Source organism: Paramormyrops kingsleyae, chromosome 4 (assembly GCF_048594095.1).
Source record: "Paramormyrops kingsleyae isolate MSU_618 chromosome 4, PKINGS_0.4, whole genome shotgun sequence".
Taxonomy (NCBI): Eukaryota; Metazoa; Chordata; class Actinopteri; order Osteoglossiformes; family Mormyridae; genus Paramormyrops; species Paramormyrops kingsleyae.
Genome location: NC_132800.1, coordinates 23589791 through 23733969, shown reverse-complemented (window position 1 = coordinate 23733969; position 144179 = coordinate 23589791). Strand labels below are relative to the sequence as shown.

Sequence of the window (144179 nt, the reverse complement as noted above, 5' to 3'; positions counted from 1 at the left end):
TATCTTGGACATGTTGTTTCAATATGAACCAATCAGCTCTGCCCTCAGTGGAATGTCCCCAGAGACTCAGCTGGGCTTCCCAAAAGGGCCATTCAGTTCGAGGACACGTTCAACATCTGGTTTTTATTAAAACCTCTGCAACAGCTCTGATCTGGACCGAGCCCCTCGTACTGACACAACGGACAAGAAAGCAAACATTCTTAGCAAGACCCTTTCTGTTTGCGAATCCTAGAAAAAAGAAATATGGGCACAAATATTGTCATTCCTATTGTTATTGTTACAGAAGGAGAGCTGGGGTAAACTTTTAGTCGACAGTGAAATCCTAGTTACTTAGTGTCGTCTCTGGCTCCGATAGCTGACAGCTGCAGAAAGATTAATTGAGTAGCATGTCATCAATCACAACTCCAGGTTTGCCTAAATTTAACAAGAGGCTTCTTGTCAACTTCCTGTGGATGGAGAATACACACATATAAACGTACCCAGTTCTTACTATAACTTCTGTTTTTTCCCCACTCAGAACTAGTTTCCACCTGGATTTTGTATCAGCATGAAACTAGGGAAGAAATCTGGTCATCACTGGAAGAATATAAGAGGTTGAGTACGAGCTGGTTAGAGTTGGCAGAGACTTTAGGTTCTTGAAAAAGTTTGGAAAATTAGGACCGCATACTGCATCAGAATGACCCTCTTGTGTTTCATTCTTGCAATTCTGCTATCGACCAAACTTCAGCATGTGCGAAACCTGTAATCCCACTGAGCGGGAAAAAAACCCGAAAAAAACCCCAAAAATCTTGAGATGTTGTTTTCAGGAGGGCGGTTTGAATGTACAGAAAACCTCGGAGCAAGGCTGACCACAAAATGATTCTTGCTTAGCTTCAGATGGAAGAGTGCACTGGTTTCAGTGTCTCTGTGGTCATGTCAGAAGGTACCATTAGGCGTATAAACACAGCAGTCAGATTATTGTGATTTGTTAATTGTGGAAGGACTCTCTTCTGAGAGGTTCATATTCATGTGTGGTGGAGGTTTGGAGCTGCAGCCTTGTTTTTAAAAGCCCATTTATGATTTTAAGAATTCCATTTATGCTCCCTTTTGAAATACATAATATATACTTTTTACAAGTGATTGATTTTTGCTGATCAGTCTTCCTTATTATTTTCATAATCTGCGAGCTATTAAAAAGCCTCACGCAGGTCTCATATAGCAGTGATTCTGGCAGACTGGGTGGTGCTGGTTGGTGAAGGAAGACCAGTAAGTGCAGTGATGATGCATAAGCTGGAGCTCACTGCTTCACAGTGACTACGGAAAAGAGCGAAACTCTCTGAGTGACCTGCGCCTACGTGATGACATCGCAGAAGCCATAATGGAAATACTAACAAAAGCGAGGCAATAGAATGAATAAAGTGCATGTGATTCACAGGGGAACTCTTAGTAGGGGTAAAGACCGCAGTGAATGAAGTAAACAGAATCATAGCAGATAGATCAAACAGGCTCATTATGATGTCATGCATAGAGTCAGTGGGAATCAGAGATTTAGACACAGAAGGATTTAAAACTGTGGTCATTTCACTGTCACATTTTATTCCGTGATATACAAGAACTATATTGTACATACAAAACAATGCAAGAAGTGTTTACCTAAGCAGCATAAAATGTGTCAAAAGCCACAAATCTATTAGGGTATAAATTAAAATTTTGGGAAGCGGTTCTGTAATTCTGAGTGGTAGAAACTGGCTTCACTAAAGAGGGACGAGGCCAGAAAACAGTGAAATGTATCATTTCTCAAACGGGCAAATACAACATGTGCAAAACAAACTTCTCAAAAGGGAAAAAATACATTTTTCTATTGGTTCCTGTTTCAGAAGTTCACTGTCTGCTTATTTGTGGCAGAGTAATTCAGAAAAAAAAGGAAGAAATTCAGCACAATTTCACCCTGTTCATACAATATCCTGCTAATTTTCTTGTGGCAGTAAACTACCCCCCCTTTGGGGTTTGTCTGCTCCATCATCTGAGGGGCACTGGGGGGGGGGGGGGCTAAATTACATAATTTTATTTTTGCTTGTTATGGCTATACTGTTTCAACAATACTTTTACTTAAGAATTTGGGAAAACAAAACTAAGTTAATAAGAATGATAACACTGGACACATCTGTGAATTCAGGAAAAGAAAGGGGTTTTTTTCGCTGGTCCTTAAACAATACAATGAAATAAAACCCTCACAGCATGCATGTAAAACTATATACAGATTAACATGTAAATGACAAGGCTGATGCTTCACTGGTTCTTCACTATGGAAAATGCCTGGTGTACAGTCTCACACAGGAATCTAGATTCACTCGACCACACTGAATCACCACAATTAGACTTCACCCACTGACTAGCAATATGTGATGCATAAATAAATAAACACAGCTTGATGTGAAGTAATTGACATTGATAAGGATATAATTGTGTAGTTTAACCCATGAAATATGTAAGCATAATACAAAAGTACTCATAAAGAAAGACACAAGCTAAAGCAGTGCTCGTTAATGTTTAAAGATCTTGTACTGAGAAATGAAAAAAGAAATCTGTTAATTTTAACAGAATCTACAAACCCCTGGGGGGAGAATAATCAACATTGGGTTCTTAAGTAAGGGCCTTAACCCCCAAACCTGCTCCAGGACTCTGGATAGATGGCAGACCCTGCACTCTGACCCCTAGCTTTGCTCTCACCTGTATATGCGCGTGTTAAGTTTCTCACAGTGGAGCAAGACGACTTTCATTGTGATTGTGACCTACACGACAACAATAAAAGGCATTCTGTTCTATCTGCATGCCTTTGGTCAAGTAAAGACAGGTTTAGTGTTGGAAGCGGTAGCTTGTTTATCAACAATCCGTAAGATGAATGTCGATCTTTGCCCACTTGCACGTTCCCTTGGCCTCGACAGGCTTCAGCTTTTGACTTATCGAGCATATTTGGATCCTGAGTAATATTGCCCCCATTTTTAAACACCGCCACTTAATGGCTTGGTGGGGGCTGGTGGAGTGACTCAGGGATGGGGTGGCCTTTGGAGATGACTAAAAAAGGACAGACAGCAGCCTTGCCCTCTCTCCCTGCTCCATCACGCCATTCGCAATTACTCCTAATTTCTGTGATTGCCTAATTTTATTTGCCGCCTCATTTGACCACCATTAGCCCGCCTGCTCTCATGCTTCTTTTCGAGTCTTTTATCTCTCATGCAGCGTGACAGGACTCCTCTTCGTGGTGGGAAGGAAGCTGGAGACTTGGCGACGTGCTGTTCCGCTGTAGTGTCATTCTTTAAGCGGGTGGAAAGCATCCTAACCCTCCACAACTGATGCAGGCCACACAGCTTTCAGTTTTATATCTGTCTACGTCCCATAACCACTAATCCAGTGCAGGTTCACAGTTGGCCAGCAGCCAACCCCAAGCAGCCCGTCACAGTACACAATGGGGAATTCAGAGACCTCACTTCACCTAAACCTCGATCCTCTGGGTTTTCGACACAGAGCCAAAGAAGGGAACCAAATCCTGCCCATGCGAGGTCATGGAGCTACTACACCGCTTGTTATAGTTGTATCAGCTTGTAATATGTAATGGATACCGGGAGCTTCTCAAAAATCCATCCAAGAGTTTTCAGTTGATGTGTTACGATTATTTGGTAGTTTTGGGCATAATACCATCTTCATATATTTCACTATTTTGGTAAGTTCTCATTTTGACCGCGAAAATCGAATGGTAACTATGAATGCCATGCGTATAAGAATCTGTGAACACATTCATAACACACTATAATGCATTATAAACACGGCTATAAATATTTTGAAATAGATACTTTGTAACCATGTTTATTATGCATTGTGAATGCTTTATCAAGCTTGAGTAGAGCTGCTAGGTCATTCTTCACCGTGGCACTTGGGAGTCCTCATTGACGCTGTGCATTTTGGCGGGCAGCATGGTGGCCATGACGTGCCGGGGTAGTGATGGGCGGGATCGGCGGCTGCTGACGGGGGTCACGCAGGGGCAAGCGGCGCCAAGACTGCTAGCTTCTCCAGGGCTCTGACAGATCCAGCACCTGCTCCAATGACCCAGGGCCAGCAGGTAGCATTTCTGCTTAAAAATCAGGCCTGAAAGCTACAGCACGCTAGATTTGCGATGGTGGTGCAGGAGGTAGTGCTACCGTTTGGCAACCGGAGGGTTGCAGGTTCGAGCCCCAGGTCCTCCTGACCCCATCGAAGTGTCCTTGAGCAAGACACTGAACCGCAAATTGTGCCCGGTGAGCTTGTTGGTGCCTTGCATGGCAGCCTTTGGCTCCAGTGGGTGAATGTGAGGCATATATTGTAAAGCATTTAGGAACTCGTTAGAGTAGTAAAAAGCGCTATATAAATGCAGTCCTTTTACCATTATAGCACGTTTGGTGTGGCTTATTCCGTTGTTTGGTTTAACCCTCTTTCGTCTGAACGTGATCAATTCCGGCCGCTCTATAGGCAACGCAGGGGCCATTTGATTAGGGGTCACAAGAGAGTGATTAAATATAATCAGAAGGGATGTGAGACATTACAGCTATTTACACTACCTTTAATATTTCACTATTTGCGAATGAGAATTAAGCTAGGCATTTAGCATCGAGATACCCAGTGCTAATGAAACGTTTTTAACATAAATGAACTGCTGCTTGGTGGCGGGAGGGGGGGGGGGTGGGTGGTGAGATTCTCCCATCTCTTGTTTGAATGTCTTCTAGTTGACTGGTCTGTTTTGATTGTAGATATACTGGTTTCTCAATATTTAAATAACACTCGTTAACTCACACTTCACTTCTACGATGTCCTGACATGAACGCTGACCCAACACTCATTACTCCAAAGGGTGCGCAAGATTTTGCCCAGTAATTCAATTTACAAATAAAGAGGACCACTACAATTGCACAGCCATAAAAGCATTACAACTACATTATTCTGTTTTTTTTTTCTTTTAAAATATCAATTTTACTGCATTTAGAAAAACCTTGAAACAGAGACCACATTATAATATTTTATGACAAATTGTGTCATTTGGGAAGTGGTCATTTACAGTTAAATGTCCTTGTATGCATACTTTCAACTCAATTGTGCAAAGTCAATAGTGCAAAGACTGTTTGAATGAGTCAAAGGCTGGTAAGTTGGGTTTTTCCTGGCGATTTCTGTTTGCCTGCTTTGATATGGTTTGTGTCTTGAATTTGCGTGCTACACTTCATAGCGAAAGGTATTAACTCACAGTACTGCTGTTTGTACAGTTACGGCTACTGAATAGCTTCAGTGTATATTAATAATGAATAGCCCACATGATGATTATTGCTGACTAAACTGAAGTGGCCAGAAAACTTGGTACCACTTTACTTAAAGCTGTGATTTCTAATGTGTTAAAGATACCTTCATACTGAATTATAATGGTAGGTATTAGAATTAATAAAGAATTTCAGCATCTTCAATTCACAGTCATAAGGCATTATAACATTGATTATAATACTTCATAAGCTCCAATGAAGCTCTCATCTGTAATGGACTATAGATAACTTCATAATGCATTATAATGGCCAGTATAAGAATTAAGGATGCTTTGTGTTATGAAAGTATTTATAGTAAATTATAGATTATAGGGCTTCATAAATCATAATGCATAATAGACATGGTTATAATGTGTTATGCCTTTTTATAAATATTGAGTTGAGCATAAAGAGTCACGGTCACAGAGTACTCGACTGGTTGGTAGAAACAAAATCTTAGTCTGGATTTGTAGCGTCTGGACCTGAAATGCCGAACACTGCTGTCCAAATGCATTTTCTGACACGTTGTATTAACTGCTTTCTTAAAATGTAAAAATGCCCCGGACTGACTCTCTTTGATCGTCCCGCTTATTATAGTTTCATTAAAGTTGCAAAGCGGAGTTTCTGTAGAGCAAAGGAACAGCCTTCAAATTCAGAGGGAACACAGTTCATTTGAAATTATGCTGGTTCCAAAGTTAACCGCTTAAATACTTTTAGTTAAAAAGTAGGGGGGTTGCGATGCGTCGTACCAGTGCATGCTCCCCAACCTGACCTGACTAAATGTTCCTTTTATTTATTAGTATAGCTAGGAAATAGTCTCACAAAACAGTAGTCTGGGGCTTAAACAAACCAGACCACTTTTCTTCCTGAGAGATAAGTTGTAGATGGTTCCCAGTTGGCACAATGACTGTTAGCTGATGTAATTATGGCAGATTCCCATTTTAGCACGGTGGAGCAGAAACAGCTGAATCAGACGACCTGCAATGGATGTCGAATGTAAGTCATGTGACTAGACACCATTGTCACGGGGAACATTTTTTCCTCCTATGTAGAACAATTGCGGCATGTCTCTGAAATTTCACAGGATATGGGTCTGATTTAGCTTTATGGAAAATGCAAGTGAGGGTGCCAAGTCGCACCGCTGGATGCCTTTACCACACACCGTGCCATGCCTCCTCTGTCACTGTGCCAGAAGACTGCCCCCTACAGCACTGGAGGGCATTGCAGCTGGGGCCAGATCCTCTTTGCTGTTAATTAGCTCACGCAAGTGCACAGGATGTTCCCAGCACGTCGTGGTAGTTTGTGGGCATTTTAAATTTATGCTGAAATTGGTCCAAAGAATAGAAACAGGGGAAAAAAAAATCCTTCAAACGCAACAATAACTGAATTTGAATATTCGTTTTTTTAATTTATCAGAAATGCATAATTAAAACACACACAGGCCTGTATTCATATCTTTGTGGGGACAGTCCATCCATTTCTATTGGTAAAACCCTAATCCCCACAATGACAACCTTAACCCCTACCCAGCCCTAACCTTAACCATATCCTTCGCCTTAACCAAACGCAACGCAAGTCTTTTGGCATTTTTAGTTTTTTGATTGCAGTGACAGATTTTTATAAAATTGAGTTTCCCCTTGTGGGGAAGGAAAACCTGGAAAAATGGTCCCCACAACATCAAAATAACAGGTTTTTATCAGGTTATTATTATGTAATGTATATCTAACCCACATGTGTGCACACACACACACACACACACACACACACACATGCACACACACACAAGTAATTAAACATCCACCAAAAAAAACAACCTTCTGTTTTTTTAAAGATTTCATTGACAGGAAGGGACAGTCACTCAGGTGACAGTTTTCAGTTAATCCCGAGTTTGCAAATAAACACGAAAAATTCTCCTGCTGTTGTAATTTCGCTGTATTATATTCCCTGATAAAGATCTCCATTTGTGTCAACACAGAGTTTCACACCAGCAGGCCCCTCCTAGCGCTGCATGGTCAGTCTCCAGCCCATAATGAGCGCTGGAGCCAGCAGCAGTCGCCCAGGCTGTGCCGTGACACGGTCTTCATCAACGCAAAGGTCAAAGGTCACATGGTGGGAAGCAGTCAGACCCAATCAAATAAATGAAAGGGTACTTTACATTTCACCTACGAGAAGCTTGGAACTTCCGCTCTGACTTTTGTTTTTTATTTCACAATCGAAAGTTGATAGGAAAGCTATAGTGATATATAAACTTTCGGTGCATTACATTTACATTACATACTTTTTCTTTTAATGGACACTTATGTCCAAAGAAATGCTTAAGTGCGACAAATAGCACGTTACAAACATACGGCTGTCAAGGAGTCGAGGTACAATTGCAGTATTCGAGCAGTAGCTACACACCATTGCCCAGCCGTGCAAGAACCAAGTAAAACAATTTAATGACCAGAAATGCATCATTAAAAACACTCAGGGAACATGAGAGACATCGGGCTAGTGGGGGAATTCCTGAATAGATGGGTCATGAGGCGTTTCTTGTAGTTGGGGAGGGAATCTGATGACCGGATGTGGTCAGGCGGCTGATGTGTCCTAAGGACTTTCACAAGTTTATCATCAGAATGGTTTAATGTATTCCTTGTTAAGTTTAATAGCTGCAAAATAAGTTAAATGAAAATAGTTTATATGCAGCTGAAAAACTTGAAAGGTTGGCATGTAAAATGAGGACACTCAACGGATGTACAGTTTATGTTCTGATTGGTGGGGATTCGTGATAGGGTTAGCAAAATCACATGTCACTGGTTAGCTTCAGTTGCAGAGCATGGGTTTTACTTTGGGGGGGGGGGGGGGGGGGGGGGGGGGTTGTTATCCAATATCCCATTGCTGTCAAGTTTGATCTGTTAATGCACTGATGAGGCTGTTATATTACCAAGATGTTAATGCTGTTATCCATACAGATTATAGCCTGAAGTAAATATGCAAACGTTTACTTTGCAGCTTGTTTACAATCAGTTATAGCGATTGGGATCATTCAGACAGTCAAGACATAAATGACATATTCATTCATGCATATTTTTTGAGCTGTCTTTAGTTTCCACAAAGTTTCAAGATTATGAAGGGGATTTTAAATAAGCTGTACAAATAAAGAAGCTTTATTGTAGTTTAACAATTAATTTACTAGTTAATCTTTACCTGATGCTTTAATCCAAAGGAACATACAGTAGAAGGAGAAATTGTGTGCACTCCCTGGGATTCGAACCCATGACATCGTTAACACAACGCTCTACTTGATGGGCTTAGTATCGTTATGTTGCATATTCTTATAATGTTTGAATTCTTAGTTCTACAGTAAAAAAGAAAAGTTGTAGAATAAACTGAATTTTCTTTATTAAAAAAATCTTTAGCGTGCTGGTACTGTGTTTCTGGATGCATTATTCATAACTTTTGATTAACATTCTTGCTTAACCACCAGTCACTGGGGATAATTTCAAGTGCACATAACACATATCGCTTCTCAATGTGTGGTGAGCTATCTTAAACAGAGCTCAGTATTCAACCATTTATGTTTATAATTCAAGACGTCGGAAATCAAATTGATTTTAATCTTTAGAACGTCAGAGAAATAAGCAGAACTTTTGCAGGTACAGTTTCTACGCTGTTCAGTTTGCGCCATGTGGTCCTTTGCTGTCCAATATTAGCCATGGTTTCCCCGGGAAACTTGGCGTCTACCATGTGTTTTTCAGTTTTCAATTTTATCTGTCATATGCAAGTTAGCACGGGGTCAACATTACAATGAAATGTGATTGATCAGCAGTATAGTATAGAGAGATAATAATATACAGTTAAAAATTGTATTAAAAAAATTTAACCGCTGGCAAGTACTGAGGTAGGGGGTGGGGGGGGGAGAGACAACGTTATTGCACATGAAATAAAGTGACAACAGTGAGCAGCAGTACAATTGTCAACGATTTAAGGTGCCAGTCAAGTAACAGTATTGCACAGAGTAAGAGTTTTTTACTTTTATTTTTTATAAAAATGTGTGCTTGCTATATGTACATTATATACAGTACAATATGTATACATGATGTTAGCGTGTCGAACAGGAACAAAGGGGGAAAGGGCGGGGTTGGGTAAGGCAGGGAAGGAGAGAGACGGGGGCAGAGCTTGCTGATTATTATCCCGCGTTCATATCAGAGCATGAGTTCATGACAGACATATCAGGTCAAACAATCTGCGGCTGTACATGGGCGCACCCTACAGCGCTGTCCTGCTCAGATGAAGGCCAGGTCGTATTCATGCTGGAAATCCAATGTTCATTGTCAAGTCCCATCATCGTTCGGGTGGGAAGCGTGAGCATCTGTTCCCTGTAAGGCGAAGACGGGGGGTTGGGGGGGCAATCCGCTTAAATTTAGTGGCAGAAATTTCCCATTCAGCACCTCATCCTTTCAAGCTGGTCTTAAAATACACTGATACATCACCTGTATATGCAGATATTTACATTCACACATATACAATCGATTACAGGCATTAAAGCTTACCCAGTATAATTCTTATTTGCAGAATATCTAAAAATATCAATTTTCTTTCTTTAAATATTTGTTCTATCCTTTATTCAGTACTGTACTCATGACTTAATCCTAGAGAAGTAATATAGTAAACATATTCTTCATTGGAGTCAAACTATATGCTGATATATACTGTTTACATATGTGATATAGTGTTTAAATATCTGAAGATATAAACACATTATTGCGCAAATCTGTAGGGGATGTTTTTTTTAACTATGAGTGAGATGCTGAAGCTGAGTTGCTTCAATAAGCTTCCTGATATACAAGGATGATGTGGCTAAATAATCAGAAGGAAATTCGTTCAAATGCTCCGCCTTTGTATCACACTGTGAATGCGTCCCTTTATGCCTGGCCGAACATCCCGATAACCGCGATCGGAACGCCAATGACGTCATCCGGCCCGCTTAAATCACCTCCGGCACCGCTTTGCGTTCCCGTCCTCAACAGCAGTGGCGTTAAGCTCCACAAGGCGGGCCTTGTCGCGCTGGGGACACTGCTCAGCATTAATGCTACGAAACGCACATATATCAGGGGTAGTGAAATCCCCCCCCAACGGGCTAACGTGTAAATCCCAGTCACCGCGTACACTGGGGAGCTGTTAGCGAAGGTCGCTCTGCATGGTTCGGATTATCGCCTGTTTTTGTGCTGCCCTACGAGGTCGAAGCACAGAAATTAGAAGGACACGGAAGCAGATAAAAAGGGCTTCGAAGTTTTTGACTGTCCACCTGAATGTGTAGTAGATTGGTAAATAATAATAATAATAATACATTTTATTTTAAAGGCGCCTTTCAGAGTACACAGGGATACCGTACAGAATTATACAACGAAGAACAATCAGAATAAAAAAAAAAACTAATTACAAAAACTAAAACAGTATAAAAAGCTAAAATAATTCACAGAGAGTAGGCACTTTTAAACAGATGTGTTTTGAGTTTGGATTTAAAAAGAGAAAAGGAATTTATATTTCTAATGTCTTTTGGTAAGGAGTTCCAGAGTCCAAGTTCCATAGTGACAAGGCGGGCAGAAGGGACAATGAGATGAATAGAGGAGGAAGACCTGAGGGAACGAGAGGGAGTAGCAATGTGAATAAGATCAGAGAGGTATGGAAGAGCGAGGTTGTGGATGGCCTTAAACGTATAGAGGAGGAAGACCTGAGGGAACGAGAGGGAGTAGCAATGTGAATAAGATCAGAGAGGTATGGAGGAGCGAGGTTGTGGATGGCCTTAAACGTATAGAGGAGGAAGACCTGAGGGAAGGAGTGGGAGTAGCAATGTGAATAAGATCAGAGAGGTATGGAGGAGCGAGGTTGTGGATGGCCTTAAACGTATAGAGGAGGAAGACCTGAGGGAACGAGAGGGAGTAGCAATGTGAATAAGATCAGACAGGTATGGAGGAGCGAGGTTGTGGATGGCCTTAAACGTATAGAGGAGGAAGACCTGAGAGAACGAGAGGGAGTAGCAATGTGAATAAGATCAGAGAGGTATGGAGGAGCGAGGTTGTGGATGGCCTTAAACGTATAGAGGAGGAAGACCTGAGAGAACGAGAGGGAGTAGCAATGTGAATAAGATCAGAGAGGTATGGAAGAGCGAGGTTGTGGATGGCCTTAAACGTATAGAGGAGGAAGACCTGAGGGAACGAGAGGGAGTAGCAATGTGAATAAGATCAGACAGGTATGGAGGAGCGAGGTTGTGGATGGCCTTAAACGTATAGAGGAGGAAGACCTGAGGGAACGAGAGGGAGTAGCAATGTGAATAAGATCAGACAGGTATGGAGGAGCGAGGTTGTGGATGGCCTTAAACGTATAGAGGAGGAAGACCTGAGAGAACGAGAGGGAGTAGCAATGTGAATAAGATCAGAGAGGTATGGAGGAGCGAGGTTGTGGATGGCCTTAAACGTATAGAGGAGGAAGACCTGAGAGAACGAGAGGGAGTAGCAATGTGAATAAGATCAGAGAGGTATGGAGGAGCGAGGTTGTGGATGGCCTTAAACGTATAGAGGAGGAAGACCTGAGGGAACGAGAGGGAGTAGCAATGTGAATAAGATCAGAGAGGTATGGAGGAGCGAGGTTGTGGATGGCCTTAAACGTATAGAGGAGGAAGACCTGAGGGAACGAGAGGGAGTAGCAATGTGAATAAGATCAGACAGGTATGGAGGAGCGAGGTTGTGGATGGCCTTAAACGTATAGAGGAGGAAGACCTGAGGGAACGAGAGGGAGTAGCAATGTGAATAAGATCAGACAGGTATGGAGGAGCGAGGTTGTGGATGGCCTTAAACGTATAGAGGAGGAAGACCTGAGGGAACGAGAGGGAGTAGCAATGTGAATAAGATCAGAGAGGTATGGAAGAGCGAGGTTGTGGATGGCCTTAAACGTATAGAGGAGGAAGACCTGAGGGAACGAGAGGGAGTAGCAATGTGAATAAGATCAGAGAGGTATGGAGGAGCGAGGTTGTGGATGGCCTTAAACGTATAGAGGAGGAAGACCTGAGGGAAGGAGAGGGAGTAGCAATGTGAATAAGATCAGAGAGGTATGGAAGAGCGAGGTTGTGGATGGCCTTAAACGTATAGAGGAGGATTTTGAAATGAATGCGTAGATGTACTGGGAGCCAGTGCAGCTGCGGCAGGACAGGGGTGATATGATGTATTGAGGGGGTTTTAGTAATAATACGAGCAGCAGAATTTTGAAGTAATTGAAGCTTATGTAGAGATTTGCTGGTCAGACCAAACAGAAGGGGATTGCAGAAGTCCAGTCGTGACGTGACTAAACTGTGAACAAGGACAGCGGTGGTATGGGGGGTGAGGGAAGGACGGAGACGATTAATATTACGGAGATGGAAGTATGCGGACCGAGTGATATTGTTAATGTGAGATTGAAAGGATAATGTGCTATCGAGGACGACACCCAGACTCTTAGCCTGAGGGGAGGGGGAGACACAAGAGTTATCGATTGTGATTGAAAAACTGTCAGCTTTAGAAATTGTTGATTTGGTGCCAATCAGAAGAAATTCTGTTTTTTCACTGTTAAGTTTGAGGAAATTAGAAGAAAACCAAGATTTTAACTCATCAATGCAATCAGTAAGGGAGGGGGGTGGGGGGGGGGGGGGAAATTGGGTTTACTAGATAGATAGAGCTGGGTATCATCTGCGTAGCAATGAAAATGTATGTTGTGTTTACGAAAAATATGTCCAATGGGGATGAGATAGATAATGAAAAGAAGGGGTCCCCAGGACAGAGACCTGGGGCACACCAGTGGTAACTGGAGAGGGTTGGGATGTAAATGATTTAAGTTGAACAAATCGAGTGCGACCTGAGAGATAAGATTTAAACCAGTTTAAAGGAGTGTGAGTTATACCAGTAGAAATTAATCTATTGAGAAGAACGGAATGAGATTTAGTGTCAAAGGCCGAACTCAGATCAAGTAGAATTAAAATGGTAAGTAAACCGGCGTGTTTTCTTCAAAACGGGCAAAGTTGAGCGTAGCTGGACTGAGATACTTTGTGACAAGATAAAACAGAACCTAAAGGACTCAATTTCGGTCATAACTCAAATCTCACAAAATGTGCAGTTACCGCGCTTCGCCTTTGTATCAAAGTGTGTCATTCAGGAGTTTGAGGAACCTTAAAAAGGACTGTAATCTCATCTAATATCATCCATTATATCTGAAAGGCCTTCTGCTCCAAATGACATTCAAAGTCAGTAAAGAGAGGAAAAGACGGCTATTAGGTAACATGAGAAAACCAGCGTGACTATAAACATTTAAACAGCGTAACCACTGGGGTCACACTGCTTGCTTTTTAAATGAACCTATAAGCCCTATTTTCTGTAAATTCAAGCCATCTTTTTTTTGACTTGTGTTATGTTTATGACAGATGTTCTGCAAAATGCAAATGGCTGATTTCCTCGAGCTCAGAACGCGGCCAGGAGACCGAGGGACGCAGGAGCCCATATGGATGGAATGTCTGAGTAGGTTTGTGTGCTGTGATGGGACACGGGGTGAGAAACTGGTGCTTAGCAGTCAATTAATTACTGCCTCCACAACCACACAAGCTGGTCCAGCTCATGTAAATAGGGGCAAATTTGATTTATTGTTTTATTAATAGGCCAACATGCTTGACATGGATAATGGATTCAGAAAAATGCCATTTGAACATTAAGTTGCAGATTTATGAAGTCTATATGGAATGTAAATTAGTATATATACTTCTGACCAAAGCACATTCTGTAATATAAATGCAGCTCTTGCATGTTATCAAGAGCATGAAGTCGTTCTGCAAAATAAACCAGTCTTGAAACAAAATCTGATTTTCAGAGTATCAAATCTTTCCACAATAAATGCAATTCCTTCTTTTCCACCGTGAAAGTAATCTCTCAAGACTTAATATAAAAACCTTAATGGAATAAGGTAGCTTTATTGCCAGGAATGAAAATATAATTCAGTCATGTTTGATTCAATATAGTGCTCTTTACACAAGCACTGACACAAAGAACTCTGTGTCTGGAGTAACAGAATCGTTTTTTTTTTATATATCTTACATGGGCTGGTAGTATCCTGCAGGATGGAATGAAAGGAATTCCAGAGAATTCACTGGAAAATGTACAATGGAAAAGTGAACAATAGCATCATGACATCGCTCACTATTTGCTTTTAAAATGATTGCTGCTGTTCCCAAACTGAACCTGCCTGTATGTTTAGGGAATAGCAATTCGATCACAAGGCAGGTTAGTGATTTAGCTAATATTGACTACAGGTTGACATTCAAATCCATAATACAGAGTTCCTGATCAACTGGGAGGAGTCGTTCCCAGTACCCTAGCGGAAGCAGAGCCCGGAGGATCACTTACTCACTCTTCCTTATACTTCCTAAGCTTGCCGTTCCCAGATCCCCTTCGCGTAGTTACTGTAAGAATCTCGACCCGCCCTATCGTCATAGCAACCGCCTCCCTTTCTTCAGTAGAAAGACGTTGCTGTTCCTGATCCACGTCCTTCTTGACTCCTTGCCATAGGATGTGCATGCCAACCTCCCTACACAAAGCCAGCCGCTCTCCTTAGTAACTCTGCTATTTTTGTCCCGCTGCTGATTATTTACTTAGACTAGGAAGGGTGCTAAAAAAATAGATTTTTGTACCCCTAATAATGATACGAAAACACGAAATGTTTGATAGACAGTGTTTGTGTTCTGTAGAGGTGCTATTAGGCAGGAAAACATAAGGCCTGGTTTTTATGAAGAAAGAATTTATAAATATTTATCTAATGCAACTGAGTTATAACTTATATATGGTGGTTTGAAGGACGCTCTGTTTTCTGCGATTCTTTTTGTTTGTACATAAAAGAAGTCATATTTTTTAGTAGTTTCAGATATGCCTGTTTTATTAATGATACAATGAACATAAAACACCTTACCTCAGAAGAATAAATCTGATATTTCGATCCAAAAAAATGCATAACGGCACAGTGTCTTATTTATGGACATTCTTGTTTCTGCGGTTGAGATAATACCGAGGGACGTACAGGAAATGAGAGTTTTGGTTCTATGTCGTTAGCGGGAATTGATCTTCAGAAAATCCGAGGTTGACAACGTCAGCCGGGCAGGTCTCACATCCCATTTGGCCAGAAATAAGTGAACCTTTTATCAGAGGAGGTTTTTCGTCTTTTCCAGGCAGATTATTGATAATGTAGAAACAGCAAAAAAAAAAAAAAAAAGAAATCCGCAATGTATCACACATAAAAATAAGACATTGCTTAAGATGACTTCCGTATCCATTCAAAAATATTTTTTGTTATGTGTCTCTAAATATAGGTAAGAACCTGCAACCAGCAACAGGTCCTGCTCATAGAAAAAATGTCTTCCCATTCATCTCTTTAAAATTCCAACCCATTCATCCTGTCCACCAACTCACATAATATGGAAATTAGAATATAAAGCTTGCAAACAGGGAACCTTCATCGAAACTATTCTGAAAGCTTGAAAGCTCTGCGAATATGTTTCTCATTGTGTGTTGAGCCTTACCTCACTCTATGCTAAACATAAAATCCCTTCAAACATTTTTTTTTCTGTTTACTGTTTTTCTCTGTTTACTTTTTTTTTTTTTTGCGTTGCCATAGCACAAGCCAATCAGTGAGCTGTAGTGGACTCCATGAGGAACTCCAGACAGTGAGTGATAACAATCTGCAGTAACAGTCAGACTGCCCTTCTGCCGCATCCTACAAACGGCTGCGAGTTTTATTCCCAGGGTTCACGTGTCTGGTCATCCTAAATGGCTGACACTCAGCCCAGGAACTTGTTTAACCTAAACCCTTGAGTTCTTAGTCACCCGGCTTTAGGAAATCAACAGTTGGTACGAGCTGTGGGTGTGTTTAGTCTTCCGCTGGAAATGTAATCAAGCATGCAGCCTCTCAGATTATACAGTACACCATCCATTTGACTGAGGTAATATTCTCAGCTGCGTTCCACAATTAAATCATTCATTAATTTGCCTGCCTTTCTTGGGGGTGCCATGCAGGTCTGTGTGAGCCAGGACCCAACTGGAATTCGACAAATAAATAGCACACCAGTCATTTCACATTTCGGTTCAGGCATGAAGGACCAAAGTCACACATAAAGGAAGTATAGAAGAATTAAGGTAAACTAGCCTAAATCATGTTCAATCTGAGCAATCCAAGAATTATAAGATAAGATAATAATTATTATTATTACTACCACTACTACAACTACTAGTAGGTTAGCATATATTATTATATTTATACAGTATATTCTCTGAATATGAAAAATCCATAGAAACCCATAAAAAACATCTAATGACCCAACTAAACAACTACATCACACATGCTTAGAAGAAAGAACTTAGATCTTTAGCTATAAAATTCTGCTTCTTTTCGATTGAGGTCCAGATAAATATGACACCATAAGATATAAGAAATATATTATTTTGTTGCAGTCTTTGCCAAGACTTGTATGTGTCAAATATTGCTTTATTCATAACATTTATAAAAAATATTCATCTCAATCCTGTTGGTAAAGAGCACTGTGGTGAGTATTAAAGGGATGTTTGTTTTTATCTGTGACAAAATAAAATACAAGTACTACGTTCCTGTATGTAATTAAAGATGCGGCGACATGTGGTTTGTGACAGCGGCCTGTCCTCCTGAAAGCTGACCTCACTCACCACTGCTGCTCCGGAGGCTCTAAAGTTATGAAGCCTGCATAAGTCAAACACTGTTTGTTTGTAGTAGTTATTTACTTTGTGCTGTTTTGCAGTTTATTTGCAGTTCCAATTGCACTATCATGACTGGGAACAAAAAAAGAAAAGCTGGAATGTGGTTGCAGTGAGAGTATCACTGAGTCCTGTGAAATAGTTTAACTCAAATAATTGACATTGGAAGTGCTTTACTAAAACAACATCTGAAACAGGATTGTGACAAATTGATCATTCTGGCTGCAAAGGTGAGAGAATATAATGTAATGTAATATCCATCCATCCCTCCATCCCTCCATCCATCCATCCATCAATTTTCTGTAACCAATTGTCCTATTCAGGGGGTCCAGAGCCTATTCTGCAGGCTATGAGTGTAAGTCAGGGAACAACCCATTGCAGGCAGAGGTGGCAATTTCAGGTCCAGAAAGTAAAAATCCAGACCATGATTTACTTTCAACCAACCAGTTGAGTGTTGAAAGTAAATCATGGTCTGGATTTTTACTTTCTGGACCTGAAATTGCCACCTCTGATTGCAGGGCACAATCACACACCATGCACTTAATATACTATAATTTCTCTAGTGACTAATAACAGCAAAACAGAAGAGCCAGTTTGAATTAGTCGACTGAAAGTGCAAATCTATCGCATGTGTAGGTCATTTCAACTTCAGTCTACCAAGAACTTTACAGATATATATTTTAATTCAGCTTTAGTGTGTGAAGCCTTTAATATAACTACAGGTGCACTATTGTGAAAACAGTGAAACACTAGGCAGAGGAAACAGTTCAATCACCAGTGAGAAAAGTCATGTGGTTAGATGATTCATTCTTAACCCTGTTCTCCACAAGCAGACACTGACGATGCATGCCAGAAGAAGCCCCATTTCCCACAGTGAGGAGATTTGGTGGCCCTGTTATGGCGTGAGTGTATTTTTCTGGTATGGTTTAGGTCAACGCAACCCCTTTGAAAACAGAGCAAACGCCAATAAATACAAAGTCATTGTGAGTAATCGCATTTGAACCATTTCTGTCGTAATGGGAGTTAGGATCTTCCATGGACAGAATGTTCCCATACGTAGGACATGAGTGGTCACTCAATGGTTTGATGAGCATGAGAATGACATAAAAATGTGCCAACAGCGTCTCGAGTTAACTGCACATGTGTGGGATATCCTGTATCTGAGTCTGAACCGTCGACAAAACACAGAGTAATAGGTTGAGGATGGAAGGTGTGAGGAACATTCCGGACACTTGTAAAATCTGTGTCAGCATTCAAGGAAACTGCGTTGGTGAATCAGGATGATCAAGAAGTCTGTTAAACTTATGTTATTGTTTATTGCAGTTGCTACTTGTGTGTTTCCACTTAGTCATTATGCTATATAACAGCCGACAAACCCATGGGTTGTACAAAGACATCTATTTAGTGTTTCCCTAAAATCTTTTCGAGGCACATTTTTCCTTGCCTCTAAGTCTGACGTAAAATGAGTCACTCAAAACGATGAGGCAAGTGTCCCATCTGGCACCATGATGGAAAGAGTCGTTATTGTGGGGAGAAAAAATGTATATGATTAAGTCACTTAGTAATGAATGAGTGGTTCAGTGATTGCCTCAGATTTGGTATTTATATGTAAAATAGTTGCAGGATCCACTTTCAGATGACAATGAGGTGACGAGGGAGAGAAAATGGCCAATCAGCTTATCAGCAGCACCGGGGAGTGGGGGGGGGGGGGGGGGGGTGAGATGTGAGAGCTTTCAGAAGGTAACCTGCGTGCCCCGCTGTGTGACCTCCATCATCTCCCTGTCAAAGTGCCATTAAATCCACCGCAGAGCCCAGCACTTTTCAAAGGGATCTTTGAAAAACACAAGTATGAAAAAGTATGAATACAATAGATACGGAAGTAAACAAAAAAAACAAAAAAAAACAGAAATCACATCATTGCTTAATGATGAGTAAGCAAAATTAAAGCAACATGACTGCCATTAAACAAGGGGTCTCAAAATTAAAAAAGGGATAAATTCTCCTTTAATAAAATAAGAGAAACTTCACTGAGAACATCTGAATTGCATTCTCATTAAAGTCATTATGTGGTACTGCCACCACACACTTAAAGATGCATTACACATCTTTAGCGCACTGTGGCTGGAAACAGAATAAAGGTATTCAGAAATGTTCCGGGGGGGGGGAACTTGTTTACTTGAAGCTAGGAGAGCGAATGTTACTTAGAGCCCTTCACAGAGTGAGTATGACTCCATAGTACCTCCGGGAAGATCGCGCTGGCCGTATTTCCTGCTTGTGACTGCACACTGCTCACGCTGCTGAATCACGTCAAGGTAGGGGGAAGGAAAGGCGACGTGCAAAATGGCCTAATAAGCGCTGATGTGTAATTAAACGTAATCTGGCAGCGTACCCACGACTCCTCAGCCCACCCTCATTAACGTAACGCTCCTTTGCATTTGTGACAACGTGGAAGGACACCCAGAGCATAATGGGGTACAAAAGAGAATTCGGGAAACAAGTGGGATCAGACACATGGAGAACAAGTCAAACGGGGTCGGGTTTGATTGCTTTTGTGGAGCATTAAATAACAAAAAAAATGCGTTTGTTTTTGTGGACTTTTGAGTTAAAAATGAGAAATGTATTTAAGTCGCGTGATTTGCGTCGAAATCCGGACACCTTCACTGTCAGACTGCGATGGAGGTCAGTGCCCTGTGGCAAGGCTGTGCAGGAGCGAGGCTTGGGGCTGCAAACCACCCCCCCCCCCCGGGGAGGAGTGCCACATCACGGTCGCGGTGGGGGGGCTGTAAGCCGAGCTTCCTGTGGGAGCCCCCACGCTCCCGGCGTCAGCACTGTGATTATTTGCACTGACCGGAGTGTGTCTCCTTGGGGCTCGCGCGTTTGGATCACGCTGACACGCTGGGGGGGGGGGGGTGGCGTGGCGGTGGGGGGGGGGGGGGGGGGGGGCTGGCTCCAGCCAGGCGGCTCCGCTCGGCAGGTTGATGAATGTTCAGGCCTCCAGGATCTTCGCCACCCAGGTCCACAGAGTCCAGCTACAATGAGTTACAGTCTGGAGGCCCCTGCCCTGCCTGGCCGGCCCCCTCTGCACAAACACTGCAAGTCTATGCTCTGGCCGGGCCTGCTGCCACCGCCCAGCCCACCGCCTGCCGGCCGGGCGCTTCCTCAATGACACTCTCTCACTCAGCGGCACCCAAGCTGCTCCCTTTCACTCAATCCAGTCCTTTTATGACATCTTTTCACTGGCGGTTGTTGCCCCCCCCCCCCCCCCCCGCCTTTCCTGACTCTGTGTGGATAAACTATCACCAGCAATCTGCTTTTACACTCACTCACTCTCTCTATCTCTCTCTCTCTCTATTTCTCTCTCTCTCTCTCCTACTCCCGGGGCTGCAGATAGACCTCAAAACAGCATCTTTAAAATAAAACAGAGTCTCCTCTGAGAAAATATCGGACAATAAAGTTCACAGCTCACTTCTGGAAAGTGTGACACGGTAATGACGGTTTTGTTGATTTATCTATAAAGAGGCAGAAAATCCCGAACTCTGTACAGTATAACGTGAAGAAAGCAGGCGGCCTCCCGCTTTCATGTCGCGCTGAGACGTAACAGCGTCTGTCAAACATTCTCGACAGCCCCTAAATGCAGGCTAAGAAGCCCAGAGTAGTGGTTCTTAGTGGGATCTCCAGGGGGGTCCGGCAGTGAGTGAAGTCCTTCATCAGCGGCTCTGTCCACCGCCTCCCACCCCCCCCCCCCCGGTTGGCCCCCCCACCAGGCAGGCGCCTGCCCAGGGCTGCACTGCCTACAGCCACTGACTGGAAAAACACTGGCCGCAGTTATGCCAGCATGTACACGGCGTAGACACGGCCTTCACGTGGATATGAAGTCAGCACGCTGGGGGCAGAGAGGAAATAGGCCAGGAGTAGCGGCAATGTAGTAACTACTGAGGTGAAAATGTCAGTAAAGCAGGTGTTTATATTAAACAATGTGTGTAAGGTGATGTTTCAGCATAAAGGCTTATGCTACTTAAAGTGGAACTATAAAAAATCTCATAAGAGATCAACTACTTCTATTTCCAGTTGATATAGGGGAATCACTTTAGCAGCTGAGGAATAGAGATGTGAATCAGGTTTGACTCCAGATTTCCCCTGCGCTCCGTGTGCAGGGTATGTTTGTGTCGTCGTGCATGTGCGGGATTTCCCATGCCACTCAGTAGACCTGTTCAGTTTAAGTGGTGACTCTGAATCACCTTTTACCGTGAAACTATGTGTGAATGAACAGTCTGCGATTAAACTACATGCATTCCTGCATGGACTGTGCCAGACTCCTCGTAAAGACGCGTTTCTGGATCACCTAAACCCAACCAAATCTGCGGCTGCCGAAAATCAATACTTCTTGAAGATGGACAATGATAAACTGTTCAACAAGAGTAGCTAAGTATTTTTTTTTTCCATTCCCTGCTACAGTGTGCTGACATACTGCAATACATCGGGCGATAGCTTGGAAATCACATGGTAACTTCATTGTGATGTTCTCAGCCAAATAAGTTAGAGTTTAGTCATTTATTTTTTTAAAGCAACTGTTATTCGTTGTTTTAGTTGTTTTATTAGTTGCTTTTCTGCTGCAAATGTATGACAAGCCAGCTTAAATTTTTTTATCTGAACTGCTGAGTAGGTATTTAAGTAGCTGGGCCCAGTCGTCTCCAGCCATGGAAACGCCTATGGAGTGTGATTCCTGGAGTGGATCCCTGTAGCATGACATCAGGAGGCAGATATACAGGTAGCTGGCAGTCATTGTGCGTGTACAGTTACGTATGATTGGATGACATAAGTGGCAACATGGCGCTGACATCACAGAGGCTGAGATTACGCCCAGTGGAAACTCACACCTCATCCGGCGGGCCGCTGCCTGCCCCGTCCAGCCTGGAATTCGGAATTCTGGGCTTTCTCCCGGAGCCCGAACTGCCCTCTCTGGTCGGGAATGACCCTGCAGTCAGGCTGCATGGAATCAACAAGGGCGTGGATCCCTGCGGACCTCGCTTCATCCCAAAAGTCACGGTGTCCTTCCCCATGGCCGGAGGAGCGGGATTACGGAAGCTGGCCGGGATGCCGATGAGAAGCATGAGCGGCCTGACGTTCCTCAGCACTGGCTCTCTGGGAGCTGAATGGATGTTTTCTAACGGAGGTCAGAGCTTGTCAGAGTGGCCCTGGAAATGCGGCAACCAGATGATGCTGCAATACAGATACGTCGTGTTGAAGATGTAACAGAGTGTATATTTTAGAGTGTATATTTTATATTACATAAGTTTTGCTTAGTCAAGTGACAAGTCATCAAATTTATGACTTGAGTCCGAGTTCAGTGATTTGAGTCCCCACCTCTGCTATCTATCTATCTATCTATCTATCTATCTATCTATCTATCTATCTATCTATCTATCTATCCATCCATCTATCTATCTATCTATCTTCCTGCCTGCTTGTCTGTCTATCTGTCTATCCATCTCTTTGAGGTACTTTATGCACAACGATCAATACAGTGATAATAATTATCAATATTCTTGTGAGAGTGACTGAAACTTTCGCCGTCTGGCTGGATTTGTCCGTCCACTGACACCGGGGGGGGGGTTCGCTTCTCCCTCTTTCCCTGGCTGACAGATTATCCAGCAACACCAGAACGGTCCCCATGACCGCTCTGCTACCCCCCCCGGGCCTCCTCCTTCACAGGCTTTAGGGATGACGAACTAACCTCCCTCTGGTACCTGTTTGGCTGTTAGCGTCGTAGCGAGAGGACAGTAGGAGTTCGGGTTTTTTTTTTTACAGCTTTGGCGCCCTGGCTGCCCCCCCCCCCCCAGCCCCCAGGATCTGCTGCTCCTGTTCTTTCCCATGCTGCCCTCAAACGAAAGGATTGTCAACTGGCGGAGAGGAGCAAGTGAGGAGACCATCTGAAACACATCCAGAGAGAACATGGGAACAAAAGTCCCAGAGAAGCCGCAGATCTGGAAACACTTCCTGTGAAAGCCTCCCCATTCCCTCCCGAGCCAAATATAATAACTACTTAAGGATTTTCTAATCACTCTTAAGGGCTCGGTCTGTCCTGTGCAGTCACAGGGACGGAGACGGAACGCAGGCAAAAACACACCAACAAACAGGATTTGTTTCACCCGTGTTGGTAATTATCATCAGCATCTACAGCTGCGAAGATATGGTTACTGGAACCTTATTCTGTTTTGGGTGACATTAAAGCGTTTAAAGAGGACACGCATTTAAAAGAGGATATCAAAAAATCCACGGAAGAAAGGACAAAATATTGGGGTTGGATGAAATGTTAAGCAGGGCAGTGTGACACGTTACTGTTAAATCACCTAAGAACAAATCGTCCTTATTAAAAGCCAGACAGCTCTGGTCTATAATAATGGCTCTTTAGCCTAAAACAAAAGTGTTAACCAGACCCAGTTCTACCCCATTAATGGGTATAAATCAGGATAGGAATTACTGCGGGAAAATAACGTGGTAGTAAACTTGGACACCCTGGTGTTCAGGCAAATTGGATACTATTCATACTCAGCACCTTTACGGCCAGATGCAAACAAAGCAGCCATTGTTAATACACGCACAAATCCTTATATGTGTGTGTGAAAAACACCCCCCCTCCCGAAGCTGGCGGATAGGGGGCAGTCTGCAGGTAACTTCAATATACTGTCCAAAGTAATTCCCCAAAGTAATCCGCCTCAAAATATTTGCGTATCTTTCATGTTAAAGTGATCCTGCGGATAACGCTGGCTGTCTCTATCCTACAGGGATCGTATGGCTTAGATCGATGCTAGTGATTCTTCGGAAATTAACAAAAGCCCCATATATCTTATGCTCAACCCTGTGGGCTGTGAGCCTCTGCCATCTCAGAAATCACGTCCAATTTCCTGATTCCTCACTATGAGGTTAACAGATGTCGAGCTGTCGGTTTAACCTAAAGTGGTGTGCAGATATCATCCTTCGGAAGCGCTTTCGCACAAGCATAAAGCATTAAACATTCTCAAACACTATAGGCCAACTGCCTTTTTCTTTTTGGATCGGCCTGTCGGTGTTTAATCTGTCATGCTCATTCCACCTGAAATATTTGTGTAGCATTTACATTGCTTCATGTTAATAAAAACATAATTCTATTTGTTAATAGCAATATATAATAAGGAAGCATTTGAGACCAGCACTGAAATTATGTCACTGTATTAAAGCAGGTAATTTATTGTTTGGTTATGTCTTATACTTTAATTTTCCTTGTAAGAACTGCATGTAGCTGGGACGCTGCTTTGAGTAAAGTATTACAGAAATGTTTGGGAAAAGAAGAAATTCGAATAAGCTCTTTACCACAGGCTTGTGTGACAGGACACTACGGCCTCCTGGATGTTCAACATCTTCCATTGGCATGTTGGCATTGCAGTTCATTTAGCAATGAATGAAAAAAAATAAACTTGTAGCATAGATATTAAGTTACTGGAAGCACAGGGTCAGTCACTGTGTTAGCCCTAACAGTGTGGTATTTGCAGTCTGCAAGCAGAGGGGCAGTCGTTGTCTTAGCTCTGGTGTTATGGCACTGGCAGTCTGGAAGCACAGGGTCAGTCGCTGTGTTAGCTCCGGTGGTGTGGCACTGGTGGTCAGGAAGCATGGAGTCAGTCGCTGTGTTGGCTCTGGCGCTGTGGAACTGGCGGTCTGCAAGCACAGGGTCAGTTGTTGAGTTTGTTCTGGCGCTGTGGCAGTGGCGGTCAGAAAACACGGGGTCAGATGCTGTGTTAGCCCTGGTAATGTGACACTGACAGTCTGCAAGCACAGGGTCAGTCGTTGTGTTGGCTCTGGCTCTGTGGAACCAGTGATCTGCAAGCACAGGGTCAGTCGTTGAGTTTTTTCTGGCGCTGTGGCACTGGCGGTCTGCAAACACAGGGTCAGTCGCTGTGTTGGCTCTGGTGCTGTGGCGCCGGCGGTCTGCAAGCGCAGGGTAAGTTTCTATGTTGCCTCTGGCGCTGTGGTGCCGACAGTCTGCAAACACAGGGTCAGTCACTGTGTTGGCTCTGGCGCTGGCGGTCTGCAAGCACAGGATCAGTCGCTGTGTTGGCTCTGGCGACCTGCAAGCGCAGGGTCAGTTGCTGTGTTGGCTCTGGTGTCGTGGCGCTGGAGGTCTCCAAGCGCAGGGTCAGTCGCTGTGTTGGCTCTGGTACTGTGGCGCTGGAGGTCTGCAAGTGCAGGGTCAGTCACTGTGTTGGCTCTTGCGCTGTGGCACTGGCGGTCTGCAAGCACAGGGTCAGTCGCTGTGTTGGCTCTGGCGGCCTGCAAGCGCAGGGTCAGTCGCTGTGTTGGCTCTGGGGCTGTGGCACTGGTGGTCTGCAAGCACAGGGTCAGTCGCTGTGTTGGCTCTGGTGGCCTGCAAGCACAGGGTCAGTCGCTGTGTTGGCTCTGGTGGCTTAGCTGACTAGTTTCTGCTGGCATTTATGTTGAAGGGACCTAAAGATGATGCCTTGAACAAGAACCCAGCAGGACCGGCAGTTTATGAAAAGCGTTAGAGTGATGGCTCCCCCCTTGGCAGCACATGTACTGTAGAAGGAGTCCGATTAGCAGCCTTCAGGGGACACAACAACAGAACAAAAATCCCCATAGCTGAGGATTTCAGAATGACCAGGGGCCATGTAGAAGGGCCAGGAGCATGCGTGACCACTTTGGGAGGATAACAGCACTGATCACACTCCCTCGTGATGCCTCAGGCCCCAGTCGGGGGGGCGGGGGGCCGGGGGGGGCTCTGCCCCCCCAGCATGGGGTTTCCCCGAATCAGCTCCCGCAAAAGCCACAGGAAGGGCGCTTTCAAAGCCGCCTCTGTCCCAGCTAGGTGCATCCTACTGTTCACTTTAAACCAGATCTGAGGTCCACCCCCCCGTCGCTGTCCAGCTGAATGGCTGCTCTGTTACAGGATGGGCCGCGGCAGAGGGCACCGGCCAGTCACAAGGCACCCTGCAGAGACAGACCGCGACCCGGCCTCAAGGCCCGCGTCCCAGGTGACAAATAAAAGTGTCATTTATGACTGCATGCGGTGACGGGCCGCAAAGCATGCCTAACTGGATCACAGGGCGCCTATCAGGGGTCTTTGTGTGTCTGCTCGCAATATAGTGTCTCCGCTTAGGGCAGTTAAATGAGAATTGCCCCTTTCTTTGTCAAAAGGAGAGTGAATTTGTGCAGTTATATATTACAGACTTTTAAGTATTTTGGACAATAAACCCAATCATTTACTGAATTATTTGTACTCCATATTTGCAAGTATCAAAAATGTGATTAAAATTATCAGTGAAGAGCAAAGATATTGTTGGCACATCTTTATATTAATGAAATTAAGAAAACTACATAGTATTAAACACTAGCAAAATATTTTTGTATAGTGAATGAAAGTCAGAAGTTTTCAGGTGAAAATTACTTCCCAGAGCATATAATATGTTATATTAATGTCAGGACCTGGCAATTTTCAGTGCTGGGGAGTTTTGTTGTAGCCGAACGAGAAGATGGCTTTTAGGCTTCAAATGGACTTTACTGCTTTCAGAGGAGTTGAGCCTGAAGAGACTACTGACTAGCAGTCTACTGACTGATGCATCTCCGTAGGGCCCCGGTCTGTCTCACAGGTCAGGACGGCTGGCTTTCTGACTCGCTATCAAAGTTGTTAACGCTCCGATTATAACGAATTACCCGGTAGGTCAGAGGTTTAATGGTCGGGGCTTCAGAGAGACGCCAGCGAAGAGTGCCACCGGGATTTACAATGGCGAACGGCAGGCACAGTTACTGCCCATAAATTAGTGACCCCACCGACCCAGGGTCCGGGGTCCGCATCGGCGTGTGATACTGGTGGACAACACGTGAACCCGGCTGGCCATAGATGGAGGCCAAGCCACATAGTACTGGGGGTTGGGGGGGAGGGGCAGTGATATTTAATATGAGGCGGCCTTGGAGTTTGCGACATGTGGAAACACCTGCCACTATACAGAACGTTCCAGAAGCACAGGTGAGCCTTCCGATTTTAAAGATGGCCGCTCACCAAGTGGCTGCTTCTGGATATTTTTAGTTAATTGTGAATTATAGTTGCAATAATTGCTTTATACATTTACGTTCTTGCCTCTGCACTGAAGGACAAATGTCACTGTGTCCCATGAGACAACATTGTAGTTCAAAGATGGGATATATGCTATTTAAGAAAGCAAGAGAGTTTTTGTCTATAAATATAATGGATGTTACTTTGTGATCTTAATGTAATTCGTCAAAGAAATGTTACCATAGCTTGTTATTTGTTGATTTATGTGATGTGGACACAATACCGATTGTATTTTATACCTCTTCATTCTGTCACGTACAGTTTTTATACTATCCAGGGAAATTTTGTGATCATTGTTTTGCTTTTCGTAAAAGACCATGATTTCAGATCTGTTCAGAACAGTCTAAAAATTAGTAGGTTAAAACAAAACCCTGAAACCAACAAGATAATAAAGCACAACAAACACACACAAACAAAGATGGAACTGAATTAAATGTGATTTCATGGAATTAAAAAACAAAAAACAAAAATCAAAAACTAAGAGACAATGCAAGAATGACTGCAACAGCAAATGAATAGTCTGCTCTCCCAGAATCAAACGCGATCATGGAGACCATAGAGAAGTGGAATCTCTGGGAACAATATGTTTATTTCTGTCAGCTGGAAGAGGAGAAAATAAATGATTCTGCCCGAGACTAGCGAGGCAAACCTGGAAGACGTGCCACGGCTGAGACCTGGACCGCCTGCAGCCGCCTGGGAATGGCAAAGCTGACTCTGCAAACCTGCTAGCCATCAGCGTGAGCTCCAGCTGACAGGAATCCCCTCTGTCTGACTGGCTGCAGCTCAGCGTGGGAGCAGCAACAGTCAGCGCTGACCTGTATGGAGGGCCCGGTCTGTGAAACAGAACTGGTGCTGTGATGTGGTTATTACTGGGGGCGGGGGGTGTTGAGGCAGAGCGACTGGTGGCTCATTCACACGATGAAGATGAGGTGGGCTGAGCAAACAACGTGTCATTACTGACTGCGTCACTTCATTGTCCGTTATTACAGAAGGCTGGCTTTTGGGATTCATCCACTTACGATTATTGGTTTTCGTGCATTTTTTTTTATGTCAACGCTGTGCAAATTTAATCAGACTTGTGTGGAAATTAATTTACTGTCCATTGCCAGGAAGTTGCAAAACAACTTAAAAGCCTTACACAACAAACTGTTGAATTATGAGTTTAAGAAGGGCCAGATTATGCCGCGATTCTGGAAGTTTCCTTATCTTGTAATAGCCTTCCTGTGAAATATCTGAAGTTATGAAGGAATGGGCCTGAACTGCCAGGGATGAACCGGGCTGGAGTTTGTCTCAGTGAGCTCAAGATGCGTGCTGAGACTGTGTCAGGGAACCAGTAGGGGGCACTATTTTCTGTGGGCCAGCTGGGAAAATCCCAGCACTGTGGCTATGACACATCTTTCAGATGCTAAATTAAGGTCCCTGTTGTTAAAGTTACCATGGCTAAATAAAACTGTTTCTCTTTTTGTCTGCGTTGAGTTTTCTTTGGTAAAACATGACCACACATATTGTGAATGCCTTCCTTTATGCTGCGTTTCACGCTTGTTACAAGTCACAAGGATTAGTAAATATGTAGACTTTCATCAGTAGCCGATAAACAAATTTGTTTTATTTAAACTTTTTTTTAAATAGGTCCTTCACAGAAAGTTGAAGTTCTTTTGATGACGCTGATCAATCAATCAGTCTGTTATGTTAGAATCTCTCAACATTGCTTTGTTGTTAATGAACTACTTGTGTCACATTATGTTTATGAAAATGCAAAAGTCACACATCTTAGTGTCTATGATGATTGTGCCATTTAATACTTACAAACAAACAAGCGTCGCATAGCTCTCAATTCCCAAAAACCAACGAAGAGTTTGTCAACATCACTTGTTATTATTACTCAAATGTTGCATTGAACATGCATCCAAAAACAGGAATATGGGCCTATTTTACAAGCCAGTTTCTACATCCTGCCTGTGTCATTCCTGCCCCTCCACTTGAGCGCCAGATTACCTGTAATTATATTCACAATATAAACGACTTAAACATACTAGTTGCAGAACTAAATTGTTTTGTTCAGTTGTATGTCATTATGTTGTGTCCTGACCTCCGACAGACAGAAACCCAGGTTTAAAGGTATTTGTGCCCCAGATAGTAATATGTTGGCAGTGCAGTATTGGGTGGCTTGGTTGTGGCCATGGAGATATTAGACTCAGCTCTTTATGGTAAATTCTCTTGTTAGCATTGCTCCAACGTTTTGTCTCTTGGGACAATGATTAAAAAGCCTACTGAAAGTTTGTAGTTGCAGTTAAAAAAAAAGTAATTACATTTTTAGAAGATGAAATGGCTAGCCCCACATCAAGCACGCAAAATGTTTCCCCATGATCGCCTGTAACAGTGTCATACAGTTCTACAACGTACGCAGCACAATGAGCGAACTTTCATATTTTATAAAAGCGGAGCATCATGCTTGATCTTTAAGGAGCGATTTTGTCTTTGTTTGTGTTGGGTGTCTGTGACTTTAAAAGTGCAGCTGGCACTGACATCGCAGAGCCAGAATTAATGCATTTCCAACCGCAGGCTCGCCGAAGGAACCAGAATGAAACGTTCAAGTTCGAAGCATATTCTCCCCTCCCTCTGCAGTGCATCACGCGCTGTATCAATAACGCAGAAAGAGGACCCTTATCGCTGGAAGTCGTAGCTCATTTTTATTTTGCTTAACGTTTCAGCGCCTCTCCGGACGGACCCCGTTTGGCAGAAACCGTTTCGTCTCCCCGCATTTTCACGCCCTTCCACGTTATTAATGCGACGCTTTTCTTCTTATCTCGCCTGAGAAGCCAGGCTTTGCCAGGGAGAGCACGCACACATCTTCGAACGTTTAGCAGCAGTTTTATAAATGTTTCTCCTCAGACTTATTTTGGCATTAGCCGTCCCCCCCCCACCCCCCCCCCCCAATGAAAGGTCCCTCCCCCTCTTCCTCCCCAGCCTCCGGGGGCCCGGCGGCGGCGTACATTTCCGCCGATGCCAGTGGCTGGGGCTGACGACAGCGTGGCTCTACCCCACAGATTGACGAGCCCTCCGCTGGAGCTTTACTGTACGGGGCAGCCACAGTGGAGCCGGGCTACATCTGGACTCGAGTAAACTTACTGGGAAACGGGGGCCGGCCTTGGCCCGCGACCGCCAAAGGGAGGGGAGGGGGGAGCAGCTGATGAAAGGAGCCCCCACACCCCCGCTCTCCCCACCACCCCCGTTACCAAAATCCCTGGGAGGATTTTATTCTGTAAACACTCCTAAGCTTGGAAGAAGTCAGCGGCTGCTATACGAGCTATACTGCATGCGAGCGACGCGGCGGAACCCAGAAGGCCGGATCGCATCTCCTGCGCCTCTTTCGAAGGGCAGTGATGCTTGTGCGTGTCGTGGCGCGCAAACGCTGACAGAATCGCCGTCGAAACCTCAGAAATCGATTACAGGGAGCGAGAGTCCAGGTTTTAATGCGCGGCCCGTAACACCGTGAACACGGCGCGCGGGGATGTGTATAAGACCGTGCCGTCCCTGATGAAATCCGAGGAATCCTTGGACCGAAGCAAGTGGCCGGAGGAGCAGAAATGTGAGGCATTTTTTTTTTTTTTGACAGGGGGTTAGAAAAACAAGGCTCCCGCCTCCCGTCTGCCTCTACGCGTCCGGCTCCTCCGCCCGGAGGATCCATAGTGGCCTTCACAGCTGCCAGTGGCTCCGGAGCCGATCCATTAGTCACACGGGGTCATGTGACAGTGCCAATGAGACCGGCAACCTCAGACTGGCCTGCTCAACCACCCCCCCCCCCCACCACCACACACAGATAATTAAAGAAAACGAGATTATAAAAAGGTAATGATGGAACAGCAATGATAAAGTGGCGAGCAACACACTCAGGTTTCAAATCTCACCTCAGCCACAGAGTGTCATTAAACATAATCTCTTCCTTATGGCACTTTAAACCCCAAGCAGCAAATACAACCCCCCCCCCCCCCCCCCACCACCACCTCCACCCCCCTGGTCACACTGACACAGCGGGGGATGATTTTTGACATCACTTAAAGCCGTCCCTTCCTCTGTCTGAGCATCAGGGTCAGTAAGAGCTCAAGTCTGACTGTATCCCCCACACAGTGTGATGAGAGCCTCCTGGCTTGATTGCTGAGCTGTCGGGGGCGGGGGGGGCAGGAGGATGGAAACACATAGAAGCCTATCTACAGTAGAAACTGCACCCTCTTCCTGCAGGGATGACATATAGCGCTCGCCTTTGAAGGAGGAATGAAAGGGAAACTCAATGCTGATTCTCTTTTCAGACATGCCTGTTTTATTATTGTCTCTTACCAGGAGACTCTTGTGACTTTTGGATCTATTTGGGCTGAGCGCCCAGCTAACAGACGTCTTTATTCCCCCGTGCGTGTAAATCATGCGATACCTCGCAGCATCTCTGCACTCTGGTTCCAATCAGTCCCGTTGGCTTTTGGGTCTTCTCTACTAGCACCCCTTAATTAATTTTCAAATCTATTTACTTAGTCGTTTTTTAAAGATTCTGTAAGAGGTTCCATCCATTCTAGCAAGCCTGTCTTTGTGCTGCTTTTTTTTTTTGCATATTAGGGGTGGAAATGTTCTCAGGAGAACTTGGCAATCACCGGTCCCCACATAGGAGAAGCCAAAATGGCTGTTCCAGGCTTATCTCAAGAGGGGCCTTTCCTGCCCCCTACACCAACCCCCCATGCTCGTAGGACCTGGCCAGCTCTCCTCTGTGAGGGATCTTTTTTCATCTTCACTCCTCCTTCTGTCCTAATCCCTCCATCTTCATCCTGCTCGCATTCCATTGAGATCTGTAGCTTTTACTGCCCTTTACGGTCTCTTATCCGCGAATGCAAATGCGACGGAGACAGCGGCTGGCCCCTTCGTTTACTCTTCAGGCCCTCATGACGTCAGCGGCGCTACGACATGACTGGGGCCAGATCCCCTGCGCATCATATAAACCCCCCCCCCCCCCCCCCCCCCCATCATTCGAGGCGCTTACTGGAGGCAAGCTTCTGCAGGAGTGAAATATATGCGCGTGCGAAAGCATCATGGAAAATCGACTCTTGTTAACTCTGCAGAACAAATGAGATTGGCTGGGGGGGTATCATAAAAAGCGCATTGGCGGGCTGAGAAAGGGCCGCGCTCCCTCCCGCCGTTCAGCTGGCTGCTCTAACTGTCTCCTAAATGAGCGTAATTGCCGCCATTACAGAACCCACTTAATATGTGGTGCGCTCAGAGGTGTCCGCTAATTCCCCCAACGACTCTGTGCTGTGAAACGTGCCTGTTCAGGGTTCAGGGAGGAAGCGTGAGACGGTATGGCCGGCTATTAAATACATAAAATTAACCCTGCTGGCAAGAATTTGCCTCTTATAGTAAAATTGCTACTTGATGACACCTTCCGTGACCAGATACATTGTGAATTATTACTCATGGGAGGGATGTATACTAAACTGTTGCATACTAGTGCACTGCTACTATACTACCATACTAAAAATACTACTGCTAACATACTAAAGTTAAAGCAGTGTACCAATAGCCTCATATTGTCAGACGTCCCATTTTCTGATCCCATTGTGCATGTGTTTTGGTCTTTATTACACAACATGTGCTGTCAGGATTGTACAGGTAAGAGATCTCCAGGATACTGTAACTACGAACTAATTCTATTTGGTAAAACGTTCTGAAAACGTTCCTCTCTTCCACAAAATTCCAGCAGGAGAACACGGCCTCAGAACTGAAAGCGAAGAGTGACGTTTATACAGCTATTAATTTTCTCCAGTAATCCGTCCTATTGGTCAGTTTATGTTATGTTCTAGATCTGGAATCTTGCCCAAATGCCTTAACGTTCTTGCTGATAATTTCCCCTTTGCACTATAAAAGCCTGGATCTGAAGGGTGAATTCAAATTGGATCTGGCAGATAAAGTCCTGAATAAGTTATGCTCAGACTGAGTGTCTCTGGGCCAAGAGGAATAAAGAACAAACACAAACAGATGGAATCGGGGGCTGTTTAGCTCATATGTGAGTGTGGAACCATCCTGTAACCACCTCATTCTCGCAATCACACTCATCCACTATTATGATAAGGTCTTGAGAAACCAGAGTTGCTCAATCGGGGAGTTTTGCTCAAAGTGACGCTTAACCCATAGACTCGACTTCCTCTCTACTTGTAAGCCCACTGCAGTGAAATGTGTACTTTTTCCCCAGGAAGGATAAACTCTGGAGCAGAGATTTTGGCAGCAGAAACAATGGTGCCCCCCCCACCCCCCACCCCAGGGGGAATGAGGTCCAGAGAGATATCATGCAAGGCCTCGATGGCGGCAGTCTTCAGCACCATAAATTATCTGAAAGTGGTCTAAACAGGCCCTGCATCCCAGCCAGATCCCAACCAGAACTTAATTGGGGGAATTCGCTGGTTCCAGACTGCAGCTCTGATATGAAAACAGAAACCATATGTAAGAAAAGAAGGTGAAACGAACAGCCATGTAAGACATAAGTTTTAAACTGCGCAAATGGCAGTAGACGGCATTCAGGGAAATTATAACGTCACGTACGTCTCACATGTTCACCGCCTCCTGCTGGGATTGGGGCCCAAGGGGGCCCCAAGGCTAAACGACTCATAGAAAGTGCATTATGTCCAATACAATAGCTTAACATTAAACTAAACATAATACACCACATAAAAAATACATTATGTATTTAAAAACAATTTTATGACATGATAGCTCTGTTGGTGCAGAGTTTATTTTTAATAAGAGAACTATATACTTAGGATGGACGAAATAATGGAGACACCATATTATTACCAAGGACGTCATAAGGAGCAAGACAATCCTTCACCTTGAGAATAGCTTTAATCCTTCTTGAAATGCTATCATACAAAATTTTATTGGACTATTCCTCAAGAAAAAATACTTTTCAAGATTCAAGATTCTTTATTTGTCACATGCACAGTTATACAAGTACAACGTGTCGTGAAATGTACCATGATTCAGTCTTATATATATCTGGATAACATTACAGTTATAGGCAATATCTGTACAATGAGCAGTATTATAGAAGAGACTATGTATATTTGTGTTGTGAAGTGCAATGCGCTAGTTGCTGTTGATGGACCTCATCAAGAACAGTTGAGAAGCTGTGGTGGCAGGTCCTGCTTCCGGAATCTCAAGGCCTGACGGTAGAAGCTCTCCCTGAGCTTCTCTGTTTTTGCCATAATACTCCTTCAGCGGAACAAACAGGCAGTTACTGGGGTAGGATGGGTCTTTGACGATCCTGCTTGCTCTGGTCCTGCGTCTCTTTTTGAGTGATGAGGTAGAAATCTACTTTGCACCCAGAAGTTCTCATAAAGGTTCAGTGACGTGCTGACTGGTGAGCCCACGGAAGGCGTCTGACTTAACGTTAGTGCTCAGGACAGCATTCTGTAGTTTTATCAGTCCGTGTGGGGGCATCATCATCTTGGAATATGTGAGCACCATTGGGGAATGGTGCTTACACCATGGGGTGCACCTGGTCCAGTAAGATGGTCTCATTTTTCATGACTGTTAAAAGACCACGTAGAGCAATTATCAGACCAAATGACTCCGGTGAGACACCATACCATCACAGATCCCCCACTGTGCTTCATGTTTGGCAACGCATTGTGGGTTAAAGGTATTCTCCAAATATGGGTTGAAGGCATCTTCCCATCTCCAGAAGCAAAGATCTTTGGATGTGGGTCAAAGCTGACACATCAGACTATTGTATTATTTTCCCAGTGGGGGTGTTAAGATATTCTTCTTACAGTATAGGTTATGCATCATGGTGCTTTGGTCTTGGACATAAGCAAATTCCAAGCAACAGTCCTACCACAAATTGCAGAATTGTGAAAATCTCCATGCACAGTTCTTTGTTAATAACCAGAGGCGCTCATTTCTGTGGCCGTTTTTGAGGCCTTACTGTTTCAGCGTTTAGCAACAGCGTTTGGCAAGCCACTGTCTTTCCACTGTAGGTAAACTTCAACTTGCGTCCAGTGCAGTTTGTCCCTGTTTGGCTGCCATTATCTTCAGGCCTATCATTGTAGACTCATTAAATAATTCGCAGTTTTCGTGAACCGATGACGCCTGTGATTCAGGGCTCTTTGGCCTCTTTAGAACTCTGACAGCTGTCACGTTTCTTTGGAAACTCACATATCAAAGCGTTGATTTTCAGAGCTTCTCCACACGTGTACTGGCAGACGTGTCCCCTCGAACATCTACGATGTGTTTGACATCAATCTGCACTTCTGCGGACGAACGCCCGCCGTAGTCCAAATGTGTGTGCGTGCAGCTGTGTATACGCAGCTCTGGAAACACTGCACCTGATCGATTCAGCAGCATCCACTTTAAATATCAGCATGGATGCTTTTCACGAGCGTTGGGGTAGTTTACAGACCCTACAGACTATGTACAAGGTAATAAAAATGTTACATACATGTAAATGTATGCGTATGTTAGCGCAGACTTGTCTCGAATTGAAAATCTCATGCCAGTCAGCTGGATGCATGAATTTGTAGAACATAGAGAAAAAAACATAAACCTCAATGCTGTCCTATGTGTGCAGGGAATATCAGAATAATAATTGATATCATTATTGTCATTAATAAAAGTATAAATACGACACGTTGTACGCATGTGCAAAGTATGACGCTTGACCGAAGAATTCTGAACGTTTACGTGTACGCTTACGCAGATTGGATACGCGAGTCTTGCACTTGTGCGATATGAACCAGCCTGACACAGTGTCAATTGGTATCCAGGGTAACATGAGTCACCTTTGTAGCTGAATTGTAATTGAGATTTTGTTACTTCAAAGTAGATGTTTTTATGTGGCGTTCCTGTTATTTTGTTTATCCTCTATGTATATCGATAACTATGCCTTTGAAATGTGAGTTAAATCTCTTGATTCTCTTATTACTGAGGGAAGAAAATTGTGTTTTATGCTACATCCTGTATTTCAAGATATGGCGAATCAGCACGATAAAGCGCCAGACTATTCAGTGAAGATGGGGGGTAAGGACCCACTAAAATTCATTTTGCTTGCCATCAGGACCATAAATATCACACGTTTCAGTAAAATCCACAAGTTTAAAAAATATGTTATGATGTCCGACTCTTTCAAATATCTGGCTTTGCTTTCAATCCGCGGCACGCTGGAAACATGAATGAAATCCAGTCCCTTAGAATAATATCCAATCACTTTTCAGCTACAGTCTGATGTTTTGACACCTCGGAGACTGCAGGGAATTAAACTGCATTTCACACATGCTCTGAAACCGCCGTCTTCACAGACCCGGCATCGGCACAGAGTAACGGCCCGGTGGTGTTTCATCACTGTCGCGGGACGTACAGTGGTTTCTTTTATGTCTCCCACTCAGGGACGTGACTGTGGCTGCTTTGGTGGGGGCTGGTGCCCCAGTGACATGCGGTTCAGTGACCCCCCCCCGCCTCTCCCACGCGTCCTCTTCAAACACAATGAAATAACAGCCATATCAATCTATCCTGGGTGACAGCAGGCATGTGGATCTGACAGTCACCAGAAACCAAGCTAAAGCAATATATGTAGGATGTCTGCACTGAGGTGCTGCAGAATTGTATCTGAGGTTCAGGATGATCATCAGAGGGTGCGATGAATTATGAGATGGTGAGGAATGGTATCTGAGGTCCATGGTGATTGCTGGAGGATGGGATGTCCACTGCAGAACTGTTGGTGAGGTTCAGGATGATCATCAGAGGGTAGGATGAAGTATGAGGTGGTCAGAATTAGATACGACTTGTGTAGGTTTCCATATTATCAGACAATTTTTTAATGATATTCTTCATTTTAAGACTCTCTCTGAACAAATATGAATCAATAAAGATTTTTTTTTTAATCATTTATAAGTCAACATGACTGGCATAAACGTTCGATGACTTGCTAGCAAACTTGGAGATGGGCCATCTACCCAGCAGGCTGTTGGGTTTCACATCAGTCTGGAACATTGCCCTGAGTAATCCCCATTCCTTCAGTTTAGGCAGAAAGGCATCATGCTTTTCAGAGACCAATAGCAGCGATACTGACAAGTCAAATTTTCAGTTGAGAGATTTTATTGGATATAGGGTGTATAGCTGCAGGTCTACTCGATTGCACCAAACCCTGTAGAATGCCACATAAACTGAATTTAGAGCAGGCGTCTCAAATAAACGCTCCTTATTAATGATGATTAATATTAATAATATGAATTCAATGTGATTGGCCTACGTCCCACACAGGCGGCTTCCGTCATGCTCTACGCTTCCTGGCGGAGGCCAAACTGGAAGATTGGTGAGTGGATAGATTGACAGATGATATACAGCCAGTTCTCGACTGACATAAGCAATCTGTCCCATAAACCATTAACATAAGTCAGATTTTACATATGCCAGATTTGCCTGCCCATACCGTTCAGGATACCTTATAGCAAAAAAAACACTTAAGCCAAAAACACACTAGCAATGCATAGTAAAGAATATATATAACTGAAAAGATAAAGTGTAAATTTACTCACAGGCATACGTTGCCTGTTTCCGTTTCCATAAACTATGTATCTCGTATTTTTTGCGCAAATTCTGACTTACTTTAGTCTGTTTCATGTATGCGGCGAGCTGCCTGTATAAATAAAATATCACGACAGACATTTCACATTTGTCCCACAATATTTACTTAAGAAAAAACAAAGATGGACACACGCCCAGTCTCCCACATTGCCCCCATAACCCGAACCCTATCTGCAGAGGAACCTGGCCAGTCGCATCCTTATCCTTGTAAAAAGCTCCACCTAACTTCAGTTTCCGGCTCCGTCGAGAAGTTATTCATACATCAGACCACATATCATAAAACTGCAGAGTCGTTCTAAAAACACGCACCCACTTTGACCGTGGCAGGTTGAAAGCTAAGCCTGTAAACAGACTTTCCACAGTCCACAAAAGCAGGGAATATTGCTCTTTCTAGGACTCACTCTTTCAAGTAACACCTTTCTACAGTGTCCCTCCGCGGCCAAAGCTTCAGCTCTCCATAGAAGGAGGAACAGGCTGTGTAACTGCTTACACAGTCCTGGGAAATGCTATTTGCCCTTTTGTTCTGGATAAAAGTACAGCATTTCACCACTGGTGTTAGCGGTATCTGTGGTTTAGGAGAATACGGCAGTGTGTCGGTGTGCTCTGCGCGTGTGTTGGTGTGCACGAGCGCGTGTGTGTGTCAGCGAGTGTGCGCGCACAAGGGAGGTGAAAAAGTGTCAAGGAATCCATTGTCTGCTCTCCACCTGTTATTATTCTGGCCCCAATCAACCTGCTAGCCAGGCTGGAGCCAGTGGCCATCTGGAAACACTGCTCTGTTTATAAACTTGGCATGGAGCAGCACTCCGGGGCCTGACCTCCCACACAAATCTGGAAACAATTAGAGCAAGACAGGCAGGCTGATTGCTGAGCGAGAGAGAGAGAGAGAGAGAGAGAGAGAGAGAGTCTGGTGCGGGTCCCGCTGATGGCTGTGGGGACACCAGGGCCTCGTTAGACCCGGCCGGCCCGGCCATGCCCCGCCCCCACGCGCCCCACGCTGACTCTGCTCTTAAAGCTGCAGTTTTCCATCCTCCTCGAGAGCGACGCCAAAACCCGCGAGAGACGCCTTTGGTCTCAACTAAAAGGGAGGGGAGGGGGGATTGGCGGTGTGGGAGGGCTGTTTCTCGTTGCGTTTCGGGACGCGTTACCGCTGAGTCGCCCGACGGCTCTGGAACCTCGATGCCTCGCGTGATGTGGATGGAATATAGATGAAGGATATTCATCATCTCACACATGAAACATCTCGCAGCCTGAGAGGATACCATGGAGAATCTCCATCAGCCTCTTCATCTTGTCTCCAGTAAGCCGGTCACTCTGAATTCTTCAGGTGGTCCAAAATGCCCCGGTTGGCTTGTGCCCACCTCCCGGCCCGGCGTCTGGTCCGGCAGCCCGGCTGAGTGAATGCACAGATGTGCAGGGAACTGCCACAGACATACCCCCCCCCCCCCACACCCCCGCCCGCCACCCCCCACTGACCCTGCAGGGAATTTATGGCCCCCAGCGTAAAGGAGGTTTGGCACCAGCCAGGCATGGCTGAGCAAACCCCAATGCCACACAGGGGGCGCCGTGTGTGTGTGTGTGTGTGTGTGTGCGGGGGGGTGGGGGGACCGGAGATACAGAGGGGGGGGAACATAGGAAACTTACTGTGAAACCAAATATTTCAAAAATGTACCTTTACGCTCATGTTTGACCTCTTGGGACCCCTGATTCATTCTTTCAGGCTTCGCTCTGAAGGGCAAAGGGCAGAATGTTTTGAAACATCTCATTTGGGTCCTGCCTGTAAACACTAATGAATGCAGCTGTATGAATTTCAGGGGAGCACATTTGTACGTGTTACACACATCCATCGAAAGCTTTACAGCTGGGCTTTTAACTGGGGCAAACGTAATTCGCCGAGATCCGTCTGAAGTCCGTATACGTCAGTGGCCTCAAAGCCAAAATGTCTAAATCACCTCTGACGTCACTTGCTGGTGCGGGGGGAAAAAAAAACCATAGCGAAGTGGAATGCATTAGGTAGCGCAAGGGGTTTCACCAGAGCCATACTTAAGTTCATTATTCCTGGGAACCTTGAAGTAGCCTAACAGACAGTTTGACAATGTATTCCCCAAATAATTTTAATACTGAACAGACGTGGATCTTTGGTGACGTCAATGCGTGATGAAGAGTTTTCGAAGCCATTCTTCCATGATTAAGAGCAGAACCTATGTTCGCGCCGTGAACACACCAGCCCTGAGAATGGAGTTACTGGCGGGGGTCTCACACCGTCATGCTGAGAAGCCTGGCCCGCATTCCTCCATCCGGGACTGGGAACCGGCAAGGATTCTGCCTGACTGGTTAAGAAATCGGGCCAGTAGATGAGTTCCTGAGGAAGCATTGTCTCAAGTTACATTTGCGTTACATTTTTACTCATTAATGCCTTTGTGCAGTGCACCGAAAGCTTTCAAAATATAAGCTAGAAGTACCATGTCAGCAACAATAATATTAAAATAAAAATATAATTACGTTACGAATGTCAAGAAAAGTAACACAAACTTTTCTAGGCTTCATATAATGGGCTACACTGACTGAATCTTATACTCAAAGAGTCTGTGGTTGGTGCCTACTGCATAGTGTGTAAATGCACATTAAAAATTAATGTTAAACGGTATCTTGTTACATTACATTATCATTGCCCCAGAGTAAGGGAATATATTCTCATTAATGGCAAGCCAAGAGTAATTGAATGGGCTAAAGGCATAAGGTAAATTAAAGATGATCCAGAAGAAACTATTACTCTGTAGCCCAGTAGGGGGTACTGAGCATCCATAGATAGCTGGGTGATACCACTCTGGGGAGAAGGGGGGGAGTATTCCTCAGGGAGTATTAAACATGGCTGACGGGGGTGACACTGCGGAGCAGTGCGGGGGTGGGTTAGGACACTGGCATCCTCTTCCTGTATTACCTCATTCAGTGCTGGTTCACCTTCCAGATTTCCAGTGGGAGGAACAGTTTACCGTAAAACAAAAAAAAAAGAAAAAAAGCAAGCAAACTGCATTTATCCACTGCACACGTGTGGCGGCCTGATTAAGCATTACATACAGCTCCTCTCTAAGTCATACATCCTTTCTGCTTACACAATCACACACAAACACAGACCTTCTCGCACACTTTCTCACTGGAATGTAAAGTCCTCCCCGGGCATGGATCAGTCATACATCCTCTTGGTCAACCGCCAGCTAGCTATTTTGTTCTATCTGTTTGCACTGGAAATACCACAATCAGTGCACAATGCTAATATATCTTATTTGACTATGTGATATGTTACTAGGTACGAATATTTACACAATAACGATATAATTTCTATTTGTCTCATTACAACTTTCACCTCTACTGACAACTTGCATACGATAGACACACAGAGATAATGTTTTTTAGCGAATATCACTCTATTTCCATGTCATCGCATCAACGGTGCCTTCGGACGAATAATGACAAAATGTCCCCTTGCAAGTGGTACAGAATCGATTTTGCTGCTTTCGCACGGATCATTTCTTTCATTACGCTTCCTTACGATCATCGTATCCCAATGTCTGCCCTCCCAGTCTCGCCAGGGCTGTCCAGCCGCCGTTATTATCTCGGCGTGAGGCTGCATGAGAGTTGAGTTAGCGCCCTGATGATCTGATCTATAAAGGGCACACGCTGTACTATGTGTTCCATTTCGGCTTGCACAATGGAAGGCCGGGGCAGTGGAAAACAGGATCTGTGCCGTGTCGTCCGAAGGAGCCAGGCAGAGGGGCCGGTCAGCGGAAGACCTAGGGCAGTGTCCTTCCTGGCTTGCCACGGCTTCCTGTCCGCCGCCTCCCACGCCATTGTCCGCCGGGCAGCCGTTTGATCTGTGGGACTGCTCTTTCTTCCTCTCCGCCACCAGTCCCAAACAGTCCTCCCCACCTCCTGGCATGATCTTGAGTTCACCGGTGCCAGAGGAAGCCTCCGCAACAAAAAATCATAAAAGCATCAGGTGACTCACGGAGCCGGCGTTCGCCGGCCTTGACCGTCGCCCATCCCGCCGTGCCTCACCACACCTGCCTCTCAGGCGCCGGGTTCGACTCAAGCATTGTGATTAAGTCCCCCACCCACCCCCACAAACAAACATCCTGTACCGCTCAGCGCAATGCCAAGCCTCCGTCGTCGCCAGGGACACAGCGCAGCCGCTAGCTCAGAGATGACGGTCTACATGGTACCTATCAGATAAATCCAAACATTCAATCTGAACCACGCATGAGAAGCAGCTCTTAGAGCTCCTTGACGTCATTGACTGCAAGTTAAATTATTAGTTTGTACTGTGAAGGCATCTGTGGACATGTACTAGAAAAGCCTATGATGAAATACTTTCTCAAGGGGTGATAAATGTGCACGTCCACCAGAGAAACGTATAGCTACTGTCAACAGCTAACCTAATTCCTCTTCGCATTCTGCACGTTGAATTGGTTTGCATGTACTGCAGCATTTTAAAGGTTGTTCAGTGGGTTGGATTAAGTAAATCAAAGGTTACTTGTAAGCAGCCAGTTCCCAAGCAGTTGTCACGCTGTGGTGGCTGGTGCGTCACCTGCCGTGACGCCCGGACCCTGAGCTTACGCCATGCTAGCTGCACTTGCTCCCTGCTAGCTATAAATATTGACGAGGACAGATGCTTCCCCTCCTCGTGTCCGTGTCTTCCTCGGAGCACATGTCAACAGAAAACGAGTGTGTGAGCTAAAGTCCCCGAGCAGGTGGCTCGTGGGCGGGTCCGTGAAATGCGGACGGGTGAACGGAGCGAGGAGGAATGCCTAATTGCTGAACAAATGATCGGACATTCACGCCTGCTCCTCGCACGCCAGTGCCGTTCACATACAGGAAAATGAACCTGTAGCAGAGAATAGAATTCAGTTTAGCGGACAACAGGAAGTTCTTAATCTCATAGCTGGATGGGGGGTTACGACATGGCCTCATGACTTAGATTGGAAGAGTTGGTCCGACTAAGGTTTGTACTCGATAACATGTCATGAACCTCATCAGCAAACATGCTCTAGCCTCTGCAGAGCCTAGTCATCAATGACATCAATGCTAACACCCTCAAGAAAACATTTTTGTGGCTAAAGGAACTACTTTCCACTGGAGAACTGACTTTGGAGAAAAGGATTCATTCAAAGCCTCTTTGTGCGGATAGGTGTGGTCTCTGTGGAGATGCAGACGTTGTAAGGGCTTTGAAAAGTTTCTTCCACTTGCAGATTATGTGGAATGATTATGAGGAAAGGTACGGCAGGGGTAAGGAATGGAAAACTGAAAGATGAGCAATATTTTAAAAACTACTGATAAATATGACAAGGTTACGCTGACCAGCTGAGTACAGCGCTGGTCAGGAGTCTCAGAAATTATGATGAAAAATACTTTACGTGAGACAGAAAATGACTAAAACTAAACATTACTAACACTGTTTAAAGGTGGCAATACATTAAATCAATATTCCCATTCTTGCCAAGGTGAATGTGTCACTAACTTACCAATGTATGGTTTTTGATGGGAATTAGGGCATTTGTCAGCATCAGCTCAGCTAATTCAGTCATGTGCACCTTATGGCCAGTCAATAATGCCTCTCTGTCTCCTTTATTTATAACATTAAATCTCTCATTAGTACTTTTACCATTATCTGCAGCAGAGTATATATTGTTTTTGTAATATACACCATATCTATTAAATACTAGAACTCGTGGCCATAAGTGTAAATTAGCAGGAGAACATTTTAAAATGAATTTGAGAAAACACTTCTTTACACAGGGTGTAGTTAAGAGTATGGAATAGTCTTCCTGCTCCTGTAGCGGAAGCTAATACCCTGGGTTCCTTTAAATCAGAGCTAGATAAGATTTTAACAACTCTGAGCTATTAGTTAAGTTCTCCCCAAACGAGCTTGATGGGCCGAATGGCCTCCTCTCGTTTGTAAATTTCTTATGTTCTTATATCTTAGCGTCAAGCCTCCCAGGTAACAGTGCAGAATTCCATGCCACAGGCCACGGTTACGTCCGATTCATGTCATCTGCTGCTGAAGCCAGGAGCTGTATATTAAATTAACGGGATGTTTTGACCCTTTGACATTTACAGTGAACTGGCAAATTAATACATAAATAGTATCACATTGGGTCTGGCAATCCCGGCTCAGCTAATTTGATAAAGCATCATGCTAAATTAAAACAGGCTTCAAGAGCTTCATGACGTAAATCTGCAGGATCGTACGTACCACTCCAGCTCGGTCTGATTTACAGCCTCGACACTCCTGCCGTATCCAATTCAGCTGGCCATGAATTTGCCGATTTCCTAAAAACAAGAGTCAAGACACAGATATCCATCAGTTCAATAAATGAACAAAAATCCATCCGTCCATCATTACTGTTTATCCAGTGCACGGTCATCGGCAAAAATATTAATTTTAAACAATGACTGCTGCATCTCATTTTTAGCACAGTATTGCTTAATTAATTATGCTTCATTTAAACCAATTCTAAGCATCCAATTAAAGACCCTTAATTATTATTAGACTATGCTAAATAAAAACATGCAGAAACTTAACTGTATTAGTACCATGCTCCTGGGTACAGATAGCCCACCATTTCTCTAATTCGCATAATTTGTAGTAGCACTCCCCTCCCTGAGATTAGCCCTATCAGATACACCACTAACCTGCACAGACCTGCCAGCATATATATGTCAGCTCTGAGAGCCACTGGGAATAAGTAAACCTGATTTTGAGGAATAGAAGACCACTGCTCTATATACATTGATTAATTGCAGTCGTATCTCTTTGGTGATTAAAACTGATTACGTTTTAAAACTGACTTTAATGTGGCTTCACTCTGGGCATGCTTTCAGTATATTAAAGAAAAAGAGAAAAAACATTCCACACACTATTAAGCTGTAGGCATTAGTCATTCAATTTAAGTTTGAAAACAGGTCCTAGAGCTTTCCCATGAAGATAAAATACCCTCTTTGCTCTCATAACATTAAGTCGGACAAATTCTCGCCAGCGAGCGCTGGAATCGCTCTGACGTCACGGCCGTAAAAACAAACCTCGCTGAAACGCTTTTAAATTGGTGCTTAAAAGGCGGAGGATGAAGGGGTGGGGGTGAGTTTGGCTTCATGGTGGGTGCTACCGTGGAGCCAGCAGTAATTTGAATAAATTGGCACCGCATCCCGGAGCTCTTTCTGTGGGCGACTGGAGACCTCAGACGTGCCGTACCAACTGGACGCCGGCGTAGCCGAATGGGAAACCAAATCACATTTTCCATAATTGCTTCATTTAAATCTTGAAATAGTAACTCTGTATGACACGCGGCGGGACGTGCATGCTTTATGTCGCAGCTCGCTTTAAACACGCAGCCTCTGCATCTCCTGCAGCATCGGCGTGTAAATATGCTTCGGCTGTCGCTGGGCAGCTGCCAAAGCTATGGGTTTTAAAGGGGGATTCCTGTATTTGATCCGCTGTATGATTTGCGTATTTATGCGTGGCCACAGATCTGCAGAGTCTGCTCCTTTCTGGAGAACGCTGTCCTCGATCCGAGTCCTTTGCTTAGGGTATGTCGGACATCGCCAGGTCTGTGGGACATCTGATCATTTTCATATAAGCAAAACCTGCAAACTGCAAAACAGTTTAATATATGCAAAAGTACAATTACGCATGCAGAATATTTCCAGTGCCGCATGACTCCTCCGGATATAAAAAAAAGGAAAAACCTAAGAGTCATGTTGCAGAACCTTTTTTTTTCTTTAAGACGTGACGACTTCATCTGTTTGCAGGCTATCTTTTAAATTCAGATGCCAGCTTTTGGCAACTCAGACTGGTATTTAAGGCAAGTGCCAGCAGGTATTATAGTTAAATAAATTTTCTCTGGGACTCTCAAGAAGATGATCGAATAGTAGCAGCTTGTACAGCTGAACAGCGAGTCACCTGTGTCTCTGAAATGAATGTACTTTTGCTTAAAGGGTCTTCATACTCAATTAATAACAAATGCATAGCTATTTAATTGTTTGACTGTCTGTCAAATGGGCAGTTTTCACCTATGAAATAGTCTGCAGAAATTTGCCAAAAATGTGCCAAATGTAGCCCAGAAAAAAAAATAAATTAAGCATCCCGTCTGGGACTCATTGGTACAGCTTCCAAAAACAAGCACAGAATTTAAGATACAATCTCAAAGCTGTTCTGCTTGTCCGCTATTCTTTAAGTACCCGCACGGATGCAGATAACGTTGCAAACACAAATTATTAACAGTGACTCAAGTGTCCTTATCTGAACATATTATTATAAAGCTTTACACTTTGTACATTTCCAAAAGAAAACAAATCAACAACACTAACGGCATATTAACGTAGGAGCACAGCACTAACAATACACACACTTCATTACTCTGAGCAGTTTCAGTGTCTTTTTGGGATTTGAACTAGTGTCCTCAGGTGAAGTAAGGTGAAGGATCTGTTTGTTTTCTTAATATGTAGAAGTGAGCTTGTGAAGAGACTTAGCCGTTGGGGTGAGGGACTTTGATTTAAAGGATACTTCTTTGCGCACATAGGCCCATTAAAGAGGTGTGAACGCTAACTGGCACTGCCAAAGATTCTTACCCCAGGGCAAAGGCACTGCATAAAACTATACAGTGTCTTGTGGAAGAATATCTGGGCAGTGTATTGCAGTGTGTGCCTCTCGAGTGTTATTAGGGCAGTATGATGGCCTGATACCTAAGGGGCTATGGAATGACTTCCTGCTCCCAGTTCCTTGTATGTTTACATTTGCCTGCTCTCCCTGTGCTCATGCTCCTCCCACTGTCCAAAATCACTGGCAGTGGTTAGATATCTCTGACTCACCAGTAGTGTATGATTGTGTGACTTTCTCCAATTATTTCCCCCCCCACTAATCTTCCATCCATCTGTCCAGTCATCTTCCAACTGCTTATCTCGGTGGGGGGGGGGGGGGGGAGAATAAAACGCCAAAACAAAACATAAATATTCAATAAAACAGAAATGTCTGTTTGAAATAGAAACGCATTGGGTACATAGGGATACATAAAATATGCTATTCCTGTAAGGGTATTGTATTAAGCACAAACTCTGTGGGGACGGTTAGGGTCTTTTGAAGGGATCTATCCGAAGCAGAATATGTAGCGTATGATTTTATACTTTACAGCTGGATATTTTATTGAAGCGGTTTATGGTAAGTACTAAGAGTCTGTTAAGGGAAATAACGGCCAGCTGGACTAAAGACAGGAAGATGACAGGAACAAGCCTCTTACGGGCTTCAGAGGTAGTGCTGGGCCAAACTCTCTCCTCATTTTGTGTTGTTCACCCCCTTATAAATTCCCACCAGAAAGTTTCCCTCTTTGAAGGAAGATTGACATCGGGGCTAATCTTCCATAGTGATCGGACCTAACGACGTCCACGTTAACAACGTAACATTGGGTTGATGATCTGTGAATAATAGTGCATAACTGTGTCTCTTACATACCTACTGTGACACATGCAACACGGTGACATTAATTGTAGAGAGAAACAGACACTGATACTTGTACTGGCTATTGTGTTACTTCGAAGTTCCGCAATAGCCTCCTTTTCAGGCTTTATTAAAAAATCCCATCCAAGCCCGAACAGTCTCCTTTTTTCATTATAATTACATAGCAGGGATAAAGATAAATAAAACCATGTGGAAAGTTTTTTTTTCTTTACATTTTTATGTTAATTTGAGCACATAAATAGAATCTTTAGAGTCACTTCCTGTTTAAGTAACCGGGTGAAAGGACCTAAGTTTAAAATGATGTCATTCTCCTCCCAGTAGTGTGAATGTGGCTTGAACCGGACAGGGGACCAATCAGTGTTTCGGACTTGCCTACATTTCACTTTTAGCCAATCACGGAGCTAAGATTAGTGACGAACATGTTCAACATTATGCATTGCTTTTCAAACTGGCAACATTCAAGACCTTATCTTAAAAGCAATATTTTGTTTTAATCAGATAAATCTAAAAATGTGTGTATTTAACCCAAAGACAAATGACACAATTCTGTTTAAGATACATTTTTATCATGGTATATTATCTTTAATTTGATGATGGCGTCGGTTTTGCTGAAACCCTAGTGACTAAATTAACTACATATTTGAAGCTCATCGCTTTTGTTACGTCACTGTTTCGGCACCCTATTAATTTGGCCTTGCATACTTTTCATGTAATGTCATTTCATTTCATTTCATTTATACACCATAAGCGCCTTTACTTACAAGTATCTCACTTTCAAAGCTCATCCACCACGCAATCATAAGTAAACATTCACAGAGTTCAAACCGCCCAGTCCAATGTGGTCCGAATCAGCCGGCACCAGAGCAGAAATGTCTGCTAGGACATCCGCGGGCTGCCTGCGATTCTGCGGAGCCTGGCCAGTGTTCACAGCCACTTATAACAGGGTAAATAATTATGCTATCAGGTGGTCTTCTCCCTGCAGCCCCCCTGCAAATGCATCCTCTGTCCAATAGCTGAGAGCTGGGTTGAATTAAACTTCTTTTTTTTTAAAAACAAGAGATGAAGCGTTTTGTTTTTCTTTTTTTTCTTTTCTTTTCTTTTCCCCCCATCCAGCTGGCTCCCACCCCCCTTGAGGAGACAGGTGGTTTCGATTCTCCTGACAGGTGCTATCTTCTTCCTCCGTCAGCCTTGTATGCTTACCATTTCATCCAACACTCCATCTGAAAAAGTAAGCCTTGCTTATTTCAGTCTAAAAGGAAATGTTACGAGCCAAATTCTATTTTTTTCCCCCTCGTTTATGTTGTGGTGAATGAGAATAGTTCCCAATTACATGGTCTAACTGAGGTTTTGGACCACGGACCAGCACTAGGGAGACTTCTACCTTGAACTTATTGTAAAATAACTGAATTACTCTGGCTGCATCCTGCTTGCAAGTTAAAGGCATGTTTCTGTAAGATGAAAGCGACCTGGATGCTGAAAGCTTCAGTGCTTGACCTTGTTCTTTATTCTGAATAGCAAGCAGTTAAATCAAGAAGCGATTAAAAATATATATACTCGTACATTGATACATAGCTACATGAATAGATAGATAATTACTTCATATAGCCTTATTATATTTATATAGGTGGTTGATTATATTACTTGAGCAGGGCTATTCAACTCTGGACCTCAGTTGCAAATCCAGGCCTTGTTTTCAGTTCTCCCAGGTAGTTAATATAATAATTACTGATTCTGATTGGCCACAAGGGATTCACACTTGGCCAATAGGTGAAGGAAGGCTGGACAATCAGCAGGGCTCGGACCTTGAGGACCGGAGTAAAGTTGGAGTCCAGCAGCGGATGTAGCTGGTTGACAGTCGTCTTCATCCTTAGTTATAATGACCGGCACAGACTGCTGAGCTTCAGTTAGCAGGTCTGTCGTGCAGGACCGTCGAGCTGTTGGAACTGACTGACCCATTGTGTGATCATGAGTTTATATATATATTTAAATTTGACCTGTAATATCCTGATGCTGCTGTCTATAAATCACCCATGATGTGTGACTATGTGTGTGTGATTGCGAGATGTCCCCTGTGCGTCTTAGGATTGGTTCCAGGCTCCCTGCATGCTGATTGGTGGACGTATTGTATTGTGCTATCATATGATTTCTTTTTTCGTCATGTGATGTTCATCACATGACGGAAAGCGGCGTGTCCGAGTTACCCCCAGGGGATCATTTCGGTCCTGCTGATTCCGAATGAGATAAACGTCAACTGCGCTGAGAGAGCGTGTGGGGACAGATAATGAGAGATCAGAGCGGGGAACTCAGACGGGGGGGGGGGGGGGTTGGGTTTGGTGGAGGCCTCTGCAGGTGTACAGCCCATTCGTTCACTTCACCTGTGCCTTATTGCCAGTGACACCAGGCTGGGTTCCGTGTTGTTCTATTACCCAGAACACAGGGCAGGCCTGTAGTAGCAGATAGAGTGCATGCTTGGGCAGGTTCTAGGTGCTTTCAACCGAAGTTTCATTATCTATATCAAGGTTATTCAGCTCACGGTCCTCGAGGTCCGAGCACTGCTGGTTTTCCAGCCTTCCTTTACCTGTCAGTCAGGTGCGAAGCCTCTGACCAATCAGAATCAGTAATTATTAAACAACTACCTGGGAGAACTGAAAACACGGCCTGGATTTGGAATCGAGGGCCTGAGTTGAAGAACCCTGATCTATATGATCTATCTGATTAATTCAGGTTCCCCCCCCCCCCCCCCAAGTCTTGACAAGCTTCTCTGCCTCTATTTCAGGGGGCAGCACCATCACAACCACCATTTATGCTCCATAGCTCCAGATTTTACAGTATGTGTAGGTGCTTGCAAAGTTGGGCTTATAGAGGCTGAGAAATTCTTGACTGATTATTTCCATCTATCTGTTGCTGTTGCCTGTTTCGCTTCCTGTCTTTCCCAGTTTGACGGTAAATGCCGCCGTAACTGATGACTGATTGTCTTTTTTCCAAAACCCAAACTGATTAAACTTCCCTCTCCTCACTTTGGAGGGACATTTATGTCTTGCCAGCTTTGTTCATCCGAATTAATTAAAATATTTCATAGCGTAGTTGATTATTTGCTGAAATCATTATCTGTCTCTTTTTGGCGTAAGTCATTTATTAAAATGGATTCCTTCTGAACACATCCGCTAAGAAAAACCAGTTTAATTTTTAAGCGAATCATTTATCTTTGCTCCGGAGCGATCAAATAAAAACTTGTTCTGACTGGGGAATAACCTTCTTAGGCAGTATATATTTTCCTTATTCCTACGTATTTTTTCTATGTTTATTTAATGAAAGTCGGACCTTTAGGCAAGATCATTTGGGCATTCAGTCTTTGGGAAGAAAGCAGCTTTTGAAAGCTTACCCAACGTTACAACACATTAAACCTCAACTAAACTTAAAGAAATTTACTGTGTGCATTATGCGGGATACACAGTATATAGAAATATTGTGACATTAGAAGATACAAATATCAAATATTGTTCAATAACAAAGTATGTCTGTGATGCATCAATAAGTACAATCACATTTGTAATTTTGTGCTTATTCAGATATTACAGTTCATTATATGTGGATGCTGGCTAGGAATTACGGCTCTCAATAATGTTTTGGATTTTAGTGTGATAATCAATGCAAGCTGCAGTTGTTTAAGCAGAAACACTAAACTGCTTTAAAATATAATGATACAAAAGCCAGTCCAAGAACCTATAAATGTGTTTAGATGAATACATAAAATTTAGCTTTGTAGTTCAGGCTTTTCGGTATTTGTGGTCTTTATTAAGATATATAGTGCAGAATGTTTGTGAGTAAATGTGAATAAATGCTTGTGAAGCAGTAGACGGGGGTGGCAAATTCTCAGTGAGCCCCCCCCCCTGCACGCTGTGGTGGCTCAGTCCGGGGGTATGTGCATGCAAGATGTAAACAGGTGTACTGTTTGTCTGACTTTTCTTTTCCTCGCGTCGGCTGAACCTGCGCGAACACGTTAGCTGGGGCTGGTGCAGTTGGGTCCGGGCTGCCTGGCAGCGATGTCGTCAGTAGTGGGAGCCTGGCCCGGCCTCTGCACAAGCCCCAGACCCAACCCAAGAGCCCGCTGGAGCTATGTACTGCGGCCTACCGCGCGTGACGGCAGGTCGTCACTTGCTCTCGGGGCTGCAGCCATTTTCAGCTCAAAGCTCAGGAATGCAGACCCTTTCTTTGGCTGGAGGGCGTGGCTGGTGCCCCTCATGGAAGTCAGTGATTAGACATGTGCGCTCAGAGATGCATGCAGGCGAAGACGCGGAAAAATCTGCTTCCCACATTCATTCCAGAATTCAATCTCATAAATGTGCTGTTTTCAAGACCTTATGCGCTGCTTTTGCCAGACTTCTGTTTTTTTCTTTACAGGAAAACAAATAGCATTCTGTGGTGTATGTGCAAAATCTAGCAACCAAATAAATTGAATTAATTGCCACGCATTCGTATGAAGAACGGGCATTTCCGTTGAGAATATATCAGTAGAAGAATCACTCTCTGACACTTAAATGGAGATGCTTATAATGGTATAAATATATATTGGATTGGCTTGATGGTCGGGTTGTTAAGGACTGACCACATCAAGCTGACCAGCCAGCTGGAGTGTTCATGTATAACGCTGGGCTTGTCTTAAAGATCTCACCACCGTGTCCTACCTGTAGTCAGGAGTGCCATGTGCATCTTGATGGAAATGTGGCCAACCTCACATGAGTCAGGACATCCTAGTCATTCTCAGTGATCACGCTGTCATGGCCGCAGAGCTCGAAGGTCCCACCTCCAAACCTCTTCTTCCCTTGTTGGCGAATGCTGGACGCCTGGGTTATTTTTCACTCTCGTGTGTGTACGTTTGGGAATATTTACTGAGTTACCTGAGCCATGGGGAGTTTATTATTCATTACTAAGGATGCAGATCAAGGTACGCATGTTAGATGTAACACAGGGTCTGCATATGTACCTTAGGTATCATGACTTTGCTGTCTGATGAAAAACATGAATCTCCAAAAATCCATTATTTCAGCAAGGCGAAAAAACACATTTGCTTAGAAACTGCTTACAAAACAAACCTTAATGTGATGAGACACCTTTATCCTCGCAAATAGTATCTTACGCAGCCATCATTTAAATTTATAAATGGACTTACATGGATTGTTGTCAGCAAGGAAATCATGTTAATGTCAAGAAGATCTTGCGTTATATTCACAGTTAGCGGTGATGTTAGTTTGTTAGTTAACTAGCTATCAAGCTATCAGCGTTAAGTTGTTAAAGTTAGCGATATAAGTTAATCCATACAAATGACTGTCAAGAATACAAATGTTAACTAGTACAAACATAAATATCGGTTAACTATGGCTTCATAAAACATCGTTTCTTGCGTCTCCTGGATCACAAACATCATCAGCAGACGGAGGAGAAAGGCTGTATTCCATCTATAGTTAAAAGCAACGATCATCAAAAAGTAGATACATGCAGTTTTTATTGGACAGCAACAATATATAACTTCACTGATAGCTTATTATTGTGACTGTAACTCACATGAAAATATCAGGTTTCTCGATAAATGCCTGTAATTGCATGAAAGGGATGAAAGTTGATGCATAAGAGCAAGTATATTGGCAATAAGTATGCAGCAATTCCGATTATAAAAGCTTCAACAAGTCGACTTTTATATGACTTACAAACTTGCCATCAGAAAGCACAGAGGACCATTCCAGTCCACGCTCACCTAGTATATGCCATCATCACCCACATAAGAATATGCGCAAGGAAGGGCCTCATATCTCTAAACATCATGTATCTGCCTGTACATGAAGACAGAAAACAGCGCTGTGCTGGAAGGTTAGAGCACATGTGGCTCCAGTGGAATTAAATATTAACAAGCTTTGAAGGCTTCGGACATTACAGAGAAATCTCCCTAGGTACATACAGGTCAATGTACCATTTAAATGATTCCTCAATGATTAGGCCTTAATCCATTTTAATCCAAGAGTCTGGAAATTGTCTAACAATCCTAGTAGTTCTAGCAAACGAATTTGCTTGATATTTGATCTGTTTCATTTTTCAGTTATTTCATTTTATGTTACTATTTGCTGTACACTAAAATTTCAGAACGATTCCCTGCACAATGCAGTCCACACTGTAACAAAACCTATAAATATAATGGAAAAGTTTTTACATTTCTTTTATAACTTTTTTTTTAAATTCTCATTCACAATAAAATAAAGTTTAAAAGGCATTCTATTATACAGATTCTGCTGTAATACTGGCTTCAGATTAGCTAGAAAACTGACTATATTATATGATTGTGTATCATTAAAAAAAGCAGTTATATATTGAAATTAAAACACCATTAACATGATATCACTAAATGTTTTGCAGTTTTACTAGAGGTGCGTTACGTACTTTGTTTTTTTGTGGTTTATAGATGCCTAAAATGGAGGTAACAAGCATGAGTAGATTTCCTCACAATTCCACATCAGTCAGGTGTTACTAACTCATTCTCTGGTGTGTGCAAAACCTCTCACCACTAGGTCCCATTTTCCTACAGGGCAAGAACTCGCTTCTTTTTGTAAAAAATAATCCATGCCTTCTCTGTAGCCTCAGGCTATCATTCTGAAACAATAGTTTGCTGCAGGCTATGTTCAAAAGCCAGCAAGATAAGGACCAGTCAAACCTGTCCTTTTTAAAGCCCTACTATACGACTACTTTACAGTACGTTTGGCATGCATGTGCTGTTAAAACATGGGCCTCATTGTCGTTTTTTCCTGATTCTCTAAGTTTAAAATGAATCATGAATACAAGCATTTGCCGGGAATTTCACACTGTGACAAAAATAAGTGTGTGAAATTGAAAGTGAAGTTCAGTCATCCTTTAAAACCCTCTTCAGTTTTAGGTTTTTGGTTATTTTTTTTCCCTTATACGTCTTTAATCCTTCTAGTTATTACCATCACTTTAGCTATTCTACTCTCCGATCTTATCTACAGACTAATAAGATTTTATCTTATATAATTGGCATAATTGCTATTGTTCTATCGTTATCTATGTTGCCTTTTGGAAATTGTTCGGCTTATTTCCCATCTAAAAGGATATTTCTGTAAACAAATACTTTATTTATTGGTAAGTTATCCATGCATTGACCGAAAATGTTTTAAAAAAAACAACAAAACAAAACAAAAAAAACAACGTGCTATTGTCAAAGCTAATTCTCTCAAAATGAAGAAATACAACAGCGGCGGCTGATCGTACTCGTCAGAGATAAGAAGCTGTAAAAACACCCTTTCGCTGCTTATTCTGTTTCAGTTCAAACACTGTGTGTTTGTATAAGCACACTCCAGCTGCCAGAAGCTTAAATCCACAGTGCAGGTACCAGTCCTGAGTCTCTGCGATGGCCTTCCCCTGCGGCGCGGCCTTATTCATGGAACGGGAGGCCGAGCAGACTGCTGATGCAGCCAGGTGGGGGCCTGAGACGTCCTGGGGAAGGCAAACAGAGCGAGGAAGCCCTGGCGAGGTGGGCCGTCGGTCGGGCGGGTCACATCCGCGCAAAGGCCCGCTCCTCGGTCGGCTTTCATCGCCCGCTGCCCTGTGGAGAGCAGGAACTGCCGGGGTTCTGCTCAAAGCATCATTGTAGGCCACAAGAAAACAAATACTGTCAAGTGTCACACGACCTTTGACCCAAAATAAGATCAAGATGTATGCAACATCCAGAGAAATAGCTATTGTTTAGCTCAGGGGTGTCAAACCCTGCATATGAGCCCTGCACTACTTTGGGTCTCCCCTCATTTAACACTCCTGATTCATCTGTTTGTGCTAATTACCACACAGCACATGAGCTGAATCATTTATGGTGGAACAGGGAAATAACTAAGCTACACTGGGCTCCGGCCCCCCAGAACTGGAGTTTGACACCAGTGGATTAGGTAGTTAGAATTGTTACCTAGGTTACTAACTAATAATTCCTCAGCCTCAAATTATCAGCATTATTCATCGATCAATTGCTTGTGTTATTCATGGATTTTGTCTGACCCTTCTGGGTGTTTTACTTCATGACCGGTCACTGCCTTAGGAAGCAATCCATTCTCTGCTGTGAAATGTTACCACAGCAACAAGTGCATGAGGTAAAAAAGTCCGGACAGTTTCCTTTGTCTCCGAGTTTTAGAACATGAGGCTCAGGAATCCAGGCGCTCATCTGCTATGAAATGCAGCCTCTGAAACAACTTACTGCAGGTTGGAGCAAGTTCTTTACATCTGATTGTCGATGGCTGCATTTCAGTTGTTGCTGGCGACAGACAGCATATAGTGGTTAAGAGATGATCAAAAATAACTGGAACATTACTGCTATTGTATTATTTACTTATGACATAAATAGCCTGTCAAATAAAGAAGAAATCTAATCAGTACTGTCTACTCCTACCAATCTGCTGTTTGAGTTTTTTGCAAACCAATCAAATTCCTATAGGGTCTGACTGGGAACAATTTGAGTTCATGAACAGAAGCAGTTTTCTGGTGGTTGTTCCACAAAGCAGGATTTTTTGCTTAGCTGGATTTAAGGTAGTCTGGGTTAAATTGACTTTACCTTTGTCCACTTACATATAGCTCCGACTACCTTAAATCCGACAAGTTATCCAGCTAAGCAAGAAATCCCGCTTCGTGGAACACCCCCAGGTAACCATCTCTAAAAACGTAGCAGCATTCAGAATGCTGGCATGAAAATGTACATTTTATCTAGTCACAAATAATTATTTGGACTGAATTTCACAAGACTGAACCTTGGTTTTCCCTCCAAGTCTATAAAACCTGAAAAAGTCCCTCACATCTGTGTTTGTTTACTGGGAAAACTGCACTTAACAAGGGTGCCAATAGTTCTTTTCTAGGAGGAAGTTAAGGTTAAGGAATCTCTGCATTTTTTGAATTCGTCTAGGTTAGCGACTGAAACATATAGTAAAAACGAGATTAACTGCTGTGACATATATTTATAATGTGCTCAAAGGAAATTATCACTGAAACGCTCAAAAAGGGCTCAGTCGAATCTAAAAATTTGTCCTTCCCAGGGTCTAGTAGACGTCTGGCCCAAGTAGGCCGAACCCGATAGGATTTATTGGCATTAGACAATGATCTTAACCTCAAAGTGATGATGTAAATCGGTTGCTCACAAAGCTGCCCCAATTAAATGCCCTAACTCTGATATAAAGGATTGCATTCTATTATTTAATTTCTACAATATTTATAGAAAACCAGCATTGCAAAATGACAGCCTGAATGAGATTTTTCTATAAGATGCTTGTTGATGACAACAGAGCATTTAACGAATCTTGGAAGTCGCCATCTTGTCTGCACCCAGTAAGAATAGCTGATATGGTGCAGACTTAAAACTTTATGGACTGTCATCGATTGACATGATTTGGTAATTGAAAAATGAGCCTTCATGTTTGACAATGGAAGTAACTAATCATTGCAACTGCTTTATCTGCCGACCTCCATTACCCAACGATTCTAGAAGAATAAAATGTTCATTTTGATGGGTAAACATGCACTTACATAAAGTGCTCACACAGAGTCTTTGAACGCTTGCTTAATTCAGTAAAAATATTGCAAATTTATTGGTTTTATAACAATAATCATTATTTTATTCATTTGTTTTCAAAAATATATATCACATTAGACACAACCAGCAGTATTAAATAAAAATTCATTTCAAGTACTGGAATTTAAATAAATTGAAACCCAAATGAAAGTTCTAAAAGAGCTGTTCGGACTTTAAAAGTTCATCAACAAAGCAGTCTCACTTAATTACGAATGCCTTTGCAATAACATAAAACACCAAATATTTGTGTTTAGTATCCCTTTGATAGCCAATGAGTACGAATGCAATTAATAGCAAAATGGCAAGAATAGAACTGAACGAGTCAGTCAAAAAAAATCATGCCACTTATTAAAAAGGAAAATATCTGTGTGGAAGATGTGCAGATTTGTTAAACATTGCTTGGACTTTTGTTATGAAACTGATAAATTTGCAACATTCTTATAGAATTAAGAAAGTGTCTGAAGACTTCCTTTGAGTGATGTATATACCGACATTCCCAGTAACATTTACTGGGTAAGCGGATGGAGGCTTGAGGCGCAGTTAGATCCAGCCCTTTGCACTGTTTACTTTCAATTATTTATTTGCTTTCTTAATTTGCAGGCACTTACAATATCGCTATATTTATATTCTACTGGACAGTTTTACTGAAATATTTATGCTGAGGTACCTTGTCTGAACAGTAGATCTTTCATTAGACTTTGGAACAGGATGGAACTCTTATAGGACCCCTTTGGGTCACATGTCTGGGTGTTCATGTGGTCACGGAGTCAATTTAAATATGTGACACTGTTTGACATGCCGTGATCTTTACAGTTTATTTATCACAAATCTATATAGATACAGGTACAGATATTTCATGGTTAAAGCGAGATCCTGTGGACTGAAATCTGTTCCTGGTGGAACCTTCCTAAGAAGTCGTGTTTCCTGAGGCTGTACCTGTCCCTGATCCCACAGATGAATATGTCTGGTTACTGACATATTCAGCGCAGGATGGAACTTTTTCCATGATGACACTGCAGTTAAGCTCATCGGCTGTCAAAGAATCCAGAGCATAATGAAGTCGAAATTAATTAAACCAAATGTGCATATTTTTTGTGGACGTTCATAAAAGCTACATTTTACATTAAGCAGGTACTCTTACCCCGAGCGACTTCCATTTTTCTGAATTCAGGGACAGTCCCCCGGGAGTAATTTGGGGTTAAGGAGCTTGTTCAGGGACCCAATGATGGCTGCGCCAAAAGTGGGACTTGAACCCATGAACTCCTGGTGCAGACGCAAGCACCCTATCCACCAGACCACCAACATCACTAGGGTCTGCCTTGACAGCTCATAAATGTGAGAATATTTTGATACGGACTGCACTAGTGCACTAGTGTGCAACAGCAGCGTCAAGATCCAGTTCAGACTGCTCTCTCGTCTCCTCATTTCCTGGACTTCAACAGGCGCCTCTTTTTCAAATAGTGCATGACAACATGGCGCTATGGTTAACCGCGAATCTTCCATTTCAAATGCAGCTTCTTTTTCCTTTTTGAGTGTTTTACCAATCAGTTAATCAGTTATTGTCAAGAGCAATTCACCATATTCATATAATGCAAGATCATAGTGTATGAATAAAAAGAAAAATGAAATGGTCACATTAAAAAATTAAACATCATTATAGCACATAGTGACTGGTGTGTGTGCCCTGTGATGGGCTGGCCCCCGTCCTGGGTTATTCCCTGCCTCGTACCCGTTGGAAAATGGATGGATGGATTATAGCACATCCCATTAGTGGTATTGTTCTCTGTTGGTCTGTTTTAATCCCCATTTTCAATTTTGCATGTAGCAAATATCTACACAACAATAAAACCATCCATTCTCTATGACAAACAAGAGTTATGGTGTAAAACTTTAGGTTTACCGTAAATGGCCTATGCCCAATTAAGATGAAAATGTCACAAGGGATGAAAAATGATCTTTCTGTACAATTAGATATTATTCTCAATCAGCAGCAGTATCATCCGTTAAATTTTCACTCAATGCAAAAGGCAGGGATAGAAATAAAAACTAGTGATTTGATTTTTAAGCCATTCTTGTATAGGCTTGTTATATGGCAGTATTAAATGTGCCCAATCACTAAGGTCATCCTCAGACCAGCATGCTAATCAACTTTTGTCAGATATTATTTGCAAAGCAAAAAATATATATTTATATAAATCGTTTCAAACAATGATCTTTAGAATATTGATAAATTCTGTGGATTTTAAAAATGGGCGAACTGGAGGAAATCCAGTAAAAGCTGGAAATTCTGAGCCAATGATTTATGCTCCGCTAACCCGCATTTATGATCTGGAAAATGCTTAGTGTGCCAACATCAACCCTGAGCCACACTGAAATACTTATGACATTGTTTATGAATGACTACCATTCTGTCCAATGAAATAAATCAGGGGAAAAAACAGAGGTGTGTGATAGTCAGCCATTGTGTATTTTATAGGATAACATAATACATCAGGCTTTTCAGTATAAAATATCTGTGATGCAGCCGGCACGGCCAAACTGACATTTACATATAAAACAATTTACAACCCATCCAACTTTTTCACCAAGAGATTTTAAAGATCTATCTTGTTTACATACGAGTAAAAAGATACTTAGAACATGTAATTAATGGATGAATTAAAGTGCAATTGACCTTCATAATATTTAGTTGTTTTAAGATAAAATACATGATAAAATACAAACTGACATTTACATATAAAACAATTTACAACCCATCCAACTTTTTCACCAAGAGATTTTAAAGATCTATCTTGTTTACATACGAGTAAAAAGATACTTAGAACATGTAATTAATGGATGAATTAAAGTGCAATTGACCTTCATAATATTTAGTTGTTTTAAGATAAAATACATATTTTTACCTTCTATGTGTAAGTGAAATAAATAATGGATTATAGTCACCAGTCTATGTATATCAAACAAGACCTGTCTTAGATGTTCTTCATAAATTATTCATGGAATTTCTCAGTCTGGCCCCATGGATCCTGCAGAACATTCTTTTTGTGGAGCATTTTGAGCATTTCCTTCTCACAGTCCTCTACGCAGATCCTCACGGCCGGGCTGCGATTACAGGAATCCTCTCGACACGACTCGACACGCTTGTTTACATAGCTTTTGGCTGGCGGCCATGCGTCAGCACTTACAGGTGCCACTTTCATGGCTCTCCGTATCAGGTCATATTACCCTTGGACCCTAGTTATAGCGGTAGAGGCGGTAAGAAAACATTCGAATAAAGTTATACCTGGTATATTCGAAAAAGAACAAAGTTATGTAAGTTTCATGGGTTTGCAACTAAGGATCAACCCATAGAAGAAGCTGCAGAGAATTCTCTCCCAGTCTCCAAGGAGGATAATTACACAAAAGCTGATCATTACGGTATTATCATCCAGAGTCTCCAGACAGGTGATTGTCTCCTGACTGCTCCGGAGAAGCAATGTTCGCCTCTATAGTTGCTTCTTAAATTCTGGCAGCCGGTGAGACCCAACTGATTAGTTTCTCTGCCTCTGGACACATTTTTTTACCGCTTTCGTGTTGAGGGGGGTCTTTGATTTACTCATGTCGAATATGTGCTGCAGTCTATTTACGCAGCTTTTTCTAGCGAAAGTAGCTGAAAACAAAGGTCGTCAGCTGATGGCCTTTTGATATGCAATTTTCATGCCGGTTTCACCATGGTAACATCAAGGCCCAAAGGTAGCACAACAGCTGCGTAGGCAGCGATTTAAGCCGACGTACAACTTATGACACACTCTGCTATTTACATCTCTTCAAGATAAAAAAAAAAGAAAAGTTAATTTGTCAAGAAATGCCATAGACTTTATAAGATATATAATATATACAAATTGGCTTTATATAACACCAGCAGGTATGCGATTTCTAATGGAGGGGTAACAAGCATTTAATTTCCTGAAATGCTGCCTAGATGTGTGGATTTTAGCGTATAGGAGAAGTTTCTGGGGGTATTGTTTCTGCTGATCTGCCAGCCAGCCTGACCAGGCTTGCCGTGGTATAGTCTTACGGCGTACAATGAAGTACAGCTAAAGTATTTTTTGAATCGAGCGGTTACCGAATCTCCGACTTGTCTTGACAGCGCTGCAGGTTGGGCATCGCGGCTCGGAGCTGCCCCGCCGTCGTCCTGCACCTGCCACAGGCAAGTGCTTCCCGTCCTGGGATCACGGGGCAGGTCCCGGCCTGCGCAGCGTGCTGACCTCCCCCGCGCTCCCTCCGGGGGCCCTCCTACTCGCACGCCCTTCAGGGTCCCGTAGTCGATGGCTCAGATGCGGAGGCGACACGCGATCCTTCCTTGGCACCTCGGTGGCGATGATTCTGAGTCAGTACCCCTGGGGGGAAACCTGGTTCCGAGTCACAGAAGCTCCTGTCATTTTTTTTAATTTCTTTCTTTGGTTCGGCAGAGTTTTGCAGGGAGTCATACACTAGGTGGTCAGGCTTGCTGATGAGCTCATAGCATCAAGCCACTCGCTTGAAAAGAAACCTCTGTTTTCAGTTTTGCTCTTCCGTGTGTCCCTGGTTCGAGGACTCGTACTCTCTTTCGTTTGACAAAAAAAAACCATCGTGTTTTCATACTCGGAACACAGTTACATGGGCAATCAGAAATGTCTGTTTGAAATTTTACGTTACGTTATTACTTGTTCGAAACACAACTGATTTCCAAACGTAGGTTATGCAGATTATTTGAAAGCGATAAACCCAGGGTTAGAGTTTAATTGGCCCGCTAGGACCCTGGCTGCTGGTGAATGCTGCTTGGAGTGGGCGGGCATAGCTGGCAGCTGCACTAACCTGGGGAGGTATGCACTGCCTGAGTGGCACCGCCCAGCAGCTACACCTGTGGCTACAGAACAAGTGTATCAGTGTCTGGGAGCGCTGCCCTGACCTGCCGCCGCTGCCGGTGGAATGTGCCGGAAAGCCCATCAGGTGCACGGGCGCGTGGCGGCTTGCTGGGGGGGGGGGGGGCTCCCTGGAGACAGGGAGTGGGGCTGACTCACAGCCCCATGTGCCAAATCCATACCTGCCCTCCCCTCGTTTTAATGCACCGTGGAACAAAACAAAGAATAGGGGCGATTATGCGTGTTTGTGTTTTTCATTCGGTACTTTCCTCACACGCCTGTTCTCTTCCTCCCTCCGCCGCCTGTTTAGAGGCCGAGCCTCCGTGACTCAACTCTCCCGGAGTGCAGGTTCAGGTTTTTTCGTAGCTCCAGGGGTTGAAAATTTCCCCTTCCTGTTGAGGGATGACACCGACCTGGTTTGACAGGCCACGGCATCCCCATAATAGGCTAAGGCGGCCTCTGCCTGTTTGGGCTTCTGCTTTTCTTTTAAGGAATAAAAGAATTAAAAGCCAATGTGAACTTACAGGCTTACTGTGCGCCGATTATTAACTTAACCAGTGCGGCGCCTGGTTTGAAACGACAAAAAAGTATAAATGACCCACTGTAACCAGGGGTTTTTGCCTTGTCTTACTTATGGCTTATGTCTTGAATTCTTTCTTATGTTTAGATTATACTGTCGTTTAAGTATGTCGTGTGTTTTATATGTCTACCATATTTCTATTTTATTTTATTATTTTTTTTGCACTATGACCAAGCGAAAGGAAATATCATCTCACTGTATGACCCATGCATCACAGAGCTGAGACAACAATACAGATACTTTGACTTGACTTGACAGTGTGCCCATCTTCCTGTTACCCATCTTCCTTCCTGTAACAAGAGCGACCCGGACTGGAACACCCAGACTGCCTCTGTTAGGAGTTTCATAATCCGCGTCTTAAAATGCAGACCTTCCCCAGAAACGTGGCCCCCATTTCTTGGTCGTTCATCCGATAATGAAAACCGGTGTTTGCCAAACTGTGTCCTCTCTGCCAGTTTAATCCTGGAAGAATGTCTCTGTGTCATACCTGAAGTCAACACCCCTGCAAACATATATTAAAATGATTACTGCAGTGTCTGGTTGGGACTTGCCGCTTTGCTCTGAGAGACACATATTTACTAGGATATGATATGTGTGGTCCTGGGACAATGATACTGGCAATGGTTTTTTCCTTTATTAGGTTAGATGTAACAAATTTATAAAATAACCTGTGTCTGTAAATGCAAAGTGTCCTTCTCAGCTCCATTCTAGCAAGTACAAGGTTTTCCTATGGCCACTTATTTAAAGAAAGAAATGCCATTTAAAGCCTTCCGATGGAAAATAGAGGAAAGTAGGAAGGGGAATGTATGGAGCGCAGAGAATATCAGGACACAAGGGAGGCCAAGGACATAATTGACACCCTCATCTACAAACCATATGACTAGGAATGCAGGTGGAATCTTTTTCCATTTAATGTATTCAGTATAATAAATGCTTTAATCATTGTTACAGTAATATGAACCTAACAATACATTTATTCCTCGATTTTTTTGACCCAATCAGAAGCGTCCCACTTAACCATCCCTGTAGTATGTCGTCACGTCTCACCATACATTGGGAATGTAGCAATGCGAACAGGAACGCAAGGGCTTTCTCTGCTCCGGCATCACTTTTCATTTTTTTGTGTCCTGCAGTTATAATATCGCTGTGATTTGTAGAAACTTGCTTACTCTGTTTCTTCCCCAGTGGCAGAAACATCGCCACACCTTGTTCCTGCAAGACGGCCACTCAGCTATCAGGACCAGCCAGCATATGAACAGAATATCGTCATCTGACACCTTCCACTACAGCAAGCAGTAAAGGACAAACTTAACAGATGTGGGGGGAAATGCACTATTCTATGACCGAATTTGACATGTTTTTCAAAAGAGTTCAAAGTGATCATGCTTTTGACATCATACCCGATAGCACAAACTATGTCTATCTTGTATATGAAAAACACAAAAAGAGTTTGGGGTACCTCTTCTGATCGGTCAGAAACACCTCTGTCTCATTTGTGGAACAGCAGAGTGAGTCCACAGGGACAAACTCTCTCGCAACAGCAGCGTTGTTGGAACTCTACCGTCTGTATCTGGGTGAATGAATTTATTCTATGTGGGGTGTGGCTTGTGCTCGTGCGTTTCAGAGAATGTGTTTATCTGTTGGGGGGGTTGGGGTGCGCATACCAGTTGCATTATGTATTTACTGTTTTGGGAGGTGTTTCTTTTGTTTGACAGCAAATAGATCAGATCACTGCATTACATTTATAACTACATGCACAGAGACAAGGTCCAAATTTCAGATAAAAGCACTAATGAATGATACTATTTCAATTCATCTGTGGTTTGTAGGACGAGAAAGTGCCCTGAAAATGAGGAACATCTCACATAAAAGTCTCCCAAAAAGTTCGGGGCTGACCTTGGTCAAACTAAACTTCCCTCCCCGACAAAACGACTAAACAAATGTTCTCTTTCAGCATAACATTCCATCCCCAGCAACACCCATAAAATAGTGCTTCCTCCCTGACTGAATAATGACACTTGTGTTCCCCTGCCTTGGAACTCCTAGTGACAAAATGACCTACTTCTGACCTAACTGTAGTCTGACCTATAGGGATTGATATCTGAAATAAAGGATGCTGTGTTATTGTTGTTATATTGGCGAAGATGTCAAAAGCTGAAACACCTCACCATTGAAAGAACGCACCCACATTGCTATCTTAAGTGTGCAAAGCACGCTGTACTGTGCATGGTTAGAGACGTGTATTACTGCTCTACCTTGGGACAGGGCTCGGCCGCCTAGGAAATGCAGTGGCTGTGGCCTTGGGCTAACAGAGCTGAATGTGGGAGTTAGCTATCAGTGTAACCCTAACCACAGTGACGTGGAAGATCCCCAAGCCTTTCGAGAGATGGCGAGACAACGACACCATGTACCTGGGCGGCAAGGTCTTCCGAACTGATCGCCAGCAGGCCGACCTTCATCAGGAGTACGAGGGTGAGCTGCTTTGCTTTTAAAGCCCCTTCTGCCTTTCTGAACGTTAGCCACCGACAGCCGCGTTGTAGTAGCGTCCGCTTCCAGCAGGTCCACGTGAACCTTATTCACCGAGGAGCGACGTGTAGCCTCAGTGACCACAGAGGAGCCGAGTGTTTTCACCCAGGGACCACTTAGAGCAGCCTGGGCGTGAACGTACAGCCTTTCAGTGAGCGTGCTGTTTTGTAAACCCTACCACACACTCGTGGCTGCATAATGAGCTGCACAAGAGCAGCCCTTGAGTTCTGCCCCCAGGTACTGATCGCTCATGGAGGCCAGGGGAGAGATACTCTGCACTGCTTCCCTGCTGTATCACCATCCCAGCGGAGACTTCATGTTGTTTACAGGGACATCCATTTTGGGCGGCTAACACTCGCGCCATTCAGGCTGCCGCTTGTCACTCTCCATGAAATCCTTCTCAGACAGTAAATTTTTCAGTGTCCCGACAGCTTGATTTACAGTGAGTATGTAATTGCCCACTTCTCCGTGCAGGTACCGTTCAAAAGAGAAAAAAAAATGTCTGCACCCGATGTCACGGGTCACACTGAGGTTGACGAAAACTAAATCTTTTGTGACTTTTGCGTTGACCCTTGCAAAACTCGTGCAACATAATGACCCTGCTTAGCTAACATAAAAATTTACAAAAAAAAATGTCAATGCAAACAAGTCAAGCAGGGCTTTATTTTCACATGAGACATTTTCAGTACATTACATACAGAGACACAAAATATTATTATATAAAACAAAGCAAAATAAATAAACTGAAAAAAAGCAAAAGATATAAAGAGAAAACGGATATTACTGGCTGTGACCCATGCACAAATACCCAAAAAATAGAGCAGCATTTTATGCAAAGCACTAAATAAAATGCTATCCTCTTCTCCATGTTTGCTGTTTTTTGTGTTTTAGCTGAGATTTTATTAAATACTACTGCTAACTTCCATTGCAAAACTATTAAGTTACTGCATTTAAAACTCATTACCAAATATAACATATTTAACCATATATCTAATTTATTCTGTGGAAAGTTCAAATAAAATGCAGGTAACACTATATTTATTTATGGAATACTGGGGTTAGACACTAGGATTAGAGCTAATGTATTTAGCAATTGGACAGTTTGTGGAAGGAAAATTAACAAAAAAAAAAGTCCTGATTTTAGGACTCGTCAGCAAAGCAACACGAGTGTGCCAGACCTATGGGCTGATAACGATCTTTAAAGATGAGTTTGTTAGGACAGAAGAGCTTATTAATCTTCAGTGAAGACGCGGGAGGCAGAAAAGTCCAACCACAAAAAGCTCAGAAGTTGGCAGCTGAGCTACATTTCAGCCAGAAAAGGTTTTCATCAGACTGAACCAGCTTCTAGTCAATCCCTGCCCGCAGTATGAATGCTGGCTGGGGAGGAGGGGGGGAAGTCTGATGAGTCTTCTTATGTGTACCTGAAGGTAATAAAAACTGCAAGGGGGGTGAGAGGTAAACAATGTGGCCTGTGAGAGATTAGTGTGGCTGACGGAGGGGAGTTGACCTGCTGAGAGCTCATCGGCACCCTCAGAGGAAGGATGATTTTCAGTCTTTGTAGGTGAAACAAAGCCAATCACCTGCCAAGTTACCTCCATCTGAGGGAAAACTAGCCAATCAGCTGGCAAGTTACCTCCATCTGAGGAGAAACTAGCCAATCACATGATACTTGATCCCCTTGGGGGAAATTGAGGCAGCCAGTGTACGCATCACCCCCCATCTGGTCACCAGAAGCTGTGCTCACTGTACCCACCCCTGGCTTTTAGTTGTGGCTCTCATGATATGTGTCATGCTGACATCCTCTGGGAGGGCCGGGGGGGGGGGGGGCATATCACTCAAAGCCTTTCTGTTTTCATCCCAATGGGGATTCATCCCCCCCCCCCTCTGATGCGTGCTTTCTAGGTGCATCTTGGGTTGCAGGGGAAAAAAACAAATAAACTTTAATTCTCAATCTGATTGGGTCACCCCCCCCCCCCCCCCCCGAGAAAACACATCACCATCCTAAGCAGAATTCATTGGGATTTAGCAGCATTCCTGATTCACCAAAACGGTTACCGGCTGACTCTTAGAAACATTTCTCGACTTGTTCAAAGGTAGACTTGCGACTCCTGAAGAAAATTGAATTGGCCTGAATCTCGACTATCTTCGGGTTTTGAAGGAGCGCTCTGTGAATGTCAGCCTTTCATCGTTCACCGCGCCTTTCAAATCCCCCACATTGTACCCACTCCCTCCTTAAATGCGGCCAAGCGAAATGAATGTACAGTATAATATTGCAAAACCTTCAAGGAATTTTTAAATATTTATTTTTAATAGTATAAAACCGTTCCACAAGCATTTTAACGTTTCTCTGGTGGTAGGAAGCAGCTACACAATGTCGTTGATACTTTCAATGAGCTGGGAGTTCTAGAATCTTGGAAGATCCAGAGGAATGGATTGCCCAATGGGGCGCGGTCTGAGGGGGACTGCTTCTTCGCGGTCTCTGGTTGGCCACTGAGTGTGGCTACGCATTGCAGAGCAGAGCTAAAAGGTTTCTCTACTCAACACAGCAAGCGCTTCCAGACAGAGATTACAGACTCCAAGTCGGAGGTTAACATGTCACCTGTTTGATATGAGACAGAAACCCCAGCTGACATGGAAATAAATCACCTGGTGTGTTTGCTACATGACGGTGTATAGCCCACTCTCTCTAGAAAAATAATTAAGATTAGGAAGCTAAATGGAATCTAGATAATGGGTCATATATTAAACTATAAACATAAAAATATTCATCCTCATGTTGTAAGAGGTCTTTCATATTTTTAGAAAATATATGATCCAAGTCCATTCTGGTTATTGCGACTACATTCAGATACATTTTTTTGGAGATGATCAAAACAATTCTGCGTAGCATTTAACTTATATCGAGGATTACTCTCCTATCTATATATTGCTTCATCTCTCTTAAGCTCTCAGAAAATCTCTCGGAAATAAATTCCTCCCTGCCATTCCAAAGGTTTACTTTTTCTTTCTTTTTTCCGATATGTCTGTTGTTTTTCTTTTTTCTTTTATTCGAAAGGCTGACATTACAAAAGATAAGTAGCTTGGGGAGCACTGACTCATGACTCAGAGCCAATAGGCAATATGTTATCTTCAGGCTTTGTGCTCCTTGAAATCTAGTTAATATTTCTCCCTCGGAAGGAAATACTATATTATTTACCACTGAAATCCAAGCATGTTTTTTGGGGGGTGGGTGGGGGGTGCACCTCTCAAATGTTCATTTTTCCAGTGTGCATGTTTTTGTTGTCCAGGTTTTCCTTGGTGGTAGTGAACAAAGTGTTCTACTGTGCAGTGGGCTCTGCTCTCGCAGACACAGTGTCTGTACTGGGAGTTCCTGTCCCAGACCCAAAACCCACAGCCCCACAGCGGCGAAGGACAAGGTCAGGCCTTAGTTCTGTGCTTGCCTTTACGCGGCTGGAGGAATGGGGAAACGGAGCAGGGGGACGAGCCGCTACACTTACGGAAAAGGGCGCCGCGGAGCCCAGTCATACATTTTACCGAGATGCAATTCCAGTGAAATATTTCCAGGCAAGAACTCAATCAGTCAACACGAATGTGACCGGAGGATTCATATTTCACGCCCAAATGCCAAATTGCATCTCATTTTATACAAGTATTGTTGATCAATGGAGTAATCGTTTGGAAGATGGATGGTTGGATAGATGAAAGGATGGATGCATGGATGGATGGAAGATGGATGGATGGTTATGTGAAAATATTTACTTTCAAGAGTTAAATTACACAATAATTCTAATATTTTAGTCTGGTACAGGTAAAGCCATATAGATGTATTTAACAGCACTTAACTAATAGGTGAAATTAGCTAAAAGTGATTATTATTACATAATACTCTGTTATTAAACTATAATAACATTTAATTATAATATATCATTATGGACAGTTCTTGTTGTTCTAGGCTTATTCTTACACTAAGAAAAAAAAACTAAAAATGAGGTCCCTGTTAAAAAAATAATAATTAAAACATCATCCACTGAAAATCGGCAAAGTTGTCATCTGGGTTCAGTTCTCCTGTAAAAACCACTGCATTGGCTATTTACACTGGGGTACAATGCGAAACCAGAAAATTCCACTGTACTTATAGGATGTTTGAAGCTGGCTCTTCTCAGAAACCCTTCACATTGAGTGAAAACACACAAAACATGAATTATTCAACGGTAATTTTGGTAATTCGACGATAAGAGACACTCATGTGCTCGACTCTATCCAAACTTCCCAGCCCATACTGGTGAAACGTTATCCTTATTGCAGTGTTTCCCAATCCGGACCTTGGGGAGCCACAGATGGTCCATGTTTTTGCTCCCTCCCAGCTCCCTGTAGGGAAGCAAAAATGTGGACTGTCTGGCAGGGAGCTGGGAGGGAGCAAAGACATGGACCATCTGTGGGTCCCAGAGGACTGGATTGGGGAACACTGCCTTATTGCACTGGGCTCTCACCACACTTGGCTTTTGGGGGGGGGGGTTAAGTGGGTGGTGTACTGGGTTGATGCCAGAACTAATGCTTTTTTTAAACCTTACCTCAAAACCACTGGTTACATGTTTGCCGGATCATTGAAATGCCCTGGTTTCTTATTTCTTGCACAAATTCTGACATCATTCATCAATTTGAGCAAATTCATAAACCCAAGCTATACATTTGCCATAGTGAAGGTTGGAATTATATAATCGTATATCATTAAACGACCATAATAACCTGACGATTGTTTGGAGTAGTTTCACTATTCCCACACTGATTTAACAGGTGTGCTTATATATACTACTGAATGTGTTTCACGGGTATTCTGTATGTACAATGTGAAATATGTTTAGCAGGTAATGTATAAAGTATATATACAGTACTGTGCAAAAGTCTTAGGCTGCCAAGGAAAATGTTTAAAGCCATATATCTATTTGCTCAAAATAAAGCCCACTTCATCTTTAGAACATATTGAAATTAACAGTAACAGAGGAAAAACACTGTAACTCCAAAAGGAAACTGATATCTAGCTGGATTTCACCAGGCTTCATCAAGGACACCTCAGCTATTCTGTGTATTTGTCACATTTCCCCACCAGCTTGCCTACTTAATTAACTTAATTAGTTAAATATTTGGATGAGGTATTGATTAGCCAAATATAGTATGTTAGTGGCTGGGTGAGTAAATCCATAAGTATATTGCATGTTTACTACAAAGTACATTGGTAAACAGTGTCATCTTGCCATTCAAGTATATTGTAACTGCAGATCCATCCATCCATCCATCCATCCATCCATCCATCCATCCCCTGTCCGTCACTTATCTGGATCCAGACTTTAGCAGTTGCTAACAATGGGACACTCGCTACCCAAAGAAAAGGTGGCATCAGAAATGCCCAACAACAAAATCGACATTAAATTACACAGTTGGTGTAATTTCCAGTGTAACATCCAGTTGGATGGTGTCCCACGCCTGGGTCTTGTATTTCCCAGGATCGCCTCCGTTACTGTAAGCCTATACTCAATAAGCAGCTATAGAAGATGGATGGATGGATGGATAGGTGGGAAGAATCAGGCAGCAGAGCTTCTACAAATCAGTTCAGAAACATAGAAATGACTCAAATAAATCACTGTTAAATATTTAGTTACCCACAAATCTTTTGGTCCAAGTATTAGCCAGAGAACGAAATTTGTGACTCAGGTCCAGCAGCACACATATTAACAGTAATTCAAAAATAAAAAACTCAATAGCTTAATAAAATAATAATAAGGGCAGAATAGTCAAGGCTGCAGGGCCCATTTTTTGTAACGGAAGCGTGGCAGGTATCACCACAGTGGACGTGGCAGCCAATCGGTGACGTGGCAGCCAATCGGTGACGTGGCAGCCAATCGGTGAACCCAAAGCAGCTCACACAGCTCATCTGTCTTTATGCTTTACCATCTCATACAGCTTCACACTCTAATTAAGGTTCCCAAGTCACCGTGGCAGGAACCTGCAGCTCTGCAGCCCCAATGTCCCACCTTAACTAATATGCCACCTACTGTCTGAATTAAGGATATGCGATTCTCTTCCCGAATAGCACTAGTGAAAATACCATAAGTAATGCATATTAGGAACATTTTAGGCATTTCATGGGTGACCTGTGGACTTCAGGAGTTGATACGATCAGCAGATGTTTTAGTGGTTCCTGGATTTGTAATGTTTCCTGGAGTACTGGTGTCTCAACTAGTGCTGCCCTCCCACTAACTCTACCTTTAATAAAATAACCGGCTGCGCACATGGCATGTCAGACTATACCAAGTGTTAGCGTTAGAAATTGCTTTCGTTAAAACGCCTTTTCAAGCAAAGGAGCAACATAAACGAGAGCTGCACAGGACACGGCAGAGTCATGTGACCTGTGGCGTGGCCCTTCTCTCTCACCGTAGACATGCAAATATATTAACCTCCGCAAGAAACAATAAGGAATAAGTTTTAAGCAGGATTTTAGAACATAACTGCGATTTACATTCCTCTTTTGATAAATGAGGCAACTGCTAAATACTACTATATTCACCCTATTTAGGCCAAAAAATATATCTATATCTAATGCAGTGTATGAGTTTATATGTACTGTAAGGCTGAGGTTATTCACTGAGCACTTGATTATAGTACAGAACAGTATCTGATTTCCCATCTAATTTCCCATAACTTCTGCAGTTTCTCTGTCCTTAGGCAGTAGTAGAATGTAGGAAAATAAAGGAAGTCTCAGCTTCCTGCTGTGCCTTTGATTAGGATTTGAGGTCCCGATGCTCTGGTGTGCCTCATGTATAGTTTATAAATTAAAAAAAAACCCAAATTACATTATAGTTTAATAATCGTGCCTTTTTTTTCGCTCGCTGGATCTGATCCTTAAGCATATCACCTCAGGTTGCTGCATGCAACACACACGCTGTGATTTATTTAATAACCCACATTGCAGCTTCCCCCAGAATATCATGCAACATACCTCTGCATGCCCAGATAAAGGAATGTGGCATGACAACATTTAAAAGTCCTTCAAGCCTTTGAAGCTTGCTGTTCAGCCATCACCAGCCGAGGCAGCTGCTTGTGATGTTGGGGCGAGTGTTTTCTGTCTTTGTCACTCGTCAGTGTAGCATTAACGCAGATGTCTGTGCACGTCTGCTTCTGGGTGTGCAGCGCATGCGACAGGCCTGCACTCCTCCACGTTCACCCACCCTTTTCGGGAGTCGGTTCCCTTTACCGCCGCATCTTCTGACCTCACTGGAGGTCAGCGCCTCCGTAAACTGTAAAATCAACAGGTCATAGCGGATTTCAGCCTAGAACGGCAGCACCCGGAGGAGCACGAGAAACTCTCTTTCCCGCTAATGTCCTTTGACAACAGTGTGTGAAAAAAAACCTTGACTTTCTGTTGGAGGTATGGAGCTGACTCGGAGTGCAGAGCCGGCAAAAGCCGAGCTTGAGCGCGGCAGAGGGCAGGTGAGGGGTCTGCGCACGGCGAAGGCCGTCTGCGCCACATCCTCGTGAGTAAGCCGCTCCCCAGACGCCACGTGCCACCCCCCCACCCACGCGGCCTCGCTTCGATGACCTCATTCTCCGCGCCCAGAGTTGGCTTTGAGTCATGGCTTCCCTCAGACTCCCGGGGCTCACTTCAAAGGCCCTGCCAGCTGATAGTGAAGTCCCCACATCTGGGGGGGGGGGCGGGGGGGGGGGCGCTTAAGGCCAGAGGCGCAAATGGTCATTTGACAGCAGGGCACCTGCTGCTTACCAGGCGGCCTGACCATTTGTCCTGGCCCACTGTTGGAGATAGCAGGGTTCAGGGATTAGACCGAGGTTCATCATCTCCGGGGGTGGGGGTCGGGGGAGTGGGGGGTGGGGGAACAAAGGCGGCCTCTGCTTTCCGTCACATTGGTGTCACATTCCGGCTCTCCCAGGCAGGTAGCGGGACAAAGCTCAGACGTAACTACAAGGGAGGCCGTCCAGTCTTCTGCGTAGGACCGCAAATCCGCTATTTCACATGGAGCCATAAGCTACTAAAGAACATTCATTTAAAAGAAAGTTTTTACCGAAAAAGTAATGGCTTTGATTTTGCTTTTATTTGATGTTTTTTAACGCTTTCACACTGTATTTCTCTTAAAACGGCCTAACTGTATTTATATTATACTGTAACCTAATAATGGATAAGTACTTCTCCAGTACATCCATCCATCCATCATTATTCCATCCATCCATCTATCCATGCATCAATACATCCATCCATCCATCCATGCATCAATCCATCAATCCATCCATCCATCCATCTTCAAACCACTTATCCTGCCTTGAGTCACAGGGGGTCTGAAACTCATCCAGAGCAGCGCAGGGCATAAGGCAGGGGTACGCCCTGGACAGGATGATCCATCGCGGGGCACATACATGCACACACTACAAGCAATTTAGAGACGATTTCGAGAACCTGGAAGAACCTGTATGAAATGGGGAGAACATGCAAACTGCAGATACCTGGAGGCAGGTGGAACATGCCTGGACAACAATGTTCTACCATGAGCCCCAGAGCCACCCCACGATGAGACAGCATGCGCTTAATATCCAATATCAGTATTAATATCAATACCATCATGATCCAGCCAATAAGATCCCTGGGGTGATGTAATGCCTCTTTGATCCACCACAGATTTAATCTTGACAAGAAAGGTGAATGAATTCAACTACATGGAAGAACCAGTAATAGCCTCAATGGTCCCATTGAATGTGAGAAATCAACATGGCTGCGACTTTGCCCTGAGAGAACGACCGCGAATAGACTAATGTGGCTGCAGAACAACAATGGTATTATTAAGATGTGGTGTTGGGAGTCATTCCTGTCATGTGACATGTCATGTGATTAACGACTGGCGATGCGAGGAATCCAGAGGAGTCCCAGACAGACTCGGCCCCTCGAGTAGGTTCCTCAGCTGAATCACACTCGCACAGATTCCAACAGGCTGAAATTCTAATAGCTGTGGAAAAGCAAAGGCCTCACTGGACTTTCATCACGTTTGGTTACATTGCTAAACTGCTTATAGTTTACTACATAAATTCAACCGGGTGCTTGAGTAGCAAATTTATTACATGCAAAAATTAAAGGTTTTTCATCATTTTCTTTTCTAACAAAACAAATTTGACCCAATAAAGCATTTAAAATATCGTTTCCTTATCAATAATGTGACGGTGAAAGTAACGCAACACATCACAACCGACTAAATAAACAAATAAATAAATACATAAAATACTAACAGAACATTTCGGGATATATATTTTTTGCCCATCGCTGTCATGGAGTCGGGAAATTTAATTGTTCTTTGTAATACCAGATATTTTCCAGTTATTCAAGCGCCAGTGAGAATGTAACTGCAGTGAACAGTGCCGCACCTCGAGCTGACTTCTAAGTCGGTGACCCCAGACACTGCGAGTCTGCATGTGGCATCTGCAGCCCAGGCTACCTCCCTCCCGCAGCATGCTGTTATCTCTTCATTACCCCAAAACGACCCCACCCCCCCACGGCATAAGCCAGCAGACTCCGTTACTGATCCCACATCACTCAGTGTCTTACCTCCGAGCCCCGCGGAGACTGCTCACGTCGGCCGTGATAGAGACTATCTGGCGTTTCCTCTGATCCTGCCTGAGGAATGAGCGCGGCGCAGGCAAATAAAGCGGCCAGCTGTGCCTGCGACCCATCACGCCGTGCCGCAGATACCGCGATAAAAGCCGCAGTTTATGGCGCGGCTGACTCACTGCAGATATGACAGAGGACAGCAGCCTCATAAAACGCATTTTTCTAAACTGCCTGCAGTGGGGATTCCCTGTTTGTGCTGATGCAGGCAGCCCGGCGACAGTGTGATGCAAGAAGTGATCAGACCGTTGCCATGGCGAAAATGGCTTATGTCAGGCGATTATCAGCTTTTTCCACATAGATACAGTTTCTTTTATTGGAGCAATTTTGGTTACATGAAAGATGCTACTGTAAGTCTTCCAAACACGTACATTTTGGGTTACAATTCCTTTTACAAGTCTTTAATAGCTACCCGAACCTTTTTACAAGTTTGCAGTTTGTATGGCTTAATGCAATTTTATTACTGGATTTATTTTTACATATTTTAGGGAAGGTTTTTTTTTTGTACAGTGTCTGTTTACTGTGTTGTGCAGCATTTTGGATAAGAAATGTTTTTAAATGTGCTTTATAAATAAATGACGTGACTTCACTTATTGTAGCTGTGCAACTGTAAAGTCGCAATTTTTTTTACTTCTTCCTGCGCCCAGCAAAGCAAAAAGGCCTCGGCCTAACCCCAGAAATAGAGGAATTTGTGTTTTACGCCATGCCCTCCTGTCCGTCCTTTTAGTTTTCAGAAGAAAAAGGTAGATAACGATACGGAAGGACATGCTTGTGTCCTGAACCTGACATCAGCCCAGCAGGAATGTTAAAGTGAATGGTGAGGAAAGTCGCCCATCTGGGAGGACTGGGAGAGCACGGCACCGGGTAGGCGATGCTGCTGGACTGTTTTCAGGTTTACATTTGGTGGTGGTGGGGGGGGGGGTGGTATTGTGAGAACAATGACATTAAAGGACGGGCTTAAAGGTGTTAAAGACTGATCCCTCCTGCTATACACATATACTGTACACTTCCTCCGTCTGTTTCTCATTCGACACCTCGATTAGCAGTTTGCTTCCAGGTGTCTCTGGATTTGGGGAGGCATCGAAATCGAAGCTTGATGAAGGACGAGAAACGTTGAAACTGCTTTCTAATCCCTCTCCGGCTGCTCTGCATACCGGAAGGCACACGGGGCAATCGTGTGAATATCCTTTGTGATGATTAAGGTGGAGTTTACATGTAGGGAGTCATTGCTAAGATACCGTCCTCATACACAAACATCCCGAATTGTGTGACAGCAGCTATTTGAGACTTGGGTCTCAGTAATGCAATCCAGTAATTGCAGGCTACAGTGGGAAAAAGACCACTTGGAAACATAACAAGATGTTACATATCTTTGGTGAGGTATGTGATTAGACAAGTGGCAACATTGATACTCTAGTATAGTTTCCTTTGAAAGTGACACACAATCACTTGAAGGACCCTTACAAACAGCAACATAACCTACATAAAGTTAGCAGATGACAAAGAACTCAACGCTGGAATGTTTTAATGTTGCGTTAATGTTTTATCTTTTATAAATATAATGAAAATATCTAGCCGTTAGAGCAAAGGAAAGCAACTTCATTGGTTCAGTGATATGTATCTATTTGTCTATCTGTGTTTGTTACATTGTATTGCCAAAATAAATAAAAGCTGAATAATATTAATGTGGCTAAATGTATCATGGGGTAGCGGCTCTGTGGGTTAGGAGGCGCGTCCATGATGAGAAGGTCGAGTCCTGTGATCCACAGAGTGATACTGGGCCCCTGAGCAAGGTCCTTAAGACCAGCTGCTCCAAGTTGGTCTTAGTTGGTCCTAGTCGATCCTGCTTTCTCAGTTGCACGTTGCTTTGGATAAAAGTGTCTGCTATGTTAATCTGTCATGAAAGGTAACATTTGCCGTCCTAAAATAAAGTCAGATATGCAGGCTGCAGCCCTGATTGGGGCAGGACACTGAGCCAGTATGGAGTTACACGCTTTTCAGAATGGTGAGCACATATGTATAAAACCAGCGAGCATCATGGGTGGGTGGGGCAGGGTGGGGGGCATGTGGGTAATGCCAGTTATGTTTAAAAAATATAGAAAAAAAAGACTTATTTGGTAAAGTGATTAAAATGCATTAGAATATGTGCCAAGCTATTGCAAAATTGGGTTAATATTCCCAATGTTGCCTAAAATGAATCCATAATTTTCATTTTGAATGTGGTTTTGTTTCACTGGGATTTACACGAACACAGCGCAGTACCTCTCAGTAAACGTAGACAACGTTTGTTAAAAATGGGGATTACTATGACACACCAAAATTATTTTTTTTAATACATCAGTATATCTTGCATAAAATCTATAAATTTTAAGTGTGCTATTGTGGCACGGTGATTTATACACGCATAGCTTGATAAATGCACGGAGGATATGTTAAAAATGAGCCTGACTGTCGGTGAATAAGATCCAATCTTCCCAAGAGCCGCTGCACTGTTTGTCCCATATCCGGATGTTCATGAGACTAGCGGGTTGTGAGGACTGGTTCATCTGCAGGTCTCTGCTCTGTCGAGGCTTGTCAGCTGAGTCCGGGAGCGCGGAGCCCGAGCGCGTCGCTGGAACAGGGCCTGGAGCGCTGCGCTTAGAGAGTGCCTCACTGTCCCCCGGCCACATCCAGTCAGGTCACGGAGAGCAGATGAGCTACATAGTGTACCGGCTGACTAAGGAAATAACAGGTTGGAATCTTCTCCCACACAAAGTGTGCCACAATTGTGTAGTCACCATCTGAACACCTTCTTCTCTTCAAGCCAGACAAAGGAGCATTTATTACTGACTGTGTTTCCAGCCGAGTGTTTAAAAAAAGACATCCTTGAATCACTTGATTTCCACACAATGGATTGGAAAACCATATAGTAATTTTGAATTACCAATGGAGTTGTGTTGCCAACATTGATGCTCAATGTACTGACACTCAACAGACATTCCTAACTCTGATAGTGTTTACGGGCACTTATCTGATGTCTGAATGCATTTCTGCAGTTCAGGTTTTATTGCCGTCGATAAGACAATCTGGACTGATCCCTGTCTTTTGTTTTTATCCAGCCTGTAGGCTTGTAAGCCTTCCTGTTCCATTACTGCATCTAGACGGCAAACTGAGACATAGATCACTCTGATGCAGTCAATGGACAATCGAGAGGGTTACCGGACTGACTAATGGTGTAGGAGAGAGTTTGACATTGGAGAGACACAACTTAATAATATGAAAGTAAAGGTGTATTTTTTAGGGGTGGGGTGAATGAAGGTAGGAGGTATATGTCCCACCATCCTACAGCTTCTAGACCTCTGGGACTGACAGTTCACCCAGGAAGAGTTTGATCTCAAAGATAATCCAGAGCGAGAGCGTGTTTTAACGCCGAATCACTGGGCTCACCTCCTGCCCTCATGTGTTTAATCCCTTCGGTCGGGGATGGAGGGCAGAGCCACATGACACGGGCAGCTGAAAGGAAGTCAGAGTTTATTAGGTTTTTTCCTTTTCAGGAGATTCTGGGTGGGGCAGGGAACAGGGGGTGACTTTCTCACATAAGCAAATTTGAAAATAAAAACGCAGTTTTGTTACGTGAGCGAGCAAACGGGAAGCACACGCCGAAATTCGGCGACAGCGCACCGGAAGGTCAGGAACTGACATCAGGGTTAGTTAAGCCGAGACAGAACAAAACACGGATTTATACCTTTTTCCGGAACAAGTGGAACTAATTAACATGAACACCCAGGTCACCTGACTGCCCCTACTGTGAAATCCACCCCCACCCATTCTCACAATGAAAGTGGCACATCATTGATGAAGTTTTCAACACTTTTAACTACTGAGTTTATGCCATTTTTCCACACTAGCAGCAAACAAAAAGTAGGCCAGACAAGGTCTGTCTGAATTTTCCCCCATGTATAATCACAAACCTACAAGGGCTCAAATATGACTCAAAATAATGACGTTGCAAGCATCTTTGCTTTCTTTTGTAATATTATGCACGTTTAGATAGATCATTATGGTGGATCTGTGTCCTTGCTTTTCAATGCACAGTTTTGCTGTGATTTTGTTGCTCCATCAGATTTTTTGTTTTGTTTTTGGCGGCCGTCCGGTAAATCATCAAGTTTCTTGAGAAAAACCCTGTACGATATGCTGACTGAAAAATAGGTTAAAGAAGCGTTTTGTAGTTGAGCGGGGTTAAGTGCTGGACCACAGACCTGGTGCTGTCCCAAAGTGGAAAAGGAGCTAAAGTGGAAAGAGATCAGGGCGATAAGCTAGGAAACTGTCCGTTGTGTCAAGAAGATGTATGGAAGGATTCTTCTGTGTGAGAGGCATTCCAGCGCAGTTCGGGAAATATGGGCAGCTTGGGACACACAATCAGCAGCGATTCTATTGGGAGACGACCGGCTATAACTTCAAGCATCTCTTATTTGAAAATGAGAACTTTTTTTTCCTGAGAAAAGTGGGAAGAGACATGTCTGGCGGCCAAAGGTGTGAAAGCACTGAACGCAGCAGAGACCATCTGGCAACTGGAAGAGCAGGGAAGACTCCAGAAGTAGACCCACACAGCTGTAAATGTATCTGCTCTGGGACTAACACTGAGATATGAGTACTGTATACACTTTACAGTGCGATATGCAATTTCCTCTTGCAGCTTCCACAAACACTGAGACCATCAGGAAGGATGCTCTCAGGATTACCTTTCTATGTTACACATAGATGATCTTTTAACTAGGATTGTAAACTTAGTGTTGCAATAAGGTCACGTTATAGATAATTCATAATAATAATATAGGTAATAAAACACTTCTATAGTGCCAATGAACATTATATAACATTTTTGCTATGATTTATATCCTTCTAAAGTTGACTTGAATTTGACTCCTTTAATTATGTAAGATATAAGATTTTCATTTGACCACCATGATCTTAGTCTGTTTGTAAGCTAACATAAAGAAGGTTTAAGAATGCATCTGCGCAAACCTATTGAGGAAAACATATTTAACCAAAAGGCTCTTGTTTTTTTTCCCGCTATGAAGTATAAATAATATAAATAAATTCAAAATATCAAAACAAGGTATCAGGCATGTGGAAATGAATGCCTGTTACAATAAAACTCTTAAAACGAAGTGTGTGTATTTTTAATTTTGGGTAAAATGACTTTTTTTTATATGGATGCTCTTATTTTGCAAAAAAGTGCCGTCTGAAGGAGTTTCATATTGTAGTGAGAAAACGTAAACAGGCTTCCTGCCACGTTCCTTAGCCTCTGCCGTTGGAAGTAAACAAGCAGACGGAGATTAAACAAAGCATGAGAACACTCCCCAGCTGCAGACGAATGTCTGATCGCAGCCTGAGACGTGGCCCATACCCTCACTGGTGGAGAATACTTACGACTTCGGGGGAACGCACAACAACATATGATTCTGATGCTATTAATTCTAATTGGTTAAGTGGCATGTGATCGCATTTGTTACATCCGCATGATGGATCACACCATTTCGGTTAGGAGAGAACTGTATGTGGATATGCCACGGGCTGGGGACTGAGGAAAAACTCTAATATTTCACCATATAATAGCAAATGTGAATTTAAATTGAATTTTAGGTCGAGAGTGCAGTGAAGGATAATAGGCGCCTGCAAATTGCACTAATCGTGCATGCGGATGTGCTTAGGTGACAGGTCCCTGAAAACGGGCGTGATATTGCACAGAAACCAGTGTCCACAGTTCCTATCAAATCACAAAAACAGTAGTCAGTCATCGGTAATATATTAACAGAATTTGAAAACCAATAATGTCATCAGATACTCAATTCATAAAATGTTATCTGTATAACAATAATACGAATAATAATAATAATAATTATTGTTGTTGTTGTTATTATTAGTCATTTAACACAATACTAAGTATTTTTTACAATAAATAATATTAATATATGTTAGAGGATATTGAGTGATCACATTTGTGTTATTAATTGCATGTGGTTTTGTACATACATTGGTCATTAAATCGAGGTGAAATGCATTTCAACACTGTGACAACAATAGCAAGTGAGTATGAAAGCACACTCGTAAATGGCATCAAAATTTATCCATAACTTAATGCACTACTGACAGGTTCTACGTATTAATGTGTACTATGTGGTCATGATATCTATTACCATGCAATGCATGAGATGTTTGAGGGTGTCAATGCTATACAAATATGTCTGCTTCCTGGAATACGGGAGCAGCAGTGATACAAACCAGAAGGATAGACGGACGAACGGAAGATGCACAAATACGAAGGTGTTTACTGGTAGCTGGTGGCCGGGAACAAGTGGACGGCGCACAAGTGGTCCTGAGGTTGTCTGAAGATACAAAGGGACAGTGTGCTTCTAGGCCGTGGATGGGAGCTGGTTGGGATCATGTGTCTTTGGGACGTGTGACACTTAAAGAAAAGCAGAGACAGACCCTCCATTATTGGCTGGCACAACTAAAGTCTAAATGAGTCCATTGACTATTGATCTGCTACTTTAATAATAATATGAGAGTGTTGCTGAAGGGGGATGAGTTCCATAAAGTATTCATCTGTACGATGTGACTTATTTATTCTTCAGACATGATTGGGAAACAGCCTGATGTGCTGAAGTGCTGGCAACCTTCTGAGCTCCAAGCCACAGACTTCCTGTGACCTAAAGCGGGTAAAAAATGGATGATCAAGTTAGCAAAGTGGGGGAGCCACAGCATTCAGCTGGACAGACAAAGATGACAACGGTCAAAGAAAATAACTCAGATGGAACAGTGGGATTTAACGGGGATGTGATTTGGCATTATATCCGGTTAAATCCGTGGGAGCGGACCTGTGAGACTGACGTAACGTGACGCTGTCGAGCTGGCTGGCTTCAGAGGGACTCAGACTGAACACTGTATCACCATATCAGCTGTGGCCTCTTTAAGTTACGAGAAAACAACAGTGAATTCATGTTATCTGTGCAAGCTTAATAGGGCCATATGGGATACTGTAGGGCATCTCAAAAGATTGGTGCAATAAGTGAGCGTGTTTCCAATCTTTCCTGCAGAGAAGCCCGGCTCTTTAAACAAGGACTGCCCCCCCAGGCACTGTCTGCCTTGAGGAGCCCTACAATCAGCTCATTCTCCCAGGTTAGCACGGGGAGGGGGGCCCGCATCACGCTCGGGCCGGGACAATCGGCCCTCAGAGGAGACACTTAATTTTATTTGTTCCACTTGATAGTCATGGTGGGATCACGCTGCTCACTCTCCGCCCTGCGGGATTTTGAGTGCCTTTGGTTGCCCATCATTAACCCAGAGCTGTGGATCTGTGAGCGCAGGTCTACACCCTCCCTGCCATTAGCCCAGAGCCGTGGATCTGTGAGCCCAGGTCTACACCCTCCCTGCCATTAACCCAGAGCCGTGGATCTGTGAGCCCAGGTCTACACCCTCCCTGCCATTAGCCCAGAGCCGTGGATCTGTGAGCCCAGGTCTACACCCTCCCTGCCATTAACCCAGAGCTGTGGATCTGTGAGCCCAGGTCTACACCCTCCCTGCCATTAACCCAGAGCTGTGGATCTGTGAGCCCAGGTCTACACCCTCCCTGCCATTAGCCCAGAGCTGTGGATCTGTGAGCCCAGGTCTACACCCTCCATGCCATTAGCCCAGAGTTGTGGATCTGTGAGCCCAGGTCTACACCCTCCCTGCCATTAACCCAGAGCTGTGGATCTGTGAGCCCAGGTCTACACCCTCCATGCCATTAACCCAGAGCTGTGGATCTGTGAGCCCAGGTCTACACCCTCCCTGCCATTAACCCAGAGCTGTGGATCTGTGAGCGCAGGTCTACACCCTCCATGCCATTAACCCAGAGTTGTGGATCTGTGAGCGCAGGTCTACACCCTCCCTGCCATTAACCCAGAGCTGTGGATCTGTGAGCCCCGGTCTACACCCTCCCTGCCATTAGCCCAGAGCTGTGAGTGCAGGTCTCCACGCTCCTTTGCAATTAGCCCAGAACTGTGAACATGCAAACCCTTACTGCCGTCTATCTCTTTAACTTGTGTAATCCACTTCATTTAAATACATCTGTTTAACAGCTTTATTAAACCAGGGAAAATATTGTCTACCGGTGCCTAGATCATCATACTAAAACTGCAGGGCATTTTAAGTGCCCTAAGTAAAGACACATTGATGAAGTGACAGCGCCACTGAATATTTGCGAAATTATCAGTCAGGAACAAGTGTTCTTCTCCTTAGGCTTCTCACAAAAACTGCTGGCAGCGGAACGAACAGCACCATGCCTGCAAGACATAAATCAGAATACCGTGCACTGATTCCAAATTACACGGCTGAAGTTTAAGAAGCTCTGGGAATTAGCAACCCTGAAGGTGACTCGGCCATTTAGCTAAAACCAGGCCTGTTTTCAGGAAGACCACCCATGCCCTCCAGCCCTGCATACCCCACCCTGCATCAATGACAGAGACCTGTTGGGACACCTGGAGGTTGTGGATGCTGATGATTCATAAGAGTAGCATACCCACAATTCCATGTGGCATGCGAGGTAGACCCCACGGAACATGAAAGCGGACAAGACAATAGTGCTTACTTGTTCATTCCTATCTCAGCGCCAGCTGTATTTGACTTTCAGGCAAACATGTGATTTTCCTCATTAATCCCAGAAGCACTGGAACATCTGGGAATTCGCATCAAACCGATTTATTTTCCCTCTTCATGGAATCCTTCCTCAATCCCAATAATAGTATTCATCTTGAATATGTCTAAAATATTGAACAAAAAAAAACAACATGTTGGAATCAATGTCCACTCAAGACAATATATATATCTATTACATATTTGTTAAGGGTAATTAATCTATATATTACATATTTGTTTAGGGGAATTAATCAGAAAGGTGACATATTTAACTGAACCAACTGATTTATACCACTTGGAAATCTGATGCAGGTTAAGTGTTAAAGAGCAAATTTCCGAAACACAAAGAAAATTTCTGTGGACTCTTTTGCGTTTCTCAAAATTGAATGGAAGCTCTAGGTTGGATTACAGGAGGGATGATAGAGTTTGGGTCTGATACTGTAACGTATGATGAGGAAGCTAGACTTTAGGTCACTGTCTCATCTAATAATAAATGACAAAAAATGGACTGAATGAGTTTTGTAAATTTGTTCTATTTTATGTTGTGGACCTTAAACGAGCTGGACCTTAAATATCCACCACCTGTATGGCGCTGAGATCAATGGGAACAAATGTTCCCCGCTCAGCTCCTGGCTTTCTCTCACACATGGAAGGAGATCCAGTGAAGGTAACAAGCTGAGAACGGAGCAGGAGTGGAGTGGATGGCTTTTCACAGGTGCAAAATCAGCTTTTACTCTTTAAAGTTAACACCCACCCAGCCAGCAACCCTGGCAAATGAAAGGCCGGCGACACTCAAGCCCTTCAAAGCAACTGGCGTGTCACTGCAGATCAATATAGTACCCATGTGTTACATTTGGTGTTTGTTTGAAGTCCGAAGCAGGTTCACGGGACAGCAGGTTCACCCCTCAGGACACACTGCATAGTCGTTATATGTAATCAAGAAAAGATATGGAACTGCAGCTCTGGCTCTAATTAAAGAAGGAAGAATTATGCATATCTGTACAGTAAAATGTCAATGTTTTAGTTACATATTTCTGGACATTACGCAACATATTATAGCGACGACTGAAATAATGAAATGGAGTAATAACTCAGCTATTTTAGTCTCAGCTCCTTACCGAAAAATCAAAACGAGAAAGAAGGAAAATTCACACGACACGACACGACACGACATTTCGGACACATCGGTCGGAATTTGCCCGAGTGATTCTGACATCACAGGGAAGGGGAAACCAAGAACGACAATCAGTCGATAATTAGACGCCGTGTAACGTTAGGACGGCCTCCTGCTCCTGGCCGGCAAAGGGCGGTCCGAGGGCAGGGGACAAGTTAGTTCATTAACTGCTCTAATCACTTACACTCTGCATCGCCTTACTGCAGTTATTAAAAGCACTTGAGAACCAGTGGAGGTCAATAACATATCCTGTTGGCCTTCTTTCCTTGACCCTTCCAGCCAAGCCGGGAAACACACACTGTTATTAGTATTAGAATCTCTCTCCTTTCCTCCGTTATACACTCGCAGACACAGACACACAGGGCTGCAGCCATTTGTAAGGGGTCTCACTTTTCACTGAAATACCACAGCATTTGAACTGCAAATAATACTGCCAGAATGCAGTGGGCTTTCCCCAATGACTGCAGGCTGTTGTCATGTGCATAACACTCTCCAGTCCTATATAAATGCAAATGCCTGGTGATTCATCCGTCATCCGAAAGACAAAGAACAGGTACCGACGCTAGTGGTAGACCTGTAGCGCTAATTAACAGAGCCAGACTAATGAGCGAGTCCTGTCACACCCCAGCCTCTGCGTAAACACGTAGCAAGAAAACTCAAAACATTTTAAATACACTTCCTGCATTTTTATTTAAATTGTGTAAAAACAGATACTGCTAGGCCATCCAATAATTCATTCAAGTCTGTCTCTCACGTATCTCACACAGTGAAAATACACACCTCTCAATCACACAATACATTCAAATATATAAAAATATAAATGGGGGAAAAAATATTTCGGAACAATACATAGTTGCCAAATCTAGGTAAGGCACTTGATGAAGTATTGCTTTTTGGAGTGCTCTTAAACAGTCGTCGCATTATGGCTGAGCAACAAGTTTAAATACTTTCACTCTTTAAAAAATAGAGGAAAAAAAACATCACTTCTTGCACACGTCCCCTATACAGCAATGGCTTCAGATACTCCTTAAGGTCGACATCCGGTGGCGCCTCTGTGGACCGTGCAGGGCATCTACTGTGCAATGGTTGCAAGGTGCTGATGGAGATTTGGTATCGGCGGGCTTCCCGGAGGTCCTGTCGGCAGGCGGAACGCGACCCTTACCGCGAGAAGCCCATTTGTACACTTACAGTATGACCAATGTAGGCACTTGGCATTATTCAAAAAACACTGATTGCTTCACAACGTAAAAAAAGAACAACACTGTTTAAATGAAATGAAGGAGACAGCTGATATTTGCAAAAAAAAAATTAAAAAATTATTAAAATACCATTGAAATATATAGATTTGGCTTTTCAGTCACAGAGAGTCTGCATTTAGTAGCACGGCTCCGCTCTGGCCCGTCTCAGTGTGCTACACAACAGCCAGATTCCTCATGTTTGTGCAGGAGAGACATTCTGGAGAAGGTTTTGGAACAGTTCTTGCACTGGTACTTTTTCACGTCGGAATGAGTCTGTAGGTGCGCCCTGAGGTTGGACCTGTCGGCGAAAGCTCGGCTGCAGTGCGGACAGGAGAAGGGCTTCTCTCCTGTGGGATAAATCGAGCAGGAACAGCGCATTAACGACGGAACCCCATCGAGCCACATAGCGTCCTGACTCAACTAGCAGTTAACATGCCCTCAGGCTCCTGAAATCAGATCTCTTCAGTACTCCATACAATAACTGAACTGCTAAAATAACTGAAACTTGCACCCAATCCTACCATTATGTACTTATTATACAGTGTCACCAATCAGTCCACCCAATTTCCGTTCCACTTAACTAACTTTTGGATCACTTTAAGAAATCAAACCAGATTCTCGATCCATTCCTCAAAACCTGCTGATAGGTGTAAGAGGTGGTTGCATAAAGCCATAGAGTAGCTAAAACAGAGCTGTCTTGGATTTTGTTGACCTGATTTTAATAAGCCCTTACCCGTATGCGTCCGGATGTGTCCTTGCAGCAGCCAGGGTCTGGAGAAGGCTTTGCCGCAGATCTTGCATACACAGGGCAGCGTGTGCGTCCTGATGTGCATCTTCAGGGCCCCCAGACTCACGTACTCCTTTTCACAGTATTTGCAGCTGAAGGACTTCCTGGCCTGCGCGTCGCAGTGCAGCTGCTTGTGCTTGAGCAACCCGGAGTACGTGGAGTAGGACTTGCTGCACAGCGCGCACTGGAACTTCTCGGCTTCGGCGGCGTGCGGCTCGGACAGCTTCGGGTGCAGCCGCTCATCTTCGTCGCTGCCCGGGCTCTCGGAGCCGCTCTGGGCTTTGGAGGACGTGTCGGACAGCGGAGGGGGGCTCAGGCGGCCGAGGGACGACGGGTATGCGGAGATCGGAGACAGATCGCTAGGCAGCGGGGACAGGGGCAGGCTGCTGGTAGTCCATACCGTGATGGGATTGTACGCTACCGAGCTCAGGATCTCTGGCTGGGGGATGGCGGGTGCCGGGAACGACTTGTACAGATATGGCGAAATAAACACTAAACACAAAAAGAAAACACACAGTGAGCAACATAGCATTAACATGTAACATTGTTTAAAACCGTAAACAGGTTTCGAGGGCTGTAACTTTTTGAAGTTGATTTTAACATGAAGTTAAAACACGTTGTCAAAGATCAGAAAAATATACTACACAATATTCCGATAAAGAAAATTTAAATCGTCTTCAAAGACACTAACAACATTTTAACAGTCGGAAATGAACAAAAAGGAAACTACATTGTTACTTAGGATGATTAATAACAAAGTGCGCTTAAGTTATATTAAACTAAGGAAACTTGCGCCTCTGGTTTAACTTCTTAAAACAAGAAAAAAAAAAAACTTTGCTTTTACCTGTTGTACTGTCGAGTTCACTGTAATTTGGTTTCTTAGCTGAGTTAAAATGTTTCTTAACAAGAAAAGAGCGCGGCATCTTGAGGGAAAAAATACACACACACACAGACACACGCAGGGCAGCGATTGAGGGAAAACTGGTTTATAAATATAACGGTCCCAGCCCAGTGTGCGAGAGCGACAAATCACTGCAAGCGCGCCGCTTCCTATTGCATAGTCCGGGGGAGGAAGGCAGACAAGTGCAGCGCTGCAGCGGCGGGACGGCCGAGTGCAGTTTAGTGCGGTAAATAGTCTTAGTCAGGTGCAGGGGCGGGGCCACGGCCGCCTCATTTACATATCACTCCGGCCCCGATCCAATTAAAACGATGCGTTTCTGACGTCGGGCGTCGGTGGGCGGGGCTTAGGGTCCACCTTCTGGCGAGACAGGTGTTTGTCAAAGAAGCAGGCAAGCGGCCGGGAGGGACTTTGGGGCGGATGGCGGTGTTGGGACTTGTTGGGAGGGAAGCGCGCTTATCATCGGGGAGGCAATGCCGGGGGGGGGAGGTGGGGGATCGGGCACCCTGTGGAATAATAGGACCGTGCGAGAGAAGTGATTGGCAAAAAAGGACGTGTGACATCTCGCGAGTCAGCGCTGTCGTCGCCACGTGGGACGCTGCAGTAACTTGTGACACGGGTTGTCTGCAAAGCAAAAAATATGTAGTTGAAAAGTGTTACACTTGCAGATTTTTCTCAGATGCCACGATTAACAAGATTAATTAACGTTTTAATAATGTAAAGTAATACCGTATAGACATAGGAAAAGATGCAAGTTATATATTCAGCATGCACCAGTCTTCGTAAAATTCCCGATTAATTAGTTACTGACGTGGTATTTTCTCCAGTTTTACAACTGCGATACTTTTAATATATCTCCTGCCATGCATGCCCACTTGCATATTCAGAGTTATTTGCAATGGGGAACATTTCGTTTACAATGAAAAGTGCACAAGAATAACATCAACAGGTATGCGTGCAAGAAAAAAATCAGTAACTCTAAAACTATCAGCAACATTTAGACGGTCACATCATCTATATAAAATAATCATTCATTAGGTGACAACTGGGGGAAATAAAATACGTTATGTACCTTTATTCTATTTCGGCGTCCCCCTGCTTACAGGTGGCGCGTGGGTTTCATCATCACGTGGTCGTAATTCCCCCGGTTCTCCCCGGCTGGGAAGGAGTGCTCTCTGCCGCCCCCCAGTGTACAGCCTGCAGAACGGCCCAGTGCATGATCTGTACACTTACTTGTTTAGCAATTTACACGAATAGAAGACAGCGACGCCTATGGGTGTGCGATGAAAAACGTCATGGAGACGTTACTTCGTTTTTATTTCATGAATATCCTTGTCATTACTTTGCATTATGTACAACAGAATAGCATTATAGCATTCATAATTACACTGTAATATTTATTATACCCATTTTTATTATGCAAAATTACCTAAGAGATACCAAGTTTTGAAAAGTATGGCCAACGTAATTTATTCTTGTGTTATGGCGCCACCTGTCTGGATAAGTATTTTTTTAGAGGTTGTATAGCTTTTGCAGCTTTTGAGTAAGTTTGCTAAAAGATACTTAGAATTAATAGTTTTTCGAAGTTTGGGTTTAACGTAAATTGCAGCCAGGTATATTAAATAATGTTGCAGTCCAATTAGATGGAAGCTCATGCTTGTGATCCCAAATAGGCATATTTTATTTCCAGGGTGAGTTACTTTTTGCGTCATTCAGCAAGTAACTTAATCTGAAATCGATCCAATTTTAATTCAACTACACGAATAGACAATAATAAGCAAAATATACGATAAGCTTTGTGAGTCCCTTTACGAAACGTATTCCGTAACTAATAATGCTAAAGCTTTTAAGCTATATGCAGGATTATGCTAATAAGATATAATAGGAAAAAAACTTTTTCAGCTTTATTAATATATTAACATAACAGATAATACAATGTCGTCGGAAATTCAAAAAGAATTCTAATACGTTCTGGTATCAAAAAATAGCTTAACAGCTTTTAAGTTAGAGCTCTGTACATTTTTTTACTTTCCATAAATGTCCTGCTGAAAGGTGGCTTTTCCTTCAAGTGTTAGTTTAAACAATTTAACAGCTTGTCCCGTGATATTTTCTTATATCCCGCACAATCCATTCATTACTTCCCCCCTTCGAACATCTTGCTGTTGACAAGATGCCGATAAGAAGAATCCCCTCCGTCGCCGGGCTCCACCGTAATGATTTGTGTTTCGGGAGCCAGTGACTGTTTGTAGTGTGCCACAGTCAGAGCTTTGAATCGTGGCCACAGATCTCCATTTCCAGAGAACCTTTCCCCCACATTGTAACTGGGTCACTCTCATTCCTCCTGCAGACTCCAGCTGTGCTTTCACATGGTTATTTTCGAGCAATAGCTCATTCCTTGCCATCCTGTTCTACCAGCTAGTCTTATGCTGAGCTCCCAATAATTTCAGCTGGTTTATATTTCATCCACCCTCAGTCCCTGCACCCTTTACGTCGTCCGACGTGATTCCTGGCTTCTTCTTGGCATCCGTCACACGTATACTTCTTCAGACACCGGCAGGGTCTGGATGGTGCAATGCAGCTTCCACTTTTCAATCCTCAGTCATTAATCATTAGGCATCAGTCACGCCGACTGTGATGCCCGCATAAGCTCATTTTGTTTAGCAAGCTTTCCTTACTGTGTGCATTTTGTCTGCTCTTTAGTCTTCACTTTCCAACAACTTACAATTCCAGTTTAGTGCCCAGCTCTGGTCTCCAAACAAACCGTGTTTTTTATTTAGAAGACGTGACACTCCGTTTTATGAAGCACAGCTGGTGATTTTTATGAAACGACATATTTCTGAGAAGAAGCTTGTGTGTGTGGCGCAGTCGGTGTGGTTAGGGCACCCCGGGTTTTATGAGGAAGGCTCAGCCTGTCACTACTAAGCAACCTTTTTTCACTTGTAGTGGAATTTTGATGTCCTTTCAGCTAAATTCTCAGCACCAGCTCCAAATGCATTTTAAAACAATTGTTTTTTAAGCTTGTGGCAGTGTGAGCAGCTTTTTCCAGAAAAAAAAGCTTGCAACAATCTTTAATATTTAAATACTAGTACTTGAATTATAATGTCTGTAATTTCATTACTCATTTTCATAAATAAGTAATTTCCTGTTTTAAATATTTACTTTTATGTATTTTACAAATGCATGCAAGTGTTATGTATTATAAATCTTCATAGTTTAGTAAATATAAAATGGAAAAGTAATGGCACATTGTTTTTATAATGAAAGATGGAACAACAGTTTTGAAATAAAGTGATCAACCGGTTTCGGTCAGATAAAGTTACTTCAGTTACTAATGGCCAGAAACACAAAGCACACATTTTAGAGCATTAAACGCATGGGCAGTATTTTGTAAAAATCATAGCCAAAGCCAACATTTTAACCTCATAAAATCTGCGGCATGACCCGAATATTGCTGTCCATCAACTCTCTCTGCTTAATTAATGACAGAGTTGGAGCAGAAATGCAGAAATTACAGACCTACCGACAAAGACAGAACACGGTATTTGCTTCCAAAATTCTACAGTACCTACATAGGCTTTGTTAAATGTTAAATATTTTTCCATGATTAAGATGTTGAATTTATTGTGTTATTTCCATTCATTAAAATTCAGCTGTGACGGGTGGGGTTGTGGTAGGGGGTAAATACTTTCTAAATTATCCAGAACAGAAAATCGAGAAAGTTTACTTACCTCCAAAAGCACATTTCCGAAAAGGACAAAATATTGCAAGACTCTCAAAGCCTTAAGTGAAAGCCTCATAATCAACCAAATCGCTTAATTCCTAATCCTTTTGGTAGGATCTTCTTGTATCGATCATTATCTAATGCCTAAACATACACATGCTATATAACCACCAATACACCATATCATCTTGTCGGTGCAGAACATACTGTATGTTCATGTTTACAATACTTGTGTAATGCTTGTAATGTACCTTGCTTGTACTTTGCTTTGGATAAAAGTTTCTGCTAAATAAATTAAATTTTGTGTAAATAGACTGTGGCGTTCTCTGCAGGATTTGCTGGACAACCTGCATACATTCCATCAAGAACAGACATTATGCAGTGTGGCAGATAGTCATAAATCTTCCGGTGCCATTTTGAAAAGAATTCTTCAACATATGACAGGATGACAGGGAGAATAGCACATACAGTATATCCAGTGTAAAAATCTTAGACTGTCAAAGAAATTGTTTCAGGCTATTTATCTGTGTAGTACATGTATATTTGCTCAAAAATAAAAAAAAATTAAGTGAATTAACAGCAACGTAATAAAAAAGTAGCAATAATTTCTGATGTTTTGGAAAAAAAGTTGCCAATATCTTGGTGGATGGCTAGAAGATGATCGTTGTACCACTTTCTATGAATACCATTTGTATAAGAATCTATGAACACATTCATTACACATTATAATGCATTCATAAAGCATTATAAACCCGGCTATGAATATTTATAAAAAGGCATAACAGATTATAGCCATGTTTATTATGCATTATGAATGCTTTATGAAGCTCTCATCTATAATGTACTATAGATACAGTACCTTCACAATGCAGTACAAAGCATCCTTAATAATTATACTGACCTTAATAATGCATTATGAAGGTATCTACAATGCATTAAAGATGAGAGCTTCATTGGAGCTTATGAAGTATTATAATCAACGCAGTAATGCCTGATATGTCATATGGTGCAGCTGTGAGACATCCATCTCTTGTATTTTCATCTCTTTGACCTCGAACACTGACTATGCCTCAGTGACTAATGGTGTTGCTCTCATCTGTTTCCAGAAACCTTATTTTAACAACATATCTTATTTTTCAGCACGAAAGACACTGTCAATATTCCAGCTACATTTTACCCAACCTGTAAGTATTAGAATCTATAGGCTCCCCGTCCATGACCACTGATCCAGAAAAGACGCCTTCCATAGCTGCTTCATATGCAGTTCATTTTTGTTTTGAAACTTTGTCAATACTCGGCAAACTTACACTGTTTACATTTCCAAAAGTATTCCGGTTGCTAGTGATTACGTTCTGAATGGCTTTCAGTCATATTGCATTGTTGGCAGTGACCATACTCACAATGGCAGCCTCTCGCTCAGCTGTGAACGTTTTCTCCCTGCAACCAGAGCATGGTTAGTTTTATTTGTATAAACACTACATTTTAATCTGGATTTTTTAAATTTGAAGTACACTGACAATCTATAATGCAGAGCTGAACTGAAAAGCTCATTTAGACCTACGTACAGTGCAGTACATGCTAAGATAATATATTACCTGTTATCACATTTCGATGTTATTATTATTGAGGTCATGGCTGACCCATTGGAATTTGCCTAGACTCCCTGGTCAGCTTCTCTCATTGGAAAACCATGATTATAGCCTGGGTTTGATTGGGAAGGTCTATGATTGCTGGCTGAAGCCACATCTCACCAGAACAAATCCATACACCCATCCATCATCCATCATCCAAAGGCTTATCCCGAACGTGGTGATTGGGGGGGGGGACGACGACACAAGGTGGGGTACACACTGGATGGGATGCTATTACTAGAACAAAACAAAACAAAAAGATTTCTGTTTACAATAATGTGTCTATTCAATGATATTTGATGGGCGAAATACTGTAACAATGAAGATTGAAGATATATAGATAGATCATGGCCTAAAGAGGAGTGAAAGAAAGAAAAAAAGATTTAACAGGTGAAGCAAATGAGATCAGTATGTGGGTGTTGTATAATTCAGTAAGGGTCTCTTTATATGTATGAACTGTGCACACAATAAGCTACCCTATATACACACAGTGAAATATCTGGCAACCATGCAGCACCTTTGGATAGGGACACGTGTACTGGTTCTGCCTTAGTGCATTTTACCATATTTATTCTAATATAGCGTATGGCCATTCTAGGCCACTCTAAACAACATTATACGTTATACTGATGAGTCAGGTATCGGTTTGACCAAAACCAGTCATGATGCCATAATTCCTGCATGTTCCAGGGTGGCAGAAGGATACTGATAGTCTGCACTTTAAATAGACAAAGACAGATAGATAGATAGATAGATAGATAGATAGATAGATAGATGGATAACAAAGGACAGTAAAAAAACAGAAACAAATAAACATCAATACACAGTAACAGTATAAAGAATGTAATGGAAAGTATTGCACGGAATTCTGTGGTAAACAAAATATAAAGAAACAGACGTGCTCAGTGGGTTGTTCAGCGAATGAATGAATGTTCTGTGAACATGAAATCATGCAGGAGTTTCCACTCCGGGTGACCAATTAGCATGAAACCCTGATATAATGAGCGCTTGCTGATCTTATTACAGCAAGGGAGCTTAGAGACGGACGGCAGTGAGTTTCTGCGTCTCGGTGGACGGTCACGGCGCGTGACGCAGAGGCGGCGTGTGACGCTGATGCGACGTGGCCAGGTAGGAGTGAAAGCTGAGGTGCGGTGTCATGCTGCCTTGTTCGCTTTGCAGGCACCGCGACGTCTCATGCTTATGTAGCTCGCCGCACTTTTTACACTGATTTACTGTAGCTCAGAATGTATTATGCTGGGCACTGTTGCTTTTCATGAAACCTGAAAGTAAATGCTATCGATCTTTAGCAGAACTGAATTACATTCTGACGGCAGTGTTTTGTATTCATTCACAGTCTGAAATGAATGTTATCTTAAATCTACTAAAATGTACAAGGTGACCGCTCCTGTGATTATATATGAGTCTGATACGCTACATTTTAAGGAATGGGAGTACAGTTTTGGGGCTCAGTGTTTGGTTAGGACTTCTTACTGTTTACACAGTATGAGTATTAGCAGTTTCAGTAATTGTGCTAATACTGGCGTGTATCAGAAATGTATAAAATCAGGCAATAAATAATGTAATGGATAAATGAAGGCCTTGAAGAGATCAAGGTTACAGGGAATGAATAAAACATTGATAGATCGATAGAGAGATAGATAGATAGATAGATCATACATTGATAGATTGGTCATAGATAGATAGATAGATCATACATTGATAGATTGGTCATAGATAGATAGATAGATAGATCATACATTGATAGATTGGTCATAGATAGATCATACATTGATAGATTGGTCATAGATAGATAGATAGATCATACGTTGATAGATTGGTCATAGATAGATAGATAGATAGATCATACGTTGATAGATTGGTCATAGATAGAGAGATAGATAGATAGATAGATCATACATTGATAGATTGGTAATAGATAGATAGATCATACATTGATAGATTGGTCATAGATAGATAGATAGATAGATAGATAGATCTTACATTGATAGATTGGTCATAGATAGATAGATAGATCATACGTTGATAGATTGGTCATAGATAGATAGATAGATAGATAGATAGATCATACATTGATAGATTGGTCATAGATAGATAGATAGATCATACGTTGATAGATTGGTCATAGATAGATAGATAGATAGATAGATCATACATTGATAGATTGGTAATAGATAGATAGATAGATCATACATTGATAGATTGGTCATAGATAGATAGATAGATAGATCATACATTGATAGATTGGTCATAGATAGATAGATAGATAGATCATACATTGATAGATTGGTCATAGATAGATAGATAGATAGATAGATAGATAGATAGATCATACATTGATAGACTGGTCATAGATAGATAGATAGATAGATCATACATTGATAGATTGGTCATAGATAGATAGATAGATAGATCATACATTGATAGATTGGTCATAGATAGATAGATAGATAGATCATACATTGATAGATTGGTCATAGATAGATAGATAGATAGATAGATAGATAGATAGATCATACATTGATAGATTGGTCATAGATAGATAGATAGATAGATCATACATTGATAGATTGGTCATAGATAGATAGATAGATAGATAGATAGATAGATAGATCATACATTGATAGACTGGTCATAGATAACCAAACTGTAAAATCACATAGCCAGCCTAATGAAATGCTTAGTAAAACTATATTGATATACTACAGATGCAGGGGGTGAACAAATAATGAACAAATTATAGACTCATAAAATGTATAGACTGAACAGCAACGTTACAAGTTGTGTTTGTTTTTTATACAGTTTAAAATAGAACCACATCTAAAAATAATTATACATTAAACTGTATGTTGTGTACATATGAAATGAATACATAAGATTTGATTAATTAATTGGAAAATTTAACACATGTGACTAAGTCACTCATTTCACTAATTTAATCTGCATCAAAAAATAGTTTTTTTCACTCTGGGAAAGCGCTGCATTGGTAAACAGTTTAATGTTAATAGGTGTACTATAAGTATTTCATTATATAATATCTATAAAATGTTGACATTCTATTCCATGATAGTCAATATTACAACATTTTAAAAATTAATCATGCTGACAGTATGACATTGTTGAATATATTTGTTTGTCTCTTGATCAAGTCACCTGTCGTCTGTGTTCTGACTCCATACTGCCCCCTTCAGTATGTTCTGGTCACAGGTTTCCAGCATCAGATATTTAAAAGCCAAGAATGGCTTATTCTTTAAAGGCGTCCTTTAAAATCAAAAAGATATGTCATTTATTTGCTGACATTTCTACATCATATCCAGATCATTTTATTTTGTGACAACAGAAAATGCTAAATCCTGTCACCTGAACAAAGCTTTATAATCAAACAGAAAGATAAACTCGGTTTTCCTACTGGCTATATCGTGATGTGACATCCACAATAAACCGAGAAGACGTTCTTCAAGTGGGGGGGGGGGGGGGTGGGGCGGAGGAATTATGGTCCACTGGGATTTGAATGGAAGGGTTATTTGGGCATGGAAGCAGAGACAGGTTTAAGAAAATGACGGCTAGGAATAGAAATGTAAGACAGCTGTTTTGGCTTCGGCACAAGGGAAATATATTATTCACTCATCTGGCCCTTATTATTACTGTAATAAGGCACAGGAGAATGAATGGACCTATTATCTGACTTTGCCTCGTCCTGAAACATTCCCGCCAACTTACAACCTCATGCTGGTGTCAGGTCGATTAGCAGAGCGATCGGCTTCCTGAATGCTGAGTAGTTCACATAATAATGAGCTCACCATTATGTACAAAAATAGTCACCTGCTCTAACGGACTTTGGGAGGAGAGAGGCAAGAATCCAAAGGTTTGGAGAATATAGAGGACAGAGGGCAGAAGGTATTAGAGAGGGAGGAAATTGAGAAGATAGAGGAGGTAGAGGCAGAGGAAGGAGAGGTAGAGGGCACGAAAGAATAATCTCCAATGATTTGAGAGCAGGTTTGATTCATCAGATCATCAATCAGGCCTAACAGGGGCTGGATGAACAGTTTCTTCAGTCATTCCAGTGTTCAGAGGGCAAAGTACATAAATGTTGACTGGAAATGTAAATGCATGAAGCAGGAATATGCATATATGTTTTAGCATGTAGTGTAACACAGAACAAATAAACATACTGAATATTCTGCCTTGCAACACTTATTAAATGTATCTTCCAATAGCTTTGCTGCAAGATAATTGTACAATGGAATCAGATTTATTCCTTAGAATTGAGGAATATGAATTTTATGATAAAAGGGATGGATATTCACATGCAAGGTGTTTGTTGTCAATGTCATGCTCATTGAGCGCAACACCATAAGCAGATTGAATTACTCAGGATAACAGCATGGTTCCTATCTCAGCCTTGACGGATTTGCTTCTGACAGTCTTCAGTATGCACCTTTAAATGTTATTGGTCTACCCAGAAAAGGGGTGACGTGATATGATATATATATATTACAATACTGAGATAAATGCTAAATAAATTGATTCTAAGCTTTTTATGTGGAATTGTTTGCATTACTGTACTCTAAAGGAGTGACTCAGTTGCAAATTGTATTTGTAAATAAACATCACCATCATTAACATTAGCAATAATACTGTCCGATTTCCAGAATTTCTGCAGTTGAACACTATGAATTTAATCAGATTTCTATTGTTGCTTAGTATTACAGAAGTCATACCTGGGGTTCATTAAACATGCAATATTCAGGTATAAAAAACATTTATCATTCATATCATTTATCATATAAAGCACATCAAAGGAGAGTTAAGCTTGGTGAAGAATCAGGCCCAGTCCTGGCTAATATAGACTTTTGCTGCAGTAGTTGACTTCACACTGTTGTAGTCAGAGTCAAAAGCTTTTGCAAAGACCTAAAATGAACATTTCAAAGCCCCTCTATCCATGTGCAGTAGACAAACCTTCTTAATGGCTTTCATAAAGATAGATCAGCAATTATAGAAAGCCTTTGATTAATGCTGACAGTGGGTTATTGCGGTGTCTTTAATACTCAAGCATTGGGCTTTGCTTGATCTGCCGTCATATTTGTGCTGGACTGTTTGGTCTACATGTTTGCCTTTTATGTAATATTCAGTTTTGGTCAAAGATAACATCCATCCTCTTTCCAAAATCTCTTTTCTAGTACAGGGACACAGTGAGCCTCCGGAAATGCAGTCACGGATTTTTATAAAATTGAGTTTCCCCTTGTGGGTAGCGAAAAAATGGTCCCCACAATGACAAGATAACTGGTTTTTAATCAGACTATGGGGACATTTGTGCCCCACGATGTAATGTATACCTGGACCACACACACACACACACACACACACACACACTCTGTAGGCAATTTAGAGACACCATTTAATCTAAGTACCTGGAGGAAAGGCATGGAAAGCATAGGGGGCATGGGGGGGCATAGGGGGCATGGGGGGGCACGGGGGAGCATGGGGGGCATGCAAACACACAATCAGGGGCAGATACCAAAGCCACTTCACAGGAAGAGTGAAGCCTCAGTGATGCTCACTAACAATGGCCACCCATTTGCGTGGGGCCCGGAGGTTTGGCCCCCTGCTGACCACAGACAGTCACTACATTGGGCAATGGGGGGCCCCAAAGTGCCTTTTTGAATGGGGCCCCCAAGCTCGCACCTACTCACAGAGAACCTTCATTTCCTACTCAAAATAACATTCCTTATTAAAATATGCAAAAATACTTTTAAAAGGCATCGTAAATAAATACAAATACCATATGAGCTACAGCTACAGGAAACAGGCACAGCATGGATATACTAAAAACAAAGTTTACAGGTCAGCTTCTCCATGCAGGTATTATGCCATAAAGATATAAAACATTTTCCATATAGCAGTTATGTGATACATGTACTGTGCATGTCTTCCTTGTAGTTTTTGTACAGTAACTGCCTCGTTCTGTACATTTGGTCTTTGTACATTAAATCCCAGGTCCATGAGAGCAGTGCACATTTCTTAGGAAGACGTTACGATATTGCCTTACACTGCAGTGAGCGCAGTAACACTGCTCTACCCCAGAGCACGCCGGTCGCCAAGGAGTCGGACTCACAGCTAATTAGGCTATGCTGCTAAAGGAGTTGCCCCGTTTAAAGTCTGCGTGTGATTGTGCCCGGCTGTAGGTCAACCTCATTCAACAACTTACTCATGAAAAGATGACTGCCTTTGTCATCTGCTTCTCAATTAACTTTCCCGTCACCCTGTAATTACAGCGGAGTGGGAGTGTTCGGATGAGCCAGCCTGGGATTGATTACTGCTGCACAGATTTAGCTCTCTCCGAGCTCCTGTGCTCCGTTTCAAGGAGATACCTACTTCACTGCTTCCCGTAGAAGGACAGCCCTTAAAATGGCCACGTAACATTGCAGTGCCACAAACAACTGAACGTACAGTACCGTGCAAAAGTCCTATGCAGTCACAGAAAATGATGTTTAGATGATCTTCATGTTAGTGTACAACTATAGTATCATGTCTATCGAAGTGTGTTAGCTTAGCCATTTCAAAACATCTCCCAAAATTACCACAGTATTGTGCAACAACTGTCCGTTTCACCAGTGTATTTTTTGACATAAATAGCTAATCAATATCTCATTCAGTTATTTAACAAATCAAGCTAATTAATTAATTGAGCTGAGGAGAGGTTTGGGAATGAAGTGTTCATCTTGCCATCTAAAGCCGTCCGGTAACTTTTTGGCGATCAGACGGAATTTATGTTCATTTTAATTGTGTTACCGTTAATTTACATATATTATAATGTTAAATTGTTTTTTTTTTCTGAGCAAATATACACGTACTACCAAGATAAATAGGCATAAAAAAATTCTTTGACTACCTAAGACTTTTGCACAGTACTGTATTATGTTGTTAAATATATTCTATGTTTACAGTTGTCTAGCATACATTTTTATCATTCGCACCATTTTTAACATTCATTGGCCAATGCTAACAACTCTAACATTTTTCCTGAAGAAACTCAGGCCAAATACTGTCCTCTGTGGTAGAATACTCTGACCCCACCTGGAACTCGAGACAGTAAACTGGAGGATGTGAGCCTATATCTGTAAGCACCGTGCTACCCGCTGACCTACAAATAATGATATAACCCCACTGTGACTCTCCATCTGCAGCTCTGAAGGAATTTGTGTCACCTCTCAGGTCAGTGAAACTTTCACATAAGAAAATAACGTGGACAGCAGATGGCCCTGGTGAGATAAACACACAAATACTTTTATTTTATCACTAATCTGGGGGCTCAAAACTCAGGAGTAACATTAAAAATTCATGTAACCAGCTTCGGTAATTCTTCAGCTATATATAAATGGTAATAGATAAAATGATCAATTCTGAACGACAGTACACACGCGTATGCTGCAGAAGATGGGCTTCGACCACCTGTATGTGTACGTGCATGAATGATACAATGATATCAAAGTGCAGTTGACTATTTACTTGTGAGTGCAATTTATCTCAGCTACCTTAGTCCGTATTATGTCTGCTTATGTGTTGCATTGAACTGACGTCTTTTGGACATTTGATTTTACGCAGGCTAGAACCCTTTGCTTGCTGTGATGATGAAAGTGGGCAGTCGCTTCATTGGTTACTGACCCAGCATCCAGTTAGTTACTGGTATTTTTAATTAGACCCTGGAAATCCCAGTTTGGGGGTCTGGATCACTTTCTTCCATGTCAGTGCTGGTGATACTGGGCTTATCTTCGGTATATGACCGGAGACACATGTTGAATTGATACTGGAAAATAAAATTATTCATTTTTGAATCCGGCAACGGTGCCCGCTCTCAGCTTTCCATAATTCTCTGTTAATTGACACAAACATTAATGGGTTTAGTTTAAGGGGATTCAGTAAGATTTGTTAGTGTTTATGGTAGCACGAAACTGCACCAAATGTTTACGGTAATATGAAAACACTAACTTAGAACAGGTGGTTAGTTGTCATTTATAGTCAAGAGTCACTCAATGACAGGGATGCATTCTGATAAATCTGTCAATAAGTGATTCTGTCGTTGTGCAAACATCGTAGAGTGTACTTTCACAAAACTAAATGGAGTAGCCTGCTAAACACCTAGGCTAAAGTACTTTTTTTATAAATAGAAAGAGTGCACTCTAAAATAACATAAAAAGTACAGTATAGCAAATACATAAACCAGTAAGATAGTCAATATCATTATGAAGTATTATGTACTGTACATAATTATATGTGCTACAGTTTTATATGACTGGCAGTGCAGTAGGGTTGATTACACCAGCACCATCACAAGTACGTGAGTAATTTGTTGTACTATGATGTCACTAGGCAATAGGATTTTTTCTGCTACATTATAATCTTATGGGACCACTGTTGTGCATGCGGTCCGTTATTTTCGAAACGTCTTTATGCTGCGCATCACTGTATTTAACTATTATGTAACTTAACTATTATGTAAAATTTTCAGTTTTTTCTGTTTTTCCATTTTTTTTTGCTTCTTTTATAAATGAGACTTTATGGCTAGAAACTGACAAGAAGGTGTCTCATGAGGGTTCGAGTACAAATGCAAAAAAGCCACCAAACAAAGTGAATTCAAGAATAGAACTTAAAAACTCCACGCGGGGAATTACAAACAGGCAGATCACTTGGCAGTAAGATCCTGAGACTGAGTGAGTCTTTCGACAAAACATCCTCAATCTATGTAGGACAACAAACTAGGTGCCAAAGGCAAATTCAAAGTCCACAAAAGTTTTCAGACAGAGATGCTTCCCCTTGCAGACGACATTAAACACAGGTAGACTGAAGAGTCTCAAAATAAGTTAATCAAATATCGTTCGCAGGAACCCAGTACTAGCTAGGAATGAAACTGGGAAATCATATAAGGAGAGCTCACTAGTCACTACTACTGCAAGTGTGTTCATGGGGCTGAGGTTTCCAGAAGGCTACTGTTTGTTCCTTAGCACCCCTGGTGGGCATGAATGCGACAGATGGTTGTGGGTCACTATTCTATCATTCTTTGCTTAGGCTGTAGAAATGTTGCTCATCAAATGCATAGAATGTAACCATAAATACATGTGTCAGGTGTCCATATCCAATTGAGAAATATGCTGAGTAGACAAGCTTGAAGAATACACATAATGTAAATATAAGCTTGGGAAACAAGGGAAATGTATTTCCATTAGAAACTGGAGCAGATATGACTTCAAATGGTGATTTTTCACATAACACAAAAAACATTTTTACAAATATGGGGTTAATAATGATACATTTATTATAATACTGGGTGAATTTCTCTTCAAATAAAATAAAATACAATAAGCCATAACTGTGAAACACAAACACAACACTTAACCTTTGTCCCTTTTCACCTGGATAAATTGCTGAAGGATGCTTTTGAGGATGATGTGAGGCAATATGAAACTAAGTTACCTAAGATCTTTGTAACGGATGAGACCCAGTACTGCCCTCACAAGCACTGTCTACAAGAACATATATGAAACAGATGTCAGCAAAGCGTTCCGTTTTTAAAAGCTGTCAAAATCCTTTTAATGTCTAATCCGATATCAAGACAAACTTTGAATTATGTTATACCATTACAAACAATTACTAAGTTAAGTGGATCATAGTGTTTTTTCCTGTTAAAATGGAATGATTTTGGAATGAAAAATGGCAGATTATTATAGCAGGCAGAAGAGCAAAACCATGAATATTTTGTCTCTGATAAACGGACAGGGGAGCCAGTTTCAGGCAACACATGGACACATCTGGCTATTGGCTTATCCTGAGGCTGCATCCGCCAGGGTTTGTCTACCAGACCAGGCAACACGGAGTCTGAGAACAGATCAAGGCATCTCATTCCAGAAGCTGCAGCAGGTTGGCAGTTTTATTTTCCCCATTACCAAGAGATGTCACTAACTTTGCTGTAAACGATTCACCATTTTCACAAAAAAAAATAGATAATCCCCAAATATTTTTATAGTACATCAAATGTTCATACATAGTCTTTATCCAAGTGCTAACACATTTGAAAGATGAACATGATTAACCCAAAACAGCATTTAACACAGCTGGGAGAAAAAGCTGGAGTTGAAAGGAAGCTTTCGTTTGATTTCTGTAAACTGAGGGCCTTGTTGTCCCGGAGACAAAACGATTGAACATCTATCGACAAGGTCAGGAAGTGAGCAACCAAATCATATTTTCGCACAGTTACAGATTAAGTTGAGGCTTTCTGTTGTGATTCACAAAAAGAAGTTTTTTTTTTTTTTTCAGAGTATGAATGAAAATTTGAGACAATGTAATGTTGTGAAAGTGTGCTTTACAAATAAAATTGGATTGAATTGAATTGAAATTTTGAAGTGAAGAGCTGCTTAGTCGGTACACCACGACTGAGCAGGCGAGTTTGGAGGGTCAGGCCTTGGCAGGCATCACTGCGGACAGCACTGCTTCTGTGACAGGGTGGAAATAATGCACCTTTGGCACCGGTTCAGAGAAAATAGAAGGGAGAATTTCACATGCGGCAGCCATTTGTCACTGCATCATTAATCAGCTGGCACTTTGCAGCAAATGCTGGAAATTAAAAAAATGTGAGGTCTGTAGCGGTGAAAAGCATTGATTTTTATCAGATTTGTGGACCTCAAACACTGCCAGTCCTTGATTGTATGGAGGAGATCCAGAAATGTTATGGAGATTTGCAGTTTTTGTTCCCCCCGAAAAATGATGGCTTATACAACAAAATTGTCTTTTGTCGTTGAGTTGAGAAAGGAAGTGGAAGCATTAAGTTTCTCAATGTTGTGATCCAGAAAGTGATGAATTTAGTTGATATCACACAAAAGCCAAATCTCCATAATAGGAAAGTACTGGGGCCAATCTTCGTAAGAAAATCTTTTGGTACTGAGATGCAGTGATTTTTTTTTTAGTCACAAGGCTAAGTTTATGGAAAAGCTAAGATTCTTACAAAAGGTACATCTGTTAAAGATCCATCCATCCATCCATCCTCCAGGTAGATATCCTGCTCCAGCAGGAGGAGTGTGGTGGAGTCTATTCCAGCCAGCACAGGGCTGGGTTCACTCTGGATAGGAGGGCAGCTCATTACACCACACATGGTCACACACGACGTAAGAGTAAACCATGAGGATGTGTGTGCTTATATGAAAATAATGACAACTTGGTGTAAGGCGGCGTGACGCAGAGCGGAGGCCACTAACCAAGTCGGAATCGATTATTTTCGTATAACCACACACCTCACAGCAGTCTATCCTGGATATACCACGGCTAATGTACAAAAAAATAACAAAATCAACTAGCCACTGGTTATTTTTTAGAAATGTGTTTGTTAGCATTTAATAATATCCCAAAGTGCTCTTAAAAATGTAGCCCCTATAAGGATGGAACGTCTGGTCAGGCTGCTCACAAGTCCATCAAGGTCCATCAACAGACAGGCGCTTGTGTTTGGAAAACCAAGGATAATTATGCTGATAAGACTGACTGCTTATTTATAACTAAAAATTCACACAGGTTTTTATATTAACATGTTTAATAGAACATTAAAACACATTAGTACAGAGCTATTAGACTGCTGGAAGTACCTGTGAAGTTACACGAAAGTAATCAACACCCACATGACAGCTCTGGACCAATAAGAAAATACTATTTACCAAAGCCTTGGTATAATGCAACTTAGAAGAAACCTGCATAATACAAGGAGAATTTCAGACACACAGTTTTGCAATTATATCTTTGTGGGGACTCTCCATTAATTTCTATGGGGAAAACTCTAATCCCAACATGACGACCTTAACCCCTATTCAGCGCTAACCTTAACCATAAGTAACCAAACAAAGTATGAGACTTATGACATTTTTAGTTTTTTGACAGCATTCACAGATCACAAATGGTCCCCACAATGTCAAAATAGGTTTTTATTACATTGTGGGGAACATCTGGTCACCACAACATAATGTATACAGTACATAACCCACACGCACAAAGCGAAGGTGGGATGCAAACCCCAAGACCTGGATGCATGAGGAAACAAAGCTGCCCACTGAACCACCATGGTACGGAACCCAGCACCAAGTGGTACAAAACAAGGCTACATGGGGAACTCGACTTGCACCTGCAGGCTTCAGTACTTCAGCTCTTGGCAGGTAATTGCAGACCCCATGTCTGCGAATGTGACAGAGCTCCAGGTGACCCTCAACTGCAAGAGTGACATCACGGCCAAAATCAGAGAAGATAAAGGAAAACAAGACATGACTTTGGCAGTTTGTTATAGACACGGGGCATGGCACAGGGGGAAAGCAAGGTGACGACCCACTTGCGGTTCCGAGACAAACAGGGCTTTATTAAAGGAACTGGACGCGGTAAAACTACAAAACAAAAGGATGACAAGGGGTCAGGAAACAAACAGGGAGAAAAATACAGAATTAACTTAAACCATGAAATACAGCAAAACTAAGTACAACCACAGGGAATAGATCTGATCAGGAGGACAGAGGACCAAACACACCACAACATTCACAAAGGCAAAGTGAGGAGCAAGACACTTAAATAGACAAATAAGGACAGGTGTGAATCATCAAGACAATTAACTAATGAGCACAGTGCAGGGAAACGGGCGGTGAAACTTAACTAACAGTTAACACGCACAGAAACTAGGGAACTTAACAAATACCAAAACTAGGAAACATTAACTACATACTGGGAAATAAGCACTAGGAACTTTGACACTCACCTGAGGGCTCACACTAGGAGGGACTAGGAGCTCAAACACAAGCAGAACAGAATTAAACTGGGCACAAGGATAAACGAAACCCGAGAAATCAGAAACCCAGTCAAAGGAGACTGGCCTGAAACCCATGACTGCAGTGTTATAGACTTAGTACCACACACTCAACCCACTGAGCTATGTGGCTGCCTGGGGAAGAAGGAAAACACAATAGGGACTAGTAGGAAGACAGAGGGAACAGGATGACCAGCGACACCTGCTGGCTAAACAGGGACTGAGCACATAGGTCAGGGACCTAGAGAATTGTTTCCCTCAGTGCCAAAACTGCTTCTGTTTATAAGATGGCCATGTGTCTATTTGAACATTTATTTCCTGCAATAACCTTACATTTATACTGAATGCTGTTCAAGGGAACCACACACATTATTCTTTGTTTAACTTGTGATTCTAGCTTACTCATGTTGCAAAAAAATATGCGCAACCCTTAAATTAACAGCAAAACTGTGACTGTGAATTATGTCATTTGTGTATAGACAGGAGTCACGTGGAGTCGAGGTGACAGAATACCTTGAATGAAATAAGAACGACATAGACTGGTCATGCAGTCCATCAAGAGAATAGATCATCCACTGATGACAACAACTATCCCTTCATATAACAACAGCTCCACATACTGCACAGTATAATACCAGTAAAAATATCTATGTTTAACTTTTACACATTTTTAACATATTTAAAAATGAAAATGCATTACAGTAAGCAACACATGAGTACCAAAGTAATGTTCAAGAAATGGTTTCTAAATCTTGGATTCCTTTAAAGAGTCACCATTTGTCTGGACAAGATCTTTAAAATATAATGCCTTTGTTTACCAAGTCTCAGCAGGAAATTGGCCAGCATCTCTTCAGCAGGTCTTCTGCAGCCATTCCCAAAGATGCACGGTGCTTGCAGGTTTCTGTGGTTCTTCTGTCCTCTTTGTCCCATAAAAGTGCTATGGGTTTGAGGTCTGAAGACTAGAGAGGCCAGACCATTAGCTTGAACTGTACTTCACTTTTGTTCTTCTACAGATAGTCCCTGCATAATTTTGAGGTGTGCTTTGGGTCATTATGGTGATGCATGAAAGATTGCGAAATCTTAATGAACTGCCATTGAAGTATGGTATCATATCCATGATGATTGAAATGGTTTTGTTAAAAAAAAACAATCAAATCTCTCATGAAATACAGGAACCATCATGACTGAATAATGAACTTGAGATCAGTAGGTGACTAACTTTTAGTTACTGGTTAATTAATATATTAAGTAAGCCTGTAGTACTATGCTATTTGTGCCCCCTTAAGTAAAGTGTCATCGGTGTTAGAGAAATTCAAGGCAACATAAATTAAGGACATTGGGATGTTGCAGAATAAGCATTATGTCTGAATATATACCAGTCTGTTTGCAGAGAAGGGATCTGATGAATGTGAGGCCAATTCGTATCATTTACTGTTTGACATGAAGTTCACTTATGAAGAACAGATGTCCTTCTTGTATGTACAAGATGTTCCAGGAGACTTGAGCTTGACGTAAAAGATGACAAGATGGATTTCATCGCTGTTGATGATGAAGGTGACTTAGGAGTGACACCGGAGATGGAAGCTCACTGGCCACTGCGCAGTGATGGAGATTGTTGGCCAGAGGGGTAGACTAACCATATGTGCTGCTATCAGTCAGTGACGGCTTGTCAATTCCTGGGTCATATTTGCTTTGGGTAAACAAGTATGATTGATGCGATGTTTGTGAAGCACTCCGACAAGCTAGCATATGGTAATAATTGCAGGCCAGCATGGGTCTTAATCAGTGGGCCAGACTTTAATACAGATGTTAGCACCCTTTCAGATTTGTTTATTAGCCTCATGTTTTGCCAGCAGTTAGGGGCCAGTATTTAAAGTCTATGTTAGCCTTCCATTATGCAGTCTCTGGTTGTCAGTTAATGTTCATCCCAATCAATTGTGGCAATCGTGAATATAAATTGATTCTTCAAGAACATTATGCATTTGTCTGATGATCTGTAATATTTGACTAACATTGATTTCCAAAATATCTCATATCCTAAACTAATCAACGTCAGAATTACAAATTGCAATGATGATTCTGCCAGCTTTTTATTTTCGCCATATGTTTCTATACCCAAATATTGTAATCTCCAATGGTCAGCAGGGTGTAGTTGTTCCAGTATGTAAGTACGATTGTCAGTCTTGTCCAACCCCGACCTTCTCATGAACCTGCAAGTTTTTGCAATCCAACAGCTGTGGTTAATTCATGTTTGGCGTATAACCAAATGCTTTAGAGTCCATTGCTAAGTCATGTTTGGTTTTATAAGAGTTTAAATACAAATTTCTGCTGATGGCTAATTTGTTTTGACCTTGTCTTTGGCCTGGAGTTTGTTTATTGTGTCATGATACAGCAAGTTAATCTCTAGCTACGGTTTGCACAGTGATGCTTTTCTGCTTTAGTCTTTGTATCTATGCCTTGCTTATTGAGAATCCCACTTCTCTGTACCACAGAGAAACCTCAGGGTATTCTTCAATTAAGTATTTGCTAGGATGAGAGGTCCTTCGCTAGAAGTACATTGATGGCTCAGTTTTGATTTACCTGAACTGAGACAATATTATGATATCAGAAACATTCTAGTCAAGATATTATAGATATGTAGCCTGGAACTTAAACCTGGGAATTACAAAGGACAATGCATGCAAGGGAACACCCATTATCTTTGTGGAGACCGTCCATTTATTACCATGGGCAAAACCCTAAGCCCAGCAATGACACCTTAACCCCTACCCAGCCCTAATCTTAACCAGAAATAACCAAACAAAACACAAGACTTTTGGCATTTTTAGTTTTTAGATTGTACTCACAGATTTTTACAAAATCAAGAAATGGTCCCCACAGCATCAAAATAACAGGTTTTTATGTCATTGTGGGTACACACACACACACACACACACACACACACACACACACACACACACACACACACAGGAGTGGGATGCTACAGTTCTGCCCACTGAGGCATTGTGCCTCTCTTGAATGTACATCGCCGGCTATATTTTGCATGATCAAACTGGATGCGGGCAGTTTCACCGGCTATCCTGGGAGCACCGTTCTGTGCATTCAGGAACATCACAGACCCTCACGGGCCCCAGTTTCCGCCACATTTTTCAAAAGCTGTGCAGGGGCTACATTGAAAATATCAAATCACTTTGCCTTTGCCTCAAACAGCTTGGGGGTTTCCTGGACCGGATTTTCTGCATATTGAAAAGCAAAACACCACACAATCTACCTACGATTTCCCTGACACTGTAGGCTGCGGCAGAATGCAATGTGCTGGCAGGACATGCCAGTTATGATGCATGGTTGTTAGTCCACTGATCAGGGAGGAGAGTAATAACAATTGAATGTTAAGGGAATGGTGACTCAGCGTGACACGGGTAGTACACACGGAAAAGAATAAGTTACTTATATGCATCAGAAATGGCCTATCTCTGCCCATCTCCTAACAAGCCATGCCTATCTCTCTCGTCTTACCTCTCATTACTAACCCTCATGTTAATCACACCCAGATGCCTCTCATTAGTTCCCTCGTTAGGCTTGTTTCCTTTGTTACCTATTTGCTTCCTTGTTCTACTCCTCCTGTTTTGTGATCCCTTGCAATTCCATTTATTCCCAGTCTCTGCGCTTTGACTTCAATAAAACCCTTTATTGCCACAACGCCTGCCCCCAAGTCACATCTTGAGTGGAGGCTAAATCCTGCCGTGTGGACGGTTGCCCTTAGGCCAGAGCACTCTTCTTGCGAGCAGGGGAGATACTGGCAGGGTCGAGATGCAATGGCTGATCGAACGTGAAGCCGCTCAGCCTGCTGCCTTTCGGGCTGTTGCGGTCCCAGCAGCAGGTCTCCAGAGCCCATCCCAGAAAGGACCTCCGCTCATCTCAAACCTTCAGAGTCTGGCCCAAGTGGGCCCAGTCTGCTTGTCCTCCCCTCTGCTTGTCCTCCCCTCTGCTTGTCCTCCCCTCTGCTGCACCCCCACAGTCCAGGCTCCTGGCCCAGAGAGGGCTGCACCCCCACAGCACTGGGCTCCAGGCTCAGAGGGGGCCGCTCTGCCTGTGCTTTGTGCTCCTGGCCCAGACAGGTCAACTCCACCCAACTCCCCATTTCCCGGCCCTAGGGGGGGCCACACTGCTGGGCCGCAGCCGACAAGCTTCCCTCCAGGTGTCCCAGCATCGCCCTACTTGCCTCCAGGCTCCAGTCTTTCCTCTCAATATCCTACTGGCACCATCCATGACAGCCGCCCCACTCATGTCTGCCTCACAATATTTAGCAGGACACTATTTCTGCTGCGACCATGAGTGGCGCCAATGTGCTATGACCCTCCTGTCTCCTCCATGCTCTCCTGCCCTCCTGTCTCCTCCATGCTCTCCTGCCCTCCTGTCTCCTCCATGCTCTCCTGCCCTCCTGTCTCCTCCATGCTCTCCTGCCCTCCTGTCTCCTCGGTGCCCTCCTGCCCTCCTGTCTCCGCACTCCTGTCTCCTTGCGCCCTCCTGCCCTCCTGTCTCCTCGGTGCCCTCCTGTCTCCTCCGTGCCCTCCTGCCCTCCTGTCTCCTCCGTGCCCTCCTGCCCTCCTGTCTCCTCCGTGCCCTCCTGTCTCCTTGCGCCCTCCTGCCCTCCTGTCTCCTCGGTGCCCTCCTGTCTCCTCCGTGCCCTCCTGTCTCCTTGCGCCCTCCTGCCCTCCTGTCTCCTCGGTGCCCTCCTGTCTCCTCGGTGCCCTCCTGTCTCCTCGGCGCCCTCCTGTCTCCTCCGTGCCCTCCTGTCTCCTCCGTGCCCTCCTGCCCTCCTGTCTCCTCGGCGCCCTCCTGCCCTCCTGTCTCCTCGGCACCCTCCTGCCCTCCTGTCTCCTTGGAGCCCTCCTGTCTCCTTGATGCCCTCCGGCCCCATTGGCTCTCTGAGGCCCTTAGGGCCCTGCAGTCCGGATTGGTCTCGCCTCACCGGGCAGCAGGCCCAGAAGGACCCATGTCCCACATTCGCCAACTCCCCGGATGTCCCCTGTTCCCTCTAGTCATGCCTAGGTCCCTGTCCCGATACCTTATCCTGCCCTTGTTTTGCCCCAGCCTGTGTCCTCTGTCTGGTGTCTCAGTCCCTGAGTGTCCTGTCTGTACCCCCCGCACCCAGAGTGTGGCTTGGGAGGGTGAGAGTGGGAGGTGTGTGGATAGTGTCATATTCCTGCAGATCTCCTCCCTGTCATGGCCCTAACAAGCCACACCTACCCCCCTCATTCTGCTTCTCATTCCTAACCCTCTTGTGGAAATCACTCCCAGCTGCCTCTCGTTTGTTCCCTGGTTGGTCTCATGTATACACTCACCTAAAGGATTATTAGGAACACCATACTAATACGGTGTTTGACCCCCTTTCGCCTTCAGAACTGCCTTAATTCTACGTGGCATTGATTCAACAAGGTGCTGAAAGCATTCTTTAGAAATGTTGGCCCATATTGATAGGATAGCATCTTGCAGTTGATGGAGATTTGTGGGATGCACATCCAGGGCACGAAGCTCCCGTTCCACCACATCCCAAAGATGCTCTATTGGGTTGAGATCTGGTGACCGTGGGGGCCATTTTAGTACAGTGAACTCATTGTCATGTTCAAGAAACCAATTTGAAATGATTCGAGCTTTGTGACATGGTGCATTATCCTGCTGGAAGTAGCCATCAGAGGATGGGTACATGGTGGTCATAAAGGGATGGACATGGTCAGAAAAAATGCTCAGGTAGGCCGTGGCATTTAAACGATGCCCAATTGGCACTAAGGGGCCTAAAGTGTGCCAAGAAAACATCCCCCACACCATTACACCACCACCACCAGCCTGCACAGTGGTAACAAGGCATGATGGATCCATGTTCTTATTCTGTTTACGCCAAATTCTGACTCTACCATTTGAATGTCTCAACAGAAATCGAGACTCATCAGACCAGGCAACATTTTTCCAGTCTTCAACTGTCCAATTTTGGTGAGCTCGTGCAAATTGTAGCCTCTTTTTCCTATTTGTAGTGGAGATGAGTGGTACCCGGTGGGGTCTTCTGCTGTTGTAGCCCATCCGCCTCAAGGTTGTGCGTGTTGTGGCTTCACAAATGCTTTGCTGCATACCTCGGTTGTAACCAGTGGTTATTTCAGTCAAAGTTGCTCTTCTATCAGCTTGAATCAGTCGGCCCATTCTCCTCTGACCTCTAGCATCAACAAGGCATTTTCGCCCAAAGGACTGCCGCATACTGGATGTTTTTCCCTTTGCACACCATTCTTTGTAAACCCTAGAAATGGTTGTGCGTGAAAATCCCAGTAACTGAGCAGATTGTGAAATACTCAGACCAGCCCGTCTGGCACCAACAACCATGCCACTCTCAAAATTGAGTAAATCACCTTTCTTTCCCATTCTGAAATTCAGTTTGGAGTTCAGGAGATTGTCTTGACCAGGACCACACCCCTAAATGCATTGAAGCAACTGCCATGTGATTGGTTGATTAGATAATTGCATTAATGAGAAATTGAACAGGTGTTCCTAATAATCCTTTAGGTGAGTGTACATGTGCTTCCTAGTCCTGTGTTCCCCAGTAATGTGAAATTCTCTTGTTGCCGGTAACCTTCCTTGTTCCACTCCGTTTTGTGATCCCTGGCAATCCTATTCATTTCCAGTCTCTGTTCTTTGAGTTCAATAAACCCCCTTTTCTTTTGCCACAATGGCTGCCCTCGAGTCATTCGCCCCGTGAGTCATGACAAGAAACTAATTTTTGCCAATGAAATCTGAATAGAGGTGCATAGTGACATCGATATTACATAGACTGGAATGAGGTGCTGCATTGTCAATAAAGACACATGTATTGATTATCATTAACAGGGTAATTGCAGACTTGAAAAGATGACCAAAACTATGCCATCCTATGCTCACAACATTTTTATGGCAAAACCCCCCCCCCCCCCAACAAAAATAAGGAAGCTAGTAACATCTCCCCCAAGCTGACCATGTCAATGGAGGTATGCTATTTCAGCCGCTCCGGGAAAATGGCTGTCATCCTGTGTTTTCGCGTTGGTGGGGGCTTGATATGTAGCATGCACTGAATGAACATAGATTACAGAGACAGCAATCTCCCTCTCTCAATCTTCCTCTCTTCTTGCATTGCTAAGAAATACTCTCTTTTAATTATCCCTGTAGACTTTTCTGGAAGCAGAAAATTCTTTTTCCCATCAAGACAGGAGCGTTAAAATCCACTCCACTGTAATATCACTGTATGGCAGATATTACATCATAAATACAACATCTACAGTTATAGAATCTTCCTCTTCTGCTGTCAAAGCATAGATACACAAAACATTCATCTTGTGGCTATGTCACAAGATGCCTGAACTAAAGAGAGCAATATAAATGTCACCTAGCATGTATTTCAAAGGATATTAAAACCACCCTTTGTTGTAAATTTTATTAATATACCCTATTGGAAAAAAGTGAGAAAAGGGTACTTTTATAATATTACAATCTGATTCACGAACGTGGACTAATGGATTTAAAATGTATTTAAAAAAATTAGCATGGTGCCATGTAATAAAGCATTAAAATTTTGATAATTGACACTGTCCTGACTGCTCAAATGATTTAACATTTAGGGAAACTTAATGTTTAAATGTTTAAAATTATACAGATTTCTCTTTGATTTAAATCAAGGACAAATGTTACTGATTCTGGTGTCTGAGATGTCTACTCAATTTATTTAAAAGTAACTCGGCAATAATATTCTGTAGTACATGAATGATGCATTTATTTAGTTTATTAAATAGATTAGTATGTTATCAAATAAGCAATTAACTGCATATCATTATAGCAATGGTCACTAATTGTACAGTAATTTGATTACTATATGCAATATTCTTAAGCTGTGGTCTATCAGATATGTAAAGTATAAAAATGAACATAAAATATTGCTTTCTGAACATAATACTGCTTAGAAACTGCTGCACACTCAACTTTTATGAGAACAGGCTGAAAGTTCCACCAGAATGTTATTAAATGATACAAAATACTTTTTATGTATCTGTGTACTCCATGTATCCAAGGTCAAGCTGAATGTGAATGAAAATATCCACTTTTTATTACGGTTTTTAGGGTAGACTGCAGTACTTTACTGCCGGTTTGACCTCAATCCATTCCACCTTTTGCACAAACCCCCATTAAACGTCGCAATGTGTGTTTTTTTAAATAAGTTCATGTCTTTATTAATAGAATTGTTTGTTAAAACAAGAATTAGCAAAAAAAAGAAAAGAAAAGAACAACCCTATTATGGCTAAACCTGTTATCTCAGAGTTACTCCAAACCAATTACACCTTCCATTCCCTTGATTTACACTGTTATGTACCATCCATTACAAGTCGAGTAACTGGGACTGAATCTGGGACATTAAGAGGAATGGAGGCATAAACATCCTGAGCTGAAAAATGTGAGATTGAAATAGTTTTCGCTGCTTTGATCCATTGCAAGATGCAAAGAGACTGATGTCAGCAAGCTAACGTGAGGGATGGAAGATGACTTTTTAATAATAAAAATAATAACAATAATAATAATAATAATAATGCACAAACAAATTAAAGCAAACGTTATGCAAATATACTATCAGGTGATTTGACTCTTTTCAGCCAGGGCATTTAAAAGTGATGATAAATAGCCAAAACTCTCAGGTAGAAGGTGTGGTTCTGTCGTGGTTAGCGCAGCTGCCTTGGGCCTTTGGAACCCAGTGGCCTGTACTACGAAGCGGGTTACTGGATTATCGGGGTAACTTGTCGGATTTAAGGTACCACAGTTTAAATGGACTTCATATTCGTTCACTTAGATTTTGCCCAGACTACCTTAAATCCGACAAGTTACCCCGATAAGCCAGTAACCCCGCTTGGTAGTACAGGCCACTGGTGTGGCATTTGCATGTTCTTCCCATTTCATCATGAGGATTCACCCAGGCAACTCAAAAGCATGTTAAGGTGAATTGGAGTTGCAATGGGTTGGTGCCCCATCCTGAGTTATTCGTTGACTTGCACCCACTACCCTGCATTGGACAAACGGATGGATGGTCTCTTAATGCAGAGGTCAAATGAATAGTAGCATTGCATTATTTAGATTTGCTGCCTACACAAATCTCTGTTTTGCTGTTCACTTAATAAGATGAGTGGTATAAGATATTCCTAAAGAAAGAAGTCAGTTTATGCCAAAAATATCAGCTTATGTAAGTTTCTACTATAGATCATTGACTGCCTAATATAATAACCTGAATGACTCATATAAGGCATCAACCGATCATGCGACCCCCACATGGAGCTGTAGAAGATCGGAAGGCATGTGAGACACAGGCACACACAAAGGAATACAGTACAGCAGAAGGTGTAGAAGGTGTAGAAGGTGTAGAGCACACAACCAAAACATGGCTTTAGCTGAGCAGCACCTATGGGCGAAAAAGGGGACAATGATCTTCATTAGTCATCCATTCTGTTTAGCACTGGATGGAGTCTTCTGCCAAAACAATTTTACTGTCAAGCTGAGATCATATATACTGAGTGATGCGCATATTTTCTTATTTTTAAAGTACCTCCGTGGACTACATGGAGCTCGCTCTCTCCAGCATATGCTCATGTATAAACCAGTTTTTTCTTATTTTCAGCCCGGATAAATCGTCAGGAGGCAAAGCGGAACCCTCTTTGCTCGATGGCAGTCAAAGGGACAGCCAGCCTGAGTCGTTTCCTGTCACATTCCGTCAGGTCACTGCATGTCATTTTTTTTTCGCCTGTGAATTGACAGGGCCCTTTCAGAATTAATAGAAGGTACACTCCTTTGGCTGACCTTGCAAGTATTTTATTCATTGGGACAAATTACACGTGTCATATTCCTGGTAACACCACACTGCATTTTGAATTCTTATGTGACTCTGTATTCATGAAAATGGCAATGAGTGTCTCCCTGTGTCAAGTATTCTTTATAAAAAAATATCTAGTGTAGCCTTGGATACAGTGGATTTAGCCAGGTTTAGATTAGGAAATCCCTTATGAAAATAAAGAAAACAAACAAACAAATTAATTAATATAAATAACAGGAATTGAAATGCATGCTCAATTATTATATAATGATGAATGAATTCAGGTTTATTAATTTGAATATGCAGGATTCCACTTTATACTGTAAATCGGGAGCATGCAGAGTATAAACCTGAGTATGTACATGCATGTGTTCATGGAAGTGCATGCAGAGTATAAACCTGAGTATGCACATGCATGTGTTAATGTACATGCATGCAGAGTATAAACCTGAGTATATACATGCACATGTTAATGTACATGCATGCACAGTATAAACCTGAGTATATACATGCACATGTTAATGTACATGCATGCACAGTATAAACCTGAGTATATACATGCACATGTTAATGTACATGCATGCACGTTCATGCACCTGTATGGCAATGTGTCCATGCATGTTCTCTAGATTGAGTCATCAGTCTCATTTCTCCTGATCTCTTGGGTCGGCGCTGGCCTTGAGTGCTGATCCAGTCACATAATGATGGTTATTTCTTGTTTATACAATGTACTAGTTACAATATATGTCATGCACTCACTTTACAAATTTGTATTCAGAGTCAGTTCTATACCATTACCTTCCTCCAGAGAAGAGGAGAGAGATGGTAAGACGAAAATCTGTTAAATAATAATAAAAGCTGCTGTAACAGTAAGAATTGTTTAAACATTGAGACACTGTGGAAACCATTTAAATGAAAAATCCCACTAAAATCACCAATGCTGCCAAAGCCCTTAGCAGGTCTCTGAAATAGGGACCTTTTTATTATAGTCCATTGTTTGGGCACTATTTGGAGTGTTTTGCAAAACATGTAAAGTTACATGTTTGTTACAATGTAGAACGTAAGAATCTGTGACAGGATCTCACAAACAGTCCATTTGCAGTCCTGTAAAATGCTGCAGACTTACCTTAAGGGATCTGTCATTGAGGATTTTGTCACTCTGACACCTCCAGGTGCTGCGGGTCATCTTGAAATGTCATTTATGTTGAACATTGTCATGATGGGATTATGCCATCTGTTCATGAACAGTGCCTTAGAAAGATGTTTAGAGGTAGTGGTGTGGAATTTGTAATTGGAGGCAATACTGCTGTGCTGTCCATGAAAATTCACATACTATAAGAATTTAATTGATTTTCGTGAGTCATCCAAAGTAAGCAGAATCGAGAGTGTGAAAGATAAATACTGATGGTTGACAAATAGCCATGACTGAACAGTATAGCTCCATTTGCTAAGAACCGCTATGTCCTCTCGAGACGGATGTGAAGGGTGCTCCCCGTGACTTGCGATCTGGAAGACCACACTCTTTGGTCATGCAGTAACCACATCAGGCTGGACCAATGAGGTTCTCAGCATGCCCCTCCCCCCCCCAAAAATTGAACCAATAAGGTTTTCAGCATGTCCCTCCCCCTCTAGACTCGACCAATGAGGCTCTGAGCATGCCCCACCCTCAGACTAGACCAATGAGGTTCTCAGCATGCCCCCCCCCCCCCCAAACTGAACCAATGAGGTTTTCAGCATGTCCCGCCCCCTCTAGGCCGACCAATGAGGTTCTCAGCATGCTCCCTCCTCCAGACTGGACCAGTGAGGTTCTTGGCTTCCCTGTCATAGCTGCTGCATTGTTTATCCCAGTCAAATATAATAAGAACCATTACATATTATGCTAATGGATTGTTTTATGATGTTTTTTAATTGCAATCAAACTCACCTTGATTATTTCTTCTGCAAGAACAAACTTCGCTCCACACATATGCCACCTAAATAAATAAGTCCAGGTGAGAAATGAAGTTTGCTGTTACGTCAGTGATATCACATCAATAAGCAATCACTATTGCAAAAAAAAGCACTAATTTCACCCTAGGCTGGAATTTTACATTACATTGTTTATTATAATGTCTGGTCATCCATAAAATTAAAAAAAGATGCCATCCAAATATGACTTTCAAAGCAGCCAGCCTAAAACCAGCAAGAGTACACCAGGAGTAGGGCTCGAGTGTCCGCCCCAGCTCCATATGTCTGTGTGTCCCTCCACAGCCCAAAAACATGCCAAGGTGAACTGGAGTTCTCCGTAGGTGTGAATAAATGTGTGACTGGTGTGTGTGTGTGTGTGTGTGTGTGTGTGGGCCAAGTATGCAGACCAAATGTCAATGACCAAATGTGATAAAAACCTCTTATTTTGCCATTGTGGGGACCATTTGTTTTGTTCCCCACAATAGGATAGGTGCTAAGGCTGTCATTGCTGGGATTAGGGTTTCCACTGGACAGTCTCCACAAATATATAAGCACTTGTCTGTGTGTGTATGTGTGTCTGGATTATGTTTATATTATGTTGTGGGGACCAGATGTTCCCCACAATGTAGTCAACTTTTGACATTGTGGGGACCATCCTGGGTTATCCCTGGCCTTGTGCCTGTTGTTTCTGGGATGGATTCTGGACCCCTGTCACCCTGCATGGCTCCTATGAGTTGTGTATGTTCTTTCTCCAACAGCAAGCCACATGATGTCATGTGCTTGGCTTAGGTCGGGGTGACCAAGACGTCCTCCACAGCAGGCTTGCTAAAGGCCATTCTGGAAGCTATTCTGGAACATACTTGTACCTTGGATTAGCTTGCTTGCCATGTTGGACCTGGCTGGAGTTTCAAAGCGCCAGAGAGTGCAATGGCAGGACATATGCATACTCTGCGAAAATATAATTGTTAGCCCATTTAATTGTGATCTTTAGGTAACAGTTGTAGGGCCTAATTTATTCATCCTTCTGACAAGTTGTTCCTCGTAGATCCAGATGGTGCTAGATACTGAGCAGATGTGCAGCTGGAGATATTAGGTGTAATCTACAAGGTGCAAAGAGCACAGGAATATGAAAGTTGAATGCTTCAGGGCACATCTGTGGTCGGCACTGTTCCTATGCCAGGATTTTAGGGTGCGAGGACAGTCATGAATACTGAACAGCTGATAGAAAGCGAGGATTGCAAATATAAAAGTGTTACCTCTTTTATGACATGGTGCCATTAACCATTAGAAGGATGTAACATACAATGCATAAAGAGCGATCGCTGTAAGATTCACACTGAAATGTTTTATACTGTTTCATTTGTAAATAATGTGACTTTCAGACTTCAAATAGAACCCAGTAGAGAAAAACAATCGGATGGTCACACAAACACAGATATTTTGCTGGGTGAATTCATCAATTACTCTATACAGTAGTATACAAGTATATAATGCATTTTGTTGAAAGCATCAGCTGCATAGTAAACATTTTTGTGTAATTTTACAGTTTAATGCTGTGTTCTGGCCGTAGATAACAAAGCTGAAATGTTTAAGAACCTGAAGTAATAGTTTGTAAAGCAATTTCCTGTTGCGGGAGACAATCTTAAGGATCATACGCCTGCTGCAGAATTTTACGGCATGATCTGTAGAGACATTCTGTAAACAGGTAATGACATTTTCCAGCTACTGCTTGAGGAAAAATTGACATCTTTTGGAACTGCCTGACCTTTGTCTCGTATTCAGTCTAGACAGAGTATTATAGAGTAATTGTAGATTAGCTTATGACTCCAGTACACAATTGAATGGACCAACTGCTGCAAGTCATACCAGTGATCGAAATGTGGTCCCTAAGATCTATAACGAAATATCTGTAGCGCGTATCTCATCAGAGGTCACAGTATGAACTGACCCATCTGTGTCAGCAGTTTGTATTTAATAATCAGGCGGAGTAACTCTCCTGTTACTCTGGTCTTCCTCACCACATACCTCAGTCAGCTGTTTTCTGACTCTTCTTATTACTCGATGTGAACATACATCAGTTGTCTGTATTACGTGGGTTTTAGTGTATACAGATCTGAGGTGAGTTTCCCGAAGCCTTCTTTATGCTCCGTCGTTCGTAAGTTCTGTGTGTGGTTCTGTGACTTAGGCCTCCGTACCTGGTTCCAATCCCAGGGTTGGTAGAATGATTCCACCCCTGGCTCCTTAATCTCAGCTTCTCCAGGGATTGTCTAACCCTGCGTTCTGACTGCATGTTGCTTTGGATAAAAGCATCTGTTTCATATGCAGTGTAAGCTTGATCTTTTTTAATGCATACAATCTTCCGCAAACCCCAGGCACAGCTAACAGACTTACATCGCCATCTTTGCTAAGATCTCCAGACATCAGGGACAGGCTTACGATGCCTATTGTATTAATGTTTCCTTCACAAAAAATAGGCTGTAACTGAAGTGCCCCAGTTGACAATAACAGTTATTAAAAGCCCAAAATAAGCCACACTGAAATAAGCACAGTATATTATGCAGATCGCTACCTCATTTCATTGAGCATTTTCCTCTTTCTCTTTGCCTTTCGGGAGACCTGTGCTCAGAAGCTCCAGCTTTCTCATACTTCAGCGTTTCCAAGAAACAAGAACCTTCAGAAACAATAGTGAAATGACAGAAAGGACCATACCACTTCCAGCAGGAAAGGGCTGCGTGACCAGCGGTGAATCTCAATATACGTACTTGACCGTACTTGTGTTCTCATGTACCCGTTTTACGTCATGTTCCACTGCTGAAGACCAGTTCCAGTACTAAGAACACGAGTACAGAGGACGGCAAAATCCACAGATGCTGGTCTTGCTCTGCCCTAAACATCGAGGACACACCGGCTGCATCCTCGCCGAACGAGACCAATCCCATGATTCATCGCGCCCCAAGTTCATTCTCTGAAGGCAAGTTAGCAAGCCTGGTCTTGCGAGGACCACAAGTACGATCTTTGCGTTCTCAGCATTGAGATTCACCCCAGAGGACGACCTTGGGATCAGTGATGTCTTGTGTGTCAGCGTACGCTGAAACGTTCAAATCCAGTGAAGCTACGGGAGAGAAGGACGATCATCCTCGTCCTCTACTGACATAAACATTAGGGGAAGAGCCGGGGATAAATTCTGGTGCCTTCACGCCGCAATACGGAACCCGAATGAATATCCATCCAAAAAATAATTCACTTGTTCAGTTGAAACTCTGAATAGGAACCAGCTGTACAGTTGATTTGCATATGAAATGTCCCCCCCTCCCTTCCTGTTTGACTGAAATGTACCCTGATGGGAAACTGCAGAGGAGAGCAGGGCAGGGAGAGATGATTCATCATCTTAATTACAAGTGAAGAATTCAGTGTAATATTACTTAATGGAATCCACTTTCTTGGGAAAGAGATACAATTAAGAAAGACAGATCTCAAGGATTCAATTCACCAATTTAAAGGTGCCACTTCCCAAATACATCCTTAGTAGGATGCAAAAATTGTTTGAAAGTGGGGGAAATTCATATATTACTTTCTTGAGGAAAGTTGGTGTTGCTCGATCAGCTTATTACTGGCTATGTTTAGGTACAAATACATGAATGATGGCTGTTGAAATGACTCACCAACTGTTTGTTATACTGCATTTAGAGAGTATTGACACCAACTATGCGTTTGATGCTTTTAATAAGCCCTACCCTCCTAGTTTGATCTCCTCTCGTTAACCTCTCGTTAATCTGACTGACAGCTGTGAGCTATACCCACTGTAGAGTGAGCTGTCTGCTTGTTAACATTTTGTTGGCAGTAAATGTGTAAATTTCCTGCTGAAAGACGTCTTTATGCAACCAAGCACTGCAGCTAGAGATACAGAGCAGCTCAGGCTGAAGGTAACTATCTACATTTTATAGCAAATAGCTATAACATGGAGAACATTCTGCTGATTAAATTTTCTACTGTTCCGTTTAAAGGCATTCTGATTAAACTTGTTCTGGTTATCATCCATCCATCCATCCTTCCATCCATCCATCCACTGACTAAACTTGACTTGTTCTGGTTATCATCCATCCATCCATCCATCCATCCACTGACTAAACTTGACTTGTTCTGGGTATCATCCATCCATCCATCCATCCACTGACTAAACTTGACTTGTTCTGGTTATCATCCATCCATCCATCCATCCATCCATCCATCCATCCACTGACTAAGCTTGTTCTGATTCCCATCCATCATCCATCCATCCATCCACTGACTAAACTTGACTTGTTCTGGTTATCATCCATCCATCCATCCATCCATCCATCCATCCACTGACTAAACTTGTTCTGGTTCCCATCCATTCATCCATCCATCCATCCATCCATTCATCCATCCACTGACTAAGCTTGTTCTGATTCCCATCCATCCATCCACTGACTAAACGTGTTCTGGTTATCATCCATCCATCCATCCATCCATCCATCCATCCATCCACTGACTAAACTTGTTCTGGTTCCCATCCATCCATCCATCCATCCATCCATCCATCTTTCAGCTGCTTATTCTAGACAGGATTATGGAGTGCAGGGGTGTATCCAATTCCACTCCGCACGCAGGTTCTCAGTGTACCTGGGTGGGACGCCAGTCTAACACAGGCATAAATTCATGCACCTTTTATCCTGTACACAAGGTATCAAGCCCTGACAAGCTTGTCATGAAATACTAAGTCCTTCCATTAATCAGGGAGTGTGACTCTCTGTTACCATGTGCCGTCTCGCACGGGAGGCACTTGCCAGCACTTATTGTTCTTCCCCATACCTGATTGGTTTATCTGACTGCAGATGCCATCCCAATACATCTCAAGCAAGCTGCAAATTGTTGCCATTGTTTTAATTGTACTCTGGCCTGTCAGCAGCCCTCTTTGACTTGGACCTTGTAGCCTCAGTCTCTCTGTCATGCATTTAGTCACCAACAGGGGGCACTGTGTATTTGAAAATTGCTTAGCAATGTGGCTTGAAATTAAGAAAATTTTTAAACATGCTTTTGGTGACCATCTTTGAGCATTTTTATATATTTAGATTTAATGAACAATACTGACATAGAGATGTGACACTTCTTTTATATTACAGTCTATCTATTCACTTTAAACTTTACGAAAACTACAATATGACAAAGTTTCTCTTAAAGCATAGCCTGGTTGCAATGAAATATGTCGTTTTTTGATATATTTTGCTGGTTATCAGCTGAAGATCTTGATGGTGAGGAAGCTCAATCACTCCCCAACTGTGACATTCATTGACATTATGAAGAACATTCATTACTTACGGTTGAAATAAGGACTTTGCACATCTGACCGCCCCGCGCCTGCTGTGATGTGTTTGGGAAGTGTTGAGAGTTTATGTTCAATGGTGTGGGAGCTGAGGAAAAGGGAACAAGCTCACTATCCATGGCTGTCTCACAGAATCACTACTGGATCAACTTTTAATGAGGCTTCTGCATTCGGAGGCTGAAGCCAGGGATTATGGGCCTTCTATACAATTCTTGAACTAATACAAGGAAAAGGGATCATTGTAAATTATACTCTCATGCTTAACACAGTGTGTATGTGTTAGTGTGTGTTTGTATGCATGTGCAATTCTACTGGGGGGCTGGGGAGGCCAGCGTCACCATGATAGCAATCATAGCTCCCTGTGACCAACATAAATACGTACAGTATGTTACTTGTATCTGAAATAAAGGTACATTATTATTATTATTATTATTATTATTATTGTTTATATATATATATATATATATATGGGATTTTTTTTTCTGCACTGGGAACACAAACACAAGCACATTTTCATGAGAGATCCTTAACATAGGTGCGCATGGTCCAGACTTCAGTGGGTGAAAAGTGACTTTACCCAAGGAAAAATATCAAACTTGCGGAAGCAAGACAGTCTAAATGAGAAATCAGCGGGTTACATATTTGTAAAAACTGTAAAACGTGACCGCAAAGCATTGCATAAATAAGTTATCGGTTTTCCTCATTGTCTTTTGCTTCTTAATGCTGGCAATCTGGGTAAGTAATATGGAGGACATTAAGGTCAAATGCATCTGCCCCCCCTAACAGAACAATTGGTCGCAGTCTGCCCACCTAGAATCACCACTGCTTGTATGCATGTGTAAAAGGCCCATGTGTGCCCCTCATCTCACATCTACTACCTGGTACCCCTGCAGTAGCCTCCAGTCCAGGCTATATTCTGTCTTTAATTGATTAGCGGACTCCTACTTGTTTTCAACTGGACGGCGTTCCTTTGGCTAGAACCCTAATGAAGGAACAATGGTATGCTGTATACTACATACATACTACAGACTCCTGAGTAACTTTAGGTTAAAACAGACAAGTAACTAAAAGGTTTTTCTGAAAAGTGACCCAGAAAACATCAATCAGGTCTTTATTTTTTAATCTGTATTTTCCATCAGTTCTCCACAACGTAGAAGATTCCCGCTTCAGGTCCGTTAGGCCACACTTCGCGTTTATCAGACTGGACCTTAACTGCGGTCGCCCCTGTTTGTTTTTTTCGCACCTTCCACAGCTTTCCAGCCGTTTCTCATTCGTTACCAGCCTCAGTTATCGCCGGCAACCTTCACGCCCATGAGGATGCCTCGAAGGCAGGGTCTGCGCTGCTCCGATACTGTCCCTGCCAAGCCCACTGCTGGCTTTAATCAGCAGCGAGTCACACCCAGCAGAAGGAGCCATGCGGCTCGGATAAACGGCTCCCGCTCCGGGAAAGCAGAGTCATGCGGACTCATGACAGGTATACAGGAAGCGCGGATGCGATCCCCAGCTGGGCCCGGCTGACGAGCCAGGGCAATCCCAGAGGTGAAAATCAGCGTCATTTAGGGTCAATAACTACTGCTCTTCAAAGGGTCCGTCGGATGAATTAACAGGAGTAGCTACATCTATCTGTTTGTTATTATTTTCAACCCCAGTAATCCGAGTCTCGAGGGCACTTCATTAAAATACTTGCGTCTGCATATGCTCCCTCCTGGGGTAGTCCGAAGCCATGTTTGGTGTTTGTTGTGATTCCCCTCCTCGCATGTTTCGTTATTGCCATCTCTTACCTCGTCCTGCTTCACATCTCCATCCTCACTCACTCTCTCCTCTTGAAGAGGAAGCGTTCTGATAAAAATAAAGCCCCTCTGACTTTACTCCCTACGTCACGCTGGTCTTTTCTTACACCGGTCGGCTTCCTCACGCTCGTCTGCCGTCTTGCTGTTCCCGCCATGTGCGCGGCGAAGGCCTGCTCCGCGATCTCCTCCCCCTGCCGTCCTCAAAGCGTAACCTGCTCGTCCACATCCATGCTGAAGCCCCGCTTTTATGGGCCGTTCTCGCCCCCAACCCTCACAAAGTACATTTGTATTCACGTACTTAGCAGCTGCTTTTGTCCAAAGCACATTGCAGGCAAGTACAAACAGCTTAGCCTCTGACCGCGACTGAGGACCATGACTGAGGGTGATTTGCACATTCCCTGGAAAGCCCGATCCTCAGCCTGCATTTTAAGGCTTTTCTCTGCCTACTAGCTCGCTGACACGGCCACCTTTTGGTACCTCTGGTACCTTTCCTTAGGGGAGCTTCAGCTGCCAGTAAAATCAGTATTAATTCCTGGATCTAGCATATGAGTGCTTCTCATTACTGAAGGCTACTCTGGAGCCCAGAACACCAACCCGTATCTCCAAACATGTATCAGATGGTGGTGATGTCATCAGCTTGGTCTGGTTTCACTTTTGACCCAGCGAGTAAGCGGCGCCATGTCAGCGCGGGTATGGGCCGGGTATGGCTGGCATAATCTACAATGGAGAACCACCAGTTTGCTGCACGGGTCAGTCCTCGGTGGCAGTGGAATAAATGCCACTGGTGTCATACTTGCCATCATGTTTTGTTTGTTATACAAATACTACAAACCAGTAAGAAGCTCACCACCGGAAGTATGATGCAAGTCCTCTTTCTAACAAACAGCATTGCATTACTGTGAACCATTACTGTGGAGAGTGCGGCTAAGTACTGAAAGGCATAAAAAGCAGCGAGATAGTCATTTGAATGCTGGTTGGACATTGAACAGGGGGTAATCTGTGCAACATGCGATCAAAAGCAAGCAGGCGTGCTCAGGTGACCGTTTTCATGGAAGTGCGAGGAATTCCTGAGCCACGTCGATGGAATTGCCGCTGCTTACCTTGACAACAGCAAGGCCGCGTTTCTTTGTTGCGACGTGTCATGTCTGTTTCTTTTTCCCATGCCGGAAAAGATAACAAGCCTCTGCAAATAAGGGGAATTCTCGGCGGCAGAAGGTTTCCAGCAGAGTAATTTCACATTGCCCCCCCGTATAATGAAGAGGGGTGTCGAGTCTGTCCACAAAGCTTATTTGTAAAAGACGCCAGGCAGATTCCCACAGACATCTTTGCGATATCGATTAAGGATTTCCATTGTTCTGTGATAATGCAAGCTCTACCCTCCCGGGCTATCGCTCTAAAAGGTAGATTTTTTTTCAGCTTGTCAAGAAAGGTGCAGTAGCTTTTGTTAGAAAAATGACAAATCGTTCAGGCACATTGCTTAGTCACCTGGTATAATTAATACAGCTTTTGCAATTAATTCTGATTGGACAATTAAGGGTTTTTAACTCTGAAGGCAAGGAACCTGCTGTTTTGCCCAGCAAACTGGTTAATTACGTTGAATTTTATATATAGGATTTTACAGTAATGAATGCTTATTACATGGATAGTATATTACAGCATTCTTTATCAAGCATGCCAATGCAATAATATAGGAATAAGTTTCCATGCCATATTAAATAAATCTGTTTTGTCTGGCACTGTTTCCTCTTTTATTGCATTGCTGTTTGTCCTGTTGTTCCCACATGCACTTGTCCCATCCCTTGCAACACAAGCAACAATAACACTTGAAACTTTTTTTCCTTTTTTTCCCTTTTTTTCCCCCTTCCTTCTTTTTTTAAGATAACACTTGAAAGTTAAACATATAGCATTTAAAATATTTCAGGCTTCGTAAACTACTGCCAAGTAAGTATTTTTAATCAGTCAGATTTTAAGTCAAAACGTTCATCCATAGATAACGTAAATTCCCAATGCAAATTTAAAATGCTCAGTTTGGATGTGTTAGACAACCTGCTGCTACGAGGGGCTGTTTATCTTCCAGTTAGGCTGAGAGCACCTGGAAAGCAGCAGTTCATTTAAAGATACCTGGGACTCTGTGATGTCCTAATATAGCCAGCCATTCTTTAGTAGAAAAGATAAGACAAATTTTATTGATCCCAGAGGGAAATTCTTTAAAAGTTTTTGTGGTGATCTGGAGGATGCAGGCATCGATCCCGCTACCTCTTGCATGCTAAGCAAGCGCTCTACCATTTGAGCTAATCCCCCTGTGAGCTGCTTGCTATTTCTAAATTTCCCATAGTGTCTGCCCTGCGATGGATTTGCATTCTGCCCAAAATGTTACCTTGGGCCCTATAGTATCTGACGTCCCCTGTGACTCCGTCCAGGATTAGCATAAACGGACTGTCATCTATTGTTCTAATACAAAATCAGAAATATGTTTTGGTTGCTGCTCTCAAAAATAATATACAACACGAATTATCATAAGATGTAAATTTGCTTATGAAAATGTCTATGACAAATTCAACCAAAATGGCATTTGAATCAACTAAATTCTACAGCACAAAAGGGAATTTAGAAGCTCATATAAATGTTGTGTGTCATTCTGGTTTAGGGTCTATGCATCATATCTGCTGGTGCACCTGCCCCCCTGGCAAGCAGTGTGAGGTATCAGGAGTCCAGGTAGGCAGGGGGCATCCAGGATGGGGGAGGGGGTGGGTGCTGGGCTCAGGCCAATGTCCCAGTACACCCAGTTGGGAGTCATCCACCTGGATCTCCACATCTTAAAGGCAGCCAGCAAAACCACAGCCATCACGACAGGCCAGTGCCAGGAACATCCGTGCCCTACAAGCCTCTGCGATTGGTCACATATAAACCCATCAAACGCATCAACAGCGGGGAAGATCAAGCATGGCGAGGAAGCCTTGTTATACCGTCAAAGCTGATGAAATGAAATTACTGCTATGTAAATATTTACGTGACCACTAAAGACCGCCGGTATCGGCCGTGCTCAGAAATGATTGAATTTAATTTTGAATGCGAATGAATAAAATAGCATGATTCCATAAATAACCCATAGACTCTAATACACACACTCTGTTGTGCTGTGTGTGTTGCCTGTCTGACAGGTGGATGCTTCCGGATCGCTACGACCGGGGGCATCATGCATGTTAAAGATTGAAACGAATCTCCAATTTAAGTAAAACCAATCAAAGGAATACATTTACCAAGCCTTGATTTGGGCCTATTTATGTACCGAGACATGAAAGCACCTTTGAAAGCTGCCTCACCAGCTGCTCCGTCCAGAGGAGCGTCGGGCTCGGAATACCGGACTTTGGTACCTTCTGCTCAAAGCTGGATTACGGCTTTTTTTGGGCATGAGAGGGAAGGTCTGTTGAAGAGCCAGAGGAAGAGCCTCACAACAGATGCTGAGCCCCAGCCAGCAATGGCCCCAAGATCCTCCCTCGAGACATGCTGAGGAACCAACCTGAGCAACCGTAGAAAAGATTCATTATGACTATTTTGCTCTCAAAACTCGGAGCAAGTGAAACAAACTTGCCTGCTTTTCCATTTGTTCTCCTGGGGTTTTCAAGGCGAATTCAAATTGTAAAACAGAATTGGAAACTTGGACGTCCTGATTTTGCTGACTTCAGCGTGTCCCTGGGTAATCAAGGCGTGGACGTTTCACTTCTTTAACCAATCAGCGTGTCCCTGGGTCAACAAGGCGTGGACGTTTCACTTCTTTAACCAATCAGCGTGTCCCTGGGTCAACAAGGCGTGGACGTTTCACTTCTTTAACCAATCAGCGTGTCCCTGGGTCAACAAGGCGTGGACATTTCACTTCTTTAACCAATCAGCGTGTCCCTGGGTCAACAAGGCGTGGACGTTTCACTTCTTTAACCAATCAGCATGTCCCTGGGTCAACAAGGCGTGGACGTTTCACTTCTTTAACCAATCAGCGTGTCCCTGGGTCAACAAGGCGTGGCCGTTTCACTTCTTTAACCAATCAGCGTGTCCCTGGGTCAACAAGGTGTGGCCGTTTCACTTCTTTAACCAATCAGCGTGTCCCTGGGTCAACAAGGCGTGGACGTTTCACTTCTTTAACCAATCAGCGTGTCCCTGGGTCAACAAGGAGTGGACGTTTCACTTCTTTAACCAATCAGCGTGTCCCTGGGTCAACAAGGCGTGGCCGTTTCACTTCTTTAACCAATCAGCGTGTCCCTGGGTCAACAAGGAGTGGACGTTTCACTTCTTTAACCAATCAGCGTCCTCATTGTATGACATCGCCGCAATTATCCATTTCCCCCCCCCCCATTTTCAAGCTCAAGGCTTTTAGCCCCCAACCCAGGGGCAGTGAGTGCCTCAGCAGGCTAAATCTGTGATCAGGAGGTTGCCGGCTCAAGCCTTGTTATTTTTATTATTATAATATTTATTATTTTTCATCATCCATAAAATAAAGACATGCCCTTACATTGCCCTGCACGGCCTTTGCAGGACTGCATGTTCCTATGTTTTGTATCTATGACATGTCCCTTATCAAAAGGAATACACATCAAAACATGTACTTTACAAATAAGAACATAAGAAATTACAAAAGAGAGGAGGCCATTCTGCCCATAAGGCTCTAATAGCTCAGAATTGTTACCATCTTATCTAGGTCTGATTAAATGAACCCAGGGTTTTAGCTTCCACTACACTAGCAGGAAGACTATTCCATACTCTAACTACACGCTGTGTAAAGAAGCGCTTTCTCAAATCCAGTTTAACATGTCCTTCTGCTAATTTCCACGTATTGCCACGATTTCTTGTATCTGAACTAATATTGAAGTAGCCATTTGGCTGAACATCATCCAGACCCGTTAGAATCTTATAGACCTGGATCATGTCCCCCCTCAGTCTCCTTTGCTTGGGGCTAAACAGATTCAGCCCAGCTAACCTCTCCTCATAAGACATTCCTCTAAGACCAGGAAACATTCTCGTAACCTTACGTTACACCCTTTCCAAGGCAGCAATGTGACCAAACCTGCACACAATATTCTAGGTGGGGTCTTACCAAGGAATTATATAAATGTAACATCACCTCCCTTGACTTAAACTCCACACTTCTAGAGATATAACCCAACATTCTATTGGCCTTTTTTATTGCTTCCCCACACTGGCGAGAGTGGGACAACATACACACCGAGATCTTTCTCGTAATCAGCTACCTTTATTTCAGTGGAACCCATAAAATATCTGTACTTTATATTTCTTCTCCCTGCATGGATTACTTTACATTTATCTGTGTTAAATTCCATCTGTAAAGTATCAGCCCAGCCGCTAATTAAATCCAGATCCCGTTGAAGCCTCTGTGCCGCTAGATCAGGACCACCTTGGTGTCACTGCAAATTTAACCAGTTTACTGTATATATTGGTGTCATTATTATTAATGTAAATTAGGAATGACAGTGGTCCTAAAAGTGGCACCTTCCTGACATCATTATGTAATGATGTCATACAACCTCCCCCTCATAGATGCCGGAATGGAACATGCCAGTTATCCAAAAATATTCTGATTCATGCATCCTCTTGGTTTTATTAAGTCTATATTAGGGCGCTTCAATGTAATGATCTACCTCACCAGTACTATCGGTCTTTATTAAAAATCTCTGCCCATACTATTCTCACCTTGGACCCTCCCTGTTCTTCAAGCTTGATTTGCTTAGCTAAACTGGGGAACATTTTTTTTTTAAATAAATTATTAAATCTGAGCAACTAACATCAATTTTAATATGCTTAAAAAGTTTATGTCAGTTAGCTTAATGGTTTAACCGTCATAGTGCAGGGAGGCCGGAGACCCATACGCAGCGATCCTTGTTAGGTTTTCCTGGCAAACTGGAGGGGCAAACGCAGGGTCCTGGGGTCCAGCTATCAGCAGCCTCGGCAATCCGAAAGGGGGGGGGGGGGGGGGCTGTGGTCACAGGAATAGCTGAGTACGCGGATAATCAGACACAAGCAGGAGGTATGCTCAAAAGGAGACTAGACAAACTCACAAGAGGCTAAAACACTGAAAGAATAACACGACACATATATGACTAGGATCAAACTTAATTAACCCAAAGAGGTGATAAAAGATATCAACAAAGAACAGTAATAATCCATAAACTAAACTACTGGTGAAAATGGTGATTAACTATCTCCCTCCATCAAATTCCTCATGAGGCACTAACTGAATGGTTTGACGTGCAATGACAGTTATCATGGTGCTTACAAGCAGGAAGTAAGACTATTTGTCCATATTTAAAATTTTTAACAAAACCCTCATTTTAATGCACAATAAAAGTATATTGCCGTAAACCGTATTGTGTCATCCTACATCTCATTTTGAAATGATACTGATATACTGTAAAGATTCGATATACCATCCAGCCCTAATGGTACGCCATTGTACTGCAGGTCACTTCCATTGGGTTGAGAGTGAATTTGCAGAATTTTTTGTTTCGCGTGCGTTTTCAGAATTTGTAAGCGTTCTCCGAATCTGCAGTGCGATGACCCGTGTCGGCCACCATACTAATGCAATAAAAAGTATAAGAGTTTCTTCCGTTCTCCAGAAAGTGCTGCATGGCTAACGGATCGCAGCTCTGGTTCCCAAAGCCCTCCTACGGGGTCCCCAGCCATGCCATGCATGCTTTACATTTCACTATCAGAGTACTTCATTAATCAACTTAAATAGTTAAATAAGGTGATGCGGTGTTGATTGGCCAAACATGGTATGCTTTTGGGCAAATCAACAAATTCACAGGTATATTTACTGCAAATGCTGGGGTGACTTTTGGAGAGGTTTCTGAAATGGCTAAGCTGACACACTTTGACAGACGTGTCATAGATTTACAACATGAAGATCTTTTAAGCAAAATTTCGTTTTACTGCCTAAGACTTTTCCTCGTACTGTGTGTATATACACACACACACACACACACACACACACACACACACTATTTAAAATAATAAAAAAGCACATTATGAAATCAGTCTGGCCAGCTACCTCTCTGTGGGGAGATGTTTTCTTTGTTTTATTTTCCTTTTATACGTCACGAAGGATGTTTAAAATTAGAGGGAGAAGGGGAAAAAAAACAAAAAAGGTGGAAAAAAAACTTGGTACATAATTTTGGCTTGGGTAAATAATCTTTATTCAAAAACAGAAATACCCCCCGAGACACAGCTTTTATAATTTAATCTTCCTCTGCATATGGTTGCCTTCTTAAGGGAGATCACGGGATGATGTTTACATAATTCAATATTGTTTAGGGACCTTATTTTAACTTTATTTATATTAATGAAACAGGAACCAAAGGAAAGTTAATATCCCAGTGCTTCCGTTCAACATATGAACCTCACTGATTAAATGATTTTAATTTTATTCATTTTTAACAGGCTCAGGGAATTCAGCACTGTAAGGTCATGTCCCCCCTCAGTATTTTTTCACAGAAATGGTATTTTTGTTCTTTTACACATTTAGTATACACACTGATTACTACACAGTTCTATTATTAGACACTTCGTTAAGCTGAGATAATGGATTCTTGTGCTGCTCTCATATCTGTCAGGCAGTGATTCTGCACCTTAACGACTTGATGTCTTTGAAGTTTGATGTGTCATATTCTCATGGGAACAAAGGTTGAATATCACTGTAATAGCTTAAATATCTCAATGTATTGAGAGGCTTCTGCTGGTTTCTGAGCAGCGAGTCTGAATCCACAGAGCCACTCACCAAATGAATGTTCATTAATATACAGTCGCTAGTGCACTGGCGATTCTGTTCTTCTAGAAACCATCTATCCACCCAAGAATGCACGCAAAGCTCCACAGTGGGCCAACCCTGCAAGTTACAGCACGATAGAAATATGTACATTTAAAATAAATTGTTTTAATAGAATCTGGTTACCTTGACTGGGACAAGTTGTGAGAAGATGGATGTTTAAAATTGCTGCATTTTTGCTGCAAAATTTCTGAATTAATCTCAAATTACTTTTAAGTTTAACATATAGGCATTTGTCTGAAAAGAGCGCATCAAAATGGTTTAACTTCTTTTATTTCAAGTCATTACACATAATATTCTTTAGGTGGAGAATGAGTTGGATGCAGTTGCAGTACTTTTCTCTACTGTACTTACGATGCCATGATCCAGATGTAATGTAAAGTTACTATGACTTACTCAGCAAGCTAGCTACAGATCTACTTAGAAAAATATTACACTTTCTGTTTGAGAACAATATTAATTCAGGTATAAAAACAATCTGGTTTCACTTCAGGGTTAGACAGAACTGAATCTGAGCATGTAAATATATAATTTATTTTGCAACACAGAAAATGCTATTAAAATAATAATGTTAATTCCAAGGCCAGTTTGAAATATAATATTGACATAGACAAAACTAACAGCAAGATATTAGACATTAGTCTTTTTAATCCTTTGGATGTGGATTTTCTGCAATCGGTTGGCGCCCCATCCTGGGCTGTTCCCTGTCTTGTATTCGTAGCTTTCAGGATAAGCTCTGGATTCCCCCCACCCCCCATGGATGGTTGGATGGATGGATTGATTGATTTGAATTTTATGTCAATACTAAGTGCTACTTTATTCCAACTTTGGACAGAAAGTAGGGTTAGAATTTTTATTTAATTCCAGATTAAAAATGGTGAATGACATCTAAAATGTTACCATTAACTTCATCAGTTTCCCAAGACGCTCCATTACTTCTTGTCATAAAATAATGATAAAACAATAGTTGAGCAAAAAAAGACTACTTATCATGCCTTGCATTGCATTAAAGCCTTAACCTCAGCATCTGCACTTCAGAAGTATCAGCCAAACATTTTACAGCCGCCCGTCAATGTTGCAGCTCCGGCTTTCACACCGAACAAGTTCATGTCATTCGCATAAATAGAGCATGATTATCATCTCAGAGATCTGTACAAGGCCTGGCGTCTCCACACTGGTATTCAGTCTGGAAAGAAACAGCGGAATCATGGCCGCTAGACAGCTAAGCACCAAGGCTCATTTCAATGGAACCGTTCTGTGGCATATTTTGTAGTCTAAGAGTGAGATTGGGTACCATCTCAAAGAAAGTGGTTAGAGTTGCCACATTATATATTTAATAAGGAGATCACAATTTGTTTTTGTAGTATGTACTTAAATTGTTTTGAACCTATATAAAAATCAAGGTTTATCAACATATTTCATTGCTACTCTTTGTAGATGTAAGCGCCCATAATTGTGTGCATAATAAACAATTTTTAAACAAAAGCATCCACCCAGCGGCATCATGGATCCTGTGCTGGTTATGCAGTTATACGAAGTGGATGGGTGGGTGTTTGGATGGATGGATGGATGGATGTTATGCAACCTCTGCAGAGTGATTCCGCGAAACGTTGAGAAGCGCTTGTGATTTTCAGGTTGTGTGATGGGAAAACTCGACTCCACAGCGTAAGTCTGCAGTTAAGCACGCAAAAATGGGGTCGCAGACAGCGGAGCGTGTCAGAAACTCAACTTTTTCACTGGAGATTAAAGCCCCGAAGAGAAATTTCTTTTAAAAGTTATATCAGCTTGAGAACATGAGATCACAACAGAATCCCTTGAATATTCCAGCAGCGAGACTTCTGAAGCCGTCCCTGGAAAAGCTCCTCAGAGTGGAATTTAGTTGATCATAACTGAGCATAGAATGTATCTACAAGTGTCATCTGGAGTAGTTGTTAGGCCCTAAGAATTAGCCTATGAGAAGAGGTGTTGTTACACAGATTGAGGTGCCTTAACCAATAACAGCACAATCTTAAGCCTCGCTTTCACAAATGCAGCAGTATTCCCATGTGGGGTGTGTGTCTGCATGTGTGTATGTGTGTGTGTGTGTGTGTTTTACTGGAATTCTTTTATCAAGCAGAAGATGAAGCTTTCATTCACCAGTTCAGGAACAGCATTGCAGTTAACTACTGCAGTACCTTTTCTAAGTTAACATCCTAATAACTCGAACATCTGTCTGTAATGGAGCAGACTGAGTGTTCAAATTCCTAATCCACTGAAATGGAAAAAAAAAAATCTCCATCCATTGATGCTTGAAAGGGATGTTACATAAGATTTTGATTTACATTTACATCTCCTTACATTTATTCATCTCTACTGATCTGTCAAAAACTGGAATGGACAAAAGAAGCTGTAGGATACCACCCAGATCTGTCAGCTGATATGCTTATTCATGCCGGGAAATAAAATATAGATGCCCCATCAAAGCAAAGACCAGATATATTCTGTCATTCTACACTGGGGATGAATGTTTCTGATAGTTTAAATGTAGCTACATATTAAAAGCCAAGTTTGTTCTGATTTAGTGTTGAAGTAAGATTGATATCTCGATATTGAAAGTCTGAATGCGATATGTCATTGAAAAAGACCATTGATGATGACGAAGACGTGAAAACTTTGTAGAGCCTATTGGAGGAGCACAGCCTTATTTAACGTAGTCATGAAAGGTCTGAGAAGTTCTGATGCAGCTGTAGTAACTGTGTCTCTCGGAGTCTTGAAGGCTACTGCCACTGGCACTGGTCACTGCCACTGTCACTGGTCACTGGTCACTGGGCTTTGCTTAGAACCATTTCATAATAGTGAAGTTTGGAAAATAAATACAGACGCTTCCTCAGATACAGTGGCCTGTATTACAATATTACTTCACGACGGGTAAATGTTTTTCACTTTCAATATATTATTCAATAAATTACACAAGATATTCAGCACTTTATTATGAAATAGATTTTGTGTCAATGATTTTGCCCAACTGTAGGCTAATGTAAGTGTTCTAAGTATGTTTTTAAGGTATTGTAGGCTAGGCTATGATGTTTGTTAGGTTAGGTGTACTGTATTAAAATGCATTTTTGCTTTATGATATTTTCGCCTTACGATAGCTTTATCGGAACGTAACCCCACAGTAACCCGGGGAGAGGCCGTGCATGGCAAATTTCATCTGCCTCATGATGTTGTATTGTAGTTAGAACTACTCCAGTCATATTTTTGCTTCTGCATGCAAAAAATGCAGAGGAAAACAGGCAATAGTTAATTATTAGCACAGGTACTGTTTAAGTTAATTTTTTATTTTTAATGTTTCCTTAATATGAGACCCAGGCTTCAAAGTCTGCATGCAGTACAAGGTTTTATTGTTTTTTGGGGGCTAAAATGTAGGAGACAGTCAAATTGGAAAATGTATAATTCATAGAAATAAGGACGGATGGCTTTAATGTCTGTTTGTACAAAAAGCATAGATAAGTGCCTTATACATAAACCATTTCTGTGAGGGAGTTTAGCATTTATTCTGTAGGGCATCTTAATTTTTGTTTTTCATGACTGAATTTGAAGAATCAGGTTAGTTTGAAGAATAGCGATGTTTTTTATTAAAAGGATCAGGAACAAGCTAAGGTTATTGTGTCATACTGACTTCTCTGTACCGGGAAGGTTTGACACGATTTATTTACAGCTTATTGTATGGCTGTAAATAAATCTATTGCACAAATTTTATGAATTACACATCATATGCAAACCAGACCAGAGCTAGCAAACAAGACAGTGATGTGTGAGCACCTCTATGTTCACTTTCTGCATATTGTATACTGGAGACAATTAATAAATGGTTCATTTTACAAATTGTTCCCATTTAAGCAAAAATCTTTTAGGCCCTGTGTATGTTTGGTTTTAAAATGTGTCTTGCACGATCAGATCACAAGTAGACAATCCTAAATACAAGTGCAAATGAGCAAGATGCAGTGTGATCCGCTCACCCAACCAGATGGCGGAGGTAGTCTGGGATGTATTTTGACCACATATCTTTTGTAGTTAAAACGCTAATGCATTCTGATGCATCCCTGCACAGGACGTCACAATAACTGTGCTCGACTGTAACGATATCTGAACACAAGTGGTCAGCTGGACACTCTCGAGACGCATGGCAGGCAGAGGTGTAAATGGTGATGTGTCTTGGCTGTCTGCTTGTGATTTTATCACTCAAGACACATTTTAAAACCAACTGTAAACAGGACCTTAGAGAAAGCAGTCCCCTGATCTGATATACCCTACATCTCTACAATGTCCATAGCAATAATTGCTAAACGTCTGTGTGAGTTTTTCTCCTTCCGAGATAAAATCTTTATGCCATTAATGTTTAACACCTTTAATAATTCTTTTGTGTAAGAGTATAAAATATCTTCCCATTTAGCAAATTTTATTGAAGCAAAGAAACCTGCAGGTCTCTAAAAATATGTCTGGAACAATCAACGCCCCATCGATCTTGATTGATTAAAGCATCCACACAAAGAGCTGCTGACAGACTTAACAAAATCTTAATGATCGGCAGCAATTTTTACAGACATTTCTTCCTGAACGCTTTGTGCAACAGAGATGCTTCTACAAAACAATTATGGCTCCATAGACAGTAATAGGTTTGTGAAAATGGCACATTTCATTTGCAAAATGTAATAAGCCTCCAAATAAAAATATGTAACAAAATGAAGTTCAATACCTTTCTATTAATAATTATACGCTGTCAAAGTAAGAACAGCAATAAAACATAACAAGATTGACCCTGAGGCTATGCTCTAGTCTAGTGCACCACTAGTTGGTACTATAATTACATTTGTAAAAGGGAAAAGATTTAACCACATCGTTGGCTGTATTTTGATTTTCTAAGTTGAATAAATCAAAAAAGACTAAAGCGTAAGTTCAGGCAACAAAAATATATTACTTTTAAAACAAGTTATACTAAAAGACATACTGTTCCATTGAATGATTATTAAGTATCACAAAAAGTTATTTTGTTCATGTTTGTGCCTGTGTGTGAGTGTGTGAGTGTGTGTGTGTGTGTCTGTGTGTGGGGGGGGGGGGGGGGGAGGGGGGGGGTAGGGCGTGAACAATAAAACTATACTTGAAACAATACCGATTTCCTCAAACAAAAAACTATTCACAAAAACCCCAAAGAAGAAGTGATGCAAAACTTCAAGTGCTACGACCTAATTCAGCATTTTTACAATGATGGCATAAATGACAAATGACACACAATGAGACACAATCAAATTGCGTGCCTTTTGACTTTGACTGTCCTGACTGTCCGTTGCAGAGTCAGAGGGGAGCTGGAGACTGTTCCGGGCAGCATAGGGCATGAAGCAGGGCAACAACCTGGAACTGGATGCCAGTCAGTCAGACAGGTGCCTATTCATCTCTCTGCATATCTTTGGATGGGGAATAGAAACTCAAGCATCAGAGAAAAAGCAAGCAGGTGCCACACATTCCGGGGGGGTATATAGCACAGGGGGAGTATTAGCACTGTGTACTGAGGTACTCTGGCACCCTAAGCAAGCAAGTAAGTACAGTAAGTAACTGCACAAGCTGTATGTATTTTGCCATTCATTTGTCACCAGTCACATGACTTCACTGTCATCATGTCTTCATGCCCTTTGTTTGTCCCCAGTCACATGACCTCCCTGACATCATGTCCTCACGCCCTTCATTTGTCCCCAATCACATGATCTCCCTGACATCATGTCCTCACGCCCCTCATTTGTCCCCAGTCACATGACCTCCCTGACATCATGTCCTCACGCCCCTTATTTGTCCCCAGTCACATGACCTCCCTGACATCATGTCCTCATGCCCCTCATTTGTCCCCAGTCACATGACCTCCCTGACATCATGTCCTCATGCCCCTCATTTGTCCCCAGTCACATGACCTCCCTGACATCATGTCCTCACGCCCTTCATTTGTCCCCAATCACATGATCTCCCTGACATCATGTCCTCACGCCCCTCATTTGTCCCCAGTCACATGACCTCCCTGACATCATGTCCTCACGCCCCTCATTTGTCCCCAGTCACATGACCTCCCTGACATCATGTCCTCACGCCCCTTATTTGTCCCCAGTCACATGATCTCCCTGACATCATGTCCTCATGCCCCTCATTTGTCCCCAGTCACATGACCTCCCTGACATCATGTCCTCATGCCCCTCATTTGTCCCCAGTCACATGACCTCCCTGACATCATGTATTCCCTGGGCAGAGTATGAAAGGAGGAAGTGAACTGTCATGCACGAGCGCCCTGTCAACCATTCTGTTTCTAGACAGGAGACCTGTAAAACAACAGTGTGTCACACAACAACAAATCTTATCAAGCATATCAAGCCTGACCCCGGGGAACGATTCTACTGACCCTGGGCGTCCAGGAAGTCAATGAGGCGTGCTGTGTTCTGCAGCTTAAATGTGGGAATATGGGGCAGAATGGCCCAGCCTGCCACGGCCCCGCATATGGCGGCGTCACTCTGGCGTGTTTACCGAGGCTCTGCGACTGACGGTCTTCCTCCCACATCTCCTCGCATAGCTGAAGCGAGCGTCACCCACATATATGACAGCCCATGCTATCTTAGTTGCCTCAAGCTCTGTTGTTTTCTGGGCCGACAATATAATATATTAAAAAATGGTTATACATAGATATTGCAGATATTGTAAAATGATCCATTCATATGCAATGGTATACTTCCAACAAGAAAAGACATTATAGCGTTACTGTACTTAACTGCATGCACTGCAAAGCAATATCATTTACATGCTCAGTATTTTTCATTAAAGGGACTCCCTACAGATTTATCATCTGTGCTGGTTTATTTTAGAAAAGTTACATAGCTGTGAAATTTAACCTTTTGAGATGATTGTCTTGTGAATCTCTCTAAATTCACTGATAGAAAGAACTATATGTACAATGACAACTGTCTGCTCAGTAGTCAGCCAGTTAATCTAGCAAACAGAATATGATGTTTCTTTAATAATGTGATTATTAAGTCATTTAGACAAATGTACACACACACACACACACACACACACACATACAATACTGTGCAAAAGTCTTAGGTAGTCAATGATTAAATGATTAAAATGATTAATGGGAAGCATATGAGCATAAGAAATGATTAAAGCCATTTATCTGGGTAGTAAATGCACGTTTGCTCAGAACAAAAAACACAATTTAATGTTAGATCATACACAAATTAAGAGTAACACAATAAAAACTAGTAAGGATTTCTTCCGTTCTCCAAAAAAGTTACTGATATCTAGTTGGATGAGCAGATGAATGCCGCTTCAGTTCCCTAACCTCTCCTCATGGCACCTCAGCCATTCCATGGGTTTATAAAAATTCACCAACAGCTCACTTAATTCATTAATTTAATGAGTGCAAATTGTAGCCTCTTTTTCCTATTTGTAGTGGAGATGAGTGGTACCCGGTGGGGTCTTCTGCTGTTGTAGCCCATCCGCCTCAAGGTTGTGCATGTTGTGGCTTCACAAATGCTTTGCTGCATACCTCGGTTGTAACGAGTGGTTATTTCAGTCAAAGTTGCTCTTCTATCATCTTGAATCAGTCGGCCCATTCTCCTCTGACCTCTAGCATCAACAAGGCATTTTCGCCCACAGGACTGCCGCATACTGGATGTTTTTCCCTTTGCACACCATTCTTTGTAAACCCTAGAAATGGTTGTGCGTGAAAATCCCAGTAACTGAGCAGATTGTGAAATACTCAGACCGGCCCGTCTGGCACCAACAACCATGCCACGCTCAAAATTGCTTAAATCACCTTTCTTTCCCATTCTGACATTCAGTTTGGAGTTCAGGAGATTGTCTTGACCAGGACCACACCCCTAAATGCATTGAAGCAACTGCCATGTGATTGGTTGATTAGATAATTGCATTAATGAGAAATTGAACAGGTGTTCCTAATAATCCTTTAGGTGAGTGTATATGTGTGTGTGTGTGTGTGTATATATGTATATATATATATAGTACGCACATCGTAGAGTACTTAAAATAAGTAATATGATGTCATCATCTACCGATTCTCATTGTTGACTACTGATATTAAAACTAGACTGGAAACTATATTGCCCAGCCTCTAACATTGAAAGATTATTGTTTACAGCTAATCAATAAGGTAGGGAAGATTTCATCACTATTCATCCAAATACACCTTCATCTATAGACCACACTTTCCTGCCCATGCCAAGGGAGCAATAATGCATTGGCAGGTGCATCAAAAGCTCTCTACCGCATTCAAAGCTAAGGTCTCCCTCTGTCTATTATACATTGCTCAATGGAAGCATCATTTTAAAATAAGCAATCAATCAAAATTGTACTATGTGTTATTAAATTGAATGAGGGGGCATCGATAAATTGATCAGTCAGACATTATGATAGCCATTAGAGAAGGGCATCCAGGTTAAGAATCATTTTGCTTTTATTCTGTTAAGTAACAATGATGGTAATAGTAGAGAGCATAAGCTACCATTTATTTATCTATTATTTTCTTATATCTTTATTTTTTACTGCTAAGAACCTTTAAAACAGCTCCAGATCACATGGCTGAAACGAATAAACAATGAAACAACAACATCACCATGAACACATTGTACCCATTGCCTTTACACAGATCGTTTTATTCACAATGTTTTATACATGGGGTTGTTTCATCCATAAGATAATTTAAACGATTTGGATGTACAAAGAGAACAACAGAGGAAGAGCAGGGAAACGTACCATAAACAGCAGAGAGGATGAAAGATTTGTATGCGGCGTGGTTAACGTGATTTGTTATTGACAAAAATAGGCCCGCACGTATGGGAGCTTGAAATGAAAGCACTGTTCTGTGGAACAAGTAGGATGCTATTGTGCCTTTTGTTATAGAACTTAACTGCTTTAGCATTCAAGTTTATCGGTTCCTTCGCATTATTACCCATGTTAACGAGGGAAGAAATGACTAGACCGGGTGCTGTGCTGAATTATACAGACCTCTTTAGGGTGGAGTGTTTTAACGTTACCATCCTAAAGACACTAATGTAAATCGTTGTCTGAATGTCTTGGACATTAGCGCTTCTATTTCAATACAACAGCGAGGGGTTCCGGCAAGTCAATTGCAACCCCATTTCTAAAAAAGTTGGGACGCTGTGTAAAATGTAAATAAAAACAGAATGCAATGATTTGCAAATCATATTTAATTGCAAATAGGTGTGTTACGTATATGATTCATATGTTGTGGCTCATGGGAGTTGTATCCACACAAAAATGTTCTGAGGCCAGATGGAACGATGATTGGTTCCGAGAGATAGCCAATCAAACTGTAGAGGAGGTAGGTTCAAGCAACTAGGGGAGGTGGGACCAGCCAATCAGATGTCTTGGCCCCACCTAATCTAGTTGCTTTGATCCACCTCCTCTACAATTTGATTGGTTATCACTTTGAATGGCATAATATATACAGCTTGTGCAGTTACTTACTTACTCACTTGCTTAGGGTGACATAGTTGTGCACAGTAGTGTTTGGGGGCGTCCTGGCAATTTGCTCTTATTGCCCTTGCCAGGATTCAACACAGCCATGGACCACACACCGATTGCAGAGTAGGACATTCTGCACTTTTTTGTTCTTTGCCAGTGAATGAGAGGTCTAATATTTGAAAGAGTGTGATTGCCACAGTACATCATTAATCGTTAGTTTCCAAAGTAAAATGCGAACATAGCTATTACGTTCGTAAAAAAAAAAAAAACCACTGTATTCCGATAACAATAAGCAGCTCCAGGGCGAGACCCTCACGTTAGGTTTAGCTGTTTCCGTCTACATGTGGTCCCCAGGTTACAAAAGAGATCCGTTGCCTAAGTCTGTCATTCAAGTTGAATTTGTATGTTAGTCACAATAATAATAATACACTACGTAATAATAATAATTATACAGTAATAAGAAAAGTAGCTACATACGGTACTCTACTGCGTCTCGAGCCGACGAACTGCTGAAGTCGCACAATGTTTTCATGAGCGTCGCAAGGTAGTGCATGCGATTTTACAAACCATTGTATTCAACCCTAATTTTTAATATAATAGGCTTTATGGCAGCCCGTTCATACCTGTAAGTAGGAGTTATCCGTAATCGGATGTTATTAACCCCGTCAACTGCCTGTATAACTTTTGTGTCGGGCAATAGAGCTGAAGCTTGGAGATTTAAAAATCTATGAATGCAAGTATCGGCAAAAACAAAAGGAAACTTACTCATGAGCGCAGAGAAAAGCTTTACAGAAGGAAAAGATCAATGCCATTGAATCAGCTAACAATGAAACGATGGACGAATGCTTATTATATAATGTAAACACGGCCATTTAAAGCGACAGTGTTTGTAAATGGGGAAACCTTCCGAGATGGAAGCAGACGCAGGCGGCTTCGTCTGCCACGTAAACGCATTTAACTGGCATCATAGACAAGGGGAGCAGCCAGTAACACTGGGACATACAAGGAGGCCATGACCGTACACAAGCAAACAGATGACAGGGATCACAAATATGATTGTTTGAACAGGAGGCAAGCAGCCCTTCATAGCGACGGCAGAAGGGCAGAATATTTAATTTAAATAAGAATATTTAACTTTGACCGGATATAAGATATTTGAACTGATGGGGGGCGGGGGGGGAGTATGGGGAAAGACGCCAGGGAAGAAATTTTATGAGTATGTCAGCTCATATGCTACTCTCTGGCCTGTTCAGTCAGACTAAAGCTATTTCCCTCTTAAAAATGCTGAAACAATTCCCAGGCTGATTATATTGCTCATATGCTTCCCATTAATTTCCATTTGTCAACAATTCATCTATTGTGGAGCAGGGGAACACCAACGCCATGCAAACAACTCAATTCCTGGAATTTGCATGAAGATTTGTTTTATGGCCACATGGCTGTGTAACACTGTTTCAGAAAAATACTCTTAGAAGAAAACATTGCCCTGTTAGGGTTAAAGCAAACAATTTAATGCTCTTAAATGTATTTAATTGCCCACTTCCATAGAGTGGTGTGTGGCTCAGTGGGTCAAAACACTGTCCCTGTGGTGAGAAAGTTGCCGATTGAAATCCCAGGGTCAGCAGTTATTTCAGCATTGGGCCCGTAGGCAAGGTCCTTAAAGCCTAATTGCTCTGGGCCTTATCCTTCACAACTAAGGTTTATACAAGAGTGAGTAGTCTTGTTGCCTTGAAACATTATGGTGTAGATTTTGCCATTTTAACAGGTAGCAAGTCCTAGACTGATGTGTTTTTTCTGTTACAAAGTTGGCATAGTAGTGCACCACTGTCAGCGCACATTTACCAGTTTACCAAACAGAATTATGATGGGATCTAGGCTGTAGACAGAAATGAAATTAGTAATTAGGGGGGGGGTGGAGGTGGTGGCTGTAATCGTCCTAGATTGTGTAAACTGGTAGATTTTCCTGACCATTGAAGCAAATTTTGAGGTCAAACTCATTTTACTACATGGCTACATGAGGAAAAAGAAAACGTACGATTTCAGAAAATTTGTACGAGGAGATTTCCTGCCTTTCACAAATGACAGATATTCCTCAGAACTTGTTCTGAATCGTACTATGCCTGGGTTTTGGTTGTAGCTATTGCTCCTGATCTATCAGACAGCCCAGCACAAAAGATATTCCTGAGAAAGTTAAGGTATGACCTCACATATAAAGAGAATCGGAACCTATCCTTAAACAAAAAGTCTTGAAGTCAAACTGTACCTCAGGGAATGGAACGGACTGGAATACATTTGCGAGGTGGAGCATTATATAGAAGATTGATGGACTGTAGGGTTGTATGCTATGAATTAGTCCTGGCCAAGCGGCACAGAGCGAGCATTCGGCAGTGTACGC

The 144179-nt window shown here is 42.5% G+C and overlaps 1 protein-coding gene across 1 annotated transcript; it reads right to left on the bottom strand.

The window, feature by feature from the left end:
* Positions 1-85036: 85036 nt before the first annotated feature.
* Positions 85037-87529, bottom strand: snai2 (snail family zinc finger 2). The gene is made up of 3 exons (XM_023843354.2): positions 87242-87529; positions 86344-86889; positions 85037-85957 (listed from the first exon to the last, which is right to left on the bottom strand). Exons 1-3 carry the CDS (start codon positions 87318-87320, stop codon positions 85776-85778), a joined length of 807 nt encoding a protein of 268 aa, XP_023699122.1. The 5' UTR covers positions 87321-87529; the 3' UTR covers positions 85037-85775.
* Positions 87530-144179: the final 56650 nt, after the last annotated feature.

Bases quoted from the DNA above. Each gene is read 5' to 3' on its own strand.
- snai2 (XM_023843354.2), bottom strand. From the start codon at position 87,320: ATGCCGCGCTCTTTTCTTGTTAAGAAACATTTTAACTCAGCTAAGAAA. The intron at 86,890-87,241 runs GTAAAAGCAAAG...TTTTGTGTTTAG, and splicing joins TGAACTCGACAGTACAACAG to TGTTTATTTCGCCATATCTG. The intron at 85,958-86,343 runs GTAAGGGCTTAT...TTTATCCCACAG, and splicing joins ACACATCCGGACGCATACGG to GAGAGAAGCCCTTCTCCTGT.